Here is a 144,179-nt window from a genome sequence, read left to right as displayed (position 1 = left end):
CAGGAGAAAGGACAGGTGGACAAAACTGTCTAGATGCAATCTGGCCAGCAGGTTTGGAACTTTCAGGAGCTTCAGGCACTCCATGCCCCTGGCTGGCAATGCAGCTACAAGGCCCCACATCACAATACACAGTCTGCTGTACCTTCCTCCCAGCGGGCACCAGCCCACAAACTAGCTGCATGGCCATTGCACCAGGTCAGCCACATGGCGGCCCGAATAATGGCAGCTATAAGTGCAAAGCATAGAGGCTTCTCCCTGCATGCTCGGCTCACTGGCCCTGGCAGTGGAGACAGGCACTGCAGCTGGGCAAGAAACAGCTCTTTCATCCTAACAGAAACCAGCACCACTCGCCTGCAACCCCCACCATCGCTCCAACAGCTGATCAGCTTCAGAGAGTAGAGCTTCTGGGCACTAGAGGGCACCACCAACAAATATGAAATATCAAAGGAACCTAGTTCAAACAAAAGCCAACAAACACCAGAAAGAGGGCCAAGTGAAACTGAATTTATCAATCTTTCTGAAAGAGATTTCAAAATAAAAATCATAAACATGCTCACAGGGCCACAGAAAAATATTCAAGAACTCAGGGAGCAATTCTGGAATGAGATACAAATGTTGAAGAATACGGTATCTGAAATGAAACATACAATGGAGGGATGTAAAAGCAGATTAGGTGAAGTAGAGGAAACAGTAAATTAAACAGAAATTAGAGAAAAGGAATACAAAGAAGCTGATGCACAGAGAGAAAAAAGGTCTCTAAGAATGAAAGAATACTGAGAGAACTGTGTGACCAATCCAAACAGAACAATATTCACATTATAGGGGTACTGAGAAAGAAGAGAGAGAAAAAAGGATAAGAAGTATCTTTGAGGAGGTAATTGCTGAAAACTTCTCCAATCTAGGGAAGGAGAAAGTGTCTCAGGCCATGGAGGTGCACAGATCTCCCAACACAAGGGACCCAAGAAAGACAACACCAAGACATATAATAATTAAAATGGCAAGGATCAAGGATAAGAACAGACTATTAAAAGCAGCCAGAGAGAGAAAAATGATCACCTACAGAGGAAAACCCATTAGGCTATCATCAGACTTCTCAACAGAAACCTTACAGGCAAGAAAGGAGTGGCATGATATATTTAATGCAATGAAACAGAAGGGTCTCAAACCAAGAATACTCTACCTGGCAAAATTATTATTTAAATTTGAAGGAAGGATTAAATAATTTCCAGATAAGCAAAAGCTGAGAGAATTTACTTCCCACAAACCATCTCTACAGTGTATTTTGGAGGGACTGCTCTAGATAGAAGTGCTCCTATGGCTAAATAGCTGTCACCAGAGGAAATAAAACACAGTAAAAAAAAGTAGAACAATTAAATTTGATGCAAAATCAAATCAACTACCCCCGAAGTTGGTCAAGGGATAGACAAAGAGTACAGAACTATGACCCTTAATATATAAAGAATAGATGAGGAATAAAAAGGAGAAAAAAAAGGACCTTTAGATTGTGTTTGTAACTGCATACTAAGTGAGGTAAATTGGACTGTTAAATAGTAAGGAAGTTACCCTTGAACCTTTGATAACCACGAATCTAAAGCCTGCCATAGCAATAAGTACATACCTATCTATAATCACCCTAAGTGTAAATGGCCTGAATGCACCAATCAAAAGACATAGAGTCACAAATAGATTTAAAAAAAAACTGGACCCATTTATATGCTGCCTACAAGAGACTCACTTCAAACCTAGACATACACAGAGTAAAACTGAAGAGATGGAAAAAAGTATTTCATGCAACTAATGCAGAAAAAAGCAGGGGTTGCAGTACATGTATCAGACAAAATAGACTTCAAAACAAAGAAAGTAACAAGAGACAAAGAAGGGCATTACATAATGATTGAGGGGGTCAATCCAACAAGAGGATATAAGCTTTATAAATATCTGTGCATCCAACATAGGAGCACCTACATATGTGAAACAAATACTAACAGAATTAAAGGGGGAAATAGAATGCAAAGCATTCATCTTAGGAGATTCAACACAACATTCACTCCAAAGGACAAATCAACCAGACAGAAAATAAGTAATAAGTAAGGAGACAAAGGCATTGAACAACACATTAGAACAGATGCACCTAACAGACATCTATGGAACACTCCACCCAAAAGCAGCAGTATACATATTATTCTCAAGTGTACATGGAACATTTTCCAGAATAGATCACATACTAGGTGACAACAAGAACCTCAGTAAATTCAAAAAGACCAGCTTCTTGACCAGAAAGGTATGAAACTAGGAATAAATTATGCAAAGAAAAAACAAGAAAGCTCACAAACACATGGAGGTTTAACAACATGCTCCTAAATAAAGAGTCAATGACCAAATAAAAACATAAATCAATAAATATATGGAGACTAATGAAAAAAAACAATTGAACACCCCAAAATCTGTGGGACATAGTGAAGGCCATGCTAGGATGAAAGTATATTGCAATACAGGCATACCTCAGGAAAGAACAATCACAAATGAACAGTCTTAGCTCACAATTAATAAAAAAAGAAAAAGAAAAACAAATGATGCCCAAAGTCTGTTGAAGGAGGGTTATAACAAAGCTCAGATGAGAAATAAATAAAATTGAGAAGAATAAAGCAACAGAAAGAATCAATGAAACCAGGAGCTGGTTCCTCAAGAAAATAAACAAAACAAATAGACCCCTAACCAGACTTATCAAGAAAAAAAGAGAGTCTACACACATAAACAGAATCAGAAATGAGAAAGGAACAATCACTACAGACACCACAGAAATACAAAGAATTATTAGAGAATACTATGAAAAATTATATGCTAACAAATTGGATAACCTAGAAGAAAAGGACAACTTTCTAGAAAAATACAACCTTTCAAGGCTGACCCAGGAAGAAACCATAAATCTGAACAACCAATTATGAGCAATGAAATTGAATTAGTAATCAAAAAAGTACCTAAGAACAAAACACCTGGACCAGATGGTTTCACCACTGAATTTTATCAAACATTTAGAGAAGACCTAATACTGATCCTCCTAAAGGTTTTCAAAAAAGTAGAAAAGTAGGGAATACTTCCAAACTCATTCTATGAGGCTAGCATCACTCTAATACCAAAACCAGGCAAAGATGCCACAAAGAAAGAACGTTACAGACCAATATCCCTGATGAACATAGATGCAAAAATACTCAACAAAGTATTAGCAAACCAAATTCAAAATTACATTTAAAAGATCATTCTTATGATAACTGGATTTATTCGAGGGATGCAAGGATGGTACAATATTCAAAAATCCATCAATATTATGCACTACATCAACAAAAAGAAGGACTAAAAACACATGATTATCTTCATAGATGCTGAAAAAGCATTCAGCAGAATTCAACACCCATTCATGATAAAAACTATCAATAAAATGGGTATAGAGGGCAAGTACCTCAACATAATAAAGGCCATATATGACAAACCCACAGCCAACATTATACTTAACAGCGAGAAGGTGAAAGCTTTTCCTCTAAGATCAGGAACAACACAAGGATGCCCACTCACCCCACTTTTATTCAACATAGCTCTGGAGGTCCTAGCCATGGCAATCAGACAACACAGAGAAATAAAAGGCATCCAGATTGGTAAGGAAGAAGTTAAGCTGTCACTGTTTGCAGATGACATGATATTGTACATAAAAAACCCTAAGGAATCCACCCCAAAACTACTAGAAATAATAACCGAATTCAGCAAAGTTCCAGGATACAAGATCAATACACAGAAATCTGTTGCATTCCTATATACTAACAATGAACTAGCAGAAAGAGAAATCAGGAAAACAATTCATTCACAATTGCATCAAAAAGAATAAAATACCAAGGCATAAACCTAATTAAGGAAGTGAAAGACCTATACTCTGAAAACTACAAGACACTCATGAGAGAAATTAAAGAAGATACCAATAAATGGAAATATATCCCATGCTCATGGATAGGAAGAATTAATACTGTCAAAATGGCAATCCTGCCTAAAGCAATCTACAGATGCAATCCCTATCAAAATACCAATGGCATTCTTCCACCAACAGAGAAAATAGTTCTAAAATTCATATGGAACCACAAAAGACTACAAATAGCCAAAGCAATCCTGAGAAGGAAGAATAAAGCTGGGGGATTACACTCCCTGACTTCAAGCTCTACTATAAAGCCACAAGTAACAAAACAATTTGGTACTGGCATAAGAACAGACCCAAAGATCAATGGAACAGAATAGGGAGCCCAGATATAAACCCAAGCATATATGGTCAATTAATATATGGTAAAGGAGCTGTGAATATACAATGGGAAAATGACAGCCTGTGATAATTGAGAGAATAGCTACTATAAGCACATTTTAGATAATCTGAATTTCTTTATAACTAAGTACTGCCACTAACTCCACAGCTAAAAAATTTTGGTAAAGATTTCTGATGAGTCATATTCATACCAAGTAAAGACTAAATGTTACTGGAGTTTGCAAAATCAACCAAAGTTTCAAAGTACTTTAAAAAAAAAGTGTTAAAGAACTCCACAACTGGTGTTGGCAAATATGGACAGCTACATGTAAGAGAATGAAACTGGGTAATTGTCTAACTCCATACACAAAAGTAAACTTGAAATGGATCAAAGACCTGAATGTGAGTCATGAAACCATAAAACTCTTAGAAGAAAACATAGGCAAAAATCTCTTGAATATAAATGTGAGCAAATTTTTCCTGAACACATCTCCTTGGGCAAAGGCAACAAAAGCAAAAATGAACAAATGAGACTACATCAAATTAAAAAGCTTCTGTACACCAAAGGACACCATCAGCAGAACAAAAAGGCATATGGGAGAATATATTCATAGATGACACATCTGATAAGGTGTTAATGTCCAAAATATATAAAGAGCTCACATGCCTCAACATCCAAAAAACAAATAACCTGATTAAAAACTGGGCAGAGGATCTGAACAGACACTTCTCCAAAGAAGAAATTCAAATGACCAATAGGCACATGAAAAGATGCTCCACATTGCTGATTATCAAGGACATGCAAATTAAAACCTCAAAGAGATATCACATCACACCAGTTAGGATGGCCAACATTGAAAAGGTAAGGAACGACAAATGCTGGTGAGGATGCTGAGAAAGGAGAACCCTCCTACTGCTGGTGGGAATGTAAATTAGTTCAACCATTGTGGAAAGCAATATGGAGGTTCCTCAAAAAACTAAAAATAGAAAAAGCATTTGACCCAGGAATTTCAATCCTAGGAATTTACCCAAAGAATATAATTTCTCAGATCAAAAAGACATATGCACCCCTATGTTTATCACAGCACTATTTACAATAGCCAAGATATGGAAGCAATGTAAGTGTCCGTCAGTAGATGAATGGATAAAGCAGAGGTGGTACATATACACAATGGAATACTATTCAACCATAAGAAAGAAACAAATTCAACCATTTGCAACAATGTGGATGGAGCTGAAGGATATTATGCTCCATTTAATAAGCTGTGTGTAGAAAGACAAGTACCAAATAATTTCCCTCATTTGTGGAGTATAACAATGAAGGAAAACTGAAGGAACAAAACAGCAGCAGACTCACAGACTCCAAGAGGATTGGCAGTTACCAAAGGGGAGGGGTGGGGGAGAGTGGGTGTGGAGGGAGGGAGAGGGGGATTGAGGGTTATTATGATTAGTTCACATGGTGTGGGGGTGATCACAGGAAAACAGTGTAGCACAAAGAAGGCAAGTAGTGACTCTGTGGCATCTTACTATACTGATGGACAGTGACTTCAATGGGGTATTGGAGGGACTTGATAATATGGGTGAATGTAGTAACCACAATGTTTTTCATGTGAAACCTTCCTAAGAATGTATATCAATGATACCTTAATTTGAAAAAAAGAAAACAAAGCAAATGTTTCCAATACTGTGTCCTAAGATACCTGAAAATGTCCTTAAACCACATAAAGAAAATGCAATATTCAAAAATGCATTAAATGACCTTCTCCCTGTTACTCTCATTATTGCTAGCTTTTGGAAAGTAGGTTTTTAAAATTCTTCCAACTACTGCTTTTACAGTAATTTTTACCTACCTATCATATTCATTGTCAACAATTAGAACTTACTGCAATTTTTTTTCTGAAATACTAAAATAACTCAGTTCTTCCAAGGCATTTATGTAGAAACCTTCATTTTCAAAAAATATTACAACTATCATTAATAATTCAGTCATTTACTAGTTATTACATCTGTAGTGTACATACCCGGTGTGGTCTCATTGCTGGAGATACAGCAGTGAACAAGACAAAGTCCCAGATCTTAGGAAGCTTTGGTTTTATTACTTTTTTTAACCTAAGCTATTTGAGGTAAATCAAGATTCTCAGATCATAAAGTTAAAAATAATAAGAGGGAAATTCAAGATGGTGGCATGAGAGGTGAGATGGAGAATTCCTCCCAAAACCACAGACAGTATGAAAATGTAGTTAATTGACACAACTAACCCTAAAACAACAACAAGAAAGAAGGCTGAACCAGACTGCACACAGACCTCATGAACAGAGCAGACCTCACAAAACAGGGTAATATATGAAAGCCTTAATCAGGAGGGACCGAAGCCCTTCCCCCACCCCAGCCCACTGGCAGGAGGAAGAGAAACAGAGTTGGGGAGGGGTGGAAGCCTGGGACTGCTGAACACCCAGCCCTGGAGGTCTGCTTTGGGAGCAGAAACCTACACTGTGTGGTGCTCTGGATGTTGGGGAGCTCAGACAGGTGGAGTGCTTGAGAGACAGATTCCAGCCATTTGTGGAGGAAAGGATCCACACCCAGCCACTCTGGAAGAAGGGAAAGGCAGGCATTCTGAGAGGCTTCATAGCAGTGAGAGGGCTGCTGAAGGAGCGGGGTTTGCATGGAGCTTGCTGTGCAGAGGAGGGGAGAGCTGGACAAGGTTGTCTGGGCATGCTCTGCCCAGCTATTTGGGAACTTTGAGGAGCTTCAGAAGCCCCATCCCCCTGGCTGGCTGCTCAGCTCCGAGACCCTCCACTGTGACACACAGCTTGCTGCACCTTCCTCCTGGCCTGCCAGCACTGGTTCGCAAACCGGCAGTCACTGTGCTGGTGTCAGGCCAGCCAGAGGGAGGCCCCGCCTACAACAGCTAGAGACACAAAGCACAGAGGCTTACACCTGTGTGCTTGGCCCACTGGCTCTGATACCGGAGACAGGCACGGCAGAAGGAAATCAGGAAACAGATCTTTCCTCCCCCCAGGCACCAGCTCCACTCCCCTACGACACCCAACTTCACTCTAGGGGCTGAGGAGCTCCAGAGACCAGAGCTTCTCGGCACTAGTGGGCAACACACAGAGATATGAAATGTCAAAAGAACATGGTTCAGACCAAAATCTCACAAACCCCAGAAAAAGGATCAAATGAAACTGAACTCACTGATCTGCTTGAAAGAGAGTTCAAAATAAAAATCATAAACATGCTTATGGAGGTACAGAAAAATATTCAAGAACGCAGGAATGAATTTAGGTTGGAGATCCAATCATTAAGAAATTCCATATCTGAAATGAAACATACAATAGAGGTATTTAAAAACAGATTAGATGTAGTAGAAGAGATGGTAAATGAAATAGAAATTAGAGAAGAGGAATACAAAGAAGCTGAGGCACAGAGAGAAAAAAGAATCTCTAAGAATGAAAGAATATTGAGATAATTGTGTGATGAATACAAATGAAACAATTTTCATATTTTAAGGGTACCAGAAGAAGAAGAGAAAGAAAAAGGGATAGAAAGTGTCATTGAGGAGGTAGTTGCTGAAAACCTCCCCAATGTGGGGAAGGAAATAGTCTCTCAAGCCATGGAGCTGCACAGATCTCCCAACACAAAGGACCCAAGGAAGACAACATCAAGACATATAATAATTAAAATGGCAAAGATCAAGGATAAAGACAGACTTTTAAAAGCAGCTAGAGAGAGAAAAAAGATCACATATAAAGGAAAACCAATCAGGCTATCATCAGACTTCTCAACAGAAACTTTACAGGCAAGAAGGGAGTGGCAAGATATATTTAATGCAATGAAGCAGAAGGGCCTTGAACCAAGAATACTATACCCAGCAAGGTTATCATTTAAATCTAAATGAGGGATTAAACAATTTTCAGGTAAGAAAAAGTTGAGAAAATTTATTTCCCACAAACCACCTCTACAGTGCATTTTGGAGGGACTCCTATAGATGGAAGTGTTCCTAAGGATAAATAGATGTGACCCAAGGGATAGAAAAAGAGTACAGAATATTATTTATAACATACAAAGAATGGAGGAGGAAGAAAAAGGAGGGGAAAAAAAGAGAGAAACTTTAGGTTGTGTTTGTAATAGCACACAAAGTGAGTGAAACTAGACTGTTAGATAGTAAGGGAATGACCCTTGAACCTTTGGTAACCACAAATTCTAAAGCCTGCAATGGCAATAAGTACATACCTATTGATAATCACCCTAAATGTAAATGGTCTGAATGCACCAATCAAAAGATGTAGAGTCACTGAATGGATTAAAAAAACAATACCCATCTATATGCTGCCTACAAGAGACTCATTTCAAACCCAAAGACATACACAGACTGAAAGTAAAGGGATGGAAAAAAATATTTCATGCAACTAACAGGGAGAAAAAAGCAGGAGTTGTCGTACTTGTATCACACAAAATAGGCTTCAAAACAAAGAAAGTAAGAAGAGACAAAGAAGACACTACATAATGATAAAGGGGTCAGTCCAACAAGAGTATATAACTGTTATAAATATCTATGCACCCAACAAAGAATCACCTACATATGTGAAACAAATACTAACTGAATTAAAGGGGGAAATAGAATGCAATACATTCACTTTAGGAGACTTTAACACACCACTCACTCCAAAGGACAGATCAACCAGACAGAAAATAAGTAAAGAGACAGAGGCACTGAACCACATATTAGAACAGATGGACCTAACAGACATCTACACAACACTCCATCCAAAAGAAACAGGATACACATTCTTCTCCAGTACACATGGAACATTTTCAAGAATAGATCATATACTAGGCCACAAAAAGAACTTCAGTAAATTCAAATAAATTGAAATTGTACCAACCAGCTTCTCAGATCACAAAGGTATGAAACTAGAAATAAATTACACAAAGAAAATGAAAAAGCCCACAAACACATGGAGGCTTAATAACATGCTCCTAAATAATCAATGGATCAATGACCAAATAAAAACAGAGATCAAGCAATATATGGAGACAAATGACAACAATGATTGAACAATACAAAAATCTGTGGGACACAGTGAAGGCTGTGCTAAGAGGGAAATGTATTGTAATACAGGCATACCTCAGGAAAGAAGAACAATCCCAAATGAACAGTCTAAACTCACAATTAATGAAACTAGAAAAGGAAGAATAAATGAGGTCCAAAGCCAGTAGAAGGAGGGACATAATAAAGATTAAATAAAATTGAGAAGAATAAAACAATAGAAAGAATTAATGAAAGCAGAAGCTGGTACTTTGAGAAAATAAACAAAATAGATAAACCCCTAGCCAGACTTACCAATAAAAAGAGAGAGTATACACACATAAACAGAATCAGAAATGAGAAAGGAAAAATCACTACAGACACCACAGAAATAAAAAGAATTATGAGAGAAGGCTATGAAAAATTATATAGTAATAAACTGGATAACCTAGAAGAAATTGACAACTTTCTAGAAAAATAATCTTCCAAGGCTGACCCAGAAAGAAACAGAAAATCTGAATAGACCAATTACCAGCAAAGAAATTGAATTGTTAAAATCAAAAAACTACCTAAGAATGAAACCCCTGGACCAGATGATTTCACTGCTGAATTTTATCAAAAATTTAGTGAAGACCTAATACCCATCCTCTTTAAACTTTTCCAAAAAGTAGAAGAGGAGGTAATACTCCCAAATTCATTCTATAAGGCCAACATCACTCTAATACCAAAACCAGGCAAAGATACCACAAAAAAAGAAAATTAAAGACCAATATCCCTGATGAACATAGAGGCAAAAATACTCAACAAAATATTAGCAAACCAAACTCAAAAATACATCAAAAAGATCATCTATCATGATCAAGTGGGATTCATCCCAGGGATGCAAAGATGATACAACATTCAAAAATCCATCAACATCATCCACCACATCAACGAAAAGGACAAAAACCACATGATCATCTCCATAGATGCTGAAAAAGCATTTGACAAAATTCAACATCCACTCATGATAAAAACTCTCAGCAAAATGGGTATAGAGGGCAAGTACCTCAACATAATAAAGGCTATATATGACAAACCTATAGCCAACATTATACTTAACAGCAAGAAGCTGAAAGCTATTCCTTTAAGATCGGGAACAAGACAAGGATGCCCACTCTCCCCACTTTTATTCAACATAGTTCTGGAAGTCCTAGCCATGGCAATCAGACAGCACAAAGAAGTAAAAGGTGCCAGATAGGCAAGAAGAAGTCAAACTGTTCCTGTTTGCAGATGACATGATATTGTACATAAAAAACCCTAAATAATCCACTCCAAAACTAGATCTAATATCTGAGTCCAGCAAATTTGTGGGATACAAAATTAATACACAGAAATCTGTTGCATTCCTATACAGTAATGATGAACTAGCAGAAAGAGAAATCAAGAAAACAATTCCATTCACAATTTCATCAAAAAGTATAAAATACCTAGGAATAAACCTAATGAAGGAAGTGAAAGACCTATACCCTGAAAACTATGGAACACTCTTAAGAGAAATTAAAGAGGACACTAACAAATGGAAACTCATCCCATGCTCTTGGCTAGGAAGAATTAATATTGTCAAAATGGCCATCCTACCTAAAGCAATCTACAGATTCAATGCAATCCCTATCAAAATACCAACAGCATTCTTCAGTGAACTAGAGTAAATAGTTCTAAAATTCATATGGAACCACCAAAGACCCAGAATAGCCAAAGCAATGCTGAGAAGAAAGAATAAAGCAGGCAGAATTATGCTCCCTGACTTCAAGCTCTACTACAAAGCCACAGTAATCAAGACAATTTGGTACTGGCACAAGAATAGACCCACAGACCAGTGGAACAGAACAGAGAGTCCAAATATAAACTAAAGCATATATGGTCAATTAATATACAATAAAGGAGCCATTGATATACAATGGGGAAATGACAGCCTGTTCAACAGCTGGTGTTGGCAAACATGGACAGCTACATGTAAGAGAATGAAACTGGATTACTGTCTAACCCTGTACACAAAAGTAAATTCAAAATGGATCAAAGACCTGAATGTAAGTCATGAAACCATAAAACTCTTAGAAGAAAACATAAGCAAAAATCTCTTGGACATAAACATGAGCAACCTCTTTATAAACATATCTCCCTGGGCAAGGGAAACAAAAGCAAAAATGAACAAGTGGGACTATATCAAGCTGAAAAGCTTCTGTACAGCAAAGGATACCATCAGTAGAACAAAAAGGCATCCTACAGTATGGGAGAATATATTCATAAATTACATATCCAATAAGGGGTTGACATCCAAATTATATAAAGAGCTCACACATCTCAACAAACAAAAAGCAAATGAGCCAATAAAAAAATGGGCAGAGGAGCTGAACAGACACTTCTCCAAAGAAGAAATTCAGATGGCCAGCAGGCACATGAAAAGATGCTCCACATCACTAATCATCAGGGAAATGCAAATTAAATTCAAATGAGATATCAGCTCACACCCGTTAGGATGGCCAACATCCAAAAGACAAACAACAGCAAATGTTGGCGAGGATGTGGAGAAAGGGGAACCCTCCTACACTAATGGTGGAAATGTAAACTAGTTCAACCATTGTGGAAAGCAGTATGGAGGTTCCTCAAAAAACTAAAAATAGAAATACCATTTGACCCAGGAATTCCACTCTTAGGAATTTACCCTAAGAATGCAGCAGCCCAGTTTGAAGAAGACATGTGCATCCCTATGTTTATTGCAGCACTATTTACAATAGCCAAGAAATGGAAGCAACCTAAGTGTCCATCAGTAGATGAATGGATAAAGAAGATGTGGTACATTTACACAATGGAATATTATTCAGCCATAAGAAGAAAACAAATTCTACCATTTGCAACAACATGGATGGAGCTAGAGGGTATTATGCTCAGTGAAATAAGCCAGGCAGAGAAAGACAAGTATCAAATTATTTCACTTATCTGTGGAGTATAAGAACAAAGAAAAAACTGAAGGAACAAAACAGCAGCAGACTCACAGAACCCAAGAATGGACTAACAGTTACCAAGGGGAAAGGGACTGGGGAGGGTGGCTGGGAAGGAAGCGATAAGGGGGAAAATGGGGCATTGCGATTAGCACACCTAATGTGGTGGTGGGAGGGACATGGGGAAGGCAGTATATACAGAGAAGACAAGTAATGATTCTATAGCATCTTACTATGCTGATGGATAGTGACTGTAAGGGGGTATGTAGGGGGGGACTTGATAATGGGGGGAATCTAGTAACCATAATGTTGTTCAAGTAATTGTACATTAGTGATATCAAAATTTTTAAAAATTTTAATAATAATAATAAAAGGGGACATGGTAAGGAAAATTTAGGAATCACTGCATCAGTTTCTAAAGAAAGTTAGTGAAATATCTGAGGACATTTTGTTTAGACTTTAAAGATGGATATAGAATGTTCTCCACGTTCCCCTGCTCTGTCAGTTTAGTCTGTCTTTGCCTCTTCTGTGAAATGTTCACATTCTTTACTTTAGACAATGGGATGACCAAATGCTGAGTGACGCCTGCCGATTGGTCCTGGATGAGATTTATATTCCACCAGCAGCTGAGGGTGGCATGGTAGAATACAGACGAACCCTCATCATCAGCTTACTCTTCAAATTCTACCTCAGAGTGAGGCGGGGACTGAATAAAATGGTAAATGACTTCTCTGGGTTTCTGGGTGCCTTGACATTCTGAGTGTTAGTCTGCACCGGAGGGACTTATGCTCCCCTTCCTAGTTTTGATAATACATGAGGGCACTGGGGATGGGGCTTCCCAGGGCGGTGCTTCCCAGCCTCCTTTGCTCTTGTCCTTCCCTCTCCCTTCTCCTTCACTGCTGGGCTGAGGAGAGGACAACTTTTATTCCATTTGCCCTATAGTTTGTGTGACAAATGTTAATCTGCAATATCAAGTTGATCTACAGTAGTGAAAAAGCCTTCAATAAATAAATTTTAACACCTTTTCCTATTTTAAAGAAAATTTCTGTTAAAATAATACCTACTTTAATATTCAGAAAATGTGATAAGCCAAAAATGAAGAGAAAATTATTTGTAACCCCATCACATATAGATAACCATTATTAATATTTTGGTGTGCATCCTTCTAAATCCTTCTTTATGAATGTGTGTACATATATGTCACACATATACATCTATAAAGCTTTTAATATATCTTGCTTATTTCATTTAGTAACAAACATCTTTCATTGCCATTAAGTACTCCTTAAGTGACATCATGACATAATGGTTGCAGAGCATGTTTATGGATGGATGTGCCAGTTTTTAAAATTTATTCCTCAGTTTTGCATGTTTAAATAATGTCTAGCTTTTTGTTAACTGTTTTTTTCTTACATATCCTAGATTAAAGTGATGTCCACATCAGTGTTTCTCAGAATTTTGTCCATGACTATGAGTGTTTCCTTGATAAGCCATGAGCTGACCCAAAAATGGCAGATATATGACTATACCTACATTTCTTTTATGGCTAAGAACTTTACTCTGTTAGGGCAGCCAGTCCTTTTTTTTATCATTTTTATTAACATTTTTTATTAGTATTACTTTAATATTTTATGTTGTCATATACTCTTATGTATTACAGAATATAGACCATATATAAATATATATTTATATCTAATATATTATTAAATATTAAATGTATTTTAGTTTGCATTTTTAAATATTATATATTCTCTCACACAGTACATATTCTGGTATACACTCTTTAATTATAGAGGAATTCAAAATGCAGAGAAGCAAAACTTTTTAAATTAACAGTAAGCCAATATCCTACTATAACCACTCTTAACATTTAGAATATATACTTTCATATTTCTCTTTTCTTTATAAGAAAAAATGGTCATACTATACATAAATTTTTGTAACCTAATTTTTTTCACTTGAGTTTATTTCATGAACATTTTTCAATGTCAATAAATATATTCTACAAAATCATTTTTAGTGGCTGCAGAATATTTATCTTACTGATGCACCATAATTTGTTTAACCTTTTCCCTATTGTCATATTCAGATTAATTTTAGTTCCTTTGCTATCACAAATAATCTGTAGTTAAAACATCCTTGGATATTAATCTTTGTCTACTGCCTCAGTTGCTTCTTTGAGATAAATGCCCAGAAGATTGGCTTGAATTTGAAAGCACAGCTTCCATTTAGAATGTACATATTTCCACCCATTCAAAAGGAGACTTTGTCATGAAGGGAAGTCTTCACTTCCTGAAAACATTCACTTCTCTGTATGCATAAGTAGATGTAGTTATTCTTCGAGCAGCTACTGGCCTAGGGAACTTGAAGCTCAGGGCTCTCTCCCAGCAGAATATACATCTAATATCTGGGAGGACAAATTGGATGATCTATTTCTCCTTGTATTTTCCAAGCTAGTGACTCAGATTACAAAATTAAATGTGAAATAATCTTCTTTTCAGGATCCCCGGATGTTTCCCGATATCCCAGAAAAGTTCATGAGTGCTCTGGAAGATTTCCCCATAAAAACACCCCAAGGGATTGAAATGTTTCAGGTCAGGTTGTTTTTTAATCTGTGAACATGTGCAAATGTATGCATTATGCATATATCTCCCTCTTTTCAATGACTATATTTTTTATTACCTGAAAAGATAAAGTCTGCTAAACCAGCTGATATTTCCCATTGTCACCCACTTAAGACTTGCTTGGTTGACTATGCTTTTATTCCCGGCTACACAAGGAATTAGATTCTGCGTATCCTTCCTTCACAGTTTTGTTGTTTTAAGTTTCCTCCTTTTCTTGAGATCTGACCCAACATTTACTATTCTAGAAAGCCTTCCCTGTGTTATTATGACCACTCTAAGTCTCCCAGGAACCTGTGTATTTTCCTTGCACCATGTTAGTTGTGTGAGCTCTTCTTTATTGCTATATGAAGTTGACCGCATTATTTCAATGAATGTTTCTGTGTATTCTGATACCTCAACAAGATCATAGAATTGTTGAAGACAAGAACGGTTTTTTCCTTTCTGTAAGGTGAGTGGGTAGATTGTAACCAGAATGTATCCCTTACCATAGTACTCAATAGATATTTATTAACTTTGACTACAGATGTGGATACCCAATTGCCTATTATATTTCTTGACTTGTGTAAGTAAGCCAGATGTATCAGACCCAGTTTGCAGTGCATGAGAATGTCTGGCAATAAAATAACTTGTTTTATTCATTAACAGTGTGTGGATCCCTACCAGTCCCCACAAGATCCAGTTGGCCATCCAGTCATGCACCAGTCAGCCATTAAACACGCCACAGGGGAAGCTGTGTTTATTGACGACATGCCCCCCATCGCCCAAGAACTCTTCCTGGCTGTAGTCACCAGCACCAGAGCTCATGCAAAGATCATGTAAGGAAATAAAAGATGTTCCTATATATTACTGGAGTGCATTCACAATTTCGTATTAAAATTGGGAGTTTATTATCTATTAAGTCAATTAAGAATATGCATTTCCTCTTCTGGATCCGTCATGTTTTAAGTGTAGTCATTAAAGAATGAATCTATGACCAAGAGTCAGAATACTTGCCAAATACTGGCACTTGTCACCACAGAATGCTGCCCCATGATTTGGTTATGAGGTCAATTACAGGTTTTCCCTGTGTTTGAGGAATCATTTATATTGTGCCCTGGACTTAACCCTGAAACTTTAACATATACTTTCAAATTTTCTCTCCTAGATCAATTGATGTTGCAGAAGCCCTGGCACTTCCAGGTGTTGCTGATGTGATAACAGCAGAGGATGTTCCTGGAGATAATACTTTTCAAGGAGAGGTTTTCTATGCCCAGAAAGAGGTATGTGATTTGTGTGCTTATCATTCAAAGGCTTTGCTAGAAACACCAAAATGATCATTGGCTATGACTATAATACCCATGATTCATGTTCACATTGCAAAAACTTTCAGGGAACCTATGACTCCACCTCAGTGGTTCTCAACTGTGAACCCTTTTGAAATTCTAATAGAAGCCACGAGCCTCTCCAAGACAGCTTCTAAAAGGCTGTGAAAGTCATAGAAGCAATAGAGAGCGTGGGGCATTAAAAGAACCAACAGAATTTCTGGCTGCCTGGATTCCTGTGTGTGGTATGGAAATGGTGAAGAACGCAGGAGAAATTATCTTTCTTTGGTCACAAGAACTGAGTGGGTAAATGTAAGAATGTGGGAACACCAATGCTATGTTTTAGCTACTACAACATGTGGCTTTTCTACAGGTAATTTGTGTGGGTCAGATTGTCTGCACCGTGGCTGCTGATACCTATGCTCATGCGAAAGAGGCTGCCAAAAAAGTGAAGATCGCTTATGAAGACATAGAACCAAGGATCATCACAATAGAGGTGGTTAGGCCACTTCGTGTCTTCTGGAATGAGTAGAGTGGTATACTTTTGTAAGAATTCAGCCCATGAGGTCACAGAAATAGTATACTTTGGGCTCCATCTCTACTTAGCTCAGTGTTATCTATAGTTTTAGAGTGAAGGCTCCAGCAATCTGCACCTTGAGACATAATGCTGAGAGTTTTCCTGCCTGGAGCTCCCTTCCTTCCTTTGTCCACCTCTCCTCTCATGGCTTCTTGCCAACCCATGGCCTCAGAATACAGATAAGCAACACCAGAGGAACGTCCTTATGATCTCACACACAAAACTCGTCAGTGGGCAAATCCAGAGCACTGTGAGACTCAAAGTAGCTGTAGCACTGACTGAACTGCAGCCTGGGTCTCTGCCTCCCTGCCCGCTTCCTGGTCCCCAGTCAGCCTGGCCTCGTTCTCGTTTTGGCCCGTCAGCTTGGCTTCAACCTTCAGCTATTGCTTATGAGATGCCCTTGACTTCAAGTGATTTCCCCTCTCTTCTCTAACTGTCCTAATCCCATCCAGTTCAGCACCTGAGCATTTCCAGCCCCACCAACCTCCTCCTTTTTGGCCTTCTTTATTATCTGCCCCACTCGCACCAAGTTGGCTCCTTACTACCAAATTGCCTTAGGTCATCCCTCAGCACTCTCAGGTGGAATCATGTTTTACAACTGCTTGTCTCCCCTTCAGCTCCTCCTCAGAGCCCTGAGCAGAGCTAAGGAGTCCCCAGTTCCTGTGACCCATTCTAACCCAATTTCTGCTGACTCTCTCCACTGCTCCAATGGTCTGGTGTGTGAAGATTTGATAGAGCAGAAGCCTGGGATTTCAGTGGGGGATAAATAGTTTATCAGAACGTAAAAAAAAACCCAAAAAACTTGTTTTTGTTTTTGTTTGTTTTTCCCCTGCAGCAAGCCTTAGAGCACAATTCATTTCTTTCTGTTGAGAAAAAAATTGAGCAAGGAAATGTAGAGCAAGCCTTTAAAAGTGTTGATCAAATCATTGAAGGTAGGTGATCTTGGACAAGAAAAATGATGCCTCTCTAGTTTAAGATTCTAAATTCAACCATCTGGTTTGAGAAATACTGAAACTCTAAGGTAGAGCTCCTCAACTACAGGGTGACTTTTTAAATCACAATTTTAAATGCATAGATGATAAGTTTACAGCTTGATGAAATTTTACGTATGTATGAATCTGGGTAAATGTATTACCCACATCAAGACATTGGACATTTCCAGCATTCCAACATCCCAGAAAGTTTCCTCATCCCTTCTCTCAGTGGGTGACCCTCCCAAAGGTCTTTATCACTGTAGATTAGTTATTCCTGTTTTGAGCTACATTTAAAATGGACTCATTTAAAATGGTGTCACTTTTTCTGTACCTACTTCTTTTATGTATTCAACATTATGTATGAAAGATTCATCCATGTTGTTCTATGTCGCGACCCTTCAGGGACCGAAGCAACATGCCCAAGGTCTTGATTCTTCTCTAGGCTTTATTGTCTAATCTCTCGCGGCGGTTACAGCAGTTGTTGGGAAGCTCCTCTCCCTCCCGGCGGGCTCCCTTATATTCAGTCACCCAACCAATTCGGGACAGTATCATGCGTGACCTTTAAGTGGATAGGTGTCACGCACCACTCTAAGCGGGCAGCACGAGCTGTGCACGGGTGCGGAAGTCTGCTGGGCCAATCCCCAACAGGGAAGAGGGGAAAGGGTGGTGAGCAGGAAGCAGGCGCCATCTTTAGGGCGTTGTCCAGCTAGAGTGGGGCTCAGCCTCGGCGGTAGGCCGGGCCCCCACAGTTCTATACATTGGTAGTTCTTTTTCATTGTTCAGGAGTGTTCCATTGTATAAATATTCCACAATTTATTTATCCATCCCAGTACTGATGATGTTAAATAACAAAAATTCAACCAAGTACATTTTAAAGACCTAATTGGCTTTATTGATTGATTCATGAATCAGACGGCATCCCACCTAGCAAGCAGAGGGGAGCTCCATTGAGCTGCAGAAAAGGAAAGGTTTTTAAAGGTAGAGATGCAGGAAAAAAAAAGAAATTACCAGAGAATCCATTGTTTTCAGCAAGGTCACCCTCCAAAGGGGGAAAGGAGTCTATCAGTAAATTTCTTAGTGCTGACCAGGAAATTCCCTGTTGAATGGTTAAAGGTTATATTCTTGAGGGTCTGAAGCCACAGCTAATTTAAATAATAAATCTTGGTTTGCTGATGTAGTTTGTGGTTTCTTTTTAACAATAGACATTTGAGTTGTTTTTAGTTTGGACCTACAATGAATAGTTTCTATAAACAATATTATATATATGTATCTTTAGGAAGATAAGTACTCATTTCCAGTGGAATATATCCATGAGTAGAATTGCCAAATAATAGTGTTTTTTATGTTAACCTCTAGTATTTAATGCCAAACATTAAAATAAAAATATGTTTCCATTATATTTCTATTAGTAATTAGAAGGACTCCATTTTTCTGTTGTTTTGTCAGTGCTTTTATCTAATCTGATAGAGTAAGATCTTATTGTGGATTTAATTGAATTTCTTTGTTAAATTGACTTATGATTTTAACAGTCTCATAGATTATCTTGAATTTTCTTGTATATTTTATATATAATCATAGAGTGACAGTTTTATTTATCTTTTCCAATCCTGATACTATTATTATTTGCTTTTGGTTTGTTTTGTTTTGACTGCACTGGCCAAGACCTAGTTAGTATGATGTTTTAAAATATCGAAACCTAGATCCTTCCCCAGACCAATGATACCAGAACCTTGGAGTATGGGTCAGAACAACAGTACCTTTTTAAAAGTTCCCCCACGTGATTCTAATGTGTGTGCAGGGTTGAGAGCCACAACTATCTTTAGGCAAGAGAAAATAGTAACTCGCACAGCTTCTATTACTTATTTCTAAATAACTGGAATAACAAGTGCTGTAAGCATTTATCTTTTACTAAAACCTGGGAGAAATCTTCAGAATACTTGTTTCCCAAAGTGATTTAGTTTAAGCAGAAAATCTAGACTATCTCCCAGTTATAAAAAGAATTCATTACCTCTGAAAAGTCATTAGACACAACCAGGAAAGTCACAAGAAGTGCTCAGAGGCCTGGCAGTATCCACTACTTATTCCAAACATTATTTCCTCCATCATGGATTTCAAGAAAGAAAAACAAGGTTTTGCAAAGTACAATATTGGGCTGAAGGTTATTTAATAATAATAATGATATCAGGCAACATTCATCAAGTACATGCTGTGTCAGACACCATACTAAGTATATTTCATGTATTATTTAATCCTGACAACAACCCTAAGAAATTATTATTATTATTAAACCTTAAGATACTATGTATTTGCTGCTTAATATTTAGTGTGCAAGCAGAATAACTCTGAGAAATAATGTATCAGTAGCTCCATTTTACAGGTGAGGAAACTAAGGTTTAGAAATGTTAATAATTGGCCAAAGTCTCATACCCAATTAGCAGTACAATCAGGACTGGAGCACAGTACCGGCTGATGCCAAGGCCCTTGCTGCTAACCACGATACTATATTTCCTCACTCTAAGGACACAAGATGCTAGCTCTCCCATTCAGGATTCTGGCAATAGCGGGAATTCAAAATTTTGGCACAAGTGGGAAATTTAAAACATGAAAGGAATTTGCATTTGGGACAGGGATGATTAAAACTTACAGAGTACAGAATACTAAGAGAAGCAGTGCTCTGTATCAGTTGAGAGCACGGACCCTGCAAGTCAGACTGCTTGGGTTTGAATCCCAGGTCTGCTCACTTAATTGGCTCTGTGGCTTGGGCATCCCTAACTATTCTGTCTGTTTCCTAATGCTATTGCCTGCCTCATAGGGTTGGTATGGGAATTAAATGAATTAATTATCTGTAAAGTGCTAGGCCTCAGAACAATACCTATCATATTGTAAAAACTATGTAATTCAATAAATTTGGGTTTAGATTTAATTTATTACATGCATGCTGAAAGCAAGCTTTGGGGTTGGGGTACCCTTTTTGCACAGTTCATACTCCATTGTCTCAGGAAATAATCTTACAAAATTCTTTGACTCCTGGTAAAAATAACTCTTTACTTATTTTAACAAGCACAGGAATCTTTCGGCTAGTCTTCAAGTAAAAAAACTACAACCAAATATTTAAACTAGGGCCACATGCCTCTTCTCCTACAAAATGATAAGGATATACTGAACAAACCAAAAATCTCAGCTAGGCCAGCAGGAGCAGGCAAGTTTTAGGGTAGGAAACAAACTCATCTCTGCCATTTTAAACCTTTGCATCCTTTAGCAAGTTATTTATCCTCTCTGTGACTCAATGACCTAACTTCACCTAACTGAGGTACTTACCTTTATTATCGCCCATTTTACAGATGAGGAAATGAGGGTTTAATAACTTGGCCATACTCACTGAGCCTGGACATATGGCCAGGTTAGTGTGTTCACTTAAGTTCAGCACATTACAGATCTTGCCACCCCACTAGACAGATGAGAAAACAGGCCAAGAGAGTGGAAGTGAATGACCCAAGGTCATGCAGCTGATTGGGCACAATAAGGATTAATTAGAAAAAGTTGTTTAACCAGCTCTTTATAAACTGAATCAATTCACTTTTCGTAAACCAAACACCACCCAGAGCTCCCAAGCTGGGACTCTCAACTAAATTTGTCCTGTGTTTATGCGTTACAGGTGTGGTCCACGTGGAAGGGCAGGAACATTTTTATATGGAAACACAAACTATCCTGGCTGTTCCAAAAAAAGAAGATAAAGAAATGGTGTTACACCTTGGAACACAGTTTCCAACCTATGTGCAGGTAGCAGGATATTTTTGGAAAATGAGACTCCAGATGCCCATGTGATAGAGGCCCTGACAGCCAGGTGCTCCACCCGCGGGGCCGCTTGATTCCTCTCCCTCCCACGCCTCAGACTCCCTGCACATTCATTAGCTAAAGTCCAGATGAAGAAAATAAGGCAAACATTTTCCTAAAAGGGCAGACATTTCAAAGATCTGAAAATTTTGCTACCTTACAAAACACAGGGCAAGGTTCTTCTTTCCCTTGTAACAAATCATAATGTAAAACTTAATCTCAGGGAGGTCACGGCCTTCGTATTACATTTACATTTCATTTGTGTTGCTTGTCTACCTGAATGTTTTCATATATTGGCAGTGTGCGTGAGAAGTGATTGCATTTCCAAGACATTTCAGCCCCGTGCAGGAGCATGGACTGCCAGTCCTGCTCTAGTGGTTGAGATACAAGGCGCTGCCACACCCGAGCAAAGAGAGAAAACCCTCTGACACCCTGCTCTTCTGAAATGTGGAGCTGTTGGTTCTGGAATGGTGCCAAGCACAGAAGGATACTTAAACGATCGGCTCGGGGGAGGGGTAATGACAAATCACTGACGGGAAAGCTGGGCTTCCTGGTGGAGCACTGCGAGTTGGTACCTTGAGGCCTTGAGGGGTGGCTCAGGCTCAGGGGGGATAGGAGGGATCTGTTGTTCAAGGCAAAATGAAAGGCTGAGGGAATGGATGTTGAGGTGGGATATGGCTGTAGCCTCCACAGTTGCAAGTTCTGAAGTGAACAGACGAGTGAGGAGATCCAGACTTTGCCACTAAAAAAATCTACAGGTCTCTGGGCATTAATATCCTTTTCTATAAATTGAGGGACTTGGTAAAAACCACCTGTGAAGTCTCTTTTGGAAGAGAGTAGGTGGTTCTGGGCTCTGAATGGATAATACATATATGCCAATGTCACCACTCTGCCTATCACCAATACCTTCTAGGGTACAATCAATCAGCTCCATGACAGCAGGCATTTCCCAGGGTAACTAGGGCACTGGGTACTCACAGCCATAGCCCAGAACCCGAGGAACTTTCAAAAGCAGACCCATTAAAGAGTTTGAATAGATATTTCTCCAAAGAAGGTCTATGAATGCATAATGTGCACGGGAAAAGATCTTCAGCAGCATTAGTCACTAGAGAAACACGAAGAGCCCTGAGATACCACTTCACACCTACTAGAATGGCTATATACAAAAGACAGACAACAGTAAGTTTTGACAAGGATGGGGAGAAATTAAAACTTTCATAAATTGCTGGTCGGCGTGAAAAATGGCACAGCCACTTTGGAAAACATCATGGCAGTTTCTAAGGATTTAGGTATCTACTACTTAGGTATCTGCCCAAGAGAATCAAAAGTCTATGTCCACACAAAAATTTATACAGAAATGTTCATAGCAGCACTGTTCACAATAGCTAAAAGTGGAAACAACCCAAATGTCCACCACATGATAAATGGATAAACAAAATGCAGTATATCTGTGCTATAAAATATTATTCAGTCATAATAAGAAACGGAGTCCTGTAACATACGACAACATGGACAAACCTTAAAAACAAGCTAAGTGAAGGAAGCTTAGTCACAAAAGACCATATATTGTCTGATTCTATTTACATGAAATGTTCAGAACAGGAAAGCTATGGAGACCAAGTGGATTCGTATTTGCCTAGTGCTGGAGAAGGATGAGAAGTGAATGCTTAGTAGACACAGGGTTTCTCTGGGGGGTCCTTAAAATGTTCTAAATTAGATTACAATGATGGTTGCACAATTCTGTAAATGTTATATTTGTCAAATTACTGAATTTCTTTTACCAGGCAGTGGTAAGTGCATAGGTGAGGAAATAAACTGTTAAGTTGTATTTACATGGCTTCAGGGACTTGCCTCTTGCAGGAATCTGTGGCTATAGCATTAAATGTCCCAAGGAGTCGAATCGCCTGCCTCATGAAAAGAACTGGAGGAGCATTTGGGGGGAAAGTGACCAAGCCTGCTCTGCTAGGTGCAATCAGTGCCGTGGCCGCCCACAAGTAAGAGTCACAGTAAGAGCTGCTACTGTCCGCAGTCCTAGCACTGCAGAGGCCACTGTGCCCTTCCAGCCCTGCACCCCAGCTTTTGTCCCACTGGTCATAGCCTTTCACTTCCCCAGGGTGTGGTTAGCACCTGGGTGAACGGACACTGCCCTTGGAGCCAGAGAATCTGTGTTTCAGAGCCCTGCTCCATCACTCACTCCAAGGTCACCTTGACAAGCTGCCTCAGTTTCCTCACCCATAAATTGGGGAAAATAATATCTGCCTTGTGAGAGTGTTATGTGGAATAAATGTAATCACTGTAAATTTTGCCTCATTGCACACATAGCTATATATTAGTTTTTCATTGACTTTAACTCATTAAAATGTTTATATTTTAAGTTGTTAAATCAAGCTGAGGTTGTCTGAGTGGAGGGAGTGTCAAAATCCTACTTTTACAAGTGACATGTTTTGTCACGAAATAAGCCGGGGTCTGCTACTGCCTGGGAATGCTCAGCTGGCCTTTGCTTCATTCAGGTGAAAGAGCCAGACACAGGAAAACCATGACTTTTGTGAGCCTTATAACTACCATATACTTATAACTAAGTATATTCAAGACAAACTTAACTTATCCTAGGCTACCACTATGAAAAGGAAAACTGAACGTCTTAACTCACTGGCACTTTCTAGCAATAGAAAAGTCTGTCCTGTAAGTATAAGTGTGCAGGCCCTGGGAGCATTCCTTCAGAAGCCAGAGGAGTTCTCAATGGGCATTTTCCAAAAGGGGACTCGTTGAGCATTGGTTCTCAACGTTTCCAGCCTCAACATCCCCCTTTTGGCAAATATTTTAATGCTCCCTTTAATATCCCAAAGCAAAATTCAAAATAATATAACCTACTTTTGCAAAATAATCATATAATACTTTGATGTAATATACAAAAGAAATAAAAGGACAGTCGCTTATAACCAAATGTTATCATTCCAATATATAAATTCTCAGATATGATTAAACCAGGATGTTTAGTAAATCCAGTGTTTTTAATTTTAATGCACCCACTAACTACAAAATGTTGTTTAAGTTATGTGACTACCCCCACTGAAACCACTTAAACCACCATTCTCTCAAGCCCTTTTTCCCCACCTCTATGTGTCTACAAATTTATGAAGCACCCAGCATATTAACCAAGTCATTTCCTGTAGGACTGGCCACCCAATCCGGTTTATTCTAGAGCGTGGTAATGACATGCTGATAACTGCTGGCCGCCACCCACTCCTTGGACGATACAAAGTGAGTGAGCAAAACTTTCAGGAAACTGCCTAAAACATTGTCTAGTGATATCCAACCAGGAATAAAGAGAATTACTGAATTCCATACCACTTGAAAGGAATATTTGGTTGCTACCTCAGAATGATCAGAACTTTCCACTGGAATCATGGTCAACTTCCACATCACATTCAGTGTCCCCTGGGGATGGTCACATAAAATCATGTGCATAAACTGGGTATGGATCGTCAACTGTGATCACATACATTTGTGAACAGCATGGTCTGGTTGTAAAAGACTGTTGAGAAAATGGTTTTACTTATTACATCACTTTGCAGATTGGATTCATGAACAATGGTGTGATCAAAGCTGCTGATGTTGAATATTATGTCAATGGCGGATGCACTCGTGATGAATCTGAGATGGTAAATAAAAAGCATGCCTTTCCCATAGGTTAGCCATTGAGCTGTATGGGCCACATTTTATTTGCATAAATACTTGGCTTATAAATTAGATAAATTCTGTGAAGGATTCTTATTAGAGATAAAACTTGGATAAGTAGTTAGTCAATAGATGTGAAGTTTTGTTTTGTTATGCTTTAATTCAGGTGATAGAGTTCCTGGTGCTGAAATCTGAAAGCGCATATTGTATTCCTAATTTCCGGTGCCGGGGCAGGCCTTGCAAAACAAATTTGCCATCCAACACTGCCTTTCGAGGATTTGGCTTCCCTCAGGCTACAGTGGTAGTCGAAGCTTACATGACTGCTGTGGCATCTCAGTGTAACTTACTCCCTGAAGAGGTAATCAGTCAGAAGCCCCTAACGAAATTCTGACATCATCAGGTTAAATGTATCTTGAGTACCTGCCTACATATAGCATTAAGTCAGTATCTAAGTAAATCCAAAGAAATAAAGTACATCATACATCATCTGTGTATTGGTTAGCTTTTGATGTGTAACAGGTCAACCACAAAGTTTGGAGGATTAAAACAACAGGATTTCGTCAGGTTCTGAGGGTCCGCTGGGGAGCTCTTCTGGGCTGGGCCACCCCAAGTGCAGTTTTGTGGTCTAAGTCAGCTCCACTCACCTGTCTGGGGGGTCATTGGCTGAAGAGTCTAGGGAATGTCTCAGCTGAGAAAGTTCATGTCTGCTTCACAGAATCTCTCAGCCTTCCATAGGCTAGGCTAGGCCAGATTAGTTCTCATGGTGGCAGTCATGGTTCCCAAAAGTAGAAAGAACATGGCCAGCCCTGAAGCACAAGCACTTTCCAACCCTCTGTCTGCATTACCTATGCGTGATCCCATCAGCCACAGCGAGTCACCTGGCTGATCCCAGGATCAGTGTGAAACCACGTAAAGGCATGAATACGGAGAATGTAATGCTTATGGCCATTGTGCAAACATTCTACCAAAGTTCAAGATTTTGAGGAGCTAATTTGAGGACCGTTATTATATGAAACTTATTATATTAAGACTAAGGAACTGCTGTATAGGAGTAAAAGAATTTTGAGTCAGTAGAATTTTGTCTCATCCCTAACAAAACTCGTGACAGGACTCCCGATAGTACCTACTATTTCCCAGGGTTTCTGTAACGTTAGCTGAGATAATGCATTGAGTCTACAGCCTGAGGTTTTGAAGTGTTCGATGCTTTTTATTGTTTATTGTTATTATGATTGCTCTTTTGTTATGTTTGTACACATACACTTGCACTTGCATATTTACAGCCTTTCAAATAGCTGTTTATTTTTTCATACTTTCTTCATATCAGGTAGATAACAAAAACATATGCCTCACATATGGAATAAGCATATAACCTTAAGCTCCATTTTATTTCCTTGTCTTTCAGGTTAAAGAAATAAACATGTATAAAAGAACTAGCAAAACAGCCTATAAGCAAATATTTAATCCAGAGCCCTTGAGAAGATGCTGGAAAGAATGTCTGGAGAAATCTTCATTCTATGCTAGGAAATTGGCTGCTGAGGAATTTAACAAAAAAAATTACTGGAAAAAGAGGGGGCTTGCTGTGATTCCCATGAAATACACCATTGGGTTCCCCATGGCCTACTACAATCAGGTGAGGTTGAGAGAGATGTCTTCTCACCAAAGGCCCTTTTCCACATGACCAGCTGTCAGCAAAAGGCAATCATGTGCAACTAGGGATGGTCCCCTCTGGGAAGAAAAAAAACTGGGGCAGTTTCCCACAGCAGGAAACAAAGTGGGTTTAGGCAAGTGTTGGAGACAATGGGTATCAAGCCAGGCCTGGCTCAGCAGGGTCCAGGGACCTCAGAAGGCAGTTAACAGATAAGGCCCAGCTTGAGGAGAGCTGGCCCTGGGTGGGGCCCCAAACATGAATACTAGGGTATGGGGTCAAACTTCAAATCCATGAGAGAACTGGAGGAAATGAGGATCCCTTTCTCTCTTTTCTAATTTCTTGGTGGCAGCAGTTGGATCTGTGTATTTAAAGACAGAGTTTTCAAATACACGAGAAGAGACAAAGCTACCCCATTCATGCAGAAATCTGGAGTTAAATACTGAAGCTCAGTGACTACTTTTTAGTTTCACCTGAAATGGTTTTTCATGGGGTTCCATTTCTGATTCTTTCATTTTTTGCTTTTATCCCCTTCAGTCTCTGAAATGTCCCCATAATCAAACCAATGCAAAGGAAAAAGTACAGGTCCTGTCATGGTGTGAATGAGGTGTGGCCAAGCTGTCTCTTGCCTAAATGATCTTCTGTACACCCTCTCTCACAGTCTAACAAAGTAGAAAGCAAAATGAGAAGGAGGGAGGGGGCCAGGAGCACTTCACCACTTGGAGTCAATCTCCAGCCTTTCCCCCCACTGGTTCTCCAGCAAGCACAGCGCAAACACCCCCTCTAAAGGCAAAAACTCATCTACTCTCTATGGCTGTTAGGTAACTTATTTTAATTTTAATGGTGTATAACCACAAAACCAAGAATAAGCTTCTTATAGCTCTTATGCCTTTATAAAACACAAATGAATTTGGAAATTAAATAATGCCAGTACTATAAACGTCAATGATAAAAGATTAACATGTGGTGTATGATGTTGCCTTTCTAAAACTAAATCCTCACTCAGAAAATGATGGTAGTTCCGGCTGCTGTGGTACAAGGTATTTTGAAGTCTTTTTCCTAAATGTCTACATAGTGTGACAACTCACTATCCCACCTCTTGTCTCTAATATGCCCCATTAAATAAAGTGGTCCCCCTTGGAGCTTATACAATCATCAACACAAAATCTAATGTGGGCTCTGAAAGTACATGACAATACTTGGTATGTGGTCATCCATTTCTCTTGTTAGATTGCCTTGAGATGAAAACATAAAGTTTAAAATTTTCTGTAGACAACTTGACAGTCCTGTGAACAGTCTCAGCCAGAAGACTGGCACAGCTAAATTAGTTGGCATTTCATGCTTGATGGCAGAGGCACAAGCATCAACGTGGGGGTAGAGGTTCCAAAGGGGTAAATGCAGGATGCCAGGGCACATGCAAGAGCATGTGACAGGGTTCACCCTAAAGAAAAATGTCAGTGACTTGCAGAACTACCGAACATGGCCCAGCCCCCTGTCTCCTATGGTCTGGTCCCTGGAGCTACACGCATGGGCCGCGGACTCTCCCGCTGGGACAGCCAGCCCCGGAGAAGAGCAGATAGTTTGAAGTAGGCAGCCTGCTATGGGCGTGGAGGACACTGGGCTCAAGTTAATGAGCTGTGGAATCCAGTCTGGACTTCACCACCCACCAGGTGCCTGGGCTTGGCCATGTCCCCTCCTCTCTAGGCTTCTACTCCCCCCAACGCAAAGTGAACAATTTGGACTAAACCAGTGGATCCCAAATATGGCCAATCTTCAAAATCACCTGGGCGCTTAAAAAATGGATACTTGGGCTCTGCCTCCAACCTTCTACTGAATCAGAATTTGCAGAACGGGGCCCATACTCCTTTCCCACCATGATTCTGAAGGTCTGCAGCATTTGGAAACCATTAAAATTAAAACATCTTAAGCTTCCTCCAGCGCCTCAAGTATCCAAGGCAGTTTGTGCCTGGAAATTTACTTATACATGTTCTATTGCTTTAAAATTAATTTTCTTGTTCAGGAAGGGAGAATAAGAAACTGTTGTAAAGATTAGTGCTTTGGAGAGGCCCCAAAGCAACTATACAGGGCCTCCAGGAAGCAAGAGGTGATAGGAGAAAAACCTATTGCCGTTCATATATTGACATTGACGGTTTTCAAGCCTGAGGTTTATTGACACGGGTTGTCTGTAGCCACCAATAGTGGCTTTCTTCTCCAGAACAATGAGAGATTGGCTCAAAGAAGCAAAACTATTCATCTGGCAACCTCAGCTAAACTCTCAGCAACGTTTAGCTGTATTGGTTTCCAAACAGGTATCCTTCAGGTATCCATGATGGTACTCTTTCCACTAGGCTGCTGCTCTGGTCCACATCTATCTGGATGGTTCTGTCTTGGTGACTCATGGTGGCTGTGAAATGGGGCAAGGCCTTTACACCAAAATGATTCAGGTGAGATAAGTGTCCATCTTCTCCACTGTAGAAGGGCATAGGACCTTTCAGTTTAACAGCTTTTTTCTTGCTGAGCAGGAGAAATGTCAACACACTAAATGTACAGAGCAACTGTAAGATTCATCTTGATTTCAGGAATGCAAAAATGCAGGGGAAGTGGGTGTTAAAATTCAGGAAATATGTTCTATTATTCTTCCCACATACAAAAGAACCAAGTCCATAGGTCTTCTGAAAACTGTAATTCCAGTTTTCAAAGATAAAATACTTTTCAGCTTTATAACAACTGCTTGAAGCACTGTGTTAATTCAAATCTTTAATTAGAAATGAATGTGTTCAATAGGATAAGAAATTGTGTTCTTAGAATTCACAATCTACTTAGGAATGTCACATGACTGGCCATTATGTGTGCTGATTCAAAGTGTTTCTAGTACTGTTTAAAGACCAAGGGATTATTTCAATGGTAAATTTTCCCCTTTTTAAAAATATGAAATATGATTCACTAAATATGACATTTGAATAAAAAATGTGGCGACAGAGGAGGAGGTAGGACCAAGCTTCTCTCTCAGTTAGAAGGGAGAAGATTCTTTCTTTAAGGAAAGAATAGTGTGGAATCATGTGCTTGGAATTAGGAAATCACAAAAATCCACAGGGCCTTCTTTGAATATATCTTGCTTCTTTGCAACAAAACCCCTTATGCCTGCAAAATGTGCGCAGAAGAATCAATCTGCCAACCTGACCATAAACCATGAGGAGAAGATGACGGCAAAGCAGTAAGACCAGGTCCTTAACCTTGCCTGCATGTGTCACACTAGACTAAATGTTCTAGAGTGACCACACTGCCACATGGCTCCCCTGAACCTGGTACAAAAGAAAACACAAAAACATTCTTTGGTTGGCCAGGTGTCTCTGAAAATCACAATGTATCTGTAACAGTGCAATTCAAAATCTTCAAACCTATAACCTACATATAAAACCCCAGATGCTATCTTAAATATTTGTCCCTATAGGATAGTCATGTTTTATGCTCAGCTCTAAAAAGAATTAAAAGGGTTTGAATTTGAGGGGAGAAGGACTTGAAGTCGGTGAAATAAATAATATTTTTCTTCCGCTTCTGGTAGGTGGCCAGTCGAGAACTGAACATCCCCCAGTCGTACATCCACCTGTCTGAAACAAGCACGGTCACAGTGCCCAACGCAGTCATCACTGCAGGGTCAGTGGGGACGGACAGCAATGGCAAGGCCGTGCAGGTGACCCTTCTTGCATTTCTCACTCACCCAATGACCCACCCCTTCTGTTACGGAAGATGAAACTGGTCCAAGGGAGGTCGAGTGGCTGGTTCCAGGTCATTTGGCTAATTACTGGCAAAGCCAAAACTCAGGTCAAGTTCTAAGGTGCCCACTGTTGCTCTTTCTGCTGTCCTGAGTTGTTTTTCATAATTAATGTTCTGGTGCATGTGAAAACCTGCACCATCAGCAGCCTTCCTTTGTCTTAGGTAAGTGAATTCCTTACTTGTCTCCCGGGCACACAGAGACATGCAGAGTGATCCTATCACGAACAGAGCATACTGCTTCCAGGAAGGGCTTGGGCCTGTCTTATAATCTGTCTAGGGGTCAGTTTCCTGTTATGCAAAACTGGGCAGCCAAATACCACCCACCTCATACAATCACTGGGTGAATTATAGAAGTCACGCAATAAAGCTGCCACCACCTCCTCCCTCCTCCCCACCTTCCAACCTCTAGAAAAACTACTGTTGACCTTTAGTCACCCACAAAGACAAACACCTGGATGAAAGAGAGTATTTCAGCCCTGTCAAATATGCTCATGTATCATGTGAACCATAGCTTTCCAGTGTATGCTCCTTGGAAACAGTGATCCCATGAAATTGTAGTGGAAAAAGAAGGACTCTATAGTCAACAAGTGTGGGAAATGAGGCATACTACATCCTGCTCGTAGAAGCTTATAATGCATATTAGCATATAAAGGTTCTGACAAGTCCTGCTGTACAGAAACCTCTAACTTTGTTTTACTCTGTTTTTCCCAAATTTACTTAACCATGAAAACATTTTAATTAATATAACCCCTCTTAATATCCTATGGGACCAGCACCCAAGAACACTCTAGGAAATTGTAATTTTGATAAACATGTAGATGACCATGCCTATTTTCCACCTTTTATTCAGATCCTAGTTGCCTTGCAAGCACAGGCGGCAGAGAAACACCCAGTGCATGATCAAGCATAGTCTCAAGCATTGATAAAGTAGGGGCACAAACTAAAAAAGGAAACAAAATATTTTCAGAAATGTCTTAATATTTTATAATGAAAAAATTATCATAAGAAAAGTCATAAATTTGTGTGATTTTTTCACACTTATGTTATTGAAATGTTAACAAACATCTACTGAGGGCCTACTATGTACTGGGTCCTGTTATAAACACAAAGCGTATAGTAATAAATGAAACAGGACAGAGTTCAAAGAACCTGTTCTCATAGAGCTCACATGCAAGCAGACAAAAGTAAATAAATCCCTGAGCCTGGTCCTGGCACAGTAAGGAAGGAAGCCACATAGGTATTTGGGCACAGAGGGAGCTAGCTTACTAAGCTCAAGGAGCTACAGCAGGTCAGGATGGTTGGAGTGAGATAGAGGAAGAGGTAGAAAGATAACAGAGGGGTGAGCTTTTTACGCAAGATAGTTTTATTCGTGACTTCTGTAATTCACCCAGTGATTCTATGAGGTGGGTGGTATTTGGCTGCCCAGTTTTGCATAAGAGGAAACTGATCCCTAGACAGATTATAAGACAGGCCCAAGCCCTTCCTGGAAGCACAATGCTCTGTCCGTGATGGAATCACCCTCCATGTCTCTGTGTGCTCAGAAGACAAGAGTGTTCTTAGGTGCCCTGTGAGTGCTCACTGCTGGAACTGGATGATGGTGGCTAGTGTACTATTCTCTCTACTTATATGTATTTTGAAATTTTCTGTAATGCAAAGGAAGCTGGAAAATTATATCTGGCACTGGAGCCAGATATAGGGGAAGTGAGCCCGCCAAGGTGAGAGAATTCTCCATACAAAGACAGGGATTCAGGAGGTCACAAAAGAATGACAGATGTTCTCGGCAACACCTCAGTCTCTCGAAGGGAACACTTCTCTTAGGATAAGAGACCATCTGTTAGGATAACTGAGGAGACCATCCCACTGTTGAGCGAAAAGTTATGCACAGCCACATGTATGTGGTCAGGACCCTGCAAGGGGAAGGGTACCTGACGTTGGGACAGGTGGGAACTGTACACTTCAGTCTGCCTTGGATGCAGCCCTCTTGAAAGTCATCCATTTGTGAAGGTCAGTGACTGAAATCTGAAGAACCAGCAAAGGCAGATGTATGAACACAGGGACCTAATGCAGCCAGAGACCATTCCCCCAAGAGGGGATGATGGAAGAGAAGGGACAGAATCCAAAAGGGGGTCTGAGGGATGTTCTGAGAGGAGATGGATAAAGAAGGGCAGACATAAACAGATCTGTGTTTGACTAAAGAATGGAAGCCAAGATGGGGGGACACCAGGGGTCAACATGTGTAATCTCAGTGGTCCAAGATTTCACTGCAGTCATTTCTATTTTGTTTTCATTCCAATTATAATCTTTTAAAAATTAAAACAAGCACATTTTGTATCATCAGCATGACCATTTTCTAAGTGACCATTTCTACCTAGATTTATTTTAACACTTATTTAAGCAACATTATAATAAAAATAATTTTAAGTCAACACTGCAGGATCCACAGAATATTTGCTTCCTTCTAAGGGGTTCCATACATTACTCAAGTTCTTTTTTAATTGAAGTGTCATTGATATACAATCTTATATTGGTTTCAAGTATACAACACAGTAGTTCAACAGTTACCTATATTATTAAATCCTCACCCCCACCAGCGCAGTTACTATCTGTCAATACAGGAAGCTGTTATAGAATCATTGGCTGTATTCTCCATACTCTACTACCATCACTGTGACCAACTTATATTATGATTGAAAATTTTTGTGCCCCTTTTTCTCCCTCTCTCTCCCCACTCACCCACCCCAATGGTAAACCACCAGTCACTTCTCAGTGTCTGTGAGTCTACTGCTGTTTTGTTCCCTCTGTTTTGCTTTGTTTTACATTCCACAAATAAGTGAAATCATATGGTATCTGTGTTTCTCCACCTGGTTTATTTCACTTAGCATAATGTCCTCTGGATCCATCCATACATTATTCAAGTTTAAAAAATTCTGCCTACAGAACTAGGAAGCAGGTCACAAAGCTGACAGACTTCATTTGAACTGATCTAAGTATTAACATTTTGTTATTCCATGTGCCTTTTATTTCTGATGTCATTTCAAATATTTCTTTTTAGAATGCCTGTCAAATTCTTATGTCCCGTCTTCAGCCAATCATCAGGGAAAACCCTCATGGAAGGTGGGAGGAATGGGTGAGTGTTTACTATCCCCCCAGGAAAAGGTGAATCCATCCACATGGGTACATGTGCCAAGTGCATGGGCTGATGGGTGGTGCCCATTTAAGAACCAAAGCATTTATTAACATTCACTCTTGTTTTTCCAAAGGAGTACAAGACATGTCTGTGTTCATTGAAACTTGATTTCATTTGAGAGTCTAATTGCTCAGAGAGCAAATAACAGCATGGGTCTCACAGTAGAAGGGGCCTTAGGATTACACCCCTGCTCTGCCATCTAGCTCTGCAGGACCAGGTTCCCCTCCATGCCTCAGGACTTTGCCTTCTCACCAGAGCAAGGGAGATAATAGCAGTTGTAATATCAAAGAATTACTCTATTGTTAATAATAATTTTATTACAATTACCATTTGTATTATTCCCAGCCCTACCCAGTTGACACCAGTAAAGAAGCTGACATAGTATACTTAGATAGCCAATTGAATTACTTGGGAAAAAAGCAGGGTAAAATATATACACATATACATGCAAACATATACACATATATGCACCTGTGTGTAGATATACACATATACATATACATATATCCATCTATAAACATACCTATGTGCATAAGTACATGAATATGACCTAGCCCGCTAATTTAGAAATCTAAAAAGGGAGAAAAAATAATAAATTTTATACTATGCAACCCAAAAAATAGAAGGTCCCAAAGCACAGCCAGCAGCTGCCTTTAAAGCACCTCCCTTAACATAACCTGTGGGTATACAAGCAACGAGTCTCGTCCAAGATCAATGGGGTGCAGAGCTTGGAGCAGACAAGAGGAGGCAAGCCCAGCATGGAAGGCATTTTTCATTACTTTCCCTAAAGTTACATTTCTTTGTAACCAACCATCTCTTCCAGATCAAAAAAGCCTTCGAAGAATCCATCAGTCTCTCAGCTACTGGATATTTCAAGTAAAGGACATTTTTACTTTGGTTTAGATTACACCTGGGTGGGGATGGTGTGCACAGGGGCTCACGGGAGAGCGCTGCTCCCAGTGTTAACCCTTCAGGGGTGGCTCTTGAGGGTGGGAAAGGAGATGTGGGGGAGGGCCAGGGACTCCTTGGAGCTGCAGCTGTTACCAACCAGGAGGCCCACCGTAGCTAGCTATGCACACTCCGACCCATGCCACTAACTGTGTGCTGGAAGGCAGGGGTCAGACACCAACGGACCTCCTCCTCGTGCCTGGGTGGTACCCCTGCAACTCTGATTATCACGGCCCTGCACAGGAGAAGTGGGGGAGGCCTTCAGCCACGGGATGGGTGCTCTGCTCACCTTCCGTCACCTGGAGCTCAGCAGGAACCAGACCACGAGGTAAAGTGCCTTTTCTTTTCACTCCTGATTCCTTTCAGAGGCTACCAGACGCATATGGACTGGAAGAAGGAGGAAGGTGACCCTTATCCATATTTTGTTTATGGAGCAGCTTGTTCTGAGGTTGAAATCGACTGTCTGACTGGGGCTCATAAGGTAAAGCGTGCTATTTGTGTTCACCAGCCTCACAGTGTAGATACAAACACAGACATGTTTCCTATGCTGTCAATAATCATCAACTTGATTCCTCGAGTGGAAGAGCCAGGGACAGATATTGGCAGAGCTCTGTTTTGAATAAATGATATTTTCCATCCATATTTTCTCTTGGCACAGCTCCTTAGGACTGACATCTTCATGGACTCTGCTTTCAGCATTAACCCAGCCCTGGACATTGGACAGGTATGTGATACCAGAAACCAGGGACTTTTGGTCAACTTCATTCAGAATATTATTTCTCAGAGTCTTCCAAACATTGTTTATACCTGATGCAAGCATTCTGCAATATATATTTGAGGTACACCCACACATAGATAAAATATTGGAAGAAAATTCAAGAAAAAGTTACCGGTTATTGTCTTTGTATGGCAGGAATGTGTGATATATCCTGCTTTATAATTCTCTGTGCTACCTAATTTTTCTACAATGAATATTAATATGTTCATAATTAAGAATCATATAAATTCATAAGCATAAAGTTCATTAGTATTCATACTAATATTGAATTTAAATGGACTGTACAATTTAGATCAATGTGAAGGAGAAAGAAATGCTTAAACACAATTTTTCCCTTCTTGCTGAGATTAATTCTGACTTTCATCTCCCAAATAAATAAAAGTAACACATCCGAAGTCTTTTTAAACTTTGAGTTAAAATCTTTCCAGCTGTTGGGGCGCTTTGCTTTCTTCTAGCCTAGTTACTCACGGTGGAGCTGATGGACCAGCCACGTCAGCCTACCCCAGACGTCCAACAAGCTACCAGGTGAGGCGAGGTGGCTGGCCCACAGTGTACACCTGAATAGCAATCTGAAACAGTTGAGCAGCTTGGCATCAAACCCACCAGACATGTGGTTCTTCCATCTGCCATCAGCTTCCTACCATCCTACATCCTAAGAGATTGGTTTATTTAGATTGGTCAATGGGCTTTATAAGGAACAACTTAATTGATGGATCCCTCAGTGTTTCTCAAAATGTGGTCCTCAGACTCTGCAATAGAAGCATCTGTAAGTGTTTGCAGGAAAGGTGGATTCCTGAGCCCACCCAGTCTCAGACTCACTCTGCCATAACTTCACTGGGCTGAGACTTGGGATATTCACATTTAGCCTGTACCTGAGACTCATCTGAACCTGTGAAGTTTGAGGTACACAACTAACCTCAGGCCCCACCTCCCCTTCCCCTTTCTCCCCTCTCCTCCCAGCTCATTCCTGCCTCTGTATTGCTAAAGCAAAGGCAGAAAGGGAGATATCGTGGTTAGGAAAACCCTACATTTGTCTCACTGGGAAAGGAAAGAAAACCAAAAGCATATGAGACTGGAACTCGTGAACTTTGCTCCTCTGCTTTAGGGACAAGCACTTGGAAACACCCAAATTTAGTGCTTAAATTTGTTTACTTTGCTTCTTATTTTACATTTCAATAAAATGTAAACTGTAACTCTCCTTCAAATTTTTTAGCCTCCAGGGAGACACCACCTTTAAACAGGACCTTAAAACTTTTTCCTAGAGCATAACAGTTTGTAAATACAGCTCAACATGGCTTTATTTTAATAAAATTTATTTAAGTTAATAAAGCTATTCCTTCCAACCCACCTTGTTTAACATCAATCTACTCTCTTAGTTAATTTATAAAGGGAAGTAAGGAAGTCAGATATAATAAACTACAGTGTCCTGGTTCCATTTATTCTAGTTCATGTTCCTTTATTGTTAGTTGCTTTTTAATCTAACTCAACAGATATTTGTTAAGCATTTATGTACCAGGCACCATGCTAAGAACAGAGCCCAAGAAGGCCAGGCCTCAAGATGCTTATAAACTAGCAAGAGAAAGTGACAGAGTTCAAGAACAGGAGAGTGAACAAGAAAAATACCCTCTAAACCACCGGGATGGGGAAACATGTTTAAGAATGAAGGAAGTCGCTCCTAAATCCACCCAGGAGGATGGGAGTGGTAGGAGGATCCAGAAGGCTCCAGAGAGACAATAAGTCTTCAGCTGAAACTTGGAGGATGACGAGGGATTTGCCAGGTAGACAAGCTGAGTGGGGAGCAGTGAAGAGAGTCAAGGGAAGCAGAGTTTATGAAGACTTGGATGATCTGAATAAATCTGGTAGCTGAGAGAATGACCTGCACCCGGCAAGTGTCAGGTGCCTGAAGTGTGGGACACCTGGGCAAGAAGGGCGAGGGGTGAGGCTGGGCTAGCTGCCAGGCACCAGATCCTGAAGGACCCACCGCAGTGCTCTCAAGAATGTCTCGCTACAGTTCAGAGCTCCACTTTCTACCACATTGGAATATGTATTAAACCAATATCACATATTCATAAGCTGTGAACTTTTTGCCTATAGGTTGAAGGAGCATTTATCCAAGGCATGGGCTTCTATACCATAGAAGAACTGAAATATTCCCCAGAAGGTGTGCTTTATTCTCGGAGTCCAGATGAGTACAAAATCCCCACTGTCACTGAGATACCGGAAAAATTTCACGTCACTTTGATGCACTCCCAAAATCCTGTAGCTATCTACTCATCCAAGGTAAGAAGTCAAGGCCTCTGTATTCATTGGTGAGGGCTGCCATAACAAAATACCGCAGACTGGGTGGCTTGGACAACTGAAATGGATTCTCTCACATCTCTGGAGGCTGGAAGTCTATGAGGAATATTTCATTTCTTCTGAGACCTCTTTGGCTTCTCACCATGTCCTCACAGGGTCAGCCCTCTGTGTGTGCATGTGTCTGATGTCTCTGTCTGTGTGGTCTCATTTCCTTCTTTCATAAGGACTCCAGTCATTTTGGATTAGGGCCTGTTCTAAAGACCTCATTTTAGCTTCAGCACCTCTTTAAAAATGTCACCTTCAAATTTGGTCACATTCTGAGGTACTGAGAGTTAGGACTTAAACATATGAAATTTGGGGAGTATAAAAAAATTAGTACAAAGAAGTAAGCATTGATAATCATTCAAAATACAAGGCCACCACACTGTTAACTCAGAAACACCCAGCTCCAGGGGAGTTGGCACATAGCGAACTCCAACAGCCCCCTCACCAGGGACAGCCACCTCACTGTCTTTCGAGCTTAGCTATAAGACTGTAGTTGATTTGGTTTGGCTGTGAGTCACAAACCAAAGTTGTGAGTCACAACTTGGTCTGGAGCCCAAGTTGAAGTATCCTGGAGGGCTCAGGGCTTGGTCTTCATGACTTTACCTGGGGAGGAAAGGTTTCTAGCTGCTCAGGATCCTCATACTCTGTGGCTTTTTGGTAAGCTGCTCTGAGGCAGAAGCCACACACCAATCAGCTTGGGGGGAATTTGATTCTGGCAATTCAGATGCACTCCACCCTGAGAATTATGAATCCAGAAGAGGTGTATGGGGCTGAAGGGGGTGGGGGTGTATACATCAGTCCTTAAAGAACCTTGATTTCTGACTGCCTTTTGACCTCCTCTCAGGGATTGGGTGAAGCTGGAGTATTCTTGGGGTCATCCGTGTTGTTTGCCATATATGATGCCGTGACTGCTGCCCGCAGAGAGAGGGGGCTAACCCAGACCTTCCCCCTGAGTAGCCCAGCAACTCCTGAGTTGATTCGGATGACTTGTGTGGATCAGTTTACTGGAATGGTAAGGGTGGTGAGAAGAGACCCCCACTATAATCACTCCTGTGTGGACTCTCAGGTTTTGGTATGGATTTGATAACCATGACAAGATTACAGGACAGGTCATCTTTTCCAAAGAAAATTCCCCCTTTCCCTTCTCTTGCCACTTCTTAGATGCTTCAGAGCAACTGCAAAGTGAATGAACCTCTTCAAATGATGGTTTAAGTGTTTTTGACCCCCCAGAAAAGCACACTTAATTGAGCCAGCACTAATAACAAATGAGCATGGTAGTTTACTTCTTGAAACATTTTATCAAAATTAAGTTGATATGGTATTTTAATTACCTTAATACCAAATTAGATTAAATAGATCTCTGATCTGGCCAATTATTCAGAAAGTATTTATTAAGCAAACTAATAAAAATAATTTAAATGAAAATATCGAGTCACTAGGCACGCTTTGGTATGCCTTGTAATCGCACACTTACTGAACACAGTTCCATTTTCCAGCTGCTAAAAATATATCTGGAACTATTATAAGAGACTTTTCCTATATTTAACTGCTTACTGCAACCCTAAATGAGTCTCCAGTATAAAATTAGTTTTACTTTATGTCTTTGCAATTACAGAGTTTCTGACTAAGTTGCATCTTATGTCAAACATAACAAGTTTATTAGGACTTATGACTCAAGGATTGAAAGAAATATGAAAATTACATAAATTTTATAAAAATAAAATGAACATTGACCTGTTCTATTTTTAAAACAATTTTTCTTCTGAATTACAGCTTTTTCATATAACATTTTATTAATAACTATCTTCCTTATTTTGATATTTCTTAGATTCCCAGAGATGATCCTTCAACATTTATACCTTGGTCCCTCCGTGTGTCTTAATCCCGTTTATCTTAGAAAATGTAAGAATACATGATTAAAGTTAAAATTTCCAAGCTGGAGCAAAGTATATGTTTTTGTCAAGGATAATTTCAGCCTCTTTTAATTCTTCTCTGTGGCTTAGGTCACTGTGTGGTTATGTTTTAGGATGCACATTTACACAAAACATATAATGAAGCTTAAAATCAAAATTGTTTCTTTTCATTGTTATTGTCCTGATGAGCTACAGCATCATGATTTTAAAGCATGGTGGAGTTCTCATTACCGTGGAACAACTCAAGAGCCTACTCATGCTTTGTTTGTCAGAACTCTGCTCACCCCCAAAAGCTCTCAGGATTGGATTCCCCAAAGCCAATCGTGTGATAATAATAACCAGCTCACCTGGAAAAATCCATGATTTATAGTGTTTGCCAGTTTCCATGGTGTAAATACCTTGGCCAGCTCCAAGCCACCAATAGCAAGTCTCTGAACATGGAGTTGGGAGAGATGTCCGTAAATGGTTCTCATGATCTCCAGCCCTGCAAGCCACCAACAGACCTCAGGGCCCTGCCACTCCCATGTGGCCGTTAGATGAGGCTCAGGGAAGTAAACCATCCAAAGCCTCCAGCTGCTCCTCATCTGCCATGAGCCACACACACAGTTCAGCATCTTCCTCACTGAGGAACCACACGGGGTAAAGCAATGATCTCAAATCACTCTGGAATCCCTTGTTTTGGCTTAATGTCTAAAAAATGAAATCAGCACCACCTTTCTCTTGCCACATCAAAGGGGCACAAAGTACTCAGAGTTCTTTTTCGGTTATTTCTTTACTATTTTACATTGCATTTTCCATAAACATGGGCTTATACCAGAGATGTTCAGTTCCCCGATGAGGTTTGAAAACACAAATAAATAAACTACATCACTTGTTGGGACGTGTTCTAAGTATTTTAAAGCTCTGCATTCATTGGTAGTAATTTTGTGGTGGAAGAATAAGAGTGCAGCAATTGCTTATGTGTGTGTGTGACCAGACTGGAGGAAGAAAAGCCTGGCAGTGGAAAGGAAAGGCATCTTTTCAAAGAAAAGGCTTACCAGCCAATGTCCATTATTCTAAGAGAATTAGTGTGAACATGCGTGTGCGTGTGCGTGTGCATACGTGTGTTTTAAAGTGTCTGAATTAACCCAATAATCTAGATCGCCTGGAACCCAACCCACAACACTCACTGAGCCAGACAGAACAGTAAAAATAGAGTCCCTGATATTTTTTTCCAGCAATAAAATAGGAATACACATTTGTCACAAGTGCAAATTAATGTAAAAGTATTGTACTTAATAGACCATGCTGGCAAATCCCCTTGGTATCTTGAAAACAAGAGACCAGATATTTCCCCCTTGAAAAGTTACTCTTTCTTGGCCTCCTGATCTATCTGTCTATGTATTTCTACCATTCACCCAATAAAATAACACTTCAGTAGCTCTTTCTTTTTTCTCGCTCTCCCCAGGAATCCCTTAAGTTGCTGAGACTAAAATTTTGTCTATTTTAGTTTGGGACTGGACAATGAAGTGGATTTCCCTTGCGTATGACTCTTCCAGCATTTATATCACGTTTCCCAGAGGGGCCTGTGCTACCCACTTACTTCCTCTCCTCTTCACCTTTCTGTCTGAACTGCTTTATTGTTTGATCCTTTTCTGCCGATGGGGTGGTCTTTACACTGGACGGAAGACGATATTTCGTTTCACTCATTGGGTCTCCACTGCTTCTTCTCAGAAACCTGCAACTGCTGGGCTGAGGTGAGCAGGTCAGGAGGTACGGGTCCGCACAGTGATGGGGTAACAAACTTAACACCCTTAAGGTTGTACGAATCACATGGTTTGTTTTGCAATTTCCTTTCACACAACCCTCAAAGGGGGGAATCAAGCATATATAAAAATCACACATACCAAGGATCAATACATCTCATACCGGTCAAAACGGATGGTTCTGTCCCGGGCTGTCCCAATGGCCTCTTGTCTGCTCCAAGGGAAAAGAGAAGCAGCCGGAGACAGTTCCAGCACCATGAGGAACCCACAATGGGAATGGGACAGGAGCGTGGGCACACAAGCAGGAGCGCCGGCACACTAGCAGGAGCAAGTCTCGGGGCACATGTCTTCAGTGTGGTGTCAGAGACCTCTGGGGCAAGCTTGTCACAGGCACTCTGGTCCCTGTCCCTCATATAGTCCAGTCCTCCATCCGCGGGTCGGAGACAGGAGGGGACAGTCCACGTGTGGTGGTATCCCGCTCGGGCATTCACCGGCACACCTGGCACATGGAGCTACCTGGTTTGGGCGTTCACCGGCACACCTTTTAGTTTACAGAGGCATGTTTATAGAGGTAGTCGGCACAAAAGCAGGCAAGCCTGACATAAGCAACTCCATGCTGGATCCCCTCATCACCGTCTCCTGCCCTCTAGCATCCACTGCACAGCCCAGAAGTTTGATTCCAGGAAGCAGGTGTTCACCAGACAGGGAATCTGCTGCGGCCTTCATCTAGAGATGGAAGCTGGGAGGGGAAGGGGAGGCACCTCACAGTCAAAAGATTGAGAGGGGTGTGTCTGGAACACAGGTGTTTAGTTACCAAACCAAAGAGCCTAAAATAAGCACCCCCCTATCAGTCTGCGTGCCTGTGCTCCCTCCTTGGGCTTTGAAGAGCTCACTGCAGAAGCCTGCACCCCAGGGACACTGAAGTTGTGGCCAGTACTTTTCCATTTACATCATGGAGCAGGATTTGTTGCATTTTTTTCCAGATAGAGTTTCATTTGAATTGCTGGGGAAGGCAGTGTCATTTCCAGTCAATTCCTTCATTGAGTAACAGGGATTCTTTAATGGGACTCATAAGACCTTTTTTACAACACACAGAGTCTGGGTCAATATAGGGGCAGATGCTCTCCCCCACCAGAACAATCCATTTAAAGGGGATAAAATGCCATCTTCCCTTTTCATTAAAGAAAAAAGCAATGATTACTTTTTTCTATTGTCTTAAATAAGATTGAGAGTCAGAAAAACTTGGCAGAGACCGCAACCTACCTGCACGCTGTTGGCAGCCCTTTGCTGGCTCTGCCCGGAGTGACTTTTTAGACTGAGCTCGCTGGAGCCCGGCCCATTCCTGAAGGAGAGAAAACCCAAGGACTTCCGGCCTCACCGCCAGCCCTCTTGGGCTAAGCAGCAGCCTTTGTTTAATTTGTTTACACTTCATGCGATTGCATTCAAACTAAAGTTTCTCTGGCTGAAACAAGTTTCGAAAACACTTCTCTTAGGCTAGGTTTCAGTTTTCCAGCAAATAAGGTATTTTATTCCCTAAGCCAAACTACCTTTATATAATATACTTCCAACTGTAATACAATAATCCAACTCTAGTATTCTGAAACTGGTCTTCTACATTAAATGCTTGTATTTTAGGTAGATGCTGAAGGATTTATACCTATAAATATTTTGAAACACCATGAGCCATGCTTTCCATTGGCAGCATAACCTCCTGTGAATGGGAAGGGCATGCTCTTCGTGTCCACTAAGTCCCTGTTCTAAGGGGCAGAGTGAGATGGTGAACAGACTGTAGACCCTTAAGAATAATCGCTGTGCCTGTTTTTCCCCAAATGGAAGCCTCGAGAAGATCCTCTGTCTCTGCTTGCTCTATCCCCAGCCAAACCCCCACTCCATTTCCAGTTCTCCCAGAATCAAATCCTACTCATCTTTCAGGCCTAGAAGTCACTTCCTTAGGCCTTCCTTGGTCTTTCTCCATGAACAAAGCTAATTCCCCTTCCCTATGTTTCTCACAATGGCAAATATTTCATCACATGTTAGTCGTCTCTCATTAACCATAAACTCCTTGGAGAAAGAAAGCTTGTAGATCTTATTTTCTACTTAGCATAGTGCCTGGTGCAGGGCAGGTGGTCAATACCTACTGAGTGAATGAATGAATGAATCACTAATGCTTCCTTCATTTAAAGTGATTAGGTGATCAATCAAACATTTACTAACCCCTGTAATGAACAAGTTGTCATTCATGCTGATCATCGTGGGGGATACAACAAACTAGTGTAACCGCCAGGGGCTTATTATCTAATTGGGAAAACGAGATACAAACATCGAAGACAACCAACTACTTAGTGAGAGATGACACACTGGTTTCCGGGTTCTGGGTTCACTAAATGAAAAGGAAAGAAGCAATTGGAAAGACCTGCAGGTGCTTTTTGAATTGAGAGAAAGTCAAAGGGAGGTCAGGTGCTGCATTTGGGTAGTAGATGAAGAGGGAGAGGCTTATCACCATGGGACAGGAACCGGGCTGTTAGCGCAGACACCCAGGAACCTTCTTCAGTCATTCTGCAAGCGCTCGTTGGGCATATGCTACGTGGCAGTCACACTCTGTTAGGGGGCGGGGCTGAGCTTATTTTCCACAGTTCTTGTCCCCACTGCCGCAACAAAGAACTGAGGCCAGAGACACTGTACTGAAGCAGAGTAAAAGTTTTATTTGAATGTATTCCAAGAGAGGAGCAGGCTAGAGTCAAGGTAGATAAAAGCAGGTTTATTTGAATAAAGCAGAGAAGAAGGAAAAATGGAGGAAAGGGAAGCTCGTTGAACTGCTGCTCTGCCTAAGGGTATAATCCCTTGCCAACTCCTGAAGCTAGTATCCCCCCCGCGTCCAGTGTCCGCTTGGATCTGCACAGCATGGGAACTTAGCCTCTACCACCCCAGGATCTCAGGGAGCTGCAGAGCACTGGATGGAGTGAGATTATGTTCTGAGAACTTCCCAAAGGCAAATAAAAGAGATTTTCAGGCAGGTGACTCAGGAACATGATCGTCCAGGTGCACTGTCCAGGTCACCCAGGCGACAGGCACTTGCAAGCCCAGGTCAGAGCTCTCCGCAGCCGCTCCCTACTTATTTGAAGTAGGACAAAAAGAGTGACACACTCAAATAAACGTGAGTGTAGGCAACCTCAGAGAAGAGGCGCACCTAAGGTTTATGTAGACTAGTGGAGTGGTCTCAAGATGCTTATCTCTGGTGAGAGACACGATGCCTCCTCTCTCTATTACCAGTCCTCCAGGTAATTCTGCAAAATTAGCACAAGAAATTTATTGATCCAGTTCGTCCCAGGGATACTAAGTTCCCTCTGGGGATATGTATCAGTTAAGACTGTTTGCCTTGCTTTAAGGTAGGTTGAGGTATTGTCTGTTTACTAAAGAATACCTTAGGAATCTTACTTCTTACCTCCCTGGTTTTTAAAATGGAATCTTAGGTTGAAGATGGAATCTTTCCTGTTCTTACTATGCTGTTTATATCTGGGGTTTTTTTTGAAAATTAATTATGATACTTGTCTCCTCCCCTAGTTACAAAATTGCTTGATTAGAGGCTGGAGGAGGAGGTAAAAAAACAGCATATACATTAGGTTAAAGAATAAGCTGGGCCTTTTAGCAGGCTAAAGTAAATCTTACAATGGCCCCATCTAATTGACGCAGTGAAGACATGGGCTGTGCACAAACACTTACCTGGGGAATATCCGGACATTCTAAGTCACTGCTGGCCTTTGGAACTTCAACTGATTAACTCGTTAACTCTGTGAGTCCTTTCTGGCTCTCTAGTTTTATCTAGTTAACTCTTTGAGTCTCTTTAGTGGACTTTACTGGCCTTATTCTCCCTCCACCCACTCATATCTATTTTCTACGTAACAGTTCTAGGCCTGGGGACACAGGGTGAGTTGGAAGTAATGTCCCTGCCCTCATGGAGCTTCCATTCTAGTAGAGAAGGTGAACCAATGTCCCTGTCAGGTGGTAATGAGTGCTGTGGAGAAGAAGAGCTGGAGGTGGAGAAGAGAGTGATAGAGGTACAGCCCACACGGGTGATCAGGGAAGAGCTCAGACCCAAATAACAAGAGGGACCAGCCATGCCCAAGTCTCAAAGAAGTCAGGGCAGAAGGAGTCACCTGCGCCAAATCTTCAGGATAGGAATTTAGCACACTCAGAAGCAGGGGAAGGATGATGTGTCAGAGGTTACAAACGAGAGAGAAAGTGGTTGAAGAGAGGTGGGTGGGGGAGCCAGTCCTTGGGGCTCCCATGGACAGCATACAGGGTTTTGCTAAGTGTGATGGGAGGCCGCCAGAATGCTTCAAATAGAGAGATGCCCAGTCTAAGCCCTAGAGTGGTGTTGAGTAGAGGAGTTTGGCTGGAGCAGGAGATGTTTTTTTTAAAAGCAACAGAGTCTAAGGGCAGAAACAGACAAATTGTGGAGGACTGTGCACCCTGGGCCAAGGAGCTTGGGCCTGATGTTCCAAGCCTCAGAGAGCTATTGAGGATACATATTTCTAGCAGGAGTGATATGATCAAAAAGGCTCACCTGAAAGTCCTACTTAATTCACAGCGTGATCCCCAACTTCTCCTCTCATGACCCTGTTGTAGATTTCTTAAGCAACTGCTAACACATGGGAAACACCCACATACACACCCAAACACATGCACATGTGTGTAAACACATGTTGTCATGGGTGTATGGTGGGTATGCCTAGAACCTAGGCATTGTAAAGACAGCTGGACACTGCCCAGTCCATTTGACTAGGAGTGTTTCTGGACTGGCTCTGTGGTGGGAAGGGTTCTGAAGCCACATCTGCACCACATGAGAAAGAGGGTCTTCCTCAGTTAGCCAAGTCGGGGGGATGCCAGGCCCTTGCCATCTCTGTCTCAGGGGAGTTCACATTAAGCCAAAGGGTTGACTCAGCAGTGGTTTGCCCAGACTCCACGCACTCAAGAAGGAATTAGAGATCAAAGAAGTCTTGCTTCTTCTCCTGAAACTGGACCTGTTGAACAGCTACCTGCCTAATCCATAGATGTGGCCAAATCCTGGGCATTATTTTAGCTGAAAGAATAAGAACTGCTTGATTTTATCTACAGATATGTAACTGAAGGTGTTCAGAAAGGTCAAAAACAATATTGTCCTTTTTATTAAAGAATCGATCTATACACCTATGGGTGTTTTAAGCCATCTATACATCTATGGGTGTTTAAGCTTAGTTTTAGTTCCCACCAGGCCACTTACTTCCCTCATGACCCTAAGCTACGATCTCACCTCTCTGGGCCCCAGTTTATTCATCTGCCAAGTGGTTGCCTTGACTAGACCACTGTTTTTCAAAGGAATAATCCTGTGGGTGGGTAGGAAGCAGGAAGGGTGCAGAGGGGCTAGGTGGATGGACATCTGCACGTTAGTGGTAGACACCTCCACTTCAGGGCACAGCCTGGACTTGTGCATATGACTTTCTAAGAAGAGACATTTCTGCAGCTAGAATAAGAAAAAATTTAAGGAAAGCAGAAGGTCTTAGAAAGCCCACTTTCAGTTTTCTCTGAGAAGAAAAAAATCCATCCAGGGCATATTCCTGGGACTGAGGCAGTGTGCAGAGGACTTAAGCATAGATAGTTGTTTATGGCTTTCACACTGAAGCCCCCCAACTTCTGAGAAACCTCGAAGTGGGCTATGCATGGAGGAAGCTTTGAAGCCGGGATTGGTGGGAGGCAGAGTGAGGCATGAGGTAAGAGGCCGGGCCACACAGGTGCCCTAGACATAAAAGGCCGTGAAGCAAGGGCGTCTCCACCCCCTGTCCTGCTCTCTGGGGCTTTAAGCTGCCTGCTTCTACACAGGAAGGGATTTCAGTTGCCTGGACCTAAATCCTGTCTGCCTATTTCTGTGGCTGGTGCCAAAGAGCATCCCTACCTAGAGCTGTAAGGTGAAACTTAGTCACCGGAGCAATGCCTTGCCCATCGGCATCGGACGCGTTGGTTTTCTTTGTGAATGGGAGGAAGGTAAGTGCTGGGTGACAGCACCGTAGCTGTGGATGCAGCCGGCAGCTACTACCTTGAGGGGAGTCCATGTGCCCATTTGGGCTGAACCCCCCTGCAATCGGGGACAGGGAGCCAGGGACTAGGAACCCCTACTAATTTGGCCTGTTCCCCACTCAGCCAGGGCTCAGCCTCTGGGAATCTGGGGGGTGGGACAGTGAAACAGTGGGGTTAATCACACATGCCTTGGTGTGAGACTCTCCTGGTTCCAATCTGGCTCTGCCATTTACAGTGTAACTTTGTGCAAGTGACTTCACCTCCCTGAGCTGGAGTACCCATCTTCAGGATCCATGTCCTAGGCCATTGTAAAGAAAAAAGCCAGATGCTTCTTCCATTGATTAGTAATCCCCTAAATGCTTACAGAGCAGTTAGCACTGATCTCTATACCTAGTCACATATCTTGATCCACACATACTCAGGAGGATAAAAAATGGAGATTTCTTCATTTTTCTACTTATCAACTTCTCTGTTGAGTCTCCATTATACAGAATTAGTTGAAATGTAATTGTAATCAGTTTTCAGTCCCCCTTTTTCCCTAGGTGGCAACTAAGTTGCGGAAGGAACCTATATGAGAAGAAGAACCTACATGACTTTTCCCTGGGGTCCTCCCTCCACCCCTCCAGGCCTCTCTGCAGGCCCCTAGTTAACCCTGCGGGCCCTCTGCCACCCGTCCCTCTCATGGGTCTCCAGCTGCCCCTCAGGGGAACTATGCTGTAGCTCCCAGGGCCCACAGCTTTTCCGGGGTCTCACCAGCTCTCCTCCAGGGCCCCTCAGCCCTCCGATCCCACACACAGGTGGGATCCCACCATACAGGTGGGGGTGAGAGTCAGCTGGAAAATATTATCCAACAACATTCCCAGTAAGTGTCTTTAAAGGACCCGGATGGGAGTAAGGCAGGCAGAGTGGAGCTTTCATTGGCAGGAGCCCCCTAGACATCCAGAAAGCAGCTGAATTTTAGTATCTCAACTTGGAAACACCTTCCTATACTTTTTTATTCCTTGAAGTCTATAGAAGTTCATGTTTTTCTTGTGGGGAGACAGGAAGGACCTAACAGGAATATCCCACTGTATCCTCCTTTGTTCTGAGACAACAGAATGGTTGGAGGTATTTGCAGGACACCTCACGACAAAATGAAAGGAAATATCCCCAAATAAGCAAATGCGAAAGAAGCGCCAAAGATTTCTCCACTGCTTTGGAAGGCTAAATTCCCTACATTTCAATGTGAGGGAGGGAAGAATTCTAGTGTTCTACCAGGGCCACGCTCGGTCCTGAGCCAGATAACACGGCTCCCCCCTGGCCGCTCTGGCATGACGGGCTTGGCATGCTCTGGGGCCCCTCCAGGATGGCGGCAACTTCCCCCACCTCCCCTTCCTGCCACCGACACACACACACACAAAAAAAAAAAAAAAAAAAAAATCCAAGTCTCTCCCCAGTTTGAAATATTTCAAGATTGAAAGACTGAAAGGGTTAAAGGTTCCACAAACAGGTAGGGGAGCAAACACGAAGGATCGAGTGCCAGAGGTGCCTCTCCACGGCTGGTGCTCCCAGCTCTAACCACATGGGGGAGCATCACCGCCACGCTTGCTTGGTGAGTCTCCTGCTGTGTGACTGTGTGTGGAAGATGTTTGCCCTCAGATCACAAACAAGCAGGGGCAGGTCAATCAGGCTTAATATCACACCCCAAGCCCTAAATCAAGCAAACCACAACAGACATCCCACTGGGTCACAGATTTCAATCCCGTGATAATCTCTTCTGTTTCCCACGCAGGTGACGGAGCGGAATGCGGAACCAGAAGTCACCCTGCTGACCTTCCTACGAAAGAACTGGACCCTTTTGATCAAAGTCTCGGCCGGTCTGTGCCTGCCTTAAAACAGGCCAGCTGCGGTTATGAGAGCTGACCGAACCTCTCCCTCCCCAAAGAGAGGGCCCTTTGGCCCTTGCTATTTGCTTTTGGCAATGATTTAAGGATATTAAGTTAATTGGGCTCTTTATAGAGGATGAAGTTTCCCTACAGTTTCTTATATCTTGATTTAATAACAGTGAAATAGAAGCTAAGCTCTTTATTTCAGCACTAATTATTCCTTTAAGGGCCTTCCAGGTCCCCAGGGGGGTGGTTATGTAACAGAGGTTAGTTTGCATGTACTCTGACCTGGAGGGAAACCAAATTCTCCAGATTCAGGAAGAATGTGCTCATGGGGAAGATTGCCTTTTTCTTCATCTGTTTCTTACAACAGATTTCCCCCCACTGTGTTATATTCTGAAATTGGGACCTTCATAATGGCAAACATATTTTAATTGATTAATCTAATGGCTTTCTCAGAGAAACCAAAAAATTCAATAAATAAGTGACAGAAATTACAAATTGATGGAATCAACCCCTGAACAAGTTTTGTTTAAAAGCCCACATGGTTGTTAATTCATTGTCATATTTGAAAATTAGAGAATCTCCTAGTTTAAAAAATAGAGGTTTTTTCAGCTTCTTGTGAAAAATGGGAAGATAGTCACTCCTGTATGGCAAGTCTAGTGTAGAGCTAGATAGAGACCGTCCCTAGTCCTCTAGCTAGAATGGGGTACGGGCTCTCATCCATTCATTTGTATAACCTCTCTGATAAGTATTTACGGTTATGTATGATTTAATGTAGATGAACAAGCCCTATGGCTTTTAAAAAAAAGGTGATTCCAGAGTCTTCTTAGCCAGACTAATTAATTAAATCTGATCCTATAAACCATGTGGAAACAGACCACATGATTACAGAAGAAGGATGATTAAAGAGAGGAGACAGAGGCTGAACATGGATTTGGAATTGGACCTGGGCCAAGCAGGAACCGAGGGACACTCCAGCTGGGATCTGGATGGGATAATGTAATTTTATACATATATATATGGGATTTTTCTCCGAAGACTCACTCACTTGTTTTTAAATGCAATACAAATCACTAGACAAGCTAGCAGTGCATTGAACTGTTAAAAAATAAGCTGTTCTCTTCCAGCTATCTGATTGGAACCCAGACGAGTTCCTATAATGAAATAGGATTTTCAAAGGGTTTTTACATCCATTATCTTCTGAGATGCTTATAATAAGCCTGTGAAAATAAAGTAGGCACTATTTTTCCCTCTTTGCAAGTAAGAAAACAGACAGGGAATTGTTAATATATCCAGTGTCACAGCTAATAAGTTATGCAGTACCCTTTAACTGGAGGTAGGCAAATAAGTTCTCAGACCTTTACCTCATCACCCCGGAAAGACCTTCCTCACTAGCAACACCCTAGGGAGGCAGCTATAATGGAGGCAACATTCTGCCTTGGCACTTCTTTCCTTGACCACCCCCTTCCAGTACGCCTCACAGGAGCCAAGTATGCCTGCGGGAGAGGAGGCTGCGGGGCCTGCACCGTGATGGTGTCTAAGCATGATCCCGCATCCAAGAAGATAAGGTACCCTGCCCAGAAGCCCAGAGGCCAGAGGAAGGCCCCGCTTCTTGGCCAGGCTTGCATTCTTACAGCTGGAGATATCTAAGGACCTTCAGTCTTGTGATTCTAACCTCTCTAGATCTTAGACAGCTCTGAAAATCTGATAAAAACTATGAGCCTTCTACTCAGAAAATACATAAACAAATTACATTTTGCACTCAATTTCAGGGAGATCATAGACCTCCCAAGGCCCTTTTATGCATTAAGAAATCCCAATTTAGGCCAACCATTCATTTTATAAATGAGGAAACTGAGGCTCAAATAGATGAAGTGACTTGTTCAAGGTCATACAACTATTAAGCCATAGAACAGGATGCAAGACCAGTTTTCTAGCTTGAAGCTAGTGCACTTTCTATTGTTGGGCTGTATTAACCATGCTCGGCAGGGACCTGGACCATGATCCTATCCTTTAATTAAGGGCCAGATTCCAGTACTGAGCTGCTTCCAAATCCACCAACCCAAGAAATCAAGAAATGGCCTCAGAACACAGACCATCCAACACTGTTGAGGGACTTTATTCAAAGAGTTTTAAATTACCAAGGAAAAAAATTCTCAAATATGCAGATCTGCATAAAAAACATAGGTGTATTTTTTCCATGTTATAGGGTCAATAACTTAATGAATACTAGTTGAGGTCCAACTATACCCCTGGTGACATGAGTCCATTCCCATTGAGTCCAGGCCCAGGCGGGTCTGTTCTGGGCTTGGGAAGTTTCTCTGAAGTTCAGAATGCCCAGATTCATCCTAAGCCTCCCTAATTTTTACAGATAGTAAAGTTAGCAGTGAAGACTCTAAGTTCTTCCTTCCTGTCATCCTTCCATTTCCCCATCCCCCAGGCTGAATGGCAGGCTTTGGGGGAGCAGGGGGCGGTTCCCTGCCCTTCTTTGTTCCCAAGCTTGCCAAGAGTCAGGACTGTGTTACTCCCCCTGATTTTCCTTGTGTTTCTCATACAAAGACACTTCTCTGTCACCGCGTGCCTGGTACCCATCTGCTCTCTGTATGGAGCCGCCGTCACCACCGTGGAAGGTGTTGGAAGCCTCAAAACCAGGATTCACCCTGTGCAGGTAAGAGCACCTCCTAATTTTCTCACATCTTAACTTTTCCTTTTAAACCGATGCTGTGCTACCTGTGCTGCCTGGGCTTCTAGGCTGTGGTCAGACAAAGAGAAGCTTTTGGAGGCATTGGGGTCAAGATGATAACATCTGTCAAGTGATTTAAAAGAAAGCTGGAAATTCATCCACATTTTATTAGATGATCTTCTTTTCTCTTACTTTTTATACTTGAATATAAGCAGAATTATCAAAACATTGATTAATGCCTATTAGACAATGGTTTGGAATAAATATTATACAAAGGATATTATTCATAAAATGTTTCTGAGGCTAACACGATAAAATAATTATTCCCTATGGCGTGGAAGTCTTGGGAGTAAAATTAGAACCCAGGCTGACCTTACCAGAGCAGGAGGACAATAATTTCTACAAATCTTAACTTGAAGCTGGAACCCAGAGGCTGGTTTTAAGAGTACTATGACATGCATCAACAGAAAACACACCAACTGCTGTCACTATCAGAGGGGTTTAGAGAGTCTAGATCCACCAATGCTGTGAGTCCTTCTGGGCAGAAGCAGCCAGAGGGTCTCTGAGTTTAACCATGTGAGAATCAATTCTAGGAAAGGTCAGCAAAGACACAGGAGGCAGCAGAGTTTACTAGAGTCTCCAAAGAGATCAGAGAGGATGTTGACAGCAAGGTCAATAAACCCTAGGATTATATTCTAAAATCTAGAGCAGGGCTTCTGAATGTTAATGTGCTAAGAATCAGCTGGAATGCAGATTCTAAATCAGGAGGCTTGGAGCAGAAGCCTGAAGTTCCACACTTCCTTCAGGCTCTCAGGTGGAACCAACCCGTTGGTCCAGGGACAACACTTTATATAGCAAGGACCTAGGATACAGAACAAATTTTGGACCTTTGAAAGTAGAGCTCCTTTGAGCCAACACAAAAGGATTTAAAGTGAGGTCAGAAGTAGATAGTCTCCAAACTAATCAAAAAGAAGTGGCCCCATAGTCAGAACTAAGCTGGTCAAGATGTGATGGTGTATACAAGAAAAGTGTTTTAGCGACTTTCACATACTTTCTTATAATCACTGCTTTCTGGAGAATTCTTCTCAGTCTGATAATTCCCAGTTAGAATGATCTGGGCATTTGAACTTGAGAAGTGATTGTAATGATAGACTGTGGCCTCTGAGTCCCCTTCTCCAGGAACAGTGCAGGTAAGGGGACATTGGCCTTCTCTGCACAAGGGAAGGAGTGCACTGCTCAGTGACTGGGCTCCACTGTGATGGGGATGCGGGATGCGGACTCTGGTGAGAGATGGTGACAGAAGGAAGGCAGGGCCTGTGACCACGTGTGTGTCCTTCCAGGAGAGGATCGCCAAGACCCATGGCACTCAATGTGGGTTCTGCACTCCTGGGATGGTGATGTCCATGTACACGCTGCTCAGAAACCACCTGCAGCCCTCAGAGGAGCAGCTCATGGAAGCCCTCGGGGGTAGGTCTGATGCAGAGGAAACCCACCAGCTGCCTGAGGCCAGATGGGAAGCATGCCTCGGGTTGTTTCACCACCCAGCTCTATTCAGGGGCCCCATGGGTTGTTTCTAATGGAGCTACAGTTCACCCAGGAGCAGAGAATGCTAGAGAACTTGCTAGAGCAGCTTGTGCAGGACACGCTGTAGGAAGACCCCAGCCCACCTTACTTAGGGCTATCAAAACCAAGTGCCACCAAAAGGGTGGGTTAAAACAACAGGAATTTCTTCTTTCACAATTCTGGAGGCTAGAAGTCTGAAATCAAGGTATCAGCAGGGTCATACTACTGAAGGCTCTAGGAGATTCTTCCTTGACTCTTCCTAGCTTATGGTGGCTGACAGCCATCCTGGCACTCCTTGGCTTATAGATTCTTCACTCCAGTATCGGCCTCCATCTTCTCATGCCCTTGTCCCCTGTGTGTCTGTGTCCAAATTTCCCTCTTATAAGGACATCAATCACTGGAGCAGGGCCCACCCTAACCCAGTATGATCTCAGTTTAACTTTAGTACATATGCTGAGACCCTGTTTCCAAACAAGGTCACAGTCGCAGGTTCTAGAGATCAGGGCCTCAACATATCTTTCAGGGAGCCCTTTGCACATTGCAAAAATCCTTTAAAATATTTACTGGGTTTAAGTTACTAAAGAGGAATTCATAAGCATATTCCTTTTGCAGGATCAATAAGTATCATTTCTAGGTATCAAAAATCCCTAAACAAGTCATCTGTGATACATAAATTCTTAAATTTAGACCTGCAGGGTGAGCACAGATGCCTTCTCCTAATCCACCAGGTACTGGTGGACTTCCTGTACTTGCTCTGCTCCATTACAGAAAATCAGATCCAGACACCTAAAATCTAACCTTCCTTCGATCATTCCACTATGTGAGGTCCTGCAACAGCTTCTCACCCCTCAGGTGTGGCCAGCCTGCCCTCCTTCACCAGGTGTTCAGAGAACTCCAATAAATGGCCTCACTAACTCATGCTTCCTCCTCAGCTGCATGACTCCTGCTGGCCAGTCTCCTCTCAGCCCCCAATGCCTCTGCATGTTTCCACTTCTGCACATCTGCTCGTGCTGCGCTGTGAACCACAAAACCCTGTCCCCAGCTCTCCCTACTCCCCTCCAGCCCTTTACTTGTTTACCCTTCAAATCCAAGCCTCTTTGTGAAGCCTTCCCAGATGAACTCTCTTTTGCACTGACCTTCCTCTATCACCCCGCATGCCTTCATCCTTGAAAACCTGAAATTCTCCAACTTTATCATGCAATAGAGTTACCCACAGATCCCATAAAATGCAGATTTCTGGGCCTGCCCCCAGACATTCTGATTCAGGAGAATTGGAGAAGGGCTAGGGATCTGCAGTTTAAACAAATATCCCCAGGAAATTCTGATGCATTGATCTAAAAGTACTAAGGAGCACTACTAACAAAGCCCATAGCATGCTGTTTCACTCAGTGCCTTAGGAATAGCCTCCATTTTCTTGTTTAAGGATCCCCCATATATGACATAGTGTCTAAAATACAGTTGTTGTCAATAGACACATGTTGAATTAATGGATAAATGAACAGGTGGAGGTAAATGAGCTCACCAGATAGACTATTGTCTTCTTTAGGACGGAGAATTAAACTAGAACTGAGGTGATGGGAAGGATAATCTCAGAAGAGAAAAAAAAACATTGAACTGTCTGGCAAATATTTAAACACTCTCAAAAAAACTGGGTCTGTTTTAACTTTGTAAAGAAACCAATAAAAATAAAGCCTGCCGATAATCATATTCCCCTAATCAGGTAATCTCTGCCGCTGCACGGGGTACCGGCCAATCCTCGCAAGTGGAAGGACCTTCTGCGTGGTGAGTAGGTTGACTGTGGGGATACTCTACAGAGCACAAATGATGATGTCAGCTAGTCAATGACGGAAACACAGGAATTGAATTTCTTAGACCACCTAAACAGATTATAAGGAGACTGAGTAAGCACTAACTGATGGCGGAGTTTGAGCAGTTTGTTGAGGACAGAGTGAGTGTTACACCATCTTTGAGGTTCCCTGTCATACCACAGGGGAAGTCAGGTGCTCTATCCAGCCATCCAGACATCTTCCGTGATAGTTAAGGAGGTATCTGGACAGGATGGGAGACGGCTCCAGCAAACCCAAGGAGACGAGCAAAGGCATGGAGCTGGCTTCGGGGAGGTGGAGGTTGTTCTGAGAATCCAGACCAGCTGGGAAAGTGTGGACAGATAAAGAAGCCACATAGGCAAAGTGGAATCCAAAATTTCCCCCAAGTACAATCGCCCAAGGAGAGTTCTCCATAAAGTGGGGATGCAAAAAGGGCTAGTCACTGGGCTACTGAGAGCAAATGAGAAATCATGGACAAAGCATGTAGAAGTCTTACTTGGCTCTTAGTTACCACTGTTATAGAGGATGTGGGTAGTACTGCCCTTAGACACAAACAAGGGGGACCCCACACTTTGGAGGGCTCCTCACTGGTCCTCCTGTAGCCGTTCTCAGGAGGCCACAGAGCCAAGCGGACTTGTTCATCTGGAGCCTTCATCATTTTCTAGACCCCACTCCACTCCAGGTATAGTCTTGACCCCATTCCCAGGCCTGACACAAGCCTCCTCCCCAAGCCCATCATCCCAGGGCAGTTTATAACAGCCAGCATGAGTACTGCTAGGTCAAAGGACAGCCAACAACTTGCTGTTTTAGAGGAAGTAGACGCAGCTTGGACATTCAGTCAGGGTGCTCACACGGGGGTCTGAGGCCCCTCAGTACAGAACAGAGCCCCGATGGGAAGAGAGGGGCAGCAGGGAGCCTCCACTGGTCCTCTTATCCCAGCCTCACAAATAGTAGAAGTGGGCTTGGAAGTGGACCAGCAGGTGTGTCCCACTCCCCAGAGCCAGGCCAGTCCCCAGTGCACACTTGTCCCAGACTTCTACTGCAACACAGGGGAGCAAAAGTTGATGAGCTGAGAAATAAAATGAATAGCTTGTAAACCCATCAATTGCCAGTGTAAATGGAAAAGCACTTGTGAAATACAAATAAAGGAAGTTAAAGGAAACCTCTCTCACTCTGGAATGTGGATATTATCCCCCTTGCTAGGCACAGACTTGGGATAAGACAAAAATATGGCTGGGAGAACCACCCTGCAGCCAGCAGACCCCAGAGGGAATACCCGAGGCTCACAGCACTGGGCCAGGAGACACTGGCCTTTTCCGTTGGCGTTGACTCATGGCCCATCATGGTCAGAGCTCTGAGTAAGGGAGGAAGCACTGCTCACTTGGCACAGCTGGTTTTGCTTCGTGGACATAATTAGGAAGGTGGTGGCCTGAGACATCTGAGTAGAGACAGAGAACTAGGGTACCTGAAAGAAAGTATTTTGCTAGATACTTAGGAGAGACACATAGGAGGACCTATCTGAGAAAGAAGATGCAAGAGATAAATTTGGAGGAACTAGGAAATGAAAGGACTGGCAAATGGAAAACTTCTTTAAAATTTATTGATTGTCCATTCCTTCCCAGTCAGTCCCCTGCAGATCCCAGATATCTGGAAGATCTGGTTCCAAATGTTTTCTTTTTTTTTTTTTTACTTTTTTCATCTTTCTTTTTCTTTTTAAAGGTCTTTATATAAATGATAATTTCCAATGTTATTGGATCCCTATATGTGCTAGAGAATGGACAAATTGTTGTTGCCCTAAAAAGCATCTTATCAACTAATTCTACCACTTGGAATTCACCTAAGAGAAAATTCAGAAATGTACACAAAGTTGTACATATAATGAATAGAAATGCCTGTTATGTTATCTATGGTTATAAAATGTAGGGGAAAACCTAAGTATACATCAACAGCAAAGTTTACAAATATATTATGGAATAGCCAGAAGGAGGACTATTATGCAATTAGCAAAATTATATTTTAAAGACATTTTAATGATATGGAAAAATATTCACAATATAAATAAAGAAATAGATGAATATGTGAACAAAACAAGGGGTAAATAAGTGAACAGAAAGGCAAACTAAAAAGCATATTGTGCTATAAATACTGTAGTACAATACATACTATATAAAATATTATTAGTGGATGAGGATAATGATAGCTAATATCTCTTATACTTCTCAATATTCTTTATTATTGTTTTATACTAAATGTTATATATTTTGCACACATTATATATCATATTGTATATTTTATATATTCTGTATACATCATTTTATCTTAAAAATAAAGCCAAAGAAGAAAGATCTTATAATTACCCCTGTTCCAATAGAAACCACCAAAAGTGGCTAAAAAAATATGGAGTCCCATTTAAATTGCCAAACCTTTCAAAACTCACCCATTTCCTAGCAAAAAGTTTTTCATCAAGGCATCTCACTCTTCTAGGAGTCAAATGGCTGTCAACAGAAAGGAACAGGAAAATGCTGCTTGGATCAGGAAGAAAATGATTCTTCCTTACTCTGCGGGAAGAGTGACGTGAGTCCCTTAGTTTCACCCTCACCCTGTTGCAGTATTGCTTACTGCTTGGCCCCCTGTGGAAACTGTGCTTGCAGGGATTTTTTTTTTGTTGTTGTTGTTGTTGTTATCATTAATCTACAATCACATGAAGAACACCGTGTTCACTAGGCTCCCTCCCTCACCAAGTCCCCCACACACACACCATTACAGTCACTGTCCATCTGTGCTTACAGTTTTGACGGTCATTCTCTGCTTTACTTACAAATGTGCAAAGTGCCTGCATGAACAAAGCATTTCTCATTTGGGAGCTGAGTAGAGTGGTGATTCAAAGCCATGCTCTGATTTTCCACTTCACTCCCTGGGAGGCTGAAACAACAAAACATGAACACGCTCAGATAAGCTAACAAGCCCCACCCCAGCTACGAAGAGTCCTGACCTCGGCAGGGTGGGTTCCCGTGCCAGGCGCTACTCGGGCAGAGCTCTCCTCGTCACTGCATCTCCTACTCTGCAGAGGGAGGGCCTGGCCACCTCGGGAACACCAAGGAGCCCGTCCAAAGTCACACGGCAAGTTCACGGCCCCCACAGCTGGGAGTCCCAGCCTGCAACATTCCAGGCTCTGACTCTGCTCTCTGAGAGACATTTGTTTCCAGAACAGACCCATGCCAAGCTCTTAAAGGAATTACATAGAGAAGTTAGGATAAGGATAAAATAGAGTGCTCCTTGCACGCAAGGAAATCTGAGAGGACAGAACTGGCCTGAGATGAAACTGAGCCCATCGCCCCTGCCATCTCTGTCTCTATCCCTTACACCTGCCTCGTTCCCACTCTTGGCCTCCCACTGTCACCTCACTGTTGCCAGGGAAGGTGGGCAGCACCCGCACAACCACATCACAGGGGACCGGTGAGCCTGGAGTGGTGAATACATTCTAAGATCTGATTCTTGGTTTTGCAGCCTTGGGAATTCAATCTGGGCAATGACTGGCCTCTGGGGACCACCCGATTCACTTTCACCAAACTCAAAAGAACATGATACTTAAACTGGAATGTGCCCTGATACTCATTTACAAAGAGAAATACAATTATAAATGGATCTCATGATCACTGAGCCTCATTATAAGGAGAAGGAGGCTTGGTGAGCATGGATGCATGGATGCAGAGCACCTGGATAATCTTAAGGGTAACATCACAGAAGACCCCTCTCTTCCACCTGCTGCATGGCAGCTATCTGGCCCAGGACTCGTCCTTCTCTTGAAACTGTGCTGATATCTCCCTTTGAGTAACATGTCTTGGCCTAACATCTATTTAGTGGAACTTTAATTCCTGAGCTCTGATTCATTGTTTGTTTTACATATTAATTTTCAGACATCATCTTATTTCTAGGTTTTAGAGAGACACCGCATTACTGCCCCCAAGTTCCTGCCTATACTTCTAATCCCCACATAAAAACTAATCATTCAGATGTTGGTCTGTATGCCTCAATCCAGGGTCCTACTAAGAACCTTTACAAGGAACAATTGCAGGTTTTCTTTCTGGAACCTGGGAAAGGACATAGAAAAAGTAGAGGAGTGTTGGACTGATGTCAGGCCATTACACCTACTTGTCACAATTACCCTTCAAAATGCACATTATTTTCATTTAACTTTTAGAGAGGTTAAGAACCTTTCTGTTAGAATGGTCAGAGAGCTGAGGTGTAGCAGAGCTCAGAATAAACCCAGATCTGCCCCCAGTCTCTGCCCATGCTCTTCTGCATTCCACAGACAAAGCTGAGCCCATCATGCCACTGCTGCATCTATTTCCTTCCTTCACGCTCCCCAGAGTTCCCTCCCAATTTGCCTTACATGGTCAGGAAAGTTTTCTGAGAATGTGTTTCCAAAACTGAAACAGAACTGATTCAGACAACATGACAAGTTGGGTAACTTTCCGTGGTGCTTTAGTTTCCTAATCAGTAAAATGGAGGTAATAATTTATTTTCTTTATACCATTTTCCTAAGGATTAAATAAATTATGAATACATGTAAACACTCCATAAATGTCAACCACTCTTATTAAAGTTAATGGGGTGTGTTTGTATGTTTATGTACGAGCATATATGTTTAGAGTCATTTTTACTTAAAAGGCAGGACTTCTCACTTTTAGCATTCTGAATCCTGCCTTGACAGGTGAGAAGATAGTTGTTGGGCACAATGGAGAGGACTTCCCAAACTTATTTGACCTATAATGGTTTTTCAGAAACTGTTCTGCTATTTCACTCTTTGAACAGAGTATTTCATAGAATACTCTTTTCTTTAGTATCTTATTAGTGGAAAATCAGTATTTCTCTTACAAGACCCTTATTTAAAAGTATTTGGTTTGACCTATTTGCCCTGTACAAGGGGAGTTATAACTGCAAGGTAAACGAAACCAGATCAGGGCAGCGGCAACAGCGGCAACAAAAGAGCCAAATAAAATTTCTCCTGCACGGGTCAGGGAAGTCGCGCCCAGCAGGAGCTTATCAAGGGAGCTGGGAGACCCCTGAGGATATTGTGAACAGAACTAATTGGCCGTGTGGGTGTCGTAATCACCGATGATTGGTCATGCTGGGTTGCTGGGGAGAGAGTACTGCGATGCCTGCTCTAGGTGGGACCTGCGGCTAGGGACCTTCCGTTGAATCATTTGAGTGACATTCACCGTTCTTTTCCTTACTTGGCTCGAGTTGGGTTCCTCCAGTGAGACCTGTCCCTTCCTCCGGTACCTCCGGACTTACAATAACTATGTTCACTTTGCCTAATGAACGTAGAGTTACAATGCTCTTTCCAGTTGAGCTGAGCTGACCATCTTCTTCTACCCTTTTTAAGATTTGCATGGAGTTATTTGCCAAAGAGGAGTTCCAGCCCTTGGACCCTACTCAGGACCTCATATTTCCCCCAGAACTCTTGGTAAGATGAGTTGTGTGGTTTATGTGCTTGTTTAAGCATCACCAGTTATAAACTCCGTTTTATAACACCACCCCTTCCTTCCATTCAAATTGTGGAAATGTTTGATCAGATCAAGATGCTTGTCCCTGCCTAGCTCAGGAAGCCCTAGCTGATGCCCCAGACACATTCCCCAAAGCTTCAACTGAGGCTTTTTTTAAAAAACTATTTCAATATTGTCATCTGCAATGTGTCCCTATTGACTGTCCCATGCCATACAACTTTGTGCTCAGCTTCTAACTTGGTCTTTCCAGTCCCTCCAGTGCACTGACCCCAAGGAGCACCTCCAATCCCCACCCCATTCCTACCCCTTCCTTCTGTTAACATGTCTATCTTTCCTCTCTAGCATCCAATGGTCCCATTCTAAAACACCTGCTTCTAAAGGGGTTCTGATGTGTTTGTTCATTCATTCACTCAACAAATACTCATCATTCAGCAACTTGCCAGGTGCTCTTCTAGGTACTGAATATACAGCAGAGAACCAAACTAAGGAAGATCTGCCCTTGAGTTGGTAATCTGGTGGGAGGGACAATCAGCAAGATAGCACATAAGAGATACAGTGTGCTAGCCAGTGAGAAGTGTTAAGGAGAAAAAAATACAACTGAGAAGGGGGAGGACGCCAGAGGCTGCAATTTTAAATATCCTGGCCAGAGAAGACTCCTCCAAGAAGTAGCATTTGAAGGAAGTCCTGAAAGAGGTGAGGAAGCTGGCTGCAGAGGTACATGGGGGGAAAGTCCAGGCACAGCAAGCACAGAGGCGCCGAGGTTGGGAGAACGCCTGGCCTGACCAAGGGACAGAGCAGGGGCCAGCCTGGCTGGAGCACAGGCTCGCAGGCCCTCACAAAGCTGTGGGACGGTGTGGGGGCACCGGTGTTGGGAGGTGCAGGCCAGGCCAGACTTAGGCTGCTTGGCTTTTACTCTCAGTGAGATGAAAAGTGACTAGGGAGGCGTATGCTTCTGTTCAGGGTAGGAGGGGATCTGGGGCCGTTCTATTGCTGGGATGGGAATCACCTGCAAGGGATACGGGAAGGAGCAGCGAGCCCAGTCAGGACACTGAAGCCATCCTGAGAGATGGGGTGCCGGACCAGGCTGCTAGCATGCAGGTGGTGAGGAGCAAGGGGATTCTGGACAAATTTTGGAAGAAGAGCCAACAAAATTTGCTGATGGATATGATGTGGGGTATGGGAAAGAGACAGGAGTCAAGGCTGACTCCAGAGCTTCGAGCAGCTAGAAAGAGGCGTGGCCTTTTACTGAGAAGGGGTGGAGAAGCAGGGTGTTTTTCCTTTCGGGGGGTCCTTTTTGGTGCCTTGGAAATGGACGGGATATGAGGAGCTCAGTTTGGGACATGTTAAATTTGAAATGCCTATTACACATCTAAGAAGAGTTATGGAGTACTCATTCAGATGCATGCGTTTGGATTCCAGGGGAATAGTCCAGGCTGAAGATATTTCAGGGCATCAGTATAATTAGGATATTTAAGGCCATGACACTTAATTATGTTAAACTGATCTATACTGAAGGTCAATGGCAGGTGCCAGCTCACATTGTTACTCGTCTCCAAAGAGCTATGCATCAGCAAGTCTTAAACTAAAGAAGTAAATATCTAATTATAGAAATTCAGACATTAGTCAATGGATGTAGTGAGTATCTTCTTTGGTCAAGAGACCCCAGGACTCCTGAAATCCCTCTGTAAGAGCATAACTCCACCTGGGATCTGGCATAACCCAGGAAGAGAGGTGTGCACACATGCACCCACACTTGTCATTTGCACTTAGAGAATGGCAGAGAACCCAGAAAAACAAACCCTGACCTTTCATGGAGAGAGGGTTACCTGGATCTCCCCTGGGACCCTCAAGGATCTCCTGGAGCTGAAAGCGAAACATCCTGAAGCCCCTCTTATCTTCGGCAACACCTCCCTGGGTGAGTGACGACAATGGTTCTTGTGCCACAATTAAGGCTGAGCTGGACTTTCAGACCCCTACTCTGCTCTCAGCCTGCAAAAACTACATTTTAAGGATAAAAACCTCATCCTTTATAATAAAAGTATTATAATATACTATTATAGTACAAAATATAGTATTCTATTAGGTTGTATACTATATATAATAATTTGTATAATTTTATTTATTATACATAAATTGTATATATAATAATATTGAAAAGTTTAATACAAATGTAATATTATTGTATTACTATAATAAAATGGTTTCTAAAGTTGAATGTACATATATACCACTGGAACATGCAGCATGACCCCTTAAGGTGTGGGGGGAAAAGTTTCAGAGGTTTTCTATCATTTAATTGATCTTGCCCTTTATAATTGTACTTTTGTTAAAGAGTGAATAGATATAATAGAATTTTATAAAGTACATATGGGTATTAACAACACATACCCAGCTACCCCCACAGCCCCTGAAAGAACGAGAACTTGACGAAGAGCTGCCCTCCCAAATTGAAGCCCCTCACTCCCCAAAAAAGGCATTTTTCTCTTTTTTAACTCTCTCTAACATACAAATTTACTTTTCAGGACCTGCAATGAAATCTCAAGGACATTTTCACCCAATTCTCCTCTCTCCTGCTAGGATTTCTGAGCTGAGTATGGTGTCTGAAACAAGTGATGGTGAGTTCCTGGTGTTCTTAGTAAAGTATCAATGAACCAATCCCTGCACTAGCTTACTTGCCAACTAGTTTAGAACACCCTCATATATTTGTCTTGTCTGGCCTATTTCCAACTCTTTATCTTCTTCTGATGTGATATTATATCCCCACATTGAACTTTACTATCAAAAGCTTTGCAAGAATATGAGATATTCAGATGATGTCATTCAAGACCTTGTAGTCACCTGCAGGATTCTTGCCTCTAAAATGCCATGATGACCTAAAGACAATAAATTTGCAGTGTCACTTTGATGGGAAAGACAGCAAGAGATGAATCCAGGGATATTGCAGGGGAAAGTAAGAGAAAGGTTGTCTGGTATTCAAATGCTACTTGTCTCATGAGGACAGTGGCAAGAGGTCAAGTGAAACAAACAAATGCCCAGACAAGCACCCCCAGTCACTTATAACATCCTTAACAGCCCACTCTGTGCAGATACTGTATCAGGCAAGGTGGCAACTCACAACAAAGTAGGAAGGAAACATGCAAGACTTCAAGATGCACAGCAAACCCTTTGACAAAAGAAATATCATTTTATTCCTTTCCTCATCTTCCAGAGCCCCTAATGCATAAGTGCATGCATTTAAGTGCTATACATGCATGTAAGTGCTCCGTCAGTGACTGACAACCTAATGGACCGAACTTGAATTTGGAATACAGAGATAATAATGACTTCCTTAATTTAGGCTTAGTTTGGCTGAACGGAAAGCTGTAGTCAAGATCGACTTATAGGCCACTGTGTGTTTGTGGTCCGTAGTGGGCAGGGGAGGGGACCAACCCTGGCTGTATCACTGCATCCAGGATTCCCACCCTCTTAGCCTCTACCCACCATCAGCCAAACTTGACTGTGCTGCAGACCAGCAAGCTTGGCCCCACCCCACCCATTTGCAGGGGAAGGGGCCCTTCCTGGCTTTGCCGGGGCACCGTGGCCTCAGAGCTTCTTCCTTGGAACAATCCGGGCTGCACACCGGAATGCCACACAGAACATGAGGGGAATGAGCTTAGGTCTACCTTAAATCTTGGTGTTAGCAGAAGAAGAAAACGATGGAACAGTAACAGCAGGATTGGGAATACAGTCAGTGTGAGCAGAAGTTTACAACAGGGAAACCCTTCCCCCATTTCAGCCCATGAAGGATTAACCCATGGTTTTCAAACGTCCCTTCACCCCACAACCCTGTCCTCAAGCAAATCTTAAGTAAATGAAAAGAAGTCACTGCTTGAAAGAGGACATCCAGCCCCCCATCACTGAGGCCTCCATGTCTGCCCTGAGAAGGTCCCCGGGGCATAATTCAAAATCTTCCATGGAGCACCAATCCCTCATTTTAAAAATGAGGAAGACAAGATGCAAAAGTAAGAGTGGGCTTGCCCAAGGCCCCCAAACCGGCTGGTGGCCAAGTCACCAAGCCACACATCTCCCACTTCCAATTCAGAGCTCTCTGCTACTGCTGTTGCCCGTCCCGCAGGCTCACTCCTCAGCCCGTCCAAGGGGCTGTTTGAATAGACCGCTCAATTTGGACTTTGCAGGTAGAGCCAGATTATGAACCGGAGGAAACAAAGCACATGCCTCAGAGCCTTTTAAAATTGAAGTGTGAGCACCCTCTAGTGGTCTCCAGGAACATTTCCCAGGATCCTCAAACTTCCCGAACAAAAGAGTAAAGGGACCTGCTGGAGAGTACGCTGGAGCCAGAGGTGCACCCCACCCCACCAGCACCTCCTCGAAATAAATTGCCCTGATGGCTGTGTTTGTTTCAATTTTTCATGTTAATCCATATCACGTACATGTTCAGCTCAGTATACATGTCTTTCCTCAAAATCTTCAGTTAGTAAATGCTCCGGAAAATCCATGCTTTATCTTTATCCCGCAAACCCATAAACTCTGAGAAACATGGAGTTAAAACAAAACCCACATTCTGAGAATCGAAGTTAGGGCTCTTTCCAACTCTACTGGAATACAAGCTAAGTTTCGTGACCCAAAGATGGAAAAAAAATATGAATAGAAGTTGATAGATAGAATATTCTCAGTCAGCTGTGTCACACCTAGCAGAAAGTGAGGGGGCAATGTGAGCAATAGAAACAATCAAATGAAAGCCCCATAAGGGATTGTCGGGCTTCAACCTGAGTTTCAATCTGTACTTATGAGGACTCAGGCAAGAGAGCAGCACTTTACCTTCCTGTTAGATAGCAAGTGGAACATACCAAATGCCCTTTTTCTACATATGTCAGATCAGAGATGGTCATGCTGGCCTGTGTGATGCTTCTGACATTAAAGCAAAATAATAATAATAATAATAACAACATCTTTTTGTTTCTGATTTCTTCCCTATTAATAAGGATCTGGGTATATAGAGTAAAAGGTCACCTATAAAAACAATTTGCTTTCCAGGACTGACAATAGGTGCTGGCTGCAGTCTGGCCCAAGTGAAGGACATCTTAACTGAGATGGTTTCCAAGCTCTCAGAGGAGAAAACTCAGACATACCAAGCCCTCCTGAAGCACCTGAAGAGTCTGGCAGGCCAGCAGATCCGGAACATGGCAGTACGTTCCCCAGTCCAATCCCTGGACACACCGCACCTATTTCTTAATCTCACTGAAATGTTGAAATAAGTATTGCAGAATCAGTATGCAAAAGGGTCTTAGCAGATTGAAACCACGGGCATAGTAAATCAATACTTAATATTTAACAAACATTATTTAATAGCACATTTAAAAGAGGAGTCTAAGTTCAATACAATAGCTAAGTAGCCATATAAGTGAGGAAAAGACATCATGATTTTGCTAATTTCATGATAACACTGTCAAAGTACCTAATTTAGTCTTAGGCTGCATTAAGAGAAATATAGTGCCTAAAAGGAGGGTAAACTACTGACCACAGCTGAAGAATAATGCTCAGATCTGGGGAGGCATACTTTAATGTTTGGTTATTTTTGACCTCTGAAGAAAGCAAAAGAGACATAGTTAGGTTTTCAAAATACACATACTCCCTCTCCTAAGTACCCCAAATGGTGTATTAGAAATTCTTGGGATATGGCAATCAGGGAAGGATATGTTCCCTTTGAAAAAGCTCTTCAAGTGATTCCAAAATGTCCTCTCTCCCTGTCAAGAGCTCTGACTGACACCCCGGAACCTGGCAGGTAAATGATGGCAAGAGAATGAGGGGTGGGAAACCACATCAGAAAAAGGGATGGTGAGGGTGGGAACAGTCAGATCATGAGAGCTACCTTCAAATATTTATGGACTCCTACAGACAGGTGTGATTTATTTCACATGATAGCAAAAAAATATAAGTATGACTGATACATGAGAGTCCAAGGAGGCAGATCTCAGCTCAGTGGAAACAAGAGCTTTCAAATCCAACTGTTCATAGAGGAAAGGGGCTCCCTGACCTCACCCCTGTGATGGCCCGGATCACGGCAACCCAGGCAGTCACTGCAGATTTCATCACTATAGGGGGAGGATAGTACTGAGTTGAATGACCAGTCATTTCCCTCCCAAGTTCTAAGATGCTACCAGTGCATCCAGATCCCAGTGAGGTCTCCCAAGAAGAGGAAAAATGCAACTCTGTCTGAATAGTGTAGATACTCAGAACCCCAGCACAGCCCACGTGATTTCAGAGGCCATGTGAGATGAGGCAGAGACCCTGTGTACCCAAGACAGGATGACAGAACCATGGCCGCCTGTGCTGTAACCAAGGTTGAGTAGGGGCTAGGTCAGCATTGGCCACTGAGCCTCACTGCTTGGGTTCAAATTGCAGTCCTGCCCTTTCCTAGCTGGGAGACCTTGGTCAAGTTTCATAATTTCTCTATTCCCCCGGTGTCTTCATCAGTAAAATGCAGATAAAGACATCAGTCTCACTGAGCTGTTGAAAGGAGTAAGTGAGTAAATGTGTGTGAAGAGGTTAGATAGCAGGTGGAACATACCAAGTGCTAAATGAGTGCCAGTTACCATCAAGGCCTCTCCTCATCCCAAGGAGTGGGTAACGGGGCCTCCCCCGGACAGTCTGAACTGAGTCCCCTCTGCCGAGGAGACCAAGACTCCTCTTGACCCTTTCACCACCAGAGAGCCACAAGTAGTTGCCTGCAGGCTTGGGATTCGGGGAACAATGACCCAGGTTGAAACTCTTTCTCTTTAGTCCTTAGGGGGCCATATTATAAGCCGGCATTGCTATTCAGATCTGAATCCAATTCTGGCGGTGGGCAACACTACCCTCAATGTGATATCAGAAGGTAAGCTGCCTCAGAAGTTGCTGAACAGCACTTAAAGACTTTTTTGTTTTTTTCAAGGAATTGCTATAAGTCAGAGCCCAGAGCTGAAGTCTCTGGCTCTCAATCCACTATGGGGAGCTCAGGCCCCTGGGGGAGGGCGCACAGATGCAAGGGGGTGGCCAGTGCTTCCTTCTGGCACCGAAGCCCGTACATACATAACCCCCAGCCCCACCACAGCTCATTTACCTGGGTCAGCTGGGGCAGCGCGCGGGGGCTGTCAGGCCTAAGGCCTGCTACCTCCTCCTCATACCCCTGCCTACACTTCCGTGGGAGACGCCGCAAGCCTGGTGGGGACACACGGCCCACATGGTGGGCCCCCTGGGAGCAGGAGAAAGGCAGTGATTAACTTCACATGCTGGCCAGAGGGCTATTCCCTTGGGCTGCTCTGCACTACACGTCCTTAGTCTTCCCAGTGGTGCTGGGCACTCAGTGCCTCCGACTGCCCCAAGGACCCTGACACTCCCCTGACTGGGCAGAAGCTGTGTGTCAGGCTGTGCTGGACACTTACACCCCATGTCCACTCCAACAACTCACATGGGCTCATTTGTATAGCGGGGTCGGGGAGGGACCCACAGTCTGACTGTGTGCCCCTCGTCTCCATCAGGGTGTGCCTGCCTCCTCTCCATCAGGCTGCCTCCCAGGGCTCTACCTCCCACTTGCCCTGGCTTCTCCCCCGGCCCCCACAGCCCACTGGACACCCACTCCCTCTGTCTCTTCCTCTCAGCAGCAGTCCTTTACCCTCTTGCGGGCTGACACAGGCCCAGGCACCAGAATGCAAGGGGAACAATCACAATCCGACCTGCACGTGAACTTCAGGGGTGTGCCCAGCCAGAAATTCTATCGCTGTTGCCGTAACTCTCCTGAGAGCTTTGTTGGCTGGCACAGTCCCATCCCTACTGCTGGGAGGTCGTAGTGCTGAGAGACAAGGTGGCAAAGGAGAAACTCTCAGGACCCTATTCAGCTTTGCCTGGGGCTTGCCCAGGATGGAGAAGAGGGAAGACTTCCCCACTGCCTGGCGCCCCCAGCCACATTGCTGAGTCCTCCAGGCTTGTGGTCCAGCATGACCCTAGCATGACCTCCCAAAGGCCAAGAAAGAGGAAGCCAAGACTCTGGGGCATCAGGACAGCCTGGCCGCCATGCAGGGCCTTCTGCTACATTAGTAATAGTAACAGTAGTAGTAGTAAGAGTAGCAGTGGGTGTTAGATATTTCCTTCAGCTTAAAGTCTCTGCGTTCCCAGCTCTGACAAAGCCTCCACACTGAGTGGGCCCAGGCTCCAGCAAGGCCAGCAGATGAGCATCCTGATCCAGCCTCAAGGAGGGCCAGGAGGGGTCACCAGGCCTCCTTGGGATATAGTAGACTCTTGACTACACCTTGTTCCAATCAGTACATTGCCACTTATGCCAGGACTTTAACCCATGTCAGATTTACTGGGTTGTACCTGAACTTCCTCACCACTCTTTCTGTGGAGCCACAACCATGTTTTTTAAGCCAGTAGGCCTGCTCTGTCCACTAAGCGGTAACAGTTGGGCTTAAGGGATGTTTTGCAGATGGTTCGCTTTGCTTTAATGGTGTAGAAATCATCATAGGAGCCAGCACAGCAGTGTGAACAGAGAGCAAACCCCGTGATCAGAGCGCTGGTGACAGCAGGGACAAACCCTCTCTACACAGGTCACACCTGTACCCAGTGGACTGGCCATAGCACTGGATGAGTTAGATTTAGCTAGCCAGCCTCTGCGGAAAGATGAAAACCGCACAGGCCCGGCAGGCGCTGGAGGGGGAAGAGCCCAGGGTCGCAGAGCACCTGCGCTGAGAAGAGTAGATGTAAGAAGGCTGCTGCTGCCCCTCCTTGTGAAGGGGAACATGGAGCCCTGGACTGTCATGCACGCAAACCTCTGCCTCACTGGGTGCACAGGAAGGTGACCTTTTCTTTGTGGCTGACATTTAAGAGTACAGAGTAATCTCCAAGTCCTTGTTGCAACTGTGCAGACATGTCACTTCTCCAACAGAAGGCACACGGCAGATTCCTCTAAACCAACATTTTCTTGCTGGGTTGGCAAGTGCAGATCTTAAGCCAGAGGAGATTTTGGAATCTGTGTATATCCCTCACTCTCAAAAGGTAAGAACCCGCTAGTCATTTTTTGTGAGTTGTTTTTCCCTTTTCATAACCAAGTCCAGTCATCTTCAGAAATCTGCAAACAGATGACAGGGAAATAACTCTGCCCTGGGCCTGCTTCCTGCCCACTGCGGACTGGCCCAGCACCAAAGCCCTCAGACACCCTTGAGCAAGTGGCTCCGGGTGTGGATCTGGGGCTGTTGTTTCAGCTGTGGGGTGGGGCCTCCTGCAGGCATGGCTTCTGTGTCCCCTTGTACCAGCTGACCAACTCTGGATGGCAGAAATTACAGCTCTGGCTGTGGAATGAGCTTCTCTGCCTGACCTACAAGGAAATGGAGGCTGAGACCAGGCCTCCTCACTCCCCACTTCTGCCAACCACATAGTTCATAGGAACGTGAGGGCTTCCAGATGTTTCCTGGGGTTGATGTGGTCACCCAGATGGTGGGATAACCATCTAGAGGGGGCCCTCTGTCCTCACTCCCTGTTGCCTGGGCCTCCCCTCAAACCTATACCTGAATCCAAGAGGACAGTGTTCCCAGAGAGAAGCAATATGACACACACGCACACACACACACACACACACACACACACACAATGACTAAAAGCCAGGAGTCTGCTTGGTTATGCAAGACGTCTCATATTAAGTCATGCTTTCAGTCATGTGCAATCTTCATTTATTTTTCCTTTTGAATGGAAACTTTGAAATGTATTCCCAGTCAAATGTGTGTCTGTGTAAAGGCCCTACACAAAGGAACAGGCTGACTCAAACATGGCCCCCTGGGTGAGCACACCGTGGAAACACACCTGAGGCACAGGCCAGCTCTTTGACCCCATGTCAGCACAGCAGCAGTCATGGTGCCGAGGGGTCAATAAACAACCATCACCCTTCTGACTCTTGCTCCTGATACAAGACTCCCTAGTCCACTGTTGGAAGGTTCTATTCAACTCCATTATGAGTTTTGCAAAGTGGAAATGTGATAGTTTCTTCAAACCAAGAAATTAGGTAACTCTCCTGCACTTCACACAAATCACATTTAAAAGCACCTGTTTTGGGAGGGCTCCTTCATCCTCACCAGGGACAGGGGACAAAGGTGTCTGAAGACTAAAGGGAATGGCACCTGGCAATGAGATCACAGGGAACTGACACAGGCATTCCGTGTGGAGGCATCCTGGCCTCGGAGGAGAGGTACACAGTGATCCCTGTTTCCTGAGAGCATGGGCAGTTGGGGACGGACATTCAAGAGAACACCATTCTCACTCTGAACGAGAAGGCAGCCAAGTTGTCCTCTAATTGTGCCAAGTATCCTCTGTGTCTCTCTTTAGATTGAGTTAAGTGATTAATTAGTAGCACCTAGAAGCAGAAACCACGCTTTTAGTTCTGGCATATCAAATAAACCCAAACGGTTTTGTCTCCACAGTGGGAATTTGTGTCAGCCTTCCGACAGGCTCAGTGCCAGCAAAATGCCTTGGCAGATGTGAACACTGGCATGCGAGTCCTCTTCAAGGAGGGCACGGACACCATCGAGGACCTGAACATCGCCTACGGAGGCGTTGGAGCTGCCACGATCAGTGCACATACATCCTGCCGGCGGCTCCTAGGGAAGTAAGCAAGGACCCTGGACCCGAGGGTGAAACTGGGTGTGAAAAAAAACAAGTGTTGGTAAAGCCTCAGGAAGATGGAGACTCCTAAATGTAGAGTCATTACTTGCTCTTTCTGTAATTTTGTTAAATGAATCAAACCTTCTTTGACTTTGATTAATTAGGAGCCACTCCTTGGGTGAGGGATACAGCAAAACAGCCCAGGCCTGCGTCCAGCCCGTTCTCTTGTGCACATCGACAGGCCAGCAAACCACACCAGGCAGCGCCCGAGGGCACCTACATTCCCTCTGCTCTGTTCCCTCGTTCTTCCTCAGGAAAGGCAGTGTATCCAAGTCTGAGTCCTGTGCAGTCCATAATGGAAATGGCTCTAATGGTCTATGTGTATAATGCCTATTTCCAGCACATTCTGGCTCTTAAACACACTTGGTTCTTGTTGCAATGCAGCAGGTACATGATTTCTAAGTTCCCTTCCAACTCTTAAAAGGAGACTGTGGGGTCTCTCAATCATTACCACCCAGTATCTAGCACATGCCACACTGCTGAGACTACCCTGTAACTGGTTCCTTCTGGCTTCCAACCCTACCAGGCACTGGAACGAGCTGATGCTGGATGAGGCTTGCAGGCTGCTTCTAAATGAAGTCTCCCTCCCTGGCTGGGCTCCAGGTGGGAAGGTGGAATTCAAGAGGACTCTGGTGGTCAGCTTCCTTTTCAAATTCTACCTCGAAGTTCTGCAGGAGCTGAAGAAGCTCCTGACGCTGTTCACTGTGCCTGTAAGTGCTCTGGCTTTTATGCTCCGCTTGCAGCCATAAGCCCCCAGCTCTCCCACTGCTTTTGCAAACTGTCTTGTGGGCAGTCTGCCCCGTTACCTGTCACCTCCTCTGGGTCAGGCCTTGTCTGTTCCCAGCCATCCCTCCCTCTGGGATCAGCCTGAAGGGCTACCATATGAGGCTTAGGATGCTAGACTGTCTTCTGTCTGCAGTGCTTCCTGTGTGCCCTGAGCAGCAAAACAGTAAGGAGGCCTCTGCCTTCAGGTGAAATTTTTTTTCTTTTAAGATCAACTTTATTGAAGTATAATTACATACAGTACAATGTACCTAATTTAAATTCAGTGAGTTTTGACAAACATGTAAACCCAAGAAACTACCACATCTGCCAAGATACAGAGCATTTCCACCCCGAAAAGTCAGCCCTCCTGCCCCTAACCCCAGGGAAACCACTGGTCTGCTTCAGGGAACTAGAGATTAGTTTTGCCTATTCTAGAATTTTGTATTCAATCTGAAATGTAATGCACAATTTTATTTTTCAAAGATACTAAAACTTATTTGTACTAAGTTTCTAATGTTAACTGACATTCTACATTTTCTGGTTGTAAACTTCTGGAATAAGTTAGGCAAAGCAAACTCTCTCTCTTTCTTCCCCCACCATGATTACAACTGTCACCCTACCTTGAACCCCTGTTCCCCAATCACACCCCACCCCAAAAGCATGTACCCTTAAAACGCCTAATTATCACTTACTCAGAGGAAGACCCTCACCAACCACATTCACCAGGATAAGCCTTGCTGCTGTTTAATTTCTGAATCAAGACACTTGATGTGTTTCAGCGACACCAGAGAGCTTTTCCAATTTTGCTGCTCTCCCAGAAAACCTGAGTTGCTGAGAAAAACAATCAGGATTTGGGCTCTTCTGTGTACAATGAATGCCAGCTCTTTCTGAATGCCTTATTCAGCCCCAAATTTTCTTGCTTCTCTTCCTGCCTCTACTCAGCTCACTAACAGACCTCTCCCTCCTCAGGGTGACTAGAGGATCAGATTCAAACCAGTCAGTCCTGTACCTCATAATGTGCAAAGGGATGGAGGGCAAGAAACATTCATAAAAAGAGAACTCATGGGAGGGGATGTGAATTTTGGTTATCCAGGTTCCCCCAGCCTTGTAATTTGTCAGATACTGTAGCCAAGTCATTTTCATGTAAGTCAAAGCCCAGCTGCGTCATAGGCTAATCAGCTTATCTTTATGGTTTTGAATCATCTCTCAGGACAGCCGTCATTACCCTGAAATTTCAGATGGATTCCTAAGTGCAGTAGAAGATTTCACGGTCACAGTACCCCAGGGAGTCCAGAGGTACCAGGTCAGTGAGTTTATTTTAATGGAGTCTAGAAACTAAGAAATAAGCTATAGCTGTGCAAATGTGCAAGCACTTCAGAGTTGAGATTTTTAGTTCTGATTTGGTAGATTTTGCTAGCACCCTGGCCCTTTGTTTAGGACAAGACATGAAGATTCTTACTTACTGCTAAAGATTTGCACTCAAGGCTGAGCCAACCTAGAGCAGTTTAACCATCTGACTAATTGATAGTCTCTTCAAACTGATGATCTTTGGGCATTTGTTTGACAAGCAGCTAAGCCAGATGTGGAGGAAGGACAGAGCGGGAGAATAGTAAGGTTCAGCCTTCAGCCCTTATGGCAAATGTTTAATCTCCAGTCAGCAAAACAAGAGCCCTGAAAGTAACTGAAAACACCCTTCCTGAAGGACAATTTAGAAAGTATCTGTATTTATCTATTAGAGCACTATCCCACCCTCCATCCCATCTCCACACACACACCACACACACATCTTCCATGAAATCTTCCTTGAATAATCACTTCCTCCACCTCCTTATACTCCCAGTGATGTTTTTGTGCCACTTTCAGGAGCAGCCTAGGCACCTGAGTGCAGATCTGAGTGGACACCACTGCCTTTTGCTCCATTTCCTCCACCAGAGGCCCTACTCAGGCTGATATTCAGGCTTTTGACTTAGACTCTGGTCCCCACCCTTGAGGATTATACCACTTTAGGCCTCATCATTACGATCACATCATATGTGAGCAGGTTGACCATTAGAAAGATAACAAAAGCAGGACAGGGAGACCCTCTGGATTCCAGAAGAAGAGATGCAGGGACACCATTTGGGAAAGAAGATGCCAGAAGGGGAAGCCTGGGAGCCCTTTCACCTAATTTGCAATTTTGCCAAAAATTTGGCCCTGTCTAAGGCATTGCCACATAACTGAAATGACAATCCCTGGGCCAGTCAAATCACTCAGTGACACACTCACCATCTGACCCATTCCAGTGTTTGTGCCCAAGGGTGACTGTTGATTTCTCAGTCCTGAGTCATGAGTGTTGTTAACTGGCCAGACCACAGCTGAAGATTTAAGTTTTCCAGGGAAACTTTGTCTCCTCTGTAGAGTGTGGATTCTCACCAGCCCCTCCAAGATCCAGTTGGACGTCCCATCATGCACCTGTCAGGTATTAAACATGCCACAGGTGAAGCTGTATTTTGTGATGACATCCCCATGGTGGACAGAGAGCTTTCTATGGCTTTGGTGACCAGTACCAGAGCCCATGCAAAAATCATGTAAGTAAATGAAAAGCCTTCAAAAAGTCTTTTCAAAACATATCTGGGGATTCCCTCAGAGGAATGTATTAATTCTCCTGCAATGTTCTAAACCCAAAGAACCTAAAATGGAAAAAATAAAGAAAAGGTCACCAGCCCAGGAGGAGAAAGAGAGAGGATCTAAAAGTGGCCATCATGAAAGAAAGAATAAAAATCATAGTTACAGGCCCTTTTCTTCCATTCCTACCTCACAACACCTCATCACCATGCTGCAGCCTTATTCCTGGCTCAAAGGAGTAACTGAATAGGGCTGATTGTCAGCTGCTGATAAAACACTGAAATACTTCATTATTCAATGGTAAATGGCCACTGTCCTAAGTTTCCTAAAGTACCCTTGCCACAGCCCACTGGCCCCTCCCCCACCCCAGTTCCCCTCCCAAGCAGCTAAAAATGTTACCCGCAGCCCAGTTAGGGGGTCTCCTGTGCCCTACTCTGCGGCAGGTCACCTCTGATTGGTCTGGGCCTAAGCTGGACCAGTTGTTATGTATTTTTACTTTCAACCGTGCTGTATCCCCCACCCAGGTTTGGGATCCCCAAAGCTTGCTAATTTCTTCTTTTGAAATATTTCTCTTTTTTCAGATCAATTGATTCATCTGAGGCCCTTGACCAACCCGGGGTGGTTGATGTGATAACAGCCAACGACATTCCAGGCACCAATGGTGCTGAAGACGACAGACTGCTGGCTGTAGATGAGGTACAGAACATGCCCTCCCACATGACTCTGTGCAGAAGATCACCAAGGTACCGCCTCCAGCCCTCTCTGCTGCTGAGGGTACAAGTGCCTATTCTTCCAGTTTCTCTCTCCCCCTAACATCTTTTTTCATACAGACTTACTCTTCTGGAGTCATAAAATAACATAGCAAATAGGAAATTTATTACAGAAAAACAGGTCCTAGTTTTCCCCTGTGTGCTCTTGAGGCAACTTACCTTCATCTGAAGAATAAATGCAAGAACTGACATACATCAGGATAGAAAACCCTAGAAAGAACTAGAGAATATAAAAAATACAGTCACTCCCTATATTTATACTGAACTTTCTCTCTTCCTGGACCAAGCCCCCACCCTGCACTGCCCCAACCCCTACCTCCCACTTGCCTTCACGCACTCCATTTTTAATAAAATGGCTCTTGCTATCCTTGACCTTCTGATGTAATTCTATAATCATTCATTGACTACTTGCTTTGAGTCAGACTACCTTGTTTGTGCTCCAGTTCTACCACTTACCAGTTATGTGCTCTGAGGTATCAGTGTTTGTAAATGGAAATAATCATAGCAGCAAACTCATTGTATCCTTGTGAGATTTAAGTAAGTTAGTGCATACACAGTGCTGGAGTATGAAGCCTCTCAGTAGGTGTTAGCTCTTACCATCACATCTCAATGAGTCCCATACAGACTTTTCTTCTCCAACCATGGAACAAATCACTGTTCTTGTGGCTGAACTCCAAAGAGGTTGGCTATTATTTAGGAGCTATATTATCTGTTGGGCTATCATAACAAAATATCACAGACCAGTGACTTAAAAAGCAGAAATTTATTTTCTTACAGTTCTGAGGCTGGAAATCCAAGGTGAAGGTGTTGGCAGGCCTGGTTTCTCCCGAGGCCTCTCTCACTAGCTTGCAGGTGACCATCATCTCCCTGTGTCCTCAAATGACCTTTTCTCTGTATATGAGCCTCCTGGTATCTCTTCCTCTTCTTATAAGGACAACAGTCATATTGGATTAGATCTCCATTCTTATCACCTCATTTAACTTTAATTACCTCTTTAAAGGCCCTATTTCCAAATACAGTCCCATTGGAGTTAGAGCTTCAACATCTGAGTTGGGGTTAAGGTGGGAAGAGACACCATTCAGTTCATAATAGAAATCACATTGTACAAAAAATACTTTTCTACCTTTAAACCCTAAAATGACACTATGAAGTTGATACATGTGAACCAGACTTAACAGAGGACACAGCAGATTCATGTCATGGCCAATCTCACACCCACTCTGCGGCTTACATTCATTGAATAAACTGGTCAATGGAACTATCTGTATCATTTAAATTATTTTTTAATTAAAAATTTTCTAAATTTTTTAGCCAAGCATTTATAGTTGAATATGACTCCAGTGTGGTCATTATTACTCAACAATGATGATCAAGACACCAGCCACTAGTAAGGTTGAGCTAAGACTACTTCTACCCAGAACTTTCTACCTGTTTCATGCATGTACTTTCCACAGGTACTTTGTGTGGGCCAGATCATCTGTGCTGTGATTGCAGAGACAGATGCACAGGCAAAGCATGCAATTGAAAAGATAAAGATCACCTATGAAGATCTGGAGCCCGTAATCTTCACCATCGAGGTAAGCAGGGTTGACCAGTTGCTCCTGTGAAATGTGTAGAATCAAAAGTATCTTTGTACATTTCTTAATACAAGACTAATTCAGGGGTCTCATTTTTTTCAGTCATTGGCTTGCTCTAGAAATATCAGCTTTCTCTGTGATGAATTGAAATATATGTATGAGTTGTATGAACTGAAACTTGTATGGAACTGAAATTAACTTTCACACCAAGAAACGGGAAAATAAAGAAGAAAAAACAGAATAGAAGTTTCTTTCTCTCTCACATTCAAAAGTCTATAAATGGGCAATCCATGGCTTACATGGGGTTCTATGTGTCAGGGATCTAGGCTCCTTCTATCTGGCATCCATGGTTTCCATTATCCAGGTCACACTTTGGTCCACATTGGCCACTGACACTCTGGCCATTAAGTCCACATTCCAGACAGCAGAGAGAATGAGATGATGAAGAAGGGCATGTCCCCTCCCTTTAAGAACACTTCCTAGATATTGCACATACCTTCCCACATTTGATTGGTTAGAATCTAGTCACATGCCACACTTAACTGCAAGGGCTGCTGGGAAATGTAGACTGTATTCCAGGTGGCCGTGTGTCCACTAAAAATTATTGATTCTATTACTTGAGAAAAATGATGAGAATGGATATGGAGAGCAATCATGTTTTCAAGGTGAAGCCCAAAAGCAGTAGGACTTTCATGATGGAATTCCACAGAAATTGCTGCTCTCATTTCTGGATGTAGATGATGGGATGCAAACACAATTTCCCAAACAGAAAGAATGAAATTAGAGTAGAAAATTCAGATGTGGACTGGGGTTTGCAGGTTCTACCTCAATAAGGGACAAGTTCAGAGTAAGTGAGTTGAGAAAAGCTATATTGTGTGCTTGTGACAGAAAATTAAAATTTTTCAAAGGCCCTGGTGAACCACTTGATATTTTTTAAAGTGCCTAAAAGGTACAACTTGCTCGATATTCAAAGGTCTTGTTTCTTGACCTTTCTAAACCAAATCAGTTCTATTCCAAATTCCCATTTTGCTGAGTCTGCAAGAAACCCAGCCCATTTTTATTGGCTCACTCTCCTTCATTGGGTTGTGCAAGGATCCTAATATCAGGGTTTGAAATTTCAATTCTAATCCCATTTCCTCAAGGGGAAAATAGCACTCAGAAGACACACCCAAGCAATATCCTGGAACTCAGTATGGATAGAGATCTAAAGTTCCCTCTGAACTGTTCAGAGTCAACAAAAAAATTATTTGTGAACAAAAGCAGGTAACAAAACATTATATATACCACTAGTTATTCATCCATCCAGTCATTCATTCATTTAAATGATTATATATATATATGAAAGGCAATGAAGGGTAGTGGCTAAAAGCATAGGTTCTAGAACCAAACTGCTGGGTTTGAATCCTGTCTGCTCTACTTACTAGCTGTGTAACCTTAGGCAAGTTAGTTAACCTCTCTGTGCCATGGTCTCCCCATCTTTAAAATGGGGGTAATAATAGTAACTACTTCATGAAGGTGTCAGAAGACTAAATGAGTTATTATGTGTGAAGCACTTAGAACAGTGCTTGGAACACAGTGCTCACTAAATACAGCATATATTTCAATAAGCTTATACCATCTTATGACACACTTACAGAATGGCAATAAACATACTCCTACATGAACTGTGTGACTTATGGAAACCTTAATGTAGCAGGAAATGAAAGAGCCCATTATATTGTACATTTTTTGCTGCTTTGAGGCATCAGGTACTCATTAGGCCAGATGTTCCTGAAAATTAAGTTTGAGCTTGAAAGCTGCCTCCATGGCTTATTTTAAGAAAGTGATTTAAAACTCTCTAAGCCCAGTTTTTTCATCTGGACAATGGAGATCATAATGGAAGTAATGTAAAAAGGCACATAATACACTGTACATGTGCAATGCTTGACACAAAGCAAACAGCAGTAAATGTTAGTTGCTCTCATTATCATTACGATCATTAGCAAGAACAGTAGTGGATTTTAGACTATCGGAGAATAAAAATGCAGAAGACAGGTGCCATTCTGAAGTATGAAGACTCACCTCGAGCCTAAAGGTCAAGCAAGGATCAAGTCAAACTGCAGAACCTCAAAATGAGATGGCTTCCAGCCTTCATGTGAGTCAGTTCATGTTATTGTCCAAAAGAAAACACAGAAGAAAGGGCTAGAAAGGCCCTTGTGATATATGCCAAATAGTCAAAGAAATGAACTTCCTACAACATCTGTTGGACTTTCTTGCCCAGAGATGCATTAGGACTTGAGCCTTGTCCCTTCCCATGGCTCAGTTCTTTCAGATCCCTGAGTTGGGGTTCTTGTACATGAGCTACCTACTTTTACACAAGTTTTTTCTTCAGGAAGAGGGGAAAAGGGAGGACCCAGAACCTCACCCATATGCACTTGGCCCCATCACCTGTTCCCTTAGGTCCACACTGAAAATGAGCAATGGGCATTTATCATCCTGGACCATAATAGTGTCCCCAGATTTCAATTCTAAGCATTTCTTTAAGTTGGTTTTCCCTGCAACCTAGAAAACATGCCCCCGACATCTCTCTCCGCAGTGAGCCCACTACTCCAGTACTGCTTTGCTCATATGATTCCTTTCTTGTGTCCTAGTAGATGGCGATTTTCAGGAGTTTACTGGCTTTTGATTAAGAAAAAACTACCAATGGAAGAGAAATAAAAAGCATTGTCTTTTGTGGGTTTTTTTCCTGTATCCAGGATGCCATAAAACACAACTCATTCCTGTGCCCTGAAAAAAAACTTGAACAAGGAAACATTGAGGAGGCATTTGAAAAAGTTGACCAAATTGTTGAAGGTAAGTGCCTCAGGATATTTAATAGAATCCTTGCACAGTTCCATTCTGAAGCAGACATTAAGAGCATGTGATTTTTCTTAGACGAGGCTCTAAAATCTTGGCACTTTGCCAAATTTCTGTTACATCTCTTCCTCTTGGGGGGGGGGTGTGTGTGTGTGCGTTGCTTTTGGGGGTGGGGAGTAGGGAGGAACAGAATAAATAGAGGAAAAGTCCTAAGATTTTGATTAGTCAAGGGCATAGTAAGGAATGGAACTTGGCACCTTCCACTCATTTTCCACAACTGTAGTCTCAGAAACAGGTGGCACTCAGTCACCACGACAAATGCCTGATCCATCAGTTCCTTGGGCAAGGCCACTCCTGGCAGACCAGCCTACGTCTTACTTGCTTTTGCATGCCCCAGCATGGAGCTTCTGACCTAGCAGAGCCCTTCAGCAATTTCCCTGTGCTTGCACTTCCCAGGAGAGGTCCACGTTGGAGGACAGGAACATTTTTACATGGAAACACAAAGAGTGCTTGTTATTCCTAAGACAGAGGACAAAGAACTGGACATTTATGTGTCGACACAGGATCCAACACATGTGCAGGTGAGGCCCAGGATCACCTCCATCTCCCCAGCTTCCTGATTCTGTCGTGGGCTTCAATCCCACAACCTCATCTGGCAGCCATGTCACCTACAGAAACTTAGATTCCAAGTAATGGACATCAGTAGAGCAGCTAAGACCCCAGAACCCTTTTATTTTTTCTGGTCTTGTCAAGTAAATAAAAGAACAGCCACGGTCACTTCAGATTTAAGGAAGACATTCATTTTCATCATGCTTAACTCTGTGATTGGATTATAACACTAAAGTCTATCTGTACATGATTTTTCTCTAAAATAATCATCATAGATAACCTTTGGGGTAAACACATCACTTTATAGAACATTTTCATTTCTCCAGTCACAAAGTGCTCTGGATTTTAGCCTCAAACACATGTTCTTCTTAATTAGGCTGTCAGGAGTGTGATGGTCTTTACCTCATTGGGACTTCAGGCCTAGGCGTGTGGCTAGGATTCCAGCTTCTGACAGGAATCCAGGACTCTGACAGTTTCCCTTCTGGGAAATACCATTTTTCCACTAGGAAGTCTCTTCTGTGAAAATTAACAATGTTTATGAGTTAAATACAGGGCCCCAAGACAGATTCAGACTCAGTTACTGAAGGTAGATATGAGTGAATTTTGTGTTTCAGGACACAAAAAACCTTCTTTGCCATTTCGTTTCACTCTTGTAAAATTTTCCCATTATTCAACTTTTACAGAAAACAGTGTCCTCTTCTTTAGACATCCCCATCAACAGGATCACCTGTCATGTGAAAAGAGTGGGTGGGGGCTTTGGCGGGAAGGTAGGAAGACCAGCTGTATTCGGGGCTATAGCAGCTGTGGGCGCCATCAAGTAAGTGCACTTGGGGCTACAGGAGGGTGTAAAATGTACAGAGCTGAGGGCAAATCAGTGGCCTGAAGGTCACTTGGGCTGCTGTCACAGCCACCTGAGTGTCCTTAGGTAACTCAGCCTCCTCTTTTTCTTTATACTTGTAGATAATAATACACACTGCATAGTTTTTGGAAAATCCAGATGTACAAAGGACTTTGAATAAGCTAATTTTCTATGAAAAGGAGAAATAGTATTATTAATTCAACACCTCCGGGTTGGGCTGCCCTGTCCATGAGCTTCAGGGAAAGTGACCCATTTAGAGCTGGGGCAAGCCACTTGCTGAAGCAAAGTGCAAAGGGGGAGGCTGTTCCCCCACTTTTCCTTCCTACTCTCAGCTGCAGCCAAGGTGGGGTGAGGAAAGAAAAGCTCCTGCCCCCTGCCTCCCTGCACCCGGGAAGGACTGGCTCTTCAACCTGTGCTGAGCAGACAGATGACATCCTCAGGGAGGGCGCCTGTGCTAGCCTCAGCCAGAGCTCTGCTCCTCCGCTGCTCATGCTGTTCATGGTGCTGGCTTTTCTGTTCCATTTTTCGTTTTCTTTGGCTGTTTCTTTGGCACTTTGTCGAAGCCCCAATCAACCTACCAAGTTCAAGGATCCTACATCCTTTGACAACTTCTGTGTAGTTAAAGCCAGGTCCCAAAGCATGGTATGTGTCTTGTTCTACAATGAGAGGTGGGAAATAGCAACATCTGAATCCCACCTCCAAGTTTTGTCCATAATGAACCTCTCTCTATTCACGCCCACCAAGGACCAAGCCAGGGATCAAAACTTCTCCGTTTTCCCACCAGGCTCTGTGCCTCTAAGACTTCTGAAATATACCTTCACATTAAAATCATCTGGGGAGCATTTAAATCCCAATGCTGAGGCTCCCCCACACTGACTCAAACATGAGTTTATTTTAAAATTTCCCCAGTGGTTCCACTATGCAGCTAATTATGGGAACCAGTGCCTCAAGCTTCAACCCTACTTTAGCACACAGCTGCCATACATTTAGTGGTCCCCAGAGCAGTGTTCCCAAACTTGATAATAAGTGTCTGCTGGGCTCATGGAAATTTCTGCCTCCCCATCTCAGACCCAATAAATCAGAATCATGAGGGGATAGTTCCGGAAACTGTACATTTAACTGGTGCTCCAAGTTGTTCTTGACATTACAGAAGACAAGGAAACCCTGAGCCAGAATGACGGTTTTCAGCACATACCTAAAGGCCCCTGCAGCAGAACCACTGAGAAAAATGCAAATCCTAGGATCCCTTCCTAACCTATTGAATCTGGGTGCTAGTAACTCAGGTATCTGTGTTTTCACCAGCATGCTGGAGATTCTTCTGCACTCCAAAATCTGGGCACCTCTGCCCTAGAGAAAGGCTGAATCTCCTAGCTACCCAAGAGCCCTACTTGGCCAACATAATAGCATTCACAGATGAAAATGAAGATGCTAACCCAGACATCCTAGTATGTGTGCTTGGCCTTGCTTTTCCAGTTGTGTTGTTAACTTGCATCTATCTATCACACTCTTCTCCTTTGTAACTAGTGGTGGAGATATGCAAAAGGTCTGGATCTGGGTGAGGGTAAAATTTCCAGCCATAAGAACACAAGTCAATTGGCATGTGACATTAATCCCATTAAAAGATCTCCAACCATTGAGCTATAGACCACAGAGTCAATAGTAATTTAGTCATACATTCATTCAGATCAGTGCCTGGTGCAGTGTATGCACTCACTGAGTATATGTGGGATGGGCTGGTAGATGGTTAAATAAATGGTTGGATAAATGGGCAGGAGGGAAGAAAGGGGACAAATGGGTAGAAATGTTGGTAGATGGATAGGTGGGTAGATAGTTAAATGAGGGGATAGATAAATAGATGGGTGGATGCTGGATGGATGGGTGGGTGAATGATGGGTGGATGGGATGGATGGAGAATCTGACTAAATTTGTTTTCTTTAGAACTGGTCACCCCATTCGTCTTGTTCTTGATCGTGAAGATGATATGCTAATAACTGGGGGAAGGCATCCATTATTTGGAAAATATAAAGTGAGTATTAAAGATGAAATTATTAAAATAATTCATTTTATTTGAATGGTTGTGTCCATTTCTATTATTTTGATTGTACTAAATTCTATAAAGAAATGCCCTTAGTATCTAAAATATTAAATAAGAATGCTGTTTATTTGAATACTCATAACATTTCATGAAGAACTTTTAATAAATCTAGTGTAGGATTCTGAAGAAGTTGAATAAAAATACAATTTCAAATAATGCTAATGCTTTTGAAGGAATAAGGATTTACACTAGTGGTTCCTCAAAGAAAAAAAAAAAACAACCCTGAAAGAAATTACATACATTTTTATACCAAAGCTTTTTGACTCTAAAAGTATTATTTTGCAGTAGAAACATTTGGAAACAATTGACCATTTTAACCACAAAATTATTTTGTACCAGTACTTCCAGTAAAATGGTTGTGAAAGTGTCACAAAAGCTCTTTGCAAATATGAAAAAAGGATCTACTAGTTAGTGAAATAATGTAGTTGTCTCAAACCATATTCACCACATTTTTATGCTACTATAGCAGAAACACTATTAAAAATACTTGTTGGCATCTAGTTGACAGCAATGTTACTCTTCAAATTTGTAATTGAGTTGTTAGGATAGTTCTAATGTAACATTTCTGCATTAAATATGCTATATTTGGGAACTGCTTATAGCATACACATAGCTAGAGTTTCTCTCGAATGTTGTCATTAAGACACTTGATTACTAAGCTGTTACATCCCCCATATTACTAAAGCCACGGCCTTCTATACCACAGCACAATTTTATTTCTTTCATTGATGTTATTAATTTTATAATTAGAGACTAAAGAACCATAGTTGGCCATGAAACTTCTGTCTTCAAATACGCAGAAATTAATACTCACAGCGCTTATTATCTTACTAGTACCAAGAGCAATGTAGAGGTGCCCTCTGGCTTGTGGCAGTTGATGTTGTTACAGTGGTCACTGAGTTCTTTAGCTTTGGCCTGTAGTATAAGTCAAGCTTTAGTTACATTACAGTTGTAAGACTCTTTCAGTACTAGTACTTATTAAGGTTCTAGACTGTAAATATTTTAGTAATCATAGTAACTTAAAATATAATTAAAAAGAGGGACATAGACTTTTTGAAAAATCCAAATTTTATTTTTAAAGAAATAATTTTACTTCCAAAATAATAATAATAATGTGTGTATGTGTGTGTAATATACATATATATATATATATATCCTCATTCAAACCTAGCTAAAAAAGGTTTTTCTTGGTTATTCAAAACTATTTGCAAATTAGCATAATAAATGTTTATGTGTGGATAGGTTGTTCCAAAACTCTTGAAAAGTTTGTATTAAACAATTTAAGCATTTTTTCTGCTACCTTGTTCATCATACTATTTTGCTTAGCAATCCCTTCTTCATGAAAGGTCAAAGTTAAACTTCAGCCTAGCATTTGCCAAAATTACCATCAAGTCTGAATTTGTGGATTTTCCTGCATGTCCAGCCTGCTCTGGTTTATTATCCAACATTTTTCCTTGGAGTAGTAACCATATACTTATATCCATTTTCAGAAAGGCAAAGGGACCAGGGTCAATCCATTTTTTGTAGAACTATAAGAGGGAATAGGAATTTCAATCTGGGCCATGCCAATAAGCTAGTCCAGTAGGTAGGAGGATAGTGGCAACTTCAGAAAAATGCAAGGTACTTTCTGTAAGTCCCAACAAATAGCAGCAGCACTAGCTCACATTTGTTACATCCTTAACCAATTACAAAGCTCAATATCCACCAGCTTAATAAAATGACAACAGTCATTCCCGGATCCATTCCCAGACCTCAGCTTCTGAGGCTTTCCTGTAACAAGATGCACTGTGATTCATTCTAATGCACTCTGGAATTCCAGAGACTTTTCCATAAGGGGGAGAAACCAAACATTAAATTAGAGGGAAAAACTGAAGGAGAATCTTCGAAGATTAAAGAGCGTAGCAATTATATGCCAGGAGACAAGCAAGGACATTAGAATTCCACACTGACTGTGAAGCCAGAAAATTACACGTTGAAAGGAAAGGGCTCAGAAAAATTCAGGTCAGAGTTGCTCTTTGTCAGCCACACACTGAAAGACAAGGGTATAGCTAGGCATATGCCAAGAGCAACAGGAGCAGTCTGTCTTCAGGCCCACCCAGTAGTAGAGTTGGCTATGGTTTGAAATTGGCATGTAATTTTTAAACATATCATAAAATGTCTGTTACTTGGTGACAGGTGGGATTCTTGAACAACGGGCAAATCAAAGCTCTAGACATTGAGTGCTTCATTAATGGAGGATGTGCCCTGGATGACTCTGAACAGGTATGTGAACAGAAACCAGCAGCACCTATAATGGTGAATAGAATGCAGAAGGTCTAGATGATTCTATGTAGCATGTTTGCTCAAGTGCTTATCAAGTTTCACAGGCAGCTGTACTCTGTACTTGACTTTTAAGGAAAAGAGAAAAGGGTTGTCCAATATATAAGAATATCACCTTTTACTTTAGGTAACAGAGTTTCTTACACTGAAGCTGGAAAATGCATATAAGATCCGCAACCTCAGGTTCCGGGGCCGTGCGTGCATGACAAATTTACCATCCAATACAGCCTTTCGAGGATTTGGCTTTCCACAGGGAACCCTCATAACAGAATCTTGCATCACAGCTGTGGCAGCCAAATGTGGCCTTCTGCCAGAAGAGGTAAGTAGGGGATCAAGGTCATAACCAAAGTTGCTGAACCAGGTGGGAACCAGCTACTCAAGTCAACACCCTAGAAGAACCACACAAGTGAGCCCTGGCTGAGAACTCAAGATAAACTAAGTGCTACTTAAAGGAACTCACCTCCCACTCTCTCCCTCCCTCCTTATGCAAAGACTTTCCTTTTTTAAATTTGTACAAAAATAATTGATGTCTTTAAAATTCAAACAACACTGAGGTAATTAAAGATAAAAGCAAAGGTCCCCTTTTATCATCTCATTCCTCCTGGTCAAGGGCAAGTAACCATTGTTAGCAGTTCCCATGTTTATTGTTCCAGTCATTTCTCTATGTGTATCCACCCATCTGTAGTCATACACACATGCATAAACACTGACGTATAGTGTATATATGCACATATGCAGTTATTTACCAAAATGAGACCATAATAAATATATTACTCTGCACTTTACTTTTTCTATTTGACAAATAGGCCATGGCCATCTTCCTGTGTCAATAGAATAATCTACTTCATTCTTTTTCATGACTAAAGAGTACTGTGTAACAGGGATATTCTGTCATTTATTTGGTCACTTCACTATTGGTACACTCTCAGGCTATTACCCATTTTTGACTATTAAATGATGTTGCAGTAAACACTTTGGCACAGTTGTACCAAGGGTGTATCTTTGCATTACTGTTTATATCTGGAGGATAAATTTACAGAGGTGAAATGGCTGTTACACTTGAAAACTTTGAGAGATACTGCCAAAAGAATGCTCTCCAAAAAACATTAAGTTCTGCAACATCCTGGAAGATGCACAGTATGTACAATATGCTAGGTGATAGAAAGGCAGCTACTGGTAACTGAGATAATTGTTGGTAACACCTTTCCACTCCTCACACATTTCAATCAGACCCCAGCCTACTTTTTATATTTCTATCCCATTTCCCCAATACAGACCTTCAGCTCTGATAAGGTCTCTTGATATTTTTTCCTTTGAACCCCTTTGTCTCTAAATCCAACAGAGGACCACTGGGTTTATGATTTCTGAATGTCAGAGTACTTCCTGCACACAAGAGAACAGTTAAATACTGTATGAAGAAGACAATAGTTACCCCAAGAGAAGTCACATGAAATATAGAAAGGTATCACATTGGCTTGGAGGCTAAAGAGTTGGGAAGAAGTTTCTGGATAAGATGGCACTTGAGATAGGTCTTGAAGAATGACAGGCATATGGGAGGGTAGTCTAGGCAAGTATAACACCTTGAACAGGGAGAGGCAACTTCTTTATGGCTCAGTTTCCTTCTTTACAAAATGAAGACAAAATGACTCACCTCACAGAGTTCCTGTGAGAATCAAGTGAGTTAGCATTCATTAAAATGTTTGTTTGCATAAACTGAGTAGTATTATTCCAATGTTACTTCTTATAACAGTAATTGCTTTGTTGTTGTTAGAGTGCAATGGGAATAATAAAAAACTCCTGAGCATATCTCACTGGGGCTTTCCTTCTTTGTCTGACATTGCAAGCTTCCAGGACATAAGGCACACCCATATCCAAATACATTTTGGGAAAGATTTGACCACACATTCCAAAGGTAATTGGAAGGCTTAGAGAAGATCTGGTATTTGTCATTAGCTGCAATATTATTCCTCTCCAGCTGAACAAATCTTCAGTTATGACAATAAATCCTTGCTAACTCTACTCCATCCTTTGAATATCTCTTAGGAAACACAACAGTAATCTGCCTCCTTAAGATCCTCCATCTACAGGCCTTCATGGACCAGTCTCTACCACTACCCTCCACTTCCAGGAGGGAGAGACCCTGATTGGGACACTGAAGAAGAGATGAGAGATAACCTCCATTGTTTTTGCAAAAACACATGGTGTTCACAGAAAAAGAAAGACCCTGTCTTCTCCCCACCAAAGTTTGTGCTTTAATGGAGAGGCTTTTCAAGTCTCAATTTTGCAGTTTCTGTCTTACCATAACTATTGACTCCATTTCTCACCCATTTCAGATAAGGGAGAAAAATATGTACAAAACAGCTGATAAAACCATCTACAAACAAGTGTTCAACCCTGAGAACCTAATAAGGTGTTGGAACGAATGTCTGGATAAGTCTTCCTTTCAGAGCAGAAGAATGCAAGTGGAAGAGTTCAATAAGAAGAATTACTGGAAGAAGAGAGGCATTGCTATTATCCCCATAAAGTTTTCAGTTGGCTTTGCTGCAACAAGCTATCATCAGGTAAGGCCCCTCTATACAGGAAATGCCCCTCATGTCATGCACACTTCCAGCACAATCAGCTTGTGCTGACTTGGGAGAGTGTCACATGTCCCTCCTCCCAAGCACCTGGCAGAAATGTACAGAACTCTCCTGAGCAACCCCCAGTCTGCACGCACTTCCAGCACAGTGCAGTAGAAAAATGTCTCAAGGGCTGAAAATGACATCAGCAAGGGCGAGACCTGCAGGAGTAGCATAACTGCCAAGCTGGGGCACCAAGCAGCCCCACCACTCAAACAGGGAACCAGAGCCTGCAAGGCCTGTGGTTTTGTGCTTTCTGAGCTTGGGGATCTCATGGCTGAGGCAAGAATGAGGCTTCTCCAGGTCCGTGCCCCAGAACCGCAGCACTACTTGGGGCACCTAAGTCTGAGACGGGAAAGTCACTCCATTTAGCCTTGGCCAGCCGGCAGTTTCCAGCCAGCTCACCTGTGTCAATTCTGATTGGGAAAGGAGGCAGAGGAGTCCAAAAATCCTCCCACAAAGCTTTGTGAAAGGAAGGGGCAAGGCATTCGGAGACCCTATCCAGAAGGGAAGAGGAGGGTGGAATGTAGGTGAGTCCATTAAATAAAAGGACTGGTACTGACGAGTCTTCCAGCAATCCCAATGGGTCATATATAGGAAAGCTGTTTAGAAAACCGGGGAAGGTTGCTGCCTTCCCATTATTGTCCACCAAAAGCAGAAACTCAGGAACTAGAAAAATGTTACATGTATTAGATCTAAATATAAACCTAAAAATGCATTAGATCTCCCAGTGTGTATACCACTGAGAGCATTCTTCTACTTATATCCAACTACTGTCAGCCAATAGACACACACATTACACACAAACACACACACACACACCACAAAAATTGCCCTATCCAAGGAAATCTTTCTTAGTGAATAAAGCAGTTGCCACAAATCCCTAGTCAGCCAGAGTCAGACCCCCTGAGAAATCCTTGGCCCTGTCACTTACCAGCTGTGTGATATCCAGGAAGTTATTTAACTTCTTGAACTTCAGCTTCATCAATTATAAAATGAGAATAGTAATCCTTTCTCTTGGGATTAATGAGGGTGCAATGAGCTAATGAATGTATAACACTGTGTAGCTGTCCTGGGCAACCCCTACCTCCTGGTAGATCCCAGACACACCTCTCAGGGCTGTGGCCCCTCTGGCAGGGAGGATCAGACTCCCTGGGCTTCCGGGTCACACTCCTGTCAGGTCCACTATGCCTGTTCTATAAAGAGGTGCAAGAAGGGTAACTGTCACCTCCACAAGCCTAGATTAAATCAGCAGCCAGGGCATAAAAGATCCTGGGTAGCCACCTGTGTGGTTCTTTCCCACTGACACCAAATGATGTGTCTTTTCTACATCAATTCTCCAATTCTCCAATACCAACTGGGTGTCTGACACTACCTACCCAGAGTCAGTGCAGACCCCACAGGTCAAGGGCTGAGTGTGCTCCCATTTCAGACACCAGTGAACACGGGGTGCCCAGGCTACCCACACTTCTGTCCAAATGACTACCCACCTCCTCAGGGTTGAACATATGTTAGAACAACTTAGAGCTCAGGAAAGCACTTATGATTATTACTAGTTTATTATAAAGGATACAAACCAAAAAAGCCAAAAGGAGGAGATGAAAGGGTGAGGTGTGGAAGAGGGGGTGGGGGTCTTTGGGGCCCTCTCCCTCCAGGCATGCCACCGTCCAGCTCCTGGATGTGTTCACCAACCTGGAAGCTCCCTAAACTCTGTCATTTCGGGTTTTAAGGATGTTTCATTACATAGGTGTGATTGACCAAATCATTGGTGATTAAACTCAATCTCTAGTCCTCGTCACCTTCCTGGGGGTCAGGGGTAGAGCTGAAAAAAGGAACCCTCTAGCCATGTGGTTGGTTTTTCTAGCAACAATTCCACCCCCCCACCCCCACACCTGCAGCTAGCCCCCTAAGAGTCATTTCATTAGCCTACAAAAGACAGTAAATTTCCAGGGTTTTAGGAGCTCTGTGCCAAGAACCAAGACAAACACCACATATTTATTTTGTATTATACACATTTCCCCTCACCTGTATGGCCGCCCCTCGCCTAACCAGCAGCCTACTCTCTGGGGTCATCCACAGGAGCCAACTTCTCACCTCACCACTTCTTCAAATCAAGCAATGACTTTAAATCTCCATTTGAAAGGCCTCCACATTCCCTGCAGAGTTCCAAATTGATGCCCCAAAGAATCACCAGGCTAGGAGTTGAAAGGTGTTATTTCAGGACAGCTGATGATTCACAGAGCTAGAACGCCTACTTTCTAAACTAAGAAGCACTGTGCTCAGAGGAAGTCAAGAGGCCCACAGTAAATAAATACTATTATTAGCACCTATAAATCCCGATGGCCCTGAGCTCCTCTCAGCCATCGTGGGCCTCCAGGCATCTCCAGACAGAACAGACGGAAGTCCTAAATCCTCCCCTTCTTCCCCCTCATTCTCCTCCTCTTCCTGAAGGAAAAATATATTTCCATTCATCCAGTTTAATAAATATTGATTTAGTGTCCCTGTGGTTCAGATCTGCTCAAAGTTCTCTACAGGACTCAGAGATGAACAACAGCAAGTGCCCTTCCTCCCTGAGACTCCCTAGAAGAGCCTGTCACCCCCTGGATTCATTTCCCGGGGCTGCCATAACAAAGTGCCAGACTGTGTGGCTTAAAACAACACATTTATTCTCTCACCGTTCTGAAGGTTTGAGTTCAAAAGCCAAGTGTCAGCCAGGCCTGTCGGGAGGGCCATGCTCCTGCAGAAGGACACAGGGAAGAAGCCTTCCTGGCCTCTTCCAGCTCCTGGTGGCTCCTGGTGTTCTTGGCTTGTGCAACACAATTCCAATACCTGGCTCCATGCTCACATACATGGCCATATTCTGTGCCTTCACATGGCCTCTTATAAGGACACTGGCCATTGAATTTAAGGCCCACCCTCATCCAGTATGACCTCAAGTTAACTAATTACATCTGCAGAGACTATTTCCAAATAAGGTCACCTTCTGAAGTTCCAGGTAAATAGCAATGTTCAAGGGACACTGTTCAATCCAGTAACCCCTGTAAGAGGAAGTGCAGAGAACAGCGTAACTGATGCTTCCCAGGTAGGGATAAGAAGTGTTTGGGGAAGTTGTCATAGAATAGAGAGCATTAGGTGTGGGTCTGAAGACTGGGAGCAGGCTGGAAAGTGAGAACAGCGCAAGCAAGAGCCCAATTCAGGGAAGGGGAAGCAGTAAGGCCAGACTTGGCAGCAAGGCAAGAAAAGACAGGGATGAAATGGGAAAAGTCCAAGAGACCAAATCCCAAAGGGTCCCGTCTTACAGTGAGGAGCAAGGGTTTCCCTTACAGACGTGGGGAGTTTTTGCCCACCCTGCCCAGTGGCGAGCGCTTCTTCTTTTCATGATTCCCCAAGCTCCACAGACACAGCTGGAGCTGTCCCCTGCCCCCAGAGCTCTGTCCCCACCAGGCCCTGTCCAGTTATCCAGGGCCCCTTAGGCCACACCCATTATCTCGCAGGTCACTCTGCACTGTAATGACTTGCTTCCAGCTTGTCCTCCCACACCACTGCGCTGTGAGCTGCTGCATTGTTGAAGAACCACTTCTTGTCCATCTTTATTTATCTAGAGCTGAGCATAGGGTGACGCATAACACATGCCACGTACTTACAAATATTTAATTAGCTAGTTGATTGGTCAGCCAGAGATGTTAAGTATGGGAGTGACTTTTAAATAGTTGGAACCAATACTCACAACTCCTGAGTATCTAAGGGGGCTCCTATTAAAACCAAGTTCCCAAGTAGGAATGGTCTTTACTTTTGCACAAAACAGAACCAAGCTTCAGAATCCTACCAGGAAAGCTTACCTCTCGGACTCTCCCAGCTCTGTAAAACTGGTGTTTCACTATGAGAAATCATGTTGAACCTCACTAAATTTGCCCTGAGTGGAGCCTTCCGGGTTGTTTTACTAGGCAGCTGCACTTGTTCACATCTACACAGACGGGTCTGTATTGGTCACACATGGAGGCAACGAACTGGGACAAGGTATCCACACCAAAATGCTGCAGGTAAGATAAATGAAATTATTAATCTATACATTGTTGATGTGACTGATATTTGGCAGTAATTTTAAGGCAGATGGTGACTTCCTGTATTCGCACGGTAAGACCTTAACCATTTAGTTAAGAAACTTACATGTCAAATGGAATGACTGAGGTAGCAGACGTGCCATGGAAACCCCACGGGTGAGCACTCCTAGAGCGTGGCTAGGGTTGATGGGTGGAGGCGGTTGTTAGTGAAGCACCTCTGAGGAGTCTCGGGGGCACTGTGGTGGGTGAGCCACGCAGACACACCTCGAGGAGGAGTTTCTCAGCCTTTCTGTTTTGAGACCAGCATTTGTTAATTTTTAAACTTTGGACAATATTAGGTTGCTTACGTGTTATTTTGATAAGTAAGGACAGTATTTCACCCACTGTGATCCTCTTATAATTTTTAAAGGATATTTTAACACACACACACACAGTACTGGTACCTTTTGCCCCGATCCCCTGCCCTGACCCAGCGTCTGCCACAGATATAGGCACAGGTGCCAGGTCTGGCCAGTCACAGGTTCTGAATCCCACTGGCTGCTGGGATTGGTCCAGGGGGAAAGCACATGACCAAAATCCTTTTCCAGGACTGATGTGTAGTTGCTGAGGGAAAGGAATTCTCATTCCCTTGTGGTTGTTGAGCTACTATGCTATAGGCCAGGGGTTGTCAGGGGCAATTCTGTGCATGGAGGAAGCCTGTCTACTGTGGAAATAACACAGCCATTGTAGTAAGAAAAGCAAATGTGAGAGGCTGCAAGACGACCCTGATGAGAGCACAGAGGCCTATACAGACGTGTCTGATACCAGCTCCATCTACCATTCCCAGTTAGGTGACCCAGTAAATCCCCTTTGCATTTTCATCACCAAGAACCAATGAAAGCATCATTGTTTTTTTTCCTATTTTGCATCCTTCTGGAAAAATTAGTCTAGAGATTGGCATTTAGGAACAGGAACATAACTACAGACATCTGAAGAAAGTGTTTTTGCAAAAACTAAAAGATAACAGCAGCCAAAACAGTGCTTTTCTCTTTTCTCCCTCCCTCTCTTCCTCCCTTCCTTTCTTTCTTTTTCATCCTTCTTAATTAAATATCTTTATCTCTGCATGTGTCTGCTAGAGAAACTGGAAGGAAAGGAACAGAAAAGAAAAAATAAATGATACTAGTATAAGGAAGTGGGGACAAATAGAAGAAACTGGGGAGGAGGCTAGAGTTAAGGGAAGGGTGAGGGCAAGAAAGAAGACAAGTCCTCAGGGTCCTCCCAAGTTCATCTGATACTAATACCAACAGATTTAAGACCAAACTCTGAACCAGTGAATCTAATCTCTCTCTTCCTGCCACAGCCACCAAATGAATCTAAATGATCTCAACTTAGACTAATCTCTACACATGTAAAACTTAGTAAAAAAGGAAATCCTTACATCCTAAATGTACTAAATTTGGAATGGAAGAACCACTGTGGAATATTACCAACAACACCCTTTCAAAATCAGCATGAGACTCTACTAAAAAGTGGTTTTAATTTTTATGATACATTATTTAAGGCTATAAAGGGTATCATGGATAGAGTTTAGTTTTTATTTAAGAAAAATGACTCAAATCTTCAAAGAAGTCTTTGCTGGGGCTTGAAAATATTTATTTTTCTCCTAGGTGGCCAGCCGTGAATTAAAAATACCCATGGCTTATATACACATCTGTGAAACAAGTACAGCCACAGTGCCTAACACAGTTGCCACAGGAGGCTCCATCGGTTCAGACGTCAATGGCAGAGCTGTGCAGGTGCTTCCTCCCGTCTGTGTTCCCCTGGCTCCTTTTCCAATCAAGTAGTCGGATTCAGAGAAGTCATCTGTGTCACTAAACGTCAGCTTGGGAAAACCAAACTGCCAGGGGAGTGTGTTAGTTGGAGTAGGCTAAACTGGGGTGACAAACAGACCCTGAACATAATGGCTCAAACACAACATAAGTCCCTTACTTGCACCCATAACAGTGCAGAGGGAATGTGCTGTCATTCGAGTACCCAGACTGAGGGCAGTTCCTCCATCTTCACCATGTGGCTTCCAAGGTTTCCCTGACCATTGTCACTGCTGTGAGCCAGGGAAGGGAAGAGGCATGGAAGCCAGACCTGGAAGTGAGGCAAGTCACGTCCACTGCTCGTCCATTAGCAAAACCAGTTTCAGGCCATGTCTAACTGCAGGGGAGGGTGGGAAACTATAGAGAGGCTGGAAAGCATGTGCCCATTACTGTGGAAGAAGGGGAGAATGGATTTTGGTGAACAGGCGATCTCTGTCTCTGGGAGACACAGAAAGAAGAAATCTGGGTACCAAGTAATGCAGAGCTATGCATGTTTCCTCTGACACAAACAAATTCTTGCAAGCAGGTAGCTAGGCAGAACCCAGGCCAGGTAAATACAGTGCAATTATGTGTCTGTATCAGTGGAGTTCTACCAGAGGGCTTCTTATTTTTCTTTGTACTTATTTAATAACTGATGTAAAAAAAAAAAGACTGCTGAATTTTCACTTTTTTAGAATAGAACCATGACTTCATATACCCTAATTCAAATATCTGATTGCATGTATTTTTTAATTAACATCTATTTGTTATGTTTCTGTTAAAAAATGTCCACTTTTTCCATTGTGATGTTGTGGGGCAGCATATTCTTTCACTCCCAGGACACTGTACTCATGCTACCAAGAGGAACCACCATCAAGTCCAACCCATCTTTGTGAGGACACCTCTTAGAGGCTCAAAAACCAGAGACTTTTCACTCAGAACAAATGTGTGGGAAACCTCAAATTTATGAGATTCACTTTTAGGTAAAAGTAAACACAAGCTGGAATAGTTTAGTATGTATGGAAGCTGTCAGCCCAAACTTAGCGTTAATCCATCTTCTAGGGCTTTAGGTTTCTATGTTCATAAAAACAAATTTAGTTATTTTCTTACTTCACACCCATAGCCAAAGCCTTCATTGCAGTAGCTTGATGGTAGATGGATGAACAGATAGAAGAATGGACAGAGAGCTGAATAATGTTTCAGATCCAGAAGGATAATGACATGTCATTGTTGCATATTAGAAAGCACAAATATGAATGAAAATCAGTATCTTGTTCCATTTATTTTGATGGCTGAAAAAATACAAAAAAAAAGTATAAGTCAAAGATACAGAAAAAGAGAAGGAACTAAGAACATAAATATTCTTAGAAAGAGGACCTGAGAGTAGAAGTTCAGCTGGGCTCTTGTTTTCAGAGGAAGTGAACCAGGCAGGGAAAAAACCCTTCGGTAACTGACACTCTCCTCAAGGTCAGGGGCTAGGCTGTTTTGTTAAGGTCTCCGTGTTCCCAATGCATCAATATCAGGCACTCCACAAGCATTCACTGACCTGATCAACTATCAATTAATATTCTTCTGCACAAACCCTAACCACTGGACTCTTCTTTAATGACGATTCACTTCTTTATCCCTTCAAGAATGCCTGTCAGATCCTGCTGAAACGCCTTGAACCCATCATTAAGAAAAATCCAGAAGGTACCTGGGAAAACTGGGTAAGTGGTCCACTCTGTATGCTACCACAAAGGAGAAAATAATGCAACCAGTACTGAGAGCATCAGGGCAGGGCACAGCCACACCACACAGAACATCCTTTCAAGAGCAGGTTTTTGTGAGAGGGTGGGATCACAAAAGGTTGAGACAGCTGCTCCTTGTATACTAAGTGTGGATGGAGAGAGCACACGGGGAACAGCATTGCTCAGAGGAGGAATGGAAGTGTGTGAGGAATACCCAGAAGGCCTCGCCTGCCCTGCCTAAATAACAAGAAGAGGAAAAGACTGAACCTCCCTAAGCCACGGAAAAATGCTGATGTTTTTGAGTAGAGAGGATGAAACCTAAAAGGCCTAGTGGCTATTGGACAAGTCTTAAGGGAAATGACCCATTTAACCAACTTTACAATATCTTATATCTTATTTCATTAGAACAATTATCTCACACTTAACTAGAGTTCTAACACTCAGAAATGAAGCCCCAAATAGTTTGTGAAGCAAGCACCTACTACTGCAGGATTCCATTTTATTTATTTAATTCAGACTGAACTCAGTCTGAACTCAATCAGGAAATTGTTAGCATGTCAGCTGAGGAAAAAAAAATACCATGATATGTATCACAATGGTAACAAAACACCAGCAACAATGATCAGATGTCAATACTGGAATAGGGAATATTTTCATTTTCACCTATCAGATAGTATGTTTATTTTTTTCTGACTGCACATCCTTCAGGTAGAAGCCGCTTTTGAACAGAGAATCAGCCTTTCAGCCACTGGATACTTCAGGTAAAAATTACAATAATGTCTGGAGTAAGCTGAGAAAATAAAAGGTAACCCCATTGCTCTAGGCCTTAGTTCCTCAATTGGTAAAATAAGTTTTTACTATGTGATCACTGAGATCCCTTCTAAGCCCAAAATTCCATGATTTCACATAGGCTTTAAGCAATGGTCAAATAAGTAATTAAATTAAATAGCAAAAATACCTTTACTGGGTAAAAAAAAAAAGTTAGAACATTGAATCATTATTTACTTTTCTTTATTGTGAGTAGCAAAAAGATATTATTAGAAATAGCTTTCAGGTCAATTTTACAGCTATCTCTCCCTCTACCTTTCTATTGTGAAGCTCCATACTGGGCAGGAGGGGGCAGGCCGGGGGATCGTCGCCAACTATGATAACCATGGGATGCTCCCAGGAAATGCATGCTAATTGAATAAAGTACAGAGAGGAGATCTCACTGTCAAATTCAGGAAGTGCATGGCATCAGTTTTACAATCTAGTGAAACAAACAAACCACCGAACTGTACACTCACACACACACACACACACACACACACACACACACACACATGCAAATTCTCATGAAGAAAGGAGGAAAGAAGGAGGTTACCCTGGACATAATGAGTTCTAAATTCCTGAGCTCAGTTTCCCAAGAAGAGAGCAAATCAGTCCTATAGCTGTGAAAATCTTCCATTATAAATTAACACACTGAGTTACTGGCCTTTTTTTAGCAGCTTTGAATCACCGTTAGTCCCCTATGAGTTTGGTTAACATGATCTCTGGGGTCCCTTTGGGAACACTGATAAAATCAGTTGATCAATTGATTCTCAAAGTTCAGAGCTAAAACTCAAACCCTAAACCATGGATATATATGCACTGTCAGGTCCAGACCAAAACAGTCTCAGCCCCTCTCTTTTTTGCATCCTAACTACAACACAAAAAGTATCCTCTGCAAATGGAGGCAAGTGATAGTGTTGCTATAATCAGGTAAGTTGGAAATACAGGTACCCGTTTAAGCGAGTTTAAAAGGCAATTGAAATAAACATCTATAAAATGGAATTATATTGAATACTTTAGTAACTTTTAAAATGAATCAACACTGTTTGCGACGCCCCACACCCCAAGTTACAGAGCTTTACTTCTTCCATCAGGGGTTACAAGGCCTTCATGGACTGGGAGAAAGGAGAAGGAGACCCTTTTCCATACTATGTCTATGGAGCAGCCTGTTCAGAGGTTGAAATTGACTGCCTGACAGGATCTCACAAGGTAAGTCAAATATAACGTTCCTCTTGGCAGATTAAAAGAACAAGATAGTGTTGCACATTAAATAGCCTCAATTTCATTATATACTATTTGTATGATGAGAACAAGATTCTTTTGTTGAAACCACAATGTTGTTCATGTGAAATCGTCATAAGATTGTGTATCAGTGATACTTTAAAAAAAAAAGAACAAAATTCTTTCAATCCCAAGGGAGTGTATAGAGATCCAGCCTTATCCTGAATTTCCACAGAAAAAGAAGTAGTCAAGAAAGAATTGCTTATGATGGTGGTTGGCAATCGCCAGAGGTCAGGGGGAATGAAGGAGGTCAAAAGGTACAAACTTGCAGTTATAGCATGAGTAAATCATGGGGATGTAATGCCCAATATGCTGACTACAATTAATACTGTAGGGGGATAAAAGGGCACAAAAATTCTCAATGATAATATAAGTTGGTCGCAGGGATGGTAATACAGCATGGAGAATATAGTCAATGATTCTGTAACATCTTTCTGTTCTGACAGATAGTAACCACACTTGAGGGGGTGAGGACTGAACAATATGGGTAACTGTTAAACCACTGTTACATACTTGAGACCAATATAAGATTGTATATCAACTATAATTCAATTAAAAATAAATACAAAATAATACTGTAATACATATTTGGAAGTTGGTAAGAGAGTAGATCTTCAAAGTCCTCATCAAAGGGAAAAAATTTTTGTAACTATGATGGTGATAGAAGTTAACTAGAATTATTGTCATAATCATTTCACAATGCATACAAACATCAGATCATTATGTTGTACAGATGAAACTAATATAACATCAATTATATCTCAATACAAAATAAAATTAAAACGTAGTCAAGAAAGAATTGCTCATGGCAACCTACAATGCCTAGTTTTTTATTCCATTTCAGATAACAAAATCATTTTCTGAAGTTTGTACAAAAAGAAAAAAAAAGGAAGGTCAAGTTATCTAATCTGAAGGAGTAGGTAATTTGGTAAATTGTCTTGAGTAAATATTTTGAAAGCACATAGCAATGTGATAATGTTTCTCCAAAGTCATTTATCCCAAGAGTACTACTGGCCCTAAAGAAATAGATTGGGGGAGTTTGGAGGAGATAGGGAGTGAAAATATTTTTATGTTTGTTATTTAATAACAATGTAAATTCCATCCTATGGAACATCAGGAGTCTTATTTAACCAGAAGTTAGTAACTTCCACCTTAAAGGATAAACCCATGATTATAACCCAGCTACCATCATGAAAACAGAGAGATTACAGAACCCTTAAATAGATGTAGTATAACCCAAAGTATAGTAAATTGTTAAGAAATTTACAGGATGGACTGATGTTCCATACACAAGTTATTCCAAAATCTCCTTGAACCATCTTGCCCAAAACTAGAAATGATCAATTCATGTAAAATAGGAAGGACTTTGGCAATAATGACTTGCATATCTTATCAAAATGTCTTTTATTGCCCATGGTTGGTTAACTTGTTCACCACTTAAATTTTATATAAATAAAATAGAAAATATAGTAAATAAAGGGAAGTCTGGAGAGCAGTTGCCCTCATGTTCCACTCTAGTTCATCCTTAGGACACAATAATTTTATGTCTCCTTTTCATTCTAGATCATTATGAAGAAGTAAACTCATGAAATTAGGACATATATAAATCATGTGCTTATTTTAAAATTGCACTTCCTAAATGCTTTTTACATCATGGTACACATAGATAATGATAATACTTTGCACAGCACTCTGTTACAAACAAGAAAACCATGGTGGCAGGTGACCAGCCTGGGGATCCTGTCCCAGGCCCCCCAAAAAACCCAAGTGTCAGTGTCTTGGCACACCTATAGGTCACTGGAGGGGAAGCTGTTTTTTGGAAATCACTTAGTGATTTCCTCCACCCTGTAGCTGGTGTTGCCAGATTTAGCAAATAAAAATACAAGACACCTAGTTAAATTTAATTTCAAATAAACAATAAATAATTTTCTGGAATAACTATGCTCCATGCAGTATTTGGGACATATTTATTTTTTCTTATTTATACTAAGGCCCTCAGTATAAATCCCTAAAGAAACAAACCTCATAGAGATCATCCAGAATTTATGGTGCCGGAAAAGTTAAGATGTGGTCTTCCCAGTGCCTTCCGCATTACTGTTTAAGGTTGAGTGTTTCAGCATCACCTAGGTCCCCTGAAATAGTTTCTTCTTTTAATTAAAGAGAAATCAGAGAAATTAAATGACCAGCCTTCTTGCTGCTGGCCATTTGTGGTCACTGAACTCAAATGCCTGATGATTCAGTTAGTGTACAGCCATTTGTGGCCATTGTCCAACATCCATAATGCAAAACATGCCAGATTTCAAAATGGAAGTAAAGTGAAGGCCCACCCTCAGGGGGGTCCAAACTCCTGCCCTTTCCAGGCTGACAATGGATGAATGCTGGTTCCAATGTCTTAAATTGTCTGAGAGGCCAACATTTGAATCAAAAGAGAACTGCTGTTCTAAAAGGCTATAAAGAAAGTAGGAGCCCAGGTATTGACCCTAAACAGAGAATAACAATATTGTCAGAACAAGCACTGATGTGGGGGCAGAAGAGAAGCCCAGAGATATTCCTGAGATAGACCACAGGCACGTGAGGGACTTTCTGTGGCTCCTTAACAACCTGCCTGCACAGCTCTGTGCCAAGACGGAAGAGCCAGATTAGTGCCATGTTTCTCAGGGAAGGAAGTAGATTAGCAAAGTCAGAGGTAGTCTCAAGATTTGCCCTTAATACACGCCAAGACCTTGTAAATCCTTAAATTCATACATGCCACTAGGCTATATGATCTCCTCAATAAAATGGCAATAATACCACGTACATCAAACTATCGGGAGGACTAGATGAGCTCATGAATTACATTAGAAAAACCAATCCAGACTGAGAATCATGAATAACCAGGCTCAATTATTTACTAAGTGACACTCAAAGACACCAACATGTCATGGACTTTGGAGTCACTTAAGAAGTGTCCAAACCATGAATGCAAAAGATCTTTGGATTCATTGACAGTCCTAAAACTAAATTTGAAAAGTTCAGCAGATATCTTCCAAACTCTAACGCTGATGAATTTCAATGCACTGTTTATTAACCACTGGAAAAACTGGAGATCATTTGAATAAATCTTAAAATAATCTTTTTAATTAAAGTTTTTATGATTAGGAAATTTTAATTTTTGGCAGAAAATCAGAACGGACATCGTCATGGATGCATGTTGCAGCCTAAATCCTGCCATTGATATTGGGCAGGTAAGTGCTAGCCTACTTAGATGGATGTCACCTTCAGAGAGTCATTGTGGGGTAGGAAGAGGCTGTAGCTCTGGGGAGAAGGCTCTGTTCCCAGCCTGAGGCAAGTCCCCCTTTGAAACCAGTGAAACCCAAATAAGTCAAGGGACAGGGCAGGTTGGGAGGAAGGCTTTTATTCCTCACAGTCACTAGCCAGGCTCAGTGCCATCTGTCTCCTCCCGCCTAGCTCATGTTCTGCCTCCAGGGCCCACTCTCTACTTTCTGTCCACCCCACCTCCCCACCCCCTCGCCCACCTTCTCGGAGGAACTCCATGGTTGAGTCCTTGGTGACTGGCAGATACCAGACCAATTCCCTACCAGGAATGGAGGGAAGGAGACAATGGCTGTTTTCTCTCTACCCCTTACCACAGATAGCCGGGAGGCTCTACGGTGGTAAACACCTATTGATATGTAAATTAGCTAAGGCTAGGTGGGAGATTCTGGAAATTCTGTGATGTACCCCAGAGAGGTCTTCTAAAAAGCATAAAATATCACAAAATTTGACTTTTCCTCCTTCAGATTGAAGGTTCATTCATTCAGGGAATGGGCCTTTATACAACTGAAGAGCTGAAATATTCTCCAGAAGGTGTCCTGTACTCTCGAGGCCCAGATGAGTACAAAATTCCAACCATCACTGACGTCCCAAAGCAGTTCAATGTCTCCCTCTTGCCTTCATCACAAACTCCACTAACCATCTATTCATCCAAGGTAAGCCCCCAAACCTACCCCTGTACAGTGTGATGGGTCAGGCAGCATGGTAAATGAAAGCAGCTGGACAAAATAAAAAATGTCAACCATTGTCAGAACCAGATCACAATAGACTATTAGAATTTGGAGATGAATCACTTTGAGAAAAGTGGGATTCAGAAAAGAAAAATAATCTCCCCCATGGCAATTCAGGGCCAAGGATTTAATTTATTAATATCCTCTTTCACTGAAAACTCTAAAATTCAGCAAGAAGCTTTGATTTGATAGAGCAACATCTTTGCTTAAGACCCTTAAAACTAAAATATTAAATGGGATCAAAGGGACACTGCTGCTGAGACCCTAGAAAGCAGTGGCAGCATGGACTGAGGCCTGGGTACACCTGGATTCCTGCCCCAGCTCCACCAAGTACATATGATCACAGACAAATCCCTCACCTCTAAAAGCCTTAGGGTCTCAGCCATACCCCAAAATGGAACTAGAACAATAGTTCCCAACTGGAAGTAGGGGTAGGGGGTGATTGTTACCCCCAGGGAACATTGGCAATGTCTGGAGACATTTCTGGTTGTCACAACTTGGGGAAGATGTTACTATTATGCATAGAGGCCAGGGATGCTGTGAAACAGCCTTCAGTGCACAAGACAGCCTCCACAACAAAGAGGCAGCTAGCCCAGAACGTCAATAACATCAAGAAACAAAGACACCAATCTTAGTAATGGCTTTAGAGCAGTGAAATTGCAAATTAAAATAAAGAACAGCATTTGTTTGCATTGCTGTATGCAGATTATGTGAAAATCGCCCTCAGAGTAGAAACTTCATTGAAGTTTGAGATATATTGTTAAAATTTTCTTTGAAGTTCTTTTGGGAGACTTCTTACTAGGAATAGCAAATTGATATCTTAAAAAATGAGTCCATGTAAATGGGCTGGAATTTTATCATTTCCAAACTGGAACCCACTTTCAGCCCAGTAATTACTCTGGGTGAATGGTGACGGGGTGGGGTGGGATCAAATTTGAAAAGGGCAGTCAGCAGCACCTTTGGATTCTCATTCTCAAAAGGAAGCTCAGAGCCCACAGACAGCAACTTCCAGGCTGCCGAGAGTAACAGGACAGGCAGGACTCTTGAGTCCTTGTGGCTGTGGCCAGCCATTCATAGGCAGACCCTCAGGAAGTGCCCCATGGAGTGGACTATGCAGTAAAAACAGGTACTTACAGGTTCCAGGCACTGAGCTGGGGGCTTTTGCATTTCCTGAACTTCTCAACACCCTGTAAGTAGGCATCATTGCCTGACTTTCACTGATAAGGGACCTGGGGCTTGGAGAGATGATCTCACCCAGAGAAACACAAGGAGTAAGGGTCAAGGTTCAAACTTGGTCTTTCTAGCTCAGGGTCACAAACTGGAGACCCACTGGCTGAATCTATCCTGCAGATTTGTTTTCTACGGCCAACACAGTATTTTCAAGTCAGAGGATTTTACATTAAAATAAGAATATCTAAATTCTCAAGAACTTGGATAATCTGGTAATTTTGGCTGCTCTCCTGGAAGGCAACAATTAATTAGACCTTGAGACAGCTACCCTTTTAGACGGTAGATGGAGTACCTCTACCTCACCATAATCCCAACTATTCCTTATTGTCCTTATTCCTTACTGTCCTTCACATGCCCACATTACTCATTTATGTTACCTGAGTACTCCTTGCAGATGACGGGCTCTTTCTTGTAGAGTACACGGCCTCCCCTGACTCTGCAGTCATAATTAGGCATTTTTCTCTCTGCACATGAGTTGGGCCTTTCAAACTGTGAATGCATTCAAAAGTGAATGCACGTTTCTAAATAGAGTATCCTCCCCTCACCACACACACACCTTTCCTATAGAACAAAGATTTAACCCAGACATAATTAAAGATATGGAAGTAGGGGTGATGTTGGGATTTTTAAGAGTGCTCAAGCTTCATTTAGCTAGTCAATAAACGTTTATTCAGAATTATTGTGTGCAAGACACTGTGCTAAGGTGTGTGGGGATACAACAGCAAACAAGACCTGGCCTCTGACCGATAGTGCTTATAGTCTAGTACACCAGCTTCTAAAACAAATGTCCTTTCCCAAAACAGCAGCAGACTCACAGAACCCAAGAATGGACTAATGGTTACCAAAGGGAAAGGGACTAGAGAGGGTGGGTGAGAAGGGCATTAAGGGGCATTATGATTAGCACACATAATGTAGAGGGGGGCACGGGGAAGGCAGGATAGCACAAAGAAGACAAATAGTGACTCTATAGCATTTTACTACACTGATGGACAGTGACTGTAATGGGGTATGTGGTGGGGACTTGATAATAGAGGGGAATGTAGTAACCACAATGTTGCTCATGTGAAACCTGAGCATAAGATTGTCTATCAATAATACCTTCATAAAAAAATAATAATAATATAATAAAATAAAGCAAATGTCCTTTCTTGCAGGGCCTGGGGGAGTCTGGAATGTTCCTGGGGTCATCTGTGTTCTTTGCCATCACTGATGCTGTGGCCGCAGCACGACGAGAAAGAGACATACCTGAGGACTTCACAGCAACAAGCCCAGCAACACCAGAGTGGGTTCGAATGGCCTGTGCAGATCGGTTCACAGAGATGGTATGGAATTACTCTTTATTTTCTAAAAGCTGATTTTCTATTTCCTGCTTCTTAGATGCCTTAGTTTAAATTTATAACCTAGTCTGCATCAAATCAAATTACAAAGTCAAATTATAAGATATAAACTAACCAAACTATAAGATGATAAAAATAAATCACACTAACACCTTGTGTATGTGTAATAATTTCAATTTTTTAAAAAGCATTTCCCCATCTGTTATTTAATTTGATTGTCTCAGGACCTTGAAGTAGGATAATTTATCGTGCTTCAAAAATTAATAGCTAAATGTAAAATAACTGTTTTACATTTAAAATGATTTCACCAACTTGTTGCAAGTATTTCCTTCCTCTGTTCTACACAGTCTATTCTACCCTTCAACAAACACAAACACAAAATATAACCCATGGGTCATGTAGCTGTCCTTCATAACATCACTTTCCATGTTCCCCATACAAACATAGAGTACACACACTGTGTCCTTCATTTAGAAACAATGTGATCACATTACCAGCTGCTACCTTTATACTTCATTCCATTTCATGACAATGCCTCCCAGCCCAGAAGAGAGAGGACGTGGGAGCCATCTGCTAGATACACATGCATGCAGCAATCCCAACCTGCTAAGTGGTGCAGATATGCAACCTTAGTGAGGTCACTGGGTACAATTTCCTCATAGCATCCTAACAGAAATAATAACAAAGCAGTTAGCATTGACTGGGCACTGTACTAAATATTTTACATAGATTGTCTCAGGTATAATTCTATCAGGTAGCTACAGTTATTTTCTTCATTTTACTATTGAGGAAATTGAGGTATAGTAATATAGTATATTGACTCCTAGAAAGAAAAGAGGTGATTCTCTACTTCTTAGAAGGGATTTCTATTTTCATACCTATAATAGAAGAAGCTCAAATACTTAACGGACCTTCTCAAAGCAGCCAGCCATAGAGTGAAAGTATAATGTGACCCCAGGATATGGGAATATTGCTTAAAAGGAAGTTTCAGAATTATTCATTCCCTTCTCCTACATGATCCAGTCCTCTTTCCATCTTCAACTATAACTCAACATTTCTTGTACTCCAATAATACAAAATCTCCTCTTTTTATAACCATAACAGCCTACCAATATCTATTTCTTAAACAGAAATGATGGTCAAAAACTCAGTACTTTTCCTTTGGAATTAAATAGAATAATGCATGTAAAAATGCTGTGTAAATACAAGTCACTCTGTAAATATTTAAGTCTCCATCAAATACCCATAATTGTCGATGACTCTTCAAAATATGCCTCCCCAAAGGGGCTTAAAAAGAATTTCCACATTAAATCAAGTTGACCTGCTGAGGGCAGAAAAAACAACTCTTAAGACTAGCAGCCTCATTTTCACAGATAATTAGCTTTAAGCTGCGACTAAAAGCAAACATTGGTAAGAGACTATAGTGGTTTGTTAGAAAAGTTCTGCCCTTTGAACGTTTACCACATCAAAAGCTGTTTATATGTGTGGCTGTGGTTACCCTGATCATACTTGTTGATTGTGGCTTTTATCCATGGACCCTTTCTTAGGTGGTTAACTCCTGGTCAGAACAGTGTTGCTGGGCGGTAGTTTCTGCTCTGAGCCCTGCAGAGCAGCCTGGCTCAGCCAGACATGGCCAGAAACATCATCTCTATATATAATTTCCTTTTTGGTGATGGGAGGAAAAAAGTGTGTTTCTTGGAAAATGTGTTTGTATAGTCATTTAAAATTCATAAGAAAGAAAAAAGAATTTCCCTTAAAGATATACAGAAAATACCTAATTAACACTTTCAAATTAGGACTTTTCCTTAGAAATAGTGATTTTATTTTTAAAAAATCTTTAGGATATTCAGAGACATGAAGGGTTCCAGAGCCTTTAAAATTTGAAAAATACTGCCTTGGAGAATTTGGCAGTAGGACAAATTTTAAAACCTTGTTGTTTTGTTATCACTAGCAGCTAAAGTATTTATTAAAGTAACTACAAAAACATGGTATGTGTGAGCTGCCATATGGGAGGCCATGTATATAGCCAATTAGCAGATTCAATTTCTATCTCCTGGTAGCTAAAATCAGGCAACTCAGCTTAGAAACAGGTCTGTGAACAGGTTTCAGCTCAGCCCACATTTTGTCGGGACAGCTTTATAATGCTGACACATAGGGAATACTTGCAACCACAACAAATGGCTGAGGTCTGGTTTTATAGTAACTTAATGGGAAAAAGTCCTTACATTCTAGGTCAATTCCCAATTCCAAATGGTCATGCCTGTGCTGCTCGGTTATTCTATAAGGTTGGTGAGCATCTAGTTTCCAAAGGCTTTTACCTCCCCCAATCTGCAACCCCTAATACAGCCTCCTTCTACCTCCACTCTTCCCTCTACATCATCACCACACTTGCCATCCCCATGTCTCATTTTCCCTCCCTGCTGCATTTGCATTTCTATTTGCCCACTCTGAGAGAGTGGGCAGCATTAAAAGTGCCACCCGTTGGGTTCAGTAAATGGAGCTCTTCCTGCCAGATGAAGGAGGAGAGGGATGTGAACATTGCCCATGCAGTTTCCGGGCAGCATTTCCTATGAGCAGCCTGGTTTACCTACTCCACTCTCAGCTGGTCTGTCCCCAAATGCTAGTCCTCAACCCCATATACTATGCACAGCCCTGCATTTCTCTGAGCAGGGAGAGATGTACTGCCAGTCCTACAAGATTGCGTTGTATTTCCTTATAGTTCTGGAGCCTACCCACAACAGTGTGTAGAAACAGGCAGTCCCCAGGTCTGTTCTGCTGAAGATAAGCCACGGGTGATTGGCAGGACCTTGAAGCACACCAACACAACCTCACTCACCTGGATTCTGTGAGGCGGAACAGAGGTGCAAACCGCACAGCTCAGGAGATGGCTCCCACTGGAGGCTGCCACGGTGCCTTCCTCAGAACACTGAGTCTCCTGTTCTGTTCCCATGAGATGCACACATACACATACAGACATGCACACATACACACGCTCAGACAGGCATATCCTCTCTTTCTTCACCACATTCTTCTCCTTCATGCCTCTCACAGTCTTGGAAGAGGTTTTATTGGCACTTTAACAGGTGTGAAATTGGTTCCACACTGAACATGCTTGTCAATGGTGCAGGGACTGAATCCAGGCTCTGCAATGCTTGGTGACATGTCACCCAGCGGCCTTTCTTACTACTGTAAGGCATTAAGTGACACTGTTATTGAATGTACATTTTTGTAGCTCAAAACTCTCCTACCTGGACTCCAGAAGGTTACTCCCTTGGTTGGGAGAAGCAGGGGAAGGGAAGAGATAGAAACAGCATCTAAAAAGGAAGAGGGCAAGGCTACAGGCATTCCTCAGATTAAGAGAAGGAATGAGCAATGCAGAATGTGAAATAGGAAACAGGCAGGGACAGCAGTTACGATGCACTGACTCAGCTGAGTGGTTAAGACATGGGCCCTGGAGTCAGATGGGCCTCGGTTAGAATCCCAGCTTTACATTTTTTTATTGTTGTATAATTGGTATATATAATATTATATGTTTCAAGTACACACATAGTGATTTGACAGTTACCTATATTATTAAATGCTCACCCCAACTAGTGTAGTTACTACCTGTCAACATAGATTGTCAGAAACTGTTGACAGAAAGATTACAGAACTATGACAATATTCTCTATGCTGTACTTTCATCCCTGTGACTAATTTATATTATAATTAAGATCTTGTGCCTCTTTATCCCCTTCACCTATTTCACCCACCTACCCCCAACCCCTCCCCTATGGTAACCACCAGTCACTTCTCAGTGTCTATGAGTTTATTGCTGTTTTATTCATTTTGTTTTCTTTTCTTTTTGTATTCCACAAATACATGAAATCGTATGGTATTTGTCTTTCTCCACCTGGATTATTTCACTTAGCATAATACCCTCTAGATCTATCCATGTTGCTGCAAATGGCAGGATTTCTTTAGTTTTTATGGCTGAATAATATTCCATTGTATATATGTACCACATCTTCTTTATCCATTCACCTATTGATGGATACTGTGGTTGCTTCCATATCTTGTCATTGTAAATAATGCAGCAATGGACATAAGGGTGGATGTATCTTTTTGAATCAGAGATTTTGTTTTCTTTGGGTAAATTCCTAGAAGTGGAGTTACTGGACCATATGATATTTCTATTTTTAGGTTTTTGAGGAAACCCCATACTGCTTTCCATAGGGGCTGTACCAATTTGCCTTCCCAAAAACAGTGTAGGAGTGTTCTTTTACCTCCACATCCTCACCAATACTTGTTTTTTGTCTTTTGGATAGTGGCCATTCTGACTGGTGTGATGTGATAATCTCCTTGTGGTTTTGATTTGCATTTCCCTGATTAGTGATGTGGAGCATCTTTTCGTGTGCCTATTGGCCATCTGTATGTCTTCAGAAAATTGTTCATTCAGGTCCTTTGCACATTTTTTAATTGGGTTATTGAGGTTTTTTTGGTATTGAGATGAATGAGTTCCTTACATATTTTGGTTGTTAACCCCTTACCAGATATATCATTTGTTAACTTATTCTCCCATACTGTAGGTTGCCTTTTTGTTTTGTTGATGGTTTCCTTTGCTGTACAGAGCTTTTCAGTTTGATGTAGTCCCACTTATTTTTGCTTTTGTTTCCCTTCCCCAGGAAGATGTATACAAAAAAAATTACTCATGCTTATGTTCAAGAGATTTTTGTCCATTTTCTCCTTAGAGTTTTATGGTTTCATGTCTTACATTTAGGTCTTTAATCCATTTTGGGTTTACTTTTGTGTGGGGGGTTAGACAGTAATCCAGTTTCATTTTCTTGCATGTAGCTGTCCAGCAGTCCAAACACCAGAGAAGAGACTGTCTTTTCCCCATTGTATATTCATGGCTCATTCATCATATATTAATTGACCATATATGCATGGGTTTATTTCTGGCTCCCTATTCTGTCCCATTGATCTATGGGTCTGTTGTTGTGCTAGTACCAAACTATTTGATTACTGTAGCTTTGTAGTATAGTTTGAAGTCAGGAAGCATGTTACTCCCAGCTTTGCTCTTCTTTCTCAAGATTGTTTGGATTATTCAGGGTCTTTCATAGTTTCATATAAATTTTAAGACTATCTGCCCATTGAAAAATGTCATTGGTATTATGATACAGACTGCATTGAATCTAAATTGCTCTGGGCAGTATGGCCATTTTGACAATATTAATTCTTCCTACCCATAAGAATGAGATAGATTTCCATTGATTTATGTCTTCTTTAATTTCTTTCATCAATATCTTACAGTTTTCAGAGTACAGGTCTTTTGTGCCCATAGTTTGGTTTATTCCTGGGCACTTTATTATTTTTGATGCAATTGTAAATAAAATTGTTTTCTTGATTTCTCTTTCTGCCAGTCTGTTGTTAGTATAGAGGAATGCCACAGATTTGTGTGTATTTATTTTGTATCCTGTGACTGCTGAATCCAGTTATTAGCTCTAGTAATCTTTTGGTAGATTCTTTAGGGTTTTCTATAGATAGTATCATATCAACTACAGATAGTGACAGTTTTACTTCTTCCTTACCAATTTGGATGGATTTTATTTCTATTTATTGTCTGATTGCTATGGCTAGGACTTCCAGTAGTATGTTGGATAAAAATGGTGAGAGTAGGCATCCTTGACTTGTTCCTCATCTTAGAGGAAAAGCCTTTGGCTTTTGGCCATTGAGTACGATGTTAGTGTGGGTTTGTCATATATGGCCTTTATTATGTTGAAGTATGTCCCCTTTATGCCCATTTTGTTGACAGTTTTTTGTCATGAATGGATGCTGAATTTTTTTTTTTTTTTTGAGAGGGCATCTCTCATATTTATTGATCAAATGGTTGCTAACAACAATAAAATTCAGTATAGGGGGGTCAACGCTCAATGTACAATCATTAATCCATCTCAAGCCTAATTCTCGTCAGTCTCCAATCTTCTGAAGCATAACGAACAAGTTCTTATATGGTGAACGAATTCTTACATAGTGAATAAATTCTTACATGGTGAACAGTACAAGGGCAGTCATCACAGAAACTTTCGGTTTTGATCATGCAATATGACCTATAAACAATCAGGTCAAATATGAATATTCGTTTGATTTTTGTACTTGATTTATATGTTGATCCCACATTTCTCCTATTATTATTATTATTTTTATTTTTAATAAAATGCTGAAGTGGTAGGTAGATGCAAGATAAAGGTAGAAAACATAGTTTAGTGCTGTAAGAAGGCAAATGTAGATGATCAGATGATCAGGTGTGTGCCTATGGACTAAGTATTAATCCAGGCTAGACAAGGGCATCAAGACATCCACGGATGCAGAAGATTTCTCTCAAAGCAGGGGGGGTGAGGTTCTGAGCCTCACCTCTGTTGATCCCCAAATTCTCACCTGATGGCCCCCCTGCGACTGTGCCTGTCTTAGGTTGTTCCTCCCTTGAGGAATCTTACCCGTCTCTGGCTAACCAGTCATCTTCCGGGGCCATACAGGGAAATGTAAAGTTGGTAAGTGAGAGAGAAGCCATATTGTTTGCAAAGGTTAGCTTTTTACTTCTTTGCAGATTTATGCCCTGTGGCTTCTATGCCCAGCACTTGTCTCGAGGTATCTTTACCACCTGGAGGAATTATGATACTCGGTAAATTCGATATGAGGCACAAATTCTATTTAAGGGTTGTAATTAGGAAGGAAGAAGAAAAGCTATAGATGTAGCATATGAAGGAAACTTGGGAGGATTGATTATTTCTTTGACATATCTTCTTGTATAGTACCTTAAGTATGTATAGGTTTTAAACTACTAACTAATTTGCACACATATATTAACATAATAGGAATACGGTGACATAAACAAAGCAAGTCTATAATTACCATCCATCTCCAGTGAAGCCAAGAAAACCATTTAGGCACCCTAGGCATTTGTGAAAATTTATCTATGATATGATGGATATTGTCCAACTGTACTTGAACCATCAGACAAATTAAAGCAGCCCATTTCTGGGATCTGTTCACATCCCATATGTTCTTTTAACCATAGATAGTCTATAGTCATGAGATTTTGGAGTGCTACAACTTGCACCCCTCCCAACTCCTGGTTGAGTTCCAACAGTACAGATCCGGTCAAATTCGTTGTCTCTCTGTATGCACATGCCAGCCTAGACATCTCCCTCCTCATTCTTATGGCAAGTCCAGGAGATGGTGGGCTGGATGCAGCCACAACCGCAGCATCGTCCGGATCCCTGTGGAGGCTTTTTGATGATCATCCCCCGGCACAAGTCCTCCAGAGAGTGCTGATGCCGGAAGCTCCTCCTCATATCGTATCTTAGTTCATTTTCTGGGTATCCAAGCTAGGCCTTGATCTTCTGCATAGAAACAAACAGACCCTTTGCCCACACTTTGACATGCCCTCTATACCACTGTGCAGAACTCATTGGAGGTCAGCACACAGTAACTGCTTTTTTTTTTTTTTAAATTAAGAGAAAGGAATATTATCAGAAAAGAGTACCTCCATAGCTGATCATCTGACACCCTTTAAGTGATCAACATTAAGGATATTTAAAGCATGCGTTGATCTTTGATTTACCAATAGTTTTATCCTGTTAAGGAGTAATCCCCCTTTTCCTTCTTTCTTTCTTTTTTTTTTTTTTTTTTTAATTTTTAATCTACACTTACATGAAGAATACTATGTTTACTATGCTCTCCCCTATATCAGGTCCCCCCTAACAACCACATTACGGTTACTGTCCATCAGCTTATGGATGCTGAATTTTTTTAATGCATTCCAGCATTTATTGAGATGATCATTATGATTTTTATCCTTCCTTTGTCAATGAGGCATATCACATTGATTGATTTATGAATATTGTACCATCCTTGCATCCCTGGAATAAATCCCACTTGTTCATGATGGATGATCCTCTTGATGTATTTTTTATTTCAGTTTCTTAATCTTTTTTGAGGATTTCTACATCTATGTTCATCAAGGGTATTGCTCTAAGTTTTCTATTTTTATAATGTTTTTATCTGGTTTTTTTTATTAGAGTGATGTTGGCCTTATAGAATGGGTTTGGAGTATTCTCTCCTCCAATTTTTTTGGAATACTTTGAATATTCCCAGTTCTACCTTTGATGATTTATTAAACATCTCTGACCATTCCAGTTTCCTTATCTAAAATGTGGGAGAGGTATGTGGAGATAATCATTCTACTTAATTTATAGGATTGTTGTAAGGAGTAAGTAACACATGAAAAACATTTAACAAATGTCATACATAGTAATACCAGTCAACACATGATGCTGCTGCTGATGGAGTCAGAAGCCCACAGGACCATCTTCAAGTTCAGTGATTTGTTAGATGGACTCACTGAACTCAGAAATGCTATTACATTCATGTTATGGTTTATTACAGTGAAAGGATACACGTTAACATTAGCAAAGGAGAAAGGCATACATGGCGGTGTCCAGTAGAGACCAGGTCCAAGCTTCCAGCTGTACTCTCCCGCTGGAGTCACACATAACATCACTTAATTCTCCCAGCAACTATGTGTGAGAATATACACAAAGTATTGCCAAGCAGGGAAGCTTACCTGAGCCTTTGTGTCCAGGGTTTCATAGGCACAGAACACCTAGATAGCCAGCCTTAATGATCCCAGCCCTTTTAGAGGTCAAGTAATATCACATGGTCCAAGGCCACAGATAAACAAAAACACCATTTTCAGGCAGGATATTTCAAGGACTTCGGTGTTATCTCCCAGGAGCTGGTCAAGGGCTAAACCTTTCTTTGGAATGTAGAATGTTTGGACAATCCAGGCTTGCTGAGGTAATCCTTTATTGCACAATGATGATGATGAAGAATTCTGGGTTGAGGGCAGCTACCTTTGACACCAATTAGACTGGACCCAGATATATTTCAGAAACTGAGATTTAACTAAAAGAAGAATTAGTCTAACAGTCATAGTAAGTACATTGCCTTAATTATATCTATAAGAACCTACCAAGGAGAAGGACGAGCCAGGAGGAAGGGGATGATGGCACCAAGCAAGGCATAAGATAAAGGGAAGATCACCAAAGCCAGTAAAAACAGTGTATCCAGGGCTGGGATATTTGAGACCAAAAAAGAAAGTTATCTCCTCACTCAAGGAATTAGGGAGTAAGAGACTCAAGAAGGCTGGGGTATCAAGAGAATGAATGTTGATCCGAATCTCAAAGCAGAAGGGTATCCCAGGAACCTGGTCTGGTTTTGGAAAACACTAAACCCCATCTTCTATAATAGAAGAGTTGACCTGAATTGACTTCAGTCAAGACTGAGGAGCTTTGTCCGGTGTCCAGCCCAGTGTAGGTGGAACAGGCTGATTGTAAAGATGATAGCCAAGCAACTCTGACAGCAGTTATTAAGTAGAGAATAAGGGAAGTCCCTCTGAGAAGGCCAAACCTAGCCCTCCATTTACATTTCTAAGAGCACACAGTAAGAATAGAACTTGTGATGATACCCTGACAGGTTAGGAGTTGGGCTGTTTTTTGTTTGTTTTTGTTTTTGTCTTCTTTTTGTATTTTTATGAAATACTAGGAGAAAAGCTTTTCAGAATCTTTATGACTTTTCATCATCTATGGAAAGTTTAACACCTTTATAACTAAAAGTCAACCTTTCAAAAATGTAACAGCAGAGGGGAGAACTGTATGTTCTGCTTTTTGGGCAAACCTAAGAGAGAATTCCAGCAGAGAAGATGAGAATTGAGGGCCACAAGGAAGAAGTATAAACAAGCCAAGTTCTTGGGGCTTGTAGCCCAGGGCGATGAAATGAGCCTGGGCTTTGAGGAGCAGGGGCACTGCACCACACAGTCATGGGGCTAAAGGTGTAGAGAGGGTTGTTCTCAGGTCATGGCAGAGAAGTCCAGGTGTACAGGCTCCAACCCAAATAACTGTCATTCTAACCACTTCCCCTTCTATCCACCTCCTCATACATTTTTATAGGATATATATTTCCCTTTGGGATTCACATCTGGGAAGCAAAGATAGGTAACTAATCCAGGTGCCCTCTTAGCAACATTAAGTGTAGCAAAGATTCCCAACATGGACCCACTGTATTTTCAGAGTTGTCACTTGAAAGGAATGATACAGTTCCATTCCCCAGGAATATTTTGCCTCCTCCCATCAGAAAATTTTTCAAAACCTGCAGGTTTGACATCATCCTCCTGATGAAATGCTGCAATGCTATTCTAACATTAAGTATTTAATTTGCTTTCTTTCTCAGATCCCAAGAGATGACCCTAAGACATTTAAACCTTGGTCTATCCCTATAGCATAACAAAGCTGTCATTTCCTAAAAGGTAAGATCAATAAGCTAAAAGATAATTACTCAAAAAGAAAAAAAAGATCAGCCTGTCCAGCAGTTCAAACTGTGTTTTATGGAACTTCAGGATTGCAATTTGTATATAAAGTTTCATTTTGAAATCTCATCCAGCATTTTAATCCTTTAACACTAAACATGCATAGTCTTCAATGCTGACAAAAAAAGATAGGGTGTTCTACCCAACAAAGCAGCTTTTCTTATTTAAAAATAAAAATAAAAATGAGAATGCTGTGGATTGAGATATTTTAAAGATCCTACTCACCAATCCTTTTGAGACTCACAACTTGAGTGCAAAACACTATTAAAATCTATTGATGAACACATTTATAATTAACTAGTGCTATTTGGAAGAGTCATCTATTCGTATTCATGGAGTTTAACTGATACAGTTTTGTACTACTGCTTAATACAAAATGCAAAGCACTGAAACCTTTGGAGAAAGGCCACCAAAACCGTCTGGGAAATTGATGCAAAGAGAAGAATATATTTTTTCATTGTTGGAAAAGTAAACTTCTGGTTTTCTCCACTTCAGAAGAACTGAAAGCAAAAGAGAACCACATCATAGATTCAGATAAAAAGTTTTTTCACCTAACTCTAATTTTCCAACTAAATGTCTAAGACAACCCAAAAGTATTAACATATGTATAACTCCATTGTGCTTTGTCAGATAAGAATGTGCATTGATAGTTTTGCTCTAGCAGACCAGATGTTGAGATTTTTGTTTCTCCTTTAACAATAACAATAAAAATAAAAATCAACATTTGAAAGTATATTTTAAATTATTATAAAATAGTAATTTAGAAACCTACACCCAGGTATGGAGTGCAGAATACCTGAGTTCTTTATTCTCTCTACCACTCTCTTTCCAAGCATTAAAGTTAAATGTGGATATAATGACAAATCCATTTGAATTCCTAAATAAAACCAGATATGCAAAGTGCTAGCATTGTGCCTGACACTAGTACTCAATAAAGAAAAACTATGGTGTGTGTACACACACACACAGACATACTAAAAATAAATACCAAATTTAAACAAATTAAAGTTAACCATGAGTGAACTGGGATGTCAAAATTTTGTACAGACTTTAAAGACCATCCTCAGGTTGTAAGACAAATTCAAAAAACAAAACAAAAAGGACCTCTTGCTGCTTCTGTATCAGAATTTTTTCCAGCTTGCTGTGCAATTTAAAAAAATGTAGTTACAAACTGCATTCTGTCTTTTACTGTCATCCTTTACCCACAATTTCAAATTTTTATATTATTCAAAGTACCGTAATTGTTCTCACATATCTGCTTTATAAGCAAGTGTTTGTGTTCCCTTAATATTTTAAACTTCTGCTAAAAATCTGTGAAAACCTCTGATCTCATCCAACTTTTTATTTTATAAATGAAGACATGGAGGTCAAGGAAGAAATAACCACCTAAATGTACTTATTCATATCCGTACAGTTTACCAATCCAATTTTTCAACAATTTGTTCTCCTCACACACAAAAGTTGAGGGATTTACACACTTTCATTATTATTTTCTTTTGTTTTTTAGATGTTTTCATTTTCACAAGTGAGAAAATGGCTTGTTAATCCCAACTGGACTCCAAATTGAAATCCTTACACTGGTGCAGGGGGAAAAAAAGGACACAAAATTTAGAAACATTATTCAAATCTGATTATATTAACAAAGTGAATCATTATTTACTTAGCCTTTCTAGCCTAGAGGCCACCAAATACTGTAATACCCATAGCAAGTAAGTTCAATGCTGATTTGTTTCTGAAGATATCATGTAAATATTTCTGTAAAAGCAAATTCTTCCTTTCTGTGTCCATCCGATCTAACTGAACTAGTAATACAGGTTACAACCCCAAAATGGACATTTTTCAGTACACAAACGTGATCACTTTTCCCAAGGATGTGTTTCATTCAGGGGCTACAGGTAGGGACACCACATGAGTTCTGCAAGGTTTTGTTCTGTATTGTTTTTACTGTGGATTACCTACAGGTCTGTGTATGTGCATTTGACAGCAAAGGAATGGTATGCTTCTCATGTAGAACCACTCTTCAACTAGTTAACATTCTTTTGGAATTTGGAGGGAAAAATCAATGTAAAAACATTTTCAATGTATTATCACAAAACCTTTTATTTTTTTTAATTTGTGAAAAACAGGAATCTGGTATCAGAGTTTCAGAAATGCTTCACTGCTCAGTTTCTCATATATTGAAGTGGGTAACAGAGTCAAAGAGTTCTAAGTTATAATCTCCCCTAATTTGTGGTTTAAAATATACAGGATCTCCCAAATTCTATTAATCTGAGTTTTAGGGGCTTTCATTGGAAGAGAAACCAGTGTATGAATTTGGCCTTGTTTAACAAGAAAGTTAGCAGTTAAACTGACACTCTAGCCAGAATTCACATGATCAGGTCCTTTGTGTGCAGTGATTCCTGAAGTGAATGAGGGAGGGGAGGCCACTTGATGACTGGGAAAAGAAGGCAAAGATTAGGCATGCAGTACAGCCTGAAGGAGGCTGAAGGTCACCAGAGGCAATGGCCACATCTGATTGAAGGCACTGGGACACAGCTGTCCACGGGCCCATCCACTGACTTGGCATGGGCCACAGGAGTCCAAGGGAGGAAGACAGGAGCTCAGAGAAAAAGGAGACGGTGGCAGAAGGGTCACAGGCAGAACAAAAATTATGCAAGACTTTTGTTCACATGAACAGAAAAGCTGGGGTACTTAGTGGGAGTAGAAAGAAGTTAAAAATAACAAAAATAGTTTTGGCTCTTGAAAATCTTGAATTGTGTGAACTATTATGAATGTGAGAAATTTGTTTTATCATGTGTATCATTTCACATGGAGATAAATATAATTTGTATTATTTTAAACGTGGTCTATTAGGGCTACGGATGAATACTGGGCATTTATTTTCCATTTGCCACAGTTGAGAACTGTAAAGCACTAAAAATAGAGAGGTCTGCATAAAAATCATTCATGTAAGCTGATGCACTAAAATCTAGATGGCATGGGTATAAATAAAATGCTCTTTTGAAACCACATACTTGAAACCAGTTTTTCGGGCTCAATAAGCACTGTTAAAGGATGAAGTTTCCTAAATTTTTTGAATAAGTAAAACATGCTCACAGTTCAAAAATATAAAAATGTATATGGTGCAAAGACTTACTCTTGGACCATCCCCATCCAGCCCCTTCTCACACAAGCACAGAGTGTAATCACTTTTATTAGCTGTTTTTTTTCCTTCAGCAATAGTTGGTCCCAGAAAGCCAAGCCACTTGTCAAGATTAAAGCTACTCTCAGCTTGTCCCACACATGGATTGGACACAAGGCCAAATGTCAGGATGTTAGGGGAAGTCCAGGGTGACAGGACAGGCACCATTCACATCCCAGGACTACACCTGCTGAGCTCACTGAGCGAGGTACTATTCCCTCGCTTTCTGTCCAGACAATTCCACCTCTCCCGTGTCAGCAGTGCCCTGGCCCCTAAATAGTGAGGAACTGTCACCCTCTTGGGCTTTGCTTCTAGCCCTCTTGTTTCCTCTCCCTGGCTTTCTGCTCCGGGGGACAAGAGACATCTGTATTCTTGCTCCCTGAGCCTGGGTTCTCTGCGTGGGTTTTTTTTCATGTAAAGGAAAAAACATTCTGTTCCCAGCACCATCCTGGAACAGTGAAAATGAACACTTGATCTATCTCAGATAATTGGGTAGACAACAGCAAAAAGATAGCTAATTCATACAATGCCCAAAAGAAGTAAAAAATTTAGGTGGAAGTAGTTGGAGACAGAAAATAAAGGCATTCTCACAGTCTCCCTATGTAGTCTTGAATGAGTCGATGTTAAAATAAACAAGAGTGTTCTTGGCGTGGCCACCACAGTAGGACAGATGCCCCATACTCTCTTCACTTCACATTTAGGTCATGTCACCAGCTATCTAACTGGTCTTGCTCCAAATCATTCTGCACATGTTACCAGGATAATCTTTCTCAACATCTGTAACCACCGGTCCTCACTGGGTGAAAGAACAGCATTCAATGGGACAGCCTTCTTCCCAACAGGACCATGTTACCATTTGTGTAGTGGTCACCTGTTGTTTTCATCTGTCATTTCCTTTGGGAAGTCACCTGTCCTCTGCTCCATGTGTTCCAGGAGAGCCGCTGGGAAAGGCACAGGATAAGCTGAGTCAGGGTCTCTCTCCTGAGATTTAGACATCTTGAGTAAAGTGTACAAGGTTTAAAGTCCAGTGGAGCAGATTGCCTGGGTGCCTGAGCTGTGGATAGTAAGTCCATAAGCTTGTTGCTGAGAACCTCAGAGGTGCCCTGTCTTTATGCACCTCAAGGCATGCTTCGTCAGCTCTGCCCCCAACTCCATGAGTTAGCCAGTATATTTCCAACAGTATTAGTTTCCTAGGACTGCTATAACAAGTTACCACAAATTGGCTGGCTTAAATATTTATTCTCACAGTTCTGGAGCTAGGAATACAAAATCTGGATGTTGGCAGGGCCACGGGTCCTCAGAAGGACGCCTTCCCTGCCTGTTCTCGTGGCTCCTGGTGTTTTGGCCTGCAGCATGTCATTCCAGTCTCTGCCTCCATCACCACATGGTGTTCTTTTCTGGGTGTTTGTGCACAACTCACTCTCTCCTTTCTATTATAAAAACACCAGTCATTGGATTTAGGGGGTAATCCAATGTGACCTCACCTTAGCTTAACCAATTACATCTGCAAAGACCCTTTCCAAACAAAGTCATATTCTGAAGTTCCAGGTGGACATGAATTTAGGGGAAAACTATCCAACCCACTACCCTGGTAGACCTTCTTGTTGGGCTACCAGATACAGTGTAGGGGTAGAAGTGACCCTTCCTCCTCTAGGCCCTTACTGTGCCTGGTTCTTCTACCATACCATCTATTTGTCCACATGTACATCCTCCCTTTCTAGACTATAGCCCCTCTGACTGACATATTTTTATCCCAGAAAGACCTGGGAAATCTTCCAAGACCGTTTTAATACTACATTTTTTTCCTTTTTTATTATTTTGTTATCATTAATCTACGATTACATAAAGAACATTATGTTTACTAGGGTCCCCCCTTCACCAAGTCCCCCCAACAAACCCCATTACAGTCACTGTCCATCAGCGTAGTAAGATGTTGTAGAATCACTACTTGTCTTCTCTGTGTTGCACAGCCCTCCCTAGGCACCCCCCCACATTATACATGCTAATCGCGTTTTAATACTACATTTTAAGAGTAGAACTTGAAACGCATTATTAAAAAAAGGGTTTGGATTTTTCTCATCAGATAAATTTACATTAAATTTACTTCATGGTAGTCCACAGCCTTCTTTGGAAGAACGATAATCATCAATTACATTATAGTTAGCTTACTTTGAAAGTAAAACTGTCCTTCACAATGTTTCTGTGAAGAATTAAAAAATACATGTGCAATGGGTAACTGCTGAACCACTGTGTTGTATACATAAAACCAGTAATAAGGTTGTATATCAATGATACTTCAAATTTTTTTTATTGAGGTATCATTCACATACAATCTTACGAAGGTTTCACATGAGCAACATTGTGGTCACTACATTCACCCATATTATGGAGTACCCCCCAAACACCCCACTGCAGTCACTGTCCAACAATACTTCAATTAAAAAAATAATACATGCAAAAATATTTTTTGTAAATAGTATCATCCTCTATAAGTGTAAGGTCTACAGTGGCCACTGTATTACTAACAGCAGTGTGCACACCAAGTAGTAGGAGTAGTAATACTACAAGTGTTGTATCATTCTACTGCTCCTATTACCCTACCATTGCTACTAATAATAATAATAATAAAATAAAAATAAAGCAGTGACTAAGTTCTGTTTAGTTTAGTTGCTTTTTCATTTTTGGGAAATAACTTTACATCATGCAGAGGCTCTCAAAAAGTGACATTTGTGTTTATAAAGAAATCAAAGATAACCATCTACATATGCCAAGCAACAGTTCAACATACATTTGAGATAATTTTCTAACACAAGAGATGTTTAGACCTCTGTCACCAATAAGATTTCTTGATGTTCTGTTGCATTTTACTATATTAAGAGTATGAACTAATAAGTAATAAACAGTCTTTCCTAAATAATCCTGTATCTAACAATTATACCACATGCCATCACAGTTAACCTTGTTTGGTTTGTTTGTTTATAATGAGTTTCTTGAATGTTACATAACGTGGAATGTAGATATTATGGTCATCCAAAATATTACTTATTTGGCAGGCCAACTCTATAGTCTGAATAAACACTTCACAAGAGCAAGCAATTTTCACCTTAACCTACCATTATTCCCATGGATTGAATGCCAGGTTTCCTGAATCCTGAAGCCTCAAAAATCTAAATAATAGAGTTTGTTTAAAAGGGGAGATATCAGCCTCTTAAAATAATTATTTAATTACCAAATTCTATTAAAATGTTCAGGTAATTGACAATGCTTAATTTTTATCTTTCATTATCTTGATCATAACAAATATTAATAGTAAATATCATTATGAGTCAAATAACTATTAAAATCATTCTTGTAGCAAGTGAAAGTAATGTTATATTTGAGATATGTAGCAGCTACTTAACATATTTTCATCTAAAATGAAATTATTTGAAAGCTCACTGCACCTCAAAGCCTTTTCATTGTATAAATCTGTGAAGCCTAGGAAAATACTTCGTCACACAAATACAAACATATATCTATACATACATACGTTTGTATGAGTGTGTGTGTAAATATTTATATATATGAAATGTGTATGTGTATATATATATATATGTGTGTGTGTGTGTGTGTGTGTGTGGTATAATTCTATATATGAAACAGTATTTAAGCAAAGTTCATAAGGTGTTTACAATCTCCTGTCCAAAGCATAGGAGCATAAATACTTATCCGAGATCAAGGGAAGCAATGTGCTTTTTGAAACAGGCCCTTGGCATCTTCCTAGCTGTTGGAATAAAGACCTATTGTTACTTGCCTTTGAAAAAGAAACATATATCTACTTATTTCCACCACCAGAGTTAAAAGAAATATCAAGTTCACATGTTGCATCTAGCACCTATCATCTAAATAAGTCAAAATTTTAAACCCAAAAGTCCTATGGGGAACTTGGCAATGGCAGAGTGAACAAGTGAACACATCAGCAAATCCTCTCTCTAAAAACAACTATGAAACTGGGCAAAATAGTCTAAAACTATCACTTCAGAACTCCTGAAACCAATCAAAAGCCAACAAGTTGAGAGGTGATTATTCATGAAAAACTTCTAAAGTAAGAACAGAGGGTCTGTGGCATCCTTTTCTAGAAAGAAATATAAAATAGAGTGGAAATCAATGAAATAAAAAACAAAGCCAAAATATAGAGAAAAATCAATGAAACCAAAAGATTTTGTAACAAAACTGACAAACCTTCGGCTATACTGACCAAGAAAAAAAAAGACACAAATTACCAAAAGCAGTGAAATAAGGGACATCACTACCAACTTTACAGATAGTAAAAGGATTGTAAGATAATTTTATGAACAACTTTATGCCAACAAATTAGACAATTTAGATGAAATGACAAATTCCTAGAAAGATACAAATTATAAAAGCTGACTCACAAAGAAATAGAAAATCTGAACAGATCTGTAGGGAAAATGTAAGTTTCATGGCCAGGATCCTCACCTGATATCCATAGTGTACGTGTGATGAGATCATACTTGGTCTACTGCACAGGTGCATGCTTGCATACCCATTGGCAAAAGCCATTACTGCCCAGTTCTCCTGGTGCTGAGCGCCAAGCCTAGCGAAGAGACCTAGAGCAGGAGAGAGGAGAGCAAAGGCTGGAGGAGAAGGCAGAGCCTGGAGCCAAGGCAGAGACTGAGATGGGCTTGCTGCATGCAAAGGCAGATGTGATTCCAGCACTTGACCTGCCACTGTGAGACTAAAGCTTGGTATGATGAGCCCCTTTTCACCCCTAACATTCCATTGTTGTTATTCTGTCTCACTGAATCCAGAGTAAACATGCCTGGGGCTGAAACCTTCAGGTGAGACAGATCTATAACAAGTAGGAATTGAATTAATAATTTAAAATCTTCACACAAAGGAAACACAGCTTTACGGCTTCACTGAATTCTATCAAATATTTCAAAAGGAAATAATACCAATCCTACACAAATGTTATGAGGACTGCCAGGAGTTAATATTTTTATTCATGAAATAAATATTAAATAAAAGTAGGAAAGCCAGTCTGGCCTGTCAATGATGAAGAAAAGTTCCAACGTACTTTGTAAAGACATTGTGTTGAATGTTGCTAATATTTTACCCCAAACTTCATTTACATGATGGTGTTTGCAAGGTTAGCTATTACAGAACTCTTAACTGGGCACTTAAAATCTCAATACCACAGTCTTGCATAGCACTAGCAAAATAAAAGCCAATATGAGAAAGGCTTGGGCTTTGTCTATCAGACATTTTCTCAGATCTGATTTACCCCTCCTCTCCTTGCTCATCCTTTACATTAGCACAGCACTTATCAGGTAGGTCTATAATATACTGCTGGGAACTCCAGTGAGTTCAAGGATACCAGTAACAAGACTTCAAAAAGATAAAGAACCTCAATTATGAGAGTTAAAAGGGTCTTAACGATCATGTAAGGTATTGGTACTCACATTTGACAGAGAGGTTAAGAGACTTGTATGAATATTCCAAAAGTCCTATAAAAAAACCAGCTTGAACTTCCTTGTTACCCTTGTTTCTCCTGTATGATCAAGTCTATGCTCCTGATAAAAGTACTGGCTTTATCAAATTCACTCCATACTTACGAAAGCATAGTGCTTGCCATAAATTGAGGCAGTACTGAAATGAGAAAGAAATGGTCATTGCCATCAAGAGTTCAGTTTAGGAGAAAGATAAGACAATTGCAAGTATAAAAGTAGATCAAACATCAGAAAGAAAGTACATTGTGCAAAGGGAATTGAAAAAATGTGTTCACATCAGCTGCTGTGACTAAGAAAAGCTTAAGGGAAGAGGCAGTACTTGAGTAAGGCTTGAAACAGAAAGTAGGGTTTTGACAGAACATGAGGGAAGGACATCTCAAGAGAAGGAAGACACAGTGTGTGTGTCCAGTCTAACTAAATCATAAAGGTTAGGTATTTGGAAACTTTTTTGCCACTACAGTCTCCAACCATTTCCAAAGCCCGGCCACAGGACCTACTCCTATGCACACCCGAAAGCAAAGATAACTGCCTGATGTCTACAGTTCTCAATAAGCTCACTCGACCGTCTCACTTTCCAGAATAGTTATCAGAATACAAATGAGTGAGAATGATCTTATTACAGATAATCTTCAATCTGCTTTGATTTTTAAATGTACTAAATATTATTTTTAGTCAAAAATTGCTTACTATATACCCCAAAACTGATGGTAATAAGAGATTAAGAACCATCAATATAATGGGAAGTAAAGGTGAAAACTATCCCTGAATGGTCTCAAGTACAAACCAAGGCATTTAAACAGTGAAATGATTGAGGTTGCATTTGGGAAGATTATTCTGAAAATGTGGAGAAAGGAATAACACGGTTAAGAAGTTTGTATAAAAGTCCTGGTTAGAGGTAATAGAGAAATAAAACAAAATGGTAGTGGAAAAAAAAAAGACGATGGAATTGAGAAATGGGACAAATATGGAAGATAAGCTTTGTGAGGGCACAGGTCTAACTTGTCACCTTTGTGTTTCTAGTGGTTCAATAAGTATTTTTGAATGGATAAAAAAAATAAGTTCAAAAAATAAATAAATAAAGTTCTTGGCAGCAAGGCATGTATGACAGTGGTAAAGCAGACTTCTTGTCAAATCAGTCTCATTCATTAGCTTTACAACCTTGGGTAAGTTACTTGACCTCTCTATGCCAGTTTTCCCATCTATAAACTGGAGCCAATAATAATTTCTAGATCGTAAGGCAGTTTTGAGGATTAAATAAGGGTAATATATAAAACGCTTCAAAGAATACATGACACATGTATCTGCTATACAAAAGTGCTATTACTTTTATTAGTGAATGTAACTCCGGGAGAAAATGTGTTCCCAGCCCAGGGCAAATAAACCTTTGAAGCCGAAATCAGTCAAGGGGAAGAATAAAGTGGGAGAAACTAGTTTATTGCTTACAAAAAGTCCTCTACTCCCACTCGCCAGTGTCTCTCCCGGTCCTGGCTGGGAAAACGCCAAAAAAAAAAACCTTGTGGTGCCAGCGCACGCTTCCCTCTTCCCCCACCCCTTGTAAGCACCTATTCGTCTGGAGGTAGGCTACTTCTCTCCACTCCTTATAAACACCTATTGATATGGAGATAGACTAAGGCCAGGCGAGAGATTCTGGAAATAGTGCAGTTTACCCACTGTGAAATAACGTATTTTTAACAGAAATTGAGAAGTGAGAAAAAAGTTTGGGGTTAAGAATAATCAACTGCACTAAGAGTGCTCTGTTTGGCCTTCAGTGGATCCACTTAGTATGGATTGGGCTGTTGGGAAGAAGGCTGGACTTAAGAGATTTGACTCTTGCCACTTTCTTCTGCTCCCTGCAGCCCTCGTCTCCCAAGCTTAGCATACTAGCCTCTTTCAGTTCCTCCTATAGGTCAGGTTTTCCTACTTCAGGGCTTTGCCACTTACTGTTCCCTCAGCCTGGAAGAGCATAGAGCCTGGACTCAACAAAAATTTAGATTCAATCGATGAACTTGGAACTCTTCAAACATAAGTAAAAGTTAAATCCCTGGGAATTTATGAGACTGCCATGTAAGCATGACAGAAGATAAAAGTGTCAGTGCAGAAAAGAGGAGCCAACAAATACAAAGAAGTATTCAAAGGTAGCCAGGTTCAGTTGGAACAAAGTTCTAAGGAGACAGAAACACCCTGAAACTCAGAGGACACAAGGAGGGTGAGAATCACTGGATTTGGCGATTTTGACAAAGTTCAAACAGTTAAGGAAAATAAGTCAACTATCATTGACTAATTTACCAAAAATGTTTGGAACGGTAGGGAAGCAGGGTCTAGGAAAGCTGACTTTAAGGATAAACCCCGTTTTTAGGGTTTCTCTGGTAAGAATATAAAGTGACAGAGCAGAGAAGCAAACAGGGACTAAAAGCATAAGGCTAGATCCTGGAGACACTCTGGGTCTCTATTTGTACAGTTTTATAATGTTCACAGTTCTATCACTGCGTTGTTACCGTCCTCCAGCTCTCCGACGACACACGGTCTAATTGAGCCATTATCAAAGTGTGGTCCCTAAACCAGCAGCAGCAGCATCACAGGAAACTTGTTAGAAATGCGTACTCTGGGGTCCCACACCAGATCTATAGAATCTCTGCAGGTGAGGCCCAGCAACCTGTGTATTATTTTATAAAGTCCTCCAGGGAGTCCTTCCAAGTCCCCACAACCTCCACTCTGGAGAGAACGACAGAAACCACTGGAAGGAGTGGTGGCCAAGGTCGCAGGGCAGATTTCCGCCTGACACTTCTATCTGAATCTTCCTTGCGCCTAACGAGCCCACCCAGCACGCAGCTGGGCGCACTGGCGCTGCGCTGCAGAGGCGGCCTACGCGAGTCCACCAAAACACCCGCTGCGGACGACAGACTGGCGCCTTAACCGCACACCGCCCCGCCCTCGGGCTTCCACTTCCGGCGCCCAAGGATGGCCGCGGGGCAGGGACTAGGGCGGACGTGTCTGACTTCCTCGAGACCGGAGGTGGGTGAGGACGTTTGTTCTCTAACTCCTCCCATGGCCTGATGACTCTTCCGTGAAACAAAGATAGTCTAGGATGAATGTCCAGGAACCTTGGAACTCAATAAGGGAATAGAGAAGCCTCGAAAATGCCCCTCCGCCTTTTTCACTGCTCTCCGACACCGAGACCCAAGGAAGGGAAAGGCTGAGGGGAAAAGGCTGAGGCTCAAAGCCAGATCTAGGAGGGGCGGAGAAAGGTGCCCGAGAAGGAAATCTCGCGATAGGAGGCCGACCGGGGCGGGGGTGACATCTCTTCCCTTTCTTCGCGTTAGTTCCGGTCGCAGAGGAGGCACCGCCGCAGTTGCCGCCACATCGGGGATTTCTGGCTCTTTTCTCTTCGCCTTAAATTAGGTGAGGCACGGCTTCCGCTCGTTCCGGGCCCAAATTTTGTGACCTTGTCGCCCGGCAGAGTGCGAGGGAGGCGGCAGGCCTGTGCGGCCCGGCTTCGTGGACCCGACCCGAGGCCGTCGCATGAGGCCGAGCCCGATCCAGGGCCTGGATTCGAGGACCCGGGCCACCGCCTCAGCTGGGTGGCCGTGGGGTCCGGGAGTGCGCCGCCGCATCAGACACGGAGGCAGTGGCGGAGGCAGGCCCTCCCCGGCCTCGGTAACAAAGCCGCCGCAGCCTCTATTGAGTGATGACGCGTGGGGGGTTCCGGCGGGCGGGGCGGCAGAGCCGCCACCACCACTGCGGCGGCGGCAGCTGCTTTCGCTGGAGGGCGGGCAGATGTCCGGGGCGACTGGGCTCCCGGCGCGAAGCGCCTTAGCGCCAGTGGTCCAATCGTTGCGGCGGACGCCACCGCCGACTAGCGGGTCAGTGGAGAAGGGGTTGCGGACGAGGAGCAGCCTTTGCGGCGCCCCGCTGTGGCCAAGGGGTCCTGGACTGCGGCGGTCACCTGTCGCCCGAGCGGGAGACTCAGGAAGGGTGTGGACAGGGAGACACGTGCTCCGGGAGGAGGCTTTGGTTGTAGGGTATGGGGCAAAGGAGACTACGCCCGCTGTCATCTTGCAGGATAGAGTGGACACGCGACGGCCGCGGTCACGGGCACGACTGGAGAGTAGGGTTGTGCTCCTCAAAACCAGGCCCCCCAGAAGAAGGGCTTCACCTTTTGACAGGGGCTTAAAATTTGCGTATACGTTTTGGATACTTATGATTATGGTGGTAATCTCAGTTAGCCTTCTGTGGTGCTCAGAAGTAGTGGAAGACCTAGGCAAATTTAATAGGAATGAGGAAGAGGTCGAACAGTTACGGTTTGCCACCAATCATTGTGGCGCTGTAAAATTATTTAAGTGTGCTTCACGTGACATATTCAAAGGGTTTTCTTGTGAGAAGAATGTGAAGGTAATTCTTTGTACCTTCCCCAGGTATATTGCTAGGCTGAAAGTGTGTTCTATTTGATTTGTATGTGACTAGACCAAAGTTTGTTCGTTTGTTTTCAAAATGAATGTTACAGCACAGATACTTTAAGACCTTATTTTTCTTTTCGTAGGGTGTCTTTTATGAATAATCAAAAGCAGCAAAAGCCAACGCTATCAGGCCAGCGTTTTAAAACCAGAAAAAGAGGTAAATGTCTATGTTTTAATAATCTCACTTCAGACCTCCATAATAACTTTTATATTTTGGCTCCTCTGGGAGGCAAATACTTCGTACTAAAACCTTAAGAGAAAGTACCAAAAAAGAACTTGAATTTCTCGTTGACAGCGATTTCAGCTACACGTTTAGTATTTCTGTTTTTCCAAACCTTTTGTTTTTTAGTAGCAATGTTTATATCTCTAAACAGGTTAGTGAATGATCTTTTTTTCATGAAGATAAAGTTTTTTGTTTTTTTTGTTTTTTTAAATATGCATTGCATTTCCACTAGCCAAATTTCACCTAAAATTTTTGCTTGACGGGAAAAAGTTAAGTTATAAAAAGGGAGCTCCTGATGTGATCACATTTACCCAAACTTTGTGAAGATTTGTGAGAGAAAAATCAGACTTTACCCATTAAAGTTAATTACAGAACAGAGGTCAAATTGTAGTGTCTCTTGAAATTAAATATTTCTCACGGACTTGGTAAGAAAAGTACGAGAATTATATTAATTATCTTTCTGTAATAGTGGCTGCTTAAATGAATACTGAATTCTGTAGCAAGGCACTGCACTAAGCGAATACCAAGTTAAATGAGATGTTGGCTCAGATATATTCTGTATTGGGCTTAATATTTTCCCCAAAATTTTTCAATGTTACTGCTCAGAAGCACATACTGACCTTATTTTACAGGAGATTTTGAGGATATAGAGACCTGGGTCAGGTGCTAGTTATAAATTGTGTTTTTCTACCCTGAATAGCAGACACTTGAAGATCTCTAATCATGGTCTGTCCCCTTGTGCTGGGGAGACCAAAGATTAATTTGATTCTAGTCTTTGCAGATTCGTTTAGATTTAAGCCTGTAAATTTTCTTAAGGGGAGGAACAGAAGTTGTAAAACAGAACAGTTTCTTTCTCAGTAGAGAAAGAAAGTTTGTATACTTCCGAGTATGTTAACTGGTATCACTTTTATATACATATAGTATCAAGTAATTTGTGTTAGCATCATGAAGAGGTATCACTTCCTGGGTTCCAGATTGAGATCACTCATCCCCTTCTAATTCTTGATAATTGGGTTCTGAATAGGGTGAACAACTGTCCAGATATGCCCAGGACTAAAGAGAGCTCCCAAGACATAGGCCTTTTGGTTTTAAAAAAAAAAACAAAACAAAACAAGAAAATCCTGGTCAAACAGGAAGGAGTAGGTCACCTTTGTGCGTGTGAAAATTAAGATAGCATCTAACCTAGACAAAGGTAACAAACTGTCATGGAGTACGTGATAGCAGCTCATAAAAACTATATGCCCAAGGCACTATTTTGAATACTTTCCAAATTTTATTTGTATCATTTAATATTCACAACAACTTATAAGATAGATACTATTATTGATCACCATTTCACAGCAGGGAAGTTCAGGCATGAAGAATGAGACTACTTGCTCAAATTCAGACAGTTAGGTAGTGATTAGGATTTAAATCAGGCAGTTTGACTCCAGAGATCTTGCTCTTAACTGTGACACTATATAGTCTCTTGATGATCTAATTTATATGACCTTTAATTTCCCTTCTGAATAATGGGAACAAAAAGATCTATCTCACAAGGTTATTACAAGGATTAAAGCAGGGTATCTACTGAAGTTTGTCATGTATTAGATACATGGACTGTATAAATAAATCGGTTAATGTACTTTCTGAAGATTACCTTAATAAATACCAAATGAGTGATTTAAAAAAATAAAAAGGGTTACATGCATTTAAAGAAAAGAATCAAGAGCTCCAGTGTTTGGACACAAGTTCATTTAGGAATAAAATTTACCTGAGATTTAGAGGATATCCTAAATTTCCAGAAAGCCCAGAGGCAATGGGAGATCATTCCAGGTAAAAATTGTCTCCTGGCAGTAGGAACAAAGTAACTTATTTAGCTCACTTATATGAGACCTGCGTGAAAAAAAATAACTGGGAGAAAAGCTGCACAGTTCTTGTGACTAGGCAACCCTGTCTTGCACTCGCAGAGGGGAACGTTGAAAAGGATGTGTGTTTGGTCTCCTGTGTGTCCACTATATTGCAGGTCTTTGGTAATCTATATTGTGTTTGTTTTTTCCAGCTGTTGAAGGTGGTTGTTTTCATGGTATTTTGGTAAGCCTTTTAAAACTAAGTGTTTTGGGATTTTGCCCCCAGATGAAAAAGAGAGGTTTGACCCTACTCAGTTTCAAGACTGTATTATTCAAGGCTTAACTGAAACTGGTACTGATTTGGAAGCAGTAGCAAAGTTTCTTGATGCTTCTGGAGCAAAACTTGATTACCGCCGATATGCAGAAACACTCTTTGACATTCTGGTGGCTGGTGGAATGCTGGGTAAGTGGGGAAATGTAATGTATGGAAGATTATGTAGAATCCAATATATGAACTATTTGACAAACCTATCAAATTAGAGTGGCTTTGTTTTTTTACCCCCATAAGATCCTTCTGAGGTTTTCCTCCCAACTCATAGTAAATTAGCAAATTGCCTTACTCTGTCTGGCTTTGTATTTTAAATCTGTTACAGAACCATAGTGTTTAGGGACAACTTTTCTTCTCTGTCTGATACCTAAGCCCCTATAACATCCCTGATGAATGATTTTTCCATTTTGAGCTCTCCCAGTTTGTTTGAGCTCTCCCAGTTAAAGAAACCCTAACCTCTTGCTCTGTCTTATAAAATGCTTCTAATCCTGCACTCTTCATTCATGCTCTTCAGTAAATTAGCTACTAGCCACAGAGGGCTGTCAATCACTTGGAATGTGGCTAGTCCAAGTTGGGATGTGCTGTAAGTGTAAAATATACATTACATTTTAAATAATATAAAAAACAGTACTTTTAATACTGAAATGTTAAAAGTCATAATTTTTTGGTATTGGGTTAAAATACTGAAACTCATCCTTCATTTTTTTTTTTATTTTAGCAAATGTACATCACAGTAATTCAACAGTTCCCCCACCCACTCCCCTCCCCCTTAGTTAACCATTAGTCACTTCTCAATGTCTATGAGTCTAATGCTGTTTTGTTCCTTCTGTTTTGCTTTGTTTTTATATTCCACAAATAAGTGAAATCATGTGGTGTTTGTCTTTCTCCACCTGACTTATTTCACTGAGCATACTACCATCTAGATCCATCCATGTTGAAAATGGCAGGATTTCTTTTCTTTTTATGGCTGAATAATATTCGATTGTGTGTATATACTGCACCTTCTTTATCCAGTCATCTCTTGATGGACACTTAGGTTACTTCCATATCTTGGCTATTGCAAACAATGCAGTGATAAACAGGGGTGCATGTATCTTTTGGAATTGGGGATTTTGTTTTCTTTGGGTAAATTCCTAGGAATGGAATTACTGGGTCATCATCCTTCATTTTTAATATGGCTGCTGGAAGATTTGAAATTACATTATCTGGCTCACATGTTTCTGTTACACAGTACTGATATAATTTATTCCTGCCTCTACCCTCATGAGGCAGTTCAGGAAATCTTAACAGAACGTGCTACTTAGTTATATATCTCCAAATGCTGCCAGCACTTTAATTTATATAACTCTTAAAGGTATTTCACAGTATTTTCTATTGACCCTCACAGCCAAGCTGATACTCCATGTGAATATATGCAAAATGGAGGCTTAGAGAGGCTTCAGTGACTTGCATGCAGTCAAATAATTGCTCAGTGATGAAACCAGAAACTTAGGTTCATACGTTCTAATGCCTAGTCAAAGGAGTATTTCTTTCATTGTTACCAGTTCATAGTAAGAAATATGAAAGCCTGTATTCATAATTGCTATCAATAAGCCTCTTCTGAAAATTATTTTTAAAACATTTATTGAGAACATTTTCAAACGTATTTTAGAACAGTATAATGAACTGCTGGTCAGCTACCCAACTTCAACATTACTAACAATCTTTCTCTCCGTCACTGTCTTTATCCCCACCACACCCCCCACCTCCCATATTTTAAAGTGTACATAAGGCATCTTTTTATCCATAAATAGTTGCAAATGTGTCTAAAAGATAACATTTCTAACTTGTGGGTTTTTATAACCCAGCCTTTTTGGAGACTTGAAAAGGTTTTCTGTGTGGAAAGTTAAATAATCAAAACCAGCTTTGAACAACTCCATTTGAGTGACAGATTTGGCGTTATTGTATGGCTAAAGCAAATGAGTTTCATTGGGTTGCTGAAGTGGGTTTTATTTATTCCTGTAAATTACCTTATTTTATTCATATACACTGAACCAACCAGCCATGTTTGTACTGAGAAATTGACTTTGCTTTTAAATTTTCTTAGAATTTTTATCATTTTATGAGAATCCTTACAGAAAGTAAGATTGAAACAATGACTAATTTTTTGAAAAGGTCATTGAAAATGTTCTGTAAATATACCTTAGCCCCAGGTGGTACACTGGCAGATGACATGATGCGTACAGATGTCTGTGTGTTCGCAGCACAAGAAGATCTAGAGACCATGCAAGCATTTGCTCAGGTAAATGGAACTCTACATACTTATTTCAGTTACCCACTACCCATCTGAATAATGTTTAAGGAATAGTCTAAATCTAAGAGGATACAGGTAGAAGGCTGAATTTGAGCTGAGGGTTTGAGATACTGTTCTTGGTACAAAATGATGAATTATAAAAGTTCAGATGTGTTGAGGAAAACAAAGTAGAAAAAGATTGAATTAGCTCTTCTTATTTGCTCCTCTGAAATTAATCCATTTATAAGAAAAACATCAAACTGAAAAAGAAAATCAGTTTCCTGTCATGATTTCCATCACTGAATTTTTCTGTATCTAACTTTATTTGTTTGATATACTGTTTTAGGAAGGTTTCACGTGAACAGCATTGTGGTCTCAACATTCACCCACCCATATTATCAAGTCCTCGCTACCCCCGCCCCAGTGCAGTCACTGTCTATCAATGTAGTAAGATGCTGTAGAGTGAACTTATCTTCTCTGCCGCATCTAACTTTTTAAAAGTGAATGAGTAATAGGCACATTAGCTTATCAGTCAGAATCTCATTCATAGTTTTCATACACAATTATGTTCATGTTACTGTAAGCAGAGAATTCAAGTGCGTCTAACTTAAGAGATTGTTATCTATGTCATTAGGAAAGTAGAACTGTATTTTATGATCTTCCTCTGTTAATATCTTCAAAAGGACGATGACTTGTATTTGAGCAATGATTAGTTCTTACCTTAATATTTGGGAATAAAAATCTATTGCAGGGTAGCTTTTAAAGTGTTAACAGCACTGGCATATTGCAGGGTTTGGGAGTGCATAGACTTCCCAAGCTTGTTTAAATACTTTATAAACTGCTTCATTCAGTGGAAGGTTCACTTCCTTAGATCTGTGGAAGAGATCCTAGTGTCCCTGACCTAGGTCTTTTAGGAATCTGGCATCTGTACATAATGAAGTTATAATTAAATACCTTTACTATTCTTCACAGGTTTTTAACAAGTTAATCAGGCGCTACAAATACCTGGAGAAAGGTTTTGAAGATGAAGTAAAAAAGGTATGAGAAGCAGTATGCTCTGTAAAAAACAAAAAGGTGGGGGTCAAAAAGGAAAATTTTAATCCTAATCCTGCCACACATTTGAGATAATTTTAGATATTTAGGTAAGCTGTATTTGAAATGTTATTTTGGGGTATCATTTAAACACATTGAGAAAGAGAAATTTAGCATACTTGCTGTTTAGATAATCTTAGATACTATGAGGAAACTGAGTCACAGAGGTTATGTAACTTGCCCAAGATCACTTATCTCCTGAAGTATTATAACTGAGAATCAAATTTGGTAAGACCAAGAGTCCACACTTTTAACCAATATAGTGTGCTTTACTGCTTCTTTTTATATAATGCAATTGCTCTTTTAACCCTTAACTATTTACTTTTATAGCTGCTGCTGTTCTTAAAGGGTTTTTCAGAGTCGGAAAGGAACAAGCTGGCAATGTTGACTGGTGTTCTTCTGGCTAATGGAACACTTAATGCATCCATTCTTAATAGCCTTTATAATGAGAACTTGGTTAAAGAAGGTAATCAACCTTTAGTAAAGGATGGTCTGTAGTTGGCTGAGAAATGGGGTAGATAAGAGCATGAAAGATTAATTGATATAAAAGGATACAGTTTATGTAGATTTGACTTGTGTAGTAATCTTAGTTTTTTAACCATCCTTAAATTAATAGGTTTGTTCAGATTCTTTTGACATTTAAGGTATACCTTTGGTATCTAGTGTTAATGGCTTTCTTTAGGCATACAGCAAGTATCTAGGGTCCAGACAAAATGTAGTTACAACAAAAGAAAAAGAAAAATGCCATAAAAACCCAGAAAGAGATTAATTCCAATTGGGAGACTAAGGAACGTCTTTAACAGACAAAGTGATATTTGGGAAAATGTCAAACTGGAAGGAAAATAAATTTCCTGTTGTGATTTCTATAGTTAAATTGTACTATGCAGGGATTATTTTAAAGTTAGCTTTCTTTTTTTCTGCTTAGAATACTGAGTACTTATGTGCTCTATGTTAATTATCGCAGAAACCTGTCAAGTGTAGGAACTGTTACTCCCATTTTACACATTCAGAAACAGTTTAAGTAACTTGACCTAAGAATATACAGCTAGTGAATGGTAGACTAGAGAAATTGGTGTGGTGTAAAATGGTAAGCCATGGCAGAAGGGAGTTTAGGTTGAAGTAAGTAATCACATGTGGCTGAACTATGGAATGAGGAAATGGGGAGGTAACCAGTGGTTAAAATCCAGGAAGGAACTTAAAGTTAAGTCCGCTCTTTTGTTCTACAGGGGTTTCTGCAGCTTTTGCTGTAAAGCTCTTTAAATCATGGATAAATGAAAAAGATATCAATGCAGTAGCTGCAAGTCTTCGGAAAGTCAGCATGGATAACAGATTGATGGTTTGTCACTTGTTTCATTCATTCTTCCCATTCTTACAGAAAGTATAATAAGGGAATTTGCTAATTTTTATTCTGTGAAAAGAGGGAAAATATTTCTCTTAATCTGACTTAAAGACCATTTAACCACATTAAAATCTCCTTTTAGGAACTTTTTCCTGCCAATAAACAAAGCGTTGAACACTTCACAAAGTATTTTACTGAAGCAGGCTTGAAAGAGCTTTCAGAATATGTTCGGAATCAGCAAACCATAGGAGCTCGTAAGGAACTCCAGAAAGAACTTCAAGAACAGATGTCCCGTGGTGATCCATTTAAGGATGTAAGATACTTTTGTTTAAACCATCTTTATGTGACTAAGTTTCTGGCAAAGAAAACTTTGACTCATTTGAGAAACTATGAGTAAAAATTTTTCACCAGAGTAAGTTCTAATTAATAGCTGTAGAATCTTACCATATTCAGTGCCTTAGTAGTGCCTAGAAATTATAACACTTGGGATTTTGTAGGGTACGAGCCAGTGGACAGACCTTCTCTTTTCCATCTCAGACCTTTCCTGGCTATGTGTAAAATAAGGTTTCAACTAGAGATCTATCCCTTACGGTTCTAAAAGTTGTCTGATTATATCTGATACACATGTTCTTGCCAGTTGCCATGGGAAGATGTTTTTATGCTCTTGTGAAATGTCTGTGTTTCATATTTGGATTATGTACATATCAGAACTGATTTTATTTTACTTAATTTGGATTTTTTTACAGATAATTTTGTATGTCAAGGAGGAGATGAAAAAAAACAACATCCCAGAGCCTGTTGTCATTGGAATAGTTTGGTCCAGTGTAATGAGCACTGTGGAATGGAACAAAAAAGAGGAGCTTGTAGCAGAGCAAGCCATTAAGCACTTGAAGGTATTGGAACTGTGCCTTAACAAAATATTCTGCTTTTAAGTGGGGATAAGTTAACTTACTGTACTTACTGTAAGGATTTATCATACCATGTGGTTCCTGGGGATATCCCACCAGTAAGTAGAAAACATCATTGATAACCTTTTAAGAAGTCTCACTTGGGCTTTCTTTGGTTTATGGATTAAAAACAAATATATCTTAAAAGTGTGTTTTACATATAAATGGAAATACATGTTTAAAAGTAGCTGAAGCCTGCAGTTTGGTGTTTCCTTTGAGAGAAAATGTTGAAAAACAGGAGCATTCTTCCCCTCCACCCCCAAAATACTAATATTGTACTGATGTTATCTGTAATCCTTGGTATGGTATTGCTTATTTGACTTAGATGCTTAGTAGATTTTTCTGCTTTGCTATTTAAAATTACCACTAAATAAAATACTATTCACAGTGATAGTAAAAGCTGAGGTGTGTTCTCTATTCTAGGAATTTTGTAACTGAGGTCATTATAATGAATGGCTAAATCTTTTTACTTTTCCTTTTAAAAGCAATACAGCCCTCTACTTGCTGCCTTTACTACTCAAGGTCAGTCTGAGCTGACTCTGTTACTGAAGATTCAGGAGTATTGCTATGACAACATTCATTTCATGAAAGCCTTCCAGAAAATAGTGGTGCTTTTTTATAAAGGTAATTTAAATTTTAAATTTTGTCAGTAACATTTAATAGAAATTTCTAGAGTACTCAAAATAATTCCAATGAGTAGTTATCTAAACATCAGACTCTAATAATCACAGGACTGAGTGGTCTCTCATTGAATTGGGTGCTTATTAGCACATTATTGTCAGAACATCTCTAAACCTTATTAACAAGTTAAAATCTAAAGCCTTCTTGATACAGCTCCAACTTCACCGCCTGTGCTCTACCAGTTCTCTTTCCAGACACTCTGCACATGTCTCTTACCTTTGGCCTGCCCTTCACCCTATCCCATTACCCAGTGTGAACTTTCACTTTCAAGACCAGTTCAGAATGCTTCTCTAAAGCCCCCCTATTTCAGTTATTGTTCCCTTTTCTGTGATCCCAATTTCAGAAAATTTGTCTCAAGTGGTTAGCAAAGAAAAGACCTATTGGGAGAGAGCCCATTACCATGTTTAATTTACTGCGGTTGATGATAACACTTTTCTAACATTCTGCATAAATCAGACCAGCCTTGATCCCTGTGACTGTAGTTTGTGTGCGTATGTATTACTTCCATCACCTCGTTTTCATAAATGATTTTGTTGGTTCCTACATTCTAAACATAGAACAGAGGTCCACCCCATCTCTAGGTTTTTTTTTCTTTCTTTCTTTTTGATGAAAGAATAGGGTAATGAACTCTCCAAGTACCCCATGCTTGAGGGATTATCAGGCTTATGGTTGGGTTTCTTGAAAGTGTTGGTACCTCCCCCAATCTACTTCCTTCCACTCATGATTTAGAAACAAATCCTAGAAATCTTTTTCCAGTATGGGTCTATAAAATACATGGACATTTTTTTTACTTTTTTATAATTTTTTTTAAAAATTATTTTATATACAATACTGTACTGGTTTCAGATGAACAACTTAGTGATTTATCACTTACATACATTATTATATGCTCACCATGATAAGTGTTAGTCTGTCACCATACAAAAATACATTATTACAAGCTGTGTTCCCTGAGCACGCTTCCATCTGTTACTAGATCATTTTATATTTAAGGTTTGTAACTCTTTATCCCCTTCACCTGTTTCACCCATTTCCCCACTCCCTTTAGTAGCCAGCCATCTGTTCTCTGTGTTTATGAGTCTTTGTTTTGTTAGTTGTTTTTCATATTCCACATAGAAATGAAAGCATGTGGTAATCATCTTTCTCTGATTTCTTTTGCTTAGCAAAATACCCTCCAGGTCCATCCATGTTGTCACCAGTGGCAGGATTTCTTTCTTTTTTATGGCTGAATAATATTCCATTGTACATATGTACCACATCTTTATCCATTCATCTATTGATGGACATTTTGGTTGCTTCCATATCTTGGCTATTGTAAATAACGTTGCAGTAAACATAGGAGGGCATAAATCTTTTCAAATCAGAATTTTTGTTCTCTTCAGGTAAATTCCTGGAAGTAGAAGTGTATTTGTTTTTAGTTTTCTGAGGAAGCTCCATACTGCTTTCCCCAGCAGCTGTACCAATTTACATTTGCAACAACAGTATAGGAGAGTTCCTTTTTCTCCATATCCTTGTCAACACTTGTTACTTCTTGTATTTTAGATAGTGGCTGTTCTGACTGCTGTAAAGTGATAATCTCATTGTGGTTTTGATTTGCATTTCCCTGATGATTAGTGATGTGGAGCATCTTTTCATGTGCCTATTGGCCATCTGTATGTCTTTGGAAAATGTTTATTTCTTTGGTGTTGAGGTATATGAATTCTTTATATATTTTGGATGTTAATCCCTTACCAGATACATCATTTATGAACATATTCTCCCATACTGTAGGTTGCCTTTTTGTTTTGTTAATGGTATCCTTTGCTGTACAGGAGCTTTTCAGTTTGATATAGTCCCACATATTTATTTTGGCTTTTGATTCCCTTGCCCAAGGAGATGTATCCAGAAAAAAATTACTCATGCTTATGTTCAAGAGATTTTTTTGTTTTCTTTCAGTTTTAAGGTTTATGTCTTATATTTAAGTCTTTAAACCATTTTGAGTTTACTTTTGTGTGTGGAGTTGGGCAGTAATCCATTTTCATTCTCTTGAATGTAGCTTTCTAGTTTTCCCAACACCAGGTATTGAAGAGACTGTCTTTTCCCCATTGGATATTCTTGCCTCTTTGTTCGTCTATTAATTGACCATATGTGTGTGGGTTTATTTTTGGGCCCTCTATTATGTTCCATTGATCTATGGTTCTGTTCTTGTGCCAGTACCATACTGTTTTGATTACTGTAGCTTCATAGTAATAGCCTGAAGCCTGAGAGGGTTATACCCCCAGCTTTCTTCTTTCTCAAGATTGCTTGAGTTATTCTGGGTCTTTTGTGGTTCCATATAAATTTTAGGATTACTTGCTCTAATTAAGTGAAAAATGACATTGGTATTTGACAGGGATTGCAATGACTGTAGCTTGCTTTGGGCAGCATGACCATTTTGATAATATTAATTCCTCTTGTCTATGAGCCCAGAACGACTTTCCATTTATTTGTGTTGTCTTCAGTTCCCTTCATCAGTGTTATATAGTTTTCAGAATGCGGGTCTTTCACCTCTTTAGCTAGGTTTATTCCTAGATACATTTGTGTTTTTTTGATTTTGGTGGGGTTTTTTGTTGCAGTTGTAAATGGGATTATTAATTTCTCTTTCTACTAGTTCATTATTTATATATAGAAATGTAACTTATTTCTGTACCTTTATTTTGTAGCATGTGACTTTACTGAATTCATTTATTCTAATAGTTTTTGAGAGTTTTCATCATGAATGGATATTGAACTTTGTCAAATGTTCTTTCAGCATCTATTGAGATAACCTTAGTTTTTTATCCTTTTGTTAATGTGTATCACATTAATGTGTAAATACTGAACCATCCTTGCATCTCTGGGGTAAATCCTACTTGATCATGGTGAATGATCTTTTTAATTTTTTTAATTCTGTTTGCTAGTGTTTTGTAGAGCATTTTTGCATCTATATTCATCAGGGATATTAGTCTAATTTTCTTTTGTGGTTTTGGTACCAGGGTTAAGGTGGCCTCACAGAATGAATTTGGACACTTTTTTTTAGTTGATTCGTTCTCTCATTTATTCTTTCTTTCTTATAAAAACTACAGTACCATTTTCACACCTAACAAAATTTAACAAATTATCAGATATCTCTGATCGTTTATCAAAAGGTTTCTCAACCTTTGTACTACTGATATTTTGCACCAGATAATTCTTTTGTAGGTGACTGTTGTATGCATTGTGGAGTGTTTTAACAGCATCCCTGACATCTGTGCAAGAGATGTCAGTAGCGCCTGTCCCTGGCGTAACAGCCAAGAATGTCTCTGAACATTGTCAAAGGTTGAGGGGTAGGGGGATTGCCTTTTGAGAGAATCGCTGGTTTAATAAGGGATTTTTCCTAGTTTTCAGTTCAGACATTGTCAACAAGTTGATAAAAAGTTTAACAGAGATCACCTGTTTCATCTTTTCTGATTTTCTTGAAAAACAAATTGGCTGGGAAAAAAAACATGTTTAAAATACAATTTTAAATACAAATTAATTTTGAAAGCAACAAAATAATTGCTTTTACTTAAGTTTTCAGTAGGATCTTTGTTGCCATGCAGGCATTTGCATGTTAGGTGGATTTTACCTCTGCCTGAGTTAGGAAGCTATGTGAAAGCATCCCAAATATAATGACTGCTCTTTTCTCTAGCTGAAGTCCTGAGTGAAGAACCCATTCTGAAGTGGTATAAAGATGCACATGTTGCAAAGGGCAAAAGTGTCTTCCTTGAGCAAATGAAAAAGTTTGTAGAGTGGCTCAAAAATGCTGAAGAAGGTAAGACATTTCCTTCATGCAGTTTGTTTTGTAAAGCCTGAAAACTAATTTCAAACTGACCATAGTCTGTATGTGCTGCCTTCTTTCATTCAGGTACCATTACGTACCTGGAGTACAGATTTTTGTTTTATGACAGACTTGTAAATACTTATTTACTTAAAGACAGTTGAGGAAAACTAGACTAATTATTAGAGTGTTTTGCTGGCTCAGCCATAATGCTATACTTTCTCAGGAGAAAAAGTGGAAATTTTTCAAGTATATAATATTTATGAGTTTTGAGGTTTACAAATGAATTCTTTTTAATATCCCCTTATATAAATAGGATTATTAATAAAATTCCTTAATTTAAAAAGCTTCAAAATTATAAATGAAAAATTTTACTCTGATATTACATAATGCTTGACTGCATTTTCCCCCTTTTTTAGAATCTGAGTCTGAAGCTGAAGAAGGTGACTGAATTTTGAAACTACACCCTCAGTAAAGCAAACAGGAATTGTAGATATAAAATGTCATGTCTCATGTGTCCTGGTTCTTACATCTTCCTACCTCCCTATATCAAGCATGATATAAGGGCTTTCATGGCAAATTTTATTTTAACTGTTTCTATGGTTACTGAAAATGTTGGGTTTAGTTTCTAAAAACCATGTTTTAAGTAGCTACAGGAGCTATAGATTCGAATCTAATGTTGCATTAGTCTTTTCAGTTATCTTCTACCTCCTGTATTTTCTACTGTAATGTAATTTAAGGCCTTCCACAATGAACAGTTCACTTTATTCCCTGGGTTTTCTATATAAGCAGTTTTCAAGATATGATTTGGTTAAAAATAATTTGTTATAAAAATTCTGTTTGCAAATTAAACTGTAAAAGTATTCAAAGTCTCAAAAGGCAATGATTTGTGTGATAATTTGGTGCCAAAGCCCTGCTCATTAATGAAAATGTCATGTACAATAACTGAATTCATTAACATGAATCTTGAGTATTTGGACCATTGCTTACATGTTGGTAACTTTCTTGGATTTTTAACCCTGGATGTCCTTGAGCTCAACTGTTTGCTCTCTTGTTTTCATTCCTTGGTGAAACCATGGGGTACAAGTATGAAAGTGAGGTCTTTGAGAAACTGTATATGGCAGAAGTTGTGGGAAGAAGAAAGTTGAGCTTTTTTCCATTGAGAAACATCTTCATTCAGTTTGAATCTTTACAGGCAAAAAAAAAAAAAAAAACCAATGGGGTATTATTTTCATTCAACCATCTTCAAAAAAACGTACCTTAGAAAAGTCTTATTATTTATTGTATTTTACACTTGTCATACACTTACACTGATAGGAAATTATGAGTAAAGGAAAAGACTACTTATACTAAACCCAGTAAATTGTTAAAAATGTTAAGTGGTCAACACGCTCTAATTAGAGTATTTGTTGTAAAGAATGAAGTAGTGATGATGATATATTTTCACTTGGGTCATACTGGACCAGCTTCATTCTCTTAACATACTAACTTACGACTAAAGCATCTGGTCATTGACATACCCAGTTGCCATCTTTTTAAATTGCCGTGAGCCAAAATATATCTTCATAGAATTGATCCATTTGTTTCAATGGCTGCCTTTTAATTTCCATATTTTCTTGCTGCTATCCATGTGTATATATATATATATATATAGTCATTAGAAAACAAAACATGGCCATGCTTTTTGGTGGAAAGATTTCATGTTAAAAGTGAACATTTTGAAAGTTTTTTGATTGGCAAAAGAAACTCTTGAAATAATGCCACCAGGGACTGAGTGGAAATTACCCCTTTCAAAGGTGCCATTCTTAGGAGCCAAAAGTTTGGTGTTTAAAAGTTCATCTTGAAAGGATAACATGTAATATAATGTGAAATAAAGGTATAATAACCTTATGAAGAAGAGCATTATAACTGATACCATTGTGAATGTGGTGAAATTATTAAATGAATAACTTTGATAAAGTTTTCACACACACGCAATGTTTCACTAGGTTTCTACATAGTAATCTGCTTTTACTTTGAAATTTGTAGTCCTCAGAAGACTTTCTTAGAAAAATTAAGTCCATCTTTACACTTAGGTTAGGTCAGTCTTTTTTAATTTTTTAATTTTTTTGTAAGTTCCATGTTAATACCTAGTAGAAACTGTATGTAACGCATTCACACATCTCTATTGTATAATCATTAAGTAGTTGCTCTTTTCATCCTTATGGACCCCAACTGTTAACACCTACACCAAATTCTGATGTAGTAGAAACTAACATTTCTACAACCAAATCATTGCATGTTACTGCCATACAAAGTATACCCTGTTTTATTATATACTATGTATAGTGAAAGAGTGTGTAGTCTTCTAGTACTACATTATGATCTTTGATCATACTGTTTTTTTCTTCATAATGACAAAGCAGTGTTTATTTACTACAATGCTATAGTGAATGGATACGTCACCTGTGACAGTATAGTATAAAGAAAGGGAATGCTTTCTAAAAAGACTTAAAAGTGGTGATTTTGAAAGTCAGCTGCCAGTGCCAATCTATGGCCTCAAATATGTAATTCTTAATATAGATTGTTAAAATTGTGCTTGTAATTATGATTGGATAAGTGTTCACTGATTTTCCTAACTTGGTGTTGACTTCTAAGGATAAGTCTCCTCCTAGATGCTATAATTAAATGTGTGTTTAGAGCTGATCAAGTTTCTTAATCTTAATTCTGGGAATATTGTCCTTGAGATATTTAATATTCTGAAGACTCCAGATACCAAAAATGCCACAGGATATTTTGACATGGCATAATGATGGTGGTGAGAGGAAATGCATGTGACTGAGAGATTTACTTCTAATTCAGGGTTTCTCAAAATTTTTCCCATTATCAACCACCCCCCGAAAAGAAGCCATTTTAGACTTTTTTCCTAATAGCACCCCAGTGGATATTAATATAGATATGCTGTATATGTATA

The 144,179-nt window shown here is 41.1% G+C and overlaps 3 protein-coding genes and 1 long non-coding RNA gene across 7 annotated transcripts in view; 3 read left to right on the top strand and 1 right to left on the bottom strand.

Annotated features, from left to right (window-relative positions):
* The window catches only part of LOC108391580 (aldehyde oxidase 4-like), a 71,986-nt gene extending 32,099 nt beyond the window's left edge, over positions 1 to 39,887 (top strand). Inside the window, exons 15-35 of the mRNA XM_017651223.3 lie at positions 12,845 to 13,007; positions 14,791 to 14,883; positions 15,559 to 15,728; positions 16,058 to 16,172; positions 16,588 to 16,710; positions 17,627 to 17,723; positions 21,421 to 21,545; positions 23,460 to 23,593; positions 24,773 to 24,860; positions 25,175 to 25,261; positions 25,444 to 25,635; positions 26,680 to 26,907; positions 29,271 to 29,366; positions 30,485 to 30,613; positions 33,749 to 33,823; positions 34,707 to 34,759; positions 35,198 to 35,312; positions 35,490 to 35,555; positions 37,704 to 37,889; positions 38,797 to 38,964; positions 39,781 to 39,887. Coding sequence (XP_017506712.1) covers positions 12,845 to 13,007; positions 14,791 to 14,883; positions 15,559 to 15,728; positions 16,058 to 16,172; positions 16,588 to 16,710; positions 17,627 to 17,723; positions 21,421 to 21,545; positions 23,460 to 23,593; positions 24,773 to 24,860; positions 25,175 to 25,261; positions 25,444 to 25,635; positions 26,680 to 26,907; positions 29,271 to 29,366; positions 30,485 to 30,613; positions 33,749 to 33,823; positions 34,707 to 34,759; positions 35,198 to 35,312; positions 35,490 to 35,555; positions 37,704 to 37,889; positions 38,797 to 38,964; positions 39,781 to 39,834 — 2,557 coding nt within the window. The 3' untranslated portion in view covers positions 39,835 to 39,887. The remainder of the gene's footprint in view (positions 1 to 12,844; positions 13,008 to 14,790; positions 14,884 to 15,558; positions 15,729 to 16,057; positions 16,173 to 16,587; positions 16,711 to 17,626; positions 17,724 to 21,420; positions 21,546 to 23,459; positions 23,594 to 24,772; positions 24,861 to 25,174; positions 25,262 to 25,443; positions 25,636 to 26,679; positions 26,908 to 29,270; positions 29,367 to 30,484; positions 30,614 to 33,748; positions 33,824 to 34,706; positions 34,760 to 35,197; positions 35,313 to 35,489; positions 35,556 to 37,703; positions 37,890 to 38,796; positions 38,965 to 39,780) is intronic.
* Positions 39,888 to 44,861: 4,974 nt separating this feature from the next.
* LOC108391581 (aldehyde oxidase 2) lies at positions 44,862 to 118,589 on the top strand. Its single transcript, XM_017651224.3, has 36 exons — positions 44,862 to 47,628; positions 49,433 to 49,490; positions 51,001 to 51,097; positions 52,089 to 52,197; positions 53,553 to 53,679; positions 55,496 to 55,557; positions 58,086 to 58,175; positions 60,991 to 61,071; positions 62,882 to 63,026; positions 63,634 to 63,726; positions 66,146 to 66,297; positions 67,892 to 67,985; positions 70,032 to 70,141; positions 71,557 to 71,741; positions 72,324 to 72,507; positions 73,773 to 73,865; positions 74,960 to 75,129; positions 75,748 to 75,862; positions 77,391 to 77,513; positions 80,249 to 80,345; positions 80,805 to 80,929; positions 81,641 to 81,774; positions 83,755 to 83,842; positions 86,087 to 86,173; positions 86,358 to 86,549; positions 88,564 to 88,791; positions 92,793 to 92,888; positions 94,556 to 94,684; positions 96,370 to 96,444; positions 97,174 to 97,226; positions 98,370 to 98,484; positions 101,715 to 101,780; positions 102,336 to 102,524; positions 104,984 to 105,151; positions 115,436 to 115,511; positions 117,079 to 118,589. Exons 1-35 carry the CDS (start codon positions 47,575 to 47,577, stop codon positions 115,487 to 115,489), a joined length of 4,038 nt encoding a protein of 1,345 aa, XP_017506713.3. The 5' UTR covers positions 44,862 to 47,574; the 3' UTR covers positions 115,490 to 115,511; positions 117,079 to 118,589.
* On the bottom strand, positions 81,163 to 114,133 carry LOC140844996 (uncharacterized). The gene is made up of 4 exons (XR_012123613.1): positions 113,772 to 114,133; positions 84,726 to 84,826; positions 82,395 to 82,472; positions 81,163 to 81,473 (listed from the first exon to the last, which is right to left on the bottom strand). It is a non-coding gene; the product is annotated as an uncharacterized lncRNA (long non-coding RNA).
* An 8,614-nt stretch (positions 118,590 to 127,203) lies between the features above and the next one.
* On the top strand, positions 127,204 to 143,911 carry BZW1 (basic leucine zipper and W2 domains 1). 4 transcript variants are annotated; one of them, XM_017651227.3, is made up of 12 exons: positions 127,204 to 127,277; positions 128,803 to 128,876; positions 131,058 to 131,234; positions 133,286 to 133,380; positions 134,344 to 134,409; positions 134,794 to 134,929; positions 135,690 to 135,799; positions 135,945 to 136,115; positions 136,549 to 136,695; positions 137,235 to 137,373; positions 141,098 to 141,220; positions 141,646 to 143,911. In XM_017651227.3, the coding sequence occupies exons 2-12, from the start codon at positions 128,813 to 128,815 to the stop codon at positions 141,675 to 141,677; spliced, it is 1,260 nt and encodes a 419-aa protein (XP_017506716.1). In that variant the 5' UTR covers positions 127,204 to 127,277; positions 128,803 to 128,812; the 3' UTR covers positions 141,678 to 143,911. The 4 variants fall into 4 exon arrangements, with proteins under 4 accessions (XP_017506716.1, XP_017506715.1, XP_036865042.1 ...); XM_017651226.3 differs by lacking the exon at positions 127,204 to 127,277 and adding an exon at positions 127,406 to 127,664; XM_037009147.2 differs by lacking the exon at positions 127,204 to 127,277 and adding an exon at positions 127,708 to 127,919.
* The last annotated feature ends 268 nt before the right edge of the window (positions 143,912 to 144,179 follow it).

This window comes from Manis javanica, chromosome 12, assembly GCF_040802235.1.
Source record: "Manis javanica isolate MJ-LG chromosome 12, MJ_LKY, whole genome shotgun sequence".
NCBI lineage: Eukaryota > Metazoa > Chordata > Mammalia > Pholidota > Manidae > Manis > Manis javanica.
Note: the sequence above shows the minus strand (reverse complement) of the source record. Positions and strands in the feature narration are given on the sequence as shown.

Bases quoted from the DNA above. Each gene is read 5' to 3' on its own strand.
- LOC108391581 (XM_017651224.3), top strand. From the start codon at position 47,575: ATGCCTTGCCCATCGGCATCGGACGCGTTGGTTTTCTTTGTGAATGGG. The intron at 71,742-72,323 runs GTAAGCAAGGAC...CAACCCTACCAG, and splicing joins TGCCGGCGGCTCCTAGGGAA to GCACTGGAACGAGCTGATGC. The intron at 86,550-88,563 runs GTAAGTAGGGGA...CACCCATTTCAG, and splicing joins GTGGCCTTCTGCCAGAAGAG to ATAAGGGAGAAAAATATGTA.
- BZW1 (XM_073218379.1), top strand. From the start codon at position 128,040: ATGTCCGGGGCGACTGGGCTCCCGGCGCGAAGCGCCTTAGCGCCAGTG. The intron at 136,116-136,548 runs GTAAGATACTTT...ATTTTTTTACAG, and splicing joins GTGGTGATCCATTTAAGGAT to ATAATTTTGTATGTCAAGGA. The intron at 137,374-141,097 runs GTAATTTAAATT...TCTTTTCTCTAG, and splicing joins AGTGGTGCTTTTTTATAAAG to CTGAAGTCCTGAGTGAAGAA.